The sequence below is a fragment of the Triticum dicoccoides genome, chromosome 7B, assembly GCF_002162155.2.
Source record: "Triticum dicoccoides isolate Atlit2015 ecotype Zavitan chromosome 7B, WEW_v2.0, whole genome shotgun sequence".
Taxonomy (NCBI): Eukaryota; Viridiplantae; Streptophyta; class Magnoliopsida; order Poales; family Poaceae; genus Triticum; species Triticum dicoccoides.
Genome location: NC_041393.1, coordinates 305172825 through 305317003, shown reverse-complemented (window position 1 = coordinate 305317003; position 144179 = coordinate 305172825). Strand labels below are relative to the sequence as shown.

Genomic DNA, 144179 nt, shown 5'->3' with positions numbered 1-144179 from the left:
TTGCTAAGCTTACGGTTGGGTGTGTCCATCACATCATTCTCTGAAATGTGATCTTGTTATCAAATTACAACTCATTTCTATGGTTAGGAAACCTTAGCCATCTTTGATCAATGAGCTAGTCTGGTGGAGGCCTACTAGGGACACGGTGTAGTTTATGTATTCACACATGTATCTAAGTTTCCGGTCAATACACTTCTGGCATGAATAACAAACATTTATCATGAACAAGGAAATATGATAAGAACCATTTTATTATTGTCTCTAGGGCATATTTCTAATAGTCTCCCACTTGCACTAGTGTTAATAATCTAGTTTGCATCATAATGAATCTAACACCCATAAAGTTTTGGCGCCGATCATGTTTTGCCCGTGGAAGAGGTTTAGTCAACAGGTTTGCCACATTCAGATCGTGTGTACTTTGCAAATATTTATTTCCCCATCATTAATTAATGTAATCACAATAGAGAGTCATCGGATCCAATACACTAGGCACAACTCCTAGATCGGGCATGAACTCCTTGATCCAGACTCCTTCCCATGCTGCTTCCGAAGCTGCTATATGTTCCGCTTCACATGTAGATCCCGCCACGATGCTCTGCTTGGAGCTACTCCAACTGACTTCTCCTCCATTAATAATATATACTTATCCGGTTTGAGACTTCAAGTCAACTTAACCCTTTACGACGAGCTCTTTGTCACCTCCATACATGAGAAACATGTCCTTAGTCCTCTTTAGGCACTTAAGGATATTTTTGACTGTTGTACAGTGATCCACTCCTGGATTACTTTGGTACCTCCCTGCCAGACTTATGGCAAGGCACACAGGTCTAGTACACAGAATGGCATACATGTCCGAGACAAGTAGACCAACTCCTGCCTACATGTACTACTATTACTCCACACATCGACCGCTATCCAACATGCATCTAATGTATTAAGTTAGAAAGATCGGAGTAACGCCTTAAGCAAGATGACATGATGTAGAGGGATAGATCCAATCAATATGAACACACCCCATCTTTTTATCCTTAATGGCAACAATACAAATACGTGTCATGTCCCTTTCTGTCACTGGTATTAAGCACCACAAGATTGAACCCATTACAAAGCACCTCTCCCATTGCAAGAAAAATCAATCTATTTGGCCAAACCAAATCAATAGATGAAATACAAAGCTATATAAATCATGCATAAAAGAGTTCATAGAAGACTCAAATAATATTCATAGATAATCTGGTCATAAACCCACAATTCATTGCATCTCAACAAATACACCACAAAAGAAGATTACATCAAATAGACCTCCAAGAACATCGAGGAGAACATTGTATTGAAGATCAAGGAGAGAGAAGAAGCCATCTAGCTACTAGCTATGGACCCGTAGGTCTGTGGTAAAACTACTCACACATCATCGGAAGGGCAGTAAGGTTGATGTAGAATCTCTCCGTGATCGAATCCCCCTCCGGTAGAGTACCAAAAAAAGGTCCCCAGATGGGATCTCACAGAGACAGAAACTTACAGTGGCGGAAAAGTATTTTGGGTGTGCCCTCTGGTCTTTGGGGAATATTTGGGTATTTATAGAAGAAGAATTAGGGTTAGAAGAGCCATGGGGGACCCACAAGCTTGGGGGCACGCCCCTTGAGCTTATTGCTGCCTCGTGGCCCTTCTGGCTTCCTCCCAAAGCTTCTAGGGTGTCTTGTGGTCCAAGAAAAATTGCCAACAAGTTTCGTTCCTTTTGGACTCCCTTTGGTATTGATTTTCTGTAAAGAAAAAAAGCAAGGAAACAAAATTGCAACTAGCACTAGGCACTAGGTTAATAGATTAGTCCCAAAAATGATATAAAATAGCATAATAATGCATATAAAACATCCAAGATTGATAATATAATAGCATGGAACAATAAAAAATTATAGATACATTGGCGACGTATCAAGTGTCCCCAAGCTTAATTCCTGCTCGTCCTCGAGTAGATAATTGATAAAAATAGAGTTTTTGATATGGAATGCCACCTAACATGTTTATCATGTAATATTTCTTTATGTGGCATGAATATACAGATCCATAAGATTCAAAACAAAAGTTTAATATTGACATAAAAACTATAATACTTCAAGCATACGAAAAATCAATAATGTCTTTTCAAAATATCATGGCTAAAGAAAGTTATCCCTAAAAAAATCATAAAGTCTTGTCATGCTCCAGCTTCTTAACACAAAGTATTTATCATGCACAACCCCTATGACAAGCTGATCAATTGGTTCATCCTTTTTAACGCGCTTCAGCTTTTTCAACTCTCACACAATGCATGAGCGCAAGCCATGGATATAACACTATGGGTGGAATAGAGTATGATGTTGGAGGTTGTGTGGGGAATACAAAGGAAGAAGAAATTATCACATTGACGAGGCTAATCAACGGGCTATGGAGATGTCGATCAATTGATATCAATGTAAGGAGTAGAGATTGCCATGCAACAGATGCACTAGAACTATAAGTGTATGAAAAGCTCAAAAGAAAACTAAGTGGGTGTGCATCCAACTTGCTTGCTCATGAAGACCTCGGGCATTTGAGGAAGCCCATCATTGGAATTGGAATATACAAGCCAAGTTCTATAATGAAAAATTCCCACTAGTAAAATATGAAAGTGACAAAATAGGAGACTCTCTATCATGAAGAACATGGTGCTACTTTGAAGCACAAGTGTGGAAAACGATAGTAACATTGTCCCTTCTCTCTTTTTCTCTCATTTCATTTTTTCTTTTCTTTTATTTTTTATTGGGCACTTTGGCCTCTCTGCTTTTTTTGGGGGGGGGGGTCTCATTTGGCCTCTTTTTTTAGTCCTCACATGGGACAATGCTCTAATAATGAATATGATCGTGACACTTATATTTACTTACAACTCAAAAATTACAAATGATACTAGAACAAAAATATGACTCCATATGAATGCCTCCGATAGTGTACTAGGATGTGCAATGATCTAGCATAACATGTATAAAAAAATATGAATGGTGGCTGAGCCACGAATACTATGTCAACTATATGATCATGCAAAGCAATATGACAATGATGATAGGTGTCATAATAAAACATAACAATGGAAGTTGCATGGCAATAAATCTCGGATGGCTATGGAAATGCCATAATAGGTAGGTATGGTGGCTCTTTTGAGGAAGATATAAGGAGGCTTATGTGTGATAGAGCGTATCATATCACGTGGTTTGGATGCACCGGCGAAGTTTGCACCACAACTCAAGGTGAGAAGGGGCAATGCACGGTACCGAAGACGCCAGAAAATTGCGGAAAGGTAAGAGTACGTATAATCCATGGACTCACACTTGTCATAAATAACTCACATACTTATTGCAAGAGTTTATTAGCCCTCGAAGCAAAGTACTACTACGCATGCCGCTAGGGGGATAGATTGGTAGGAAAAGACCATCGCTCGTCCCCGACCGCTACTCATACCCGACCGCTACTCATAAGGAAGACAGTCAATAATAAATCATGCTCCAATTTCATAGCATAACAAGATACCATACACGCATGCTCCGGGAATCACAAACCTTAACACCAATTCTTACTAAACCACAATTACTCAATAGCATGACTCTAATATCACCATATTTATATCTCAAAACAAATGCAAGGAATCAAATTTCTCATATATTCAATGATCTTCATGAAAGTTCTTATTATATCCATCTTGAATACCCATCATATTAGGACTAAATTCATAACCCAAGAAAATTACCATACTATTTATAAGACTCTCAAAATAATATAAGGGAAGCATGAGAGTTCATCAATTTCTTTAAAATATAACCACTGCTATGCTCTAAAAGATATAAGTGAAGCACTAGAGCAACTACCTAGCTGAAAAGATATAAGTGAAGCTCAAAGAGTATTCTAATAAATTCACGATTAATGTGTGTCCCTCTCAAAAAGGTGTGTCCAACAAGGATGATTGTGACAAACTAAAAAGCAAATAAAGCAAATTCTCATATAATACATGATGCTCCAAGCAAAACACATATCATGTAGTGAATGAAAATATAGCCTCAAGTAATTTACCGATGGATTGTAGACAAAAGAGGGGACGCCATCTGGGGCATCTCCAAGCTTAGACACTTGGTTGTCCTTGAATTTTACCTTAGGGTGCCTTGGGAATCCCGACGCTTAGGCTCGTGCCACTCCTTATTCCTTAGCCCAGCGAAACTTCACTCAAAACATGAAAACTTCACAACACAAAACTCAACAAAAAACTCGTGAGATCCATTACTATAATAAAGCAAATCACCACTTTAGGTACTGTTGTAAACTCATTCCAATTTTATATTTGCATTACATCTACTATATTCTAACTTCATCATGGCTCATACCCCCTGATACAACCCTTAGATTCGTCAAAACAAGCGAAAAGCACATGAAAACAGAATCTATAAAAAATAGAACCGTTTGTAGTAATCTGAATATTAGCCAAACTTTCGTGACTCTTAAAATTCTGAAAAATTAGGACAACATGGGCAATTTGTATAAAAATCTTGTGTATAAAATTAAGGATTTTTCATCGCTCCAGTGATTTCTAAATTTTTTTCTACTGGATGTAAAAGCTTCTGTTTTTGCATAGAATCAAAGCAATAATCTTCCAAATCATCCCGAAGGTCTTACTTGGCACAACCACTAACTAAACACTAAAACATAATCGTAACAGTAGCATAATTGTGTATTTATTGAAAAACAGAAAAATTAAACTATTGGGTTGTCTCCCAATAAGCTCTTTCTTTATAGCCATTAAGATAGGCTTGAGATTTCAATGATGCTGAAACGAAAGATAATAATTGAAACACAAAGAGAGCATCATGAATCATGTGAAAAACACATTTAAGTCTAACTCTCTTCCTATGCATATTAATTTTATAAGCAAACAAATTATCAAGACAAGAAATATCTAGCATATGCAAAGGAGAGGAATAAAACATTGGCAATCTCAACATACCGAGAGGAGATTTAATAACATGAAAATTTCTACAACCATATTTTACTCTCATATAATAATTACATGTAGGATCATATTAAATTCAATAATATAGCTATCATATAAAATTTTCTCTTCATGATCCACATGCATAAAAGTTTTATAATCTTCCAAGATAGTGGGATTAACATCAACTAAAGTCATGACCTCTCCAAATCCACTTTTATCAAAAGTTTCATAAGACTGAACACTCTCCAAATATGTGGGATTATTATTACCTAAAGTTGATGCTCTTCCAAACCCACTTTCAATATTATTATTGCAATATTTATTATCAATATCATATTCATCATGAGGCTTAAATAAATTTTCAAGATCATAAGAAGCATTATCACCCAAATCATGATCATTGCAATAAGTAGTGGACATAACAAAATTATCATTACCAAGCTTGTAGCTTTGCATATTATTAGAACAATTGACATTAATATAATTTCTAGTAAAATCATTGCAAACATGCTTTTCATTCAAGGAGCTATCATGAATTACTTTATAAAAAATTTCGTTTAATACTTTATCACAATTTTCAGATTCGTGACTTTCAAGCAAAACTTCATAGAGATAATCTAGTGCACTCAAATCACTAGCAATTGGTTCATCATTATTGGATCTTTTACAAAGATTGGCAAGTGGATGAGGATCCATATCAATAGATATTTAGCAAGCGAAGATACAAGTAAATAGAAGGCACATGGCAACACAAGCAAAGATAGCAAACAAGCAAAAAGGCAAAGAAAAAAAATAATTTTTTTACTTTTGTGAAAACCTCTTAGAAGTGGGGGAGATGAAAACAAGAGGCAAAAGGCAAATAAAGTAAATGCAATAGATGATAGTTTATGATAGGTACTTGGTAGGCTTGATGTAGATCCTCCCCGGCAACGGCGCCACAAAATTCTTCCTGCTACTTCTTAAGCTTGCATTGGTTTTTCCGTTGAAGAGAAAAGGGTGATGCAACAAAGTAGAGAGAAGTATTTCCCTAAGTTAAGAACCGAGGTATCAATTCAGTAGGAGGAACACACAAGTCTCCAATAGTTGTACCTAAAAAAACAAGCAAATACTTGCACCCAACATGACAAAGGGGTTGTCAATCCCTTCACAGTTACTTGCAAGGATGAGATCTGATAGTGAGAGATACCGAAGATAACTAAAAGTGCGAAACAAAATAAAAGTAAATAAATTGTTTCACAACTTCTAATTCCTTTGAAGTGCTCTTATTCCTGGATATTTTTTGATAGAGTCCATACGTTGCCAAATTCTTAGATGGAGCGGTGATCCAAAAGGAATCCATCGAAGAGTATGAGCTTCTGGCAAAGCAAGGAGGCGGCTTTCCTGGTTTCATCTCTTGGTTCAAACAAACAGTAATTTCCATTAGACCATTCTCATTTCTTCGTCTAATTTGCGGCTAATGCAACAATCCTTTTGTATTAAACTTGTAGGCTAATTCAGAGTCTATGGACGCCGATTGAGACTGGTTTTGACTTTAAGGTCCGTTCATTTGACAAATACGACATGAACAGGTATCGCTTTCGTACCTATGACAAAGACCTATCTATGGGCGACCAAAACTCTAAAAATTGTTGTGTCTCTGCTATCGACGATGGAGGTATCGAGTATTATGGGAGAGTTGAAGCAATTTATGAACTTCTATTCTATGGTCAACACACCGAGTGCCGTAGTCTTCAAATGTTATTGGTTCCAGCCGAAGGAGACTAGAAGGACTCATGAACATATATGGCTAGTCGAAATCAAACAAAGCACCCATTTAGATGTTCCCGATGTCTATATTATGGCTCAACAGGCGACCCAAGTTTTCTATCTACCATGGGCTTGCCAAACTAATCCAAATCTGAATGGTTGGGATGCACTAGTGCAGGATGCTGCTAACGCGACACTACGATCAGAGACCCTTCGACGAAACTGTGTGCGATGCAATAATCAAAAATGGTGGTGTAAAAGAACCGTCAAAAAAGGTGCAAAACGTTTGCGATGACGGATGCATCAAACACGGTTCAGATTTTACTTGCGTGTGCGATACCGGGCATACGGTTGATCCAGCAGAACTTTTTGCGATGAGGAAGAACAACATAAACGGACAGCCATATCAATGTCTGTGCGATATACGGCATACAGTTTGCTCCGATGAACTATGTGCTATTAGGTAATGCAACAGAAACGGTCAGCCAGATCAAGATGTGTGTGATATAAAGCATACGGTTCACTCGGACAAACTGTTTTCGATTAGGAAAGAGAACAGAAACGGGTCATCTTAACAAGATGTGTGTGATATGCGGCATTTGCGATCTGCCAAAAGAACACAAACGATTTGTGTAAACCAAATGTGTGTGACACGCAGCAAACAGCCCACTCAGATGAACTGTTTGCGATGAGAAATTATAACACAGACGGTTACTATAGTAAGTTCGTGTGCGATTGTGTTCGCACAAAAAACTTTGAAAAATGCAAGCTAGTTGCTTGCGTATAAACAATTATCAAAAAGTAACGACATAGACCTTCTTCAAGCCTATCAACATGTGTTCAAAAAACAAGAAATGTCAAAAATTACCAAACAAAGACCTCGATAGACCTTGCTGCTGTAGATCCCTCTTTGCAGCCTTTATTGCGCAACACAATGGAAATGGTTCAACTGAACAATATGTGTGTGGTACGCGGCAAACAGGTCCGTGATCAGAAATGTGTGCGAAGACCAATAATGACACAGACGATTGCTGCTAATAAGCCGTGTGATTTGCTCTGTCTACTGAAATAAACATCCAATTACATAAGTGACTATACAGATCATTCACACACACCTCAATAAACAATTGCATGCATTCTAAAGTAGGAGAAACGATCGTCTAGTCGTCTACTTCTTGGACGCTCCCGCGATTGCTCTGTGGCTCGATCCCTCGGCTGGGGCATGACGAAGACACTTCCTCATGTCAATGATCCGCCTGTACATCTCGTAGCTTGTGTACACGCCATTGGCCACGTACTTGATGTGTTCTTAATCCATTCTCTCATGCAAAACATTGTGCCAGGTGTCCTTGTGATAGAGGCGGAGGTGTCCCGATCTTTCGATGAGAGTATAACTATCAATTTGGTGAAGATGACTTTGATGATTCGACTACAAATGTGCACGACGTTGCGCCTTAGCAATCGCTAAACCAACTTCGAGAGGTTATTGACCACGCCGGAGCACAATCAACCTGACCATGAAGGTCTATTCCTGCAAGCAATTGAAGAACAAGCAAGAATATGATAAAAGCAATCTGAATATTGCAAGTATATATGAAGTATTGATAAAGGTGGGGATCCGTAAGTGGTCTTGGTCTAGTCGTTGGACACAAACGAAGAACACAAAGTTGCAATGGCTAAGTTTTAACTAAACAAATCCCAAGGAAAAAGCTACTAGATGGATCTATTTATATAGGAGCAAGGGGTGGCAGCCAAGGAGGAGGGAGGACGTCCCAAGGAAGCCTAAAACTAACCCTAGGTCGTACAAGGCTCATGGGCCCAAGTGGAGGTGATGCAACACTTTGGACTTGTTGTTTGACTCGGATTCTACTGCAGCATCAGATTCTTTTGTCGATATCTCAATGCTCCAGACGCATTTGAAAGTGATTTCAATTGGGTTGGAGAGAGCACGAAATCTACTTTCCAACAATAAAAGAATCACCCAATTCGGAGTCCGTATGAAAAAGTTGTTGGCGTTTTGAGTCAGGTATGTCTGTGTAGTTCGAATCTGAATCCAGAACGTGAGAGACTTGGACTCCATCTTCTCTTGGCCCAAAAGTGACGTGAGAGGACTTTTTGAACAGAACGTAAACTTCTCCTTTTCCCTTATCTTCATATGTGGATTGTACAGATGTCCCATACACCCGCAATTAGACAGAACACAAAAGTGTGTGAAGTATTTTTGTTCTGGATAACATAAATAGATTATTGAATAGTTTGTACTAGAAATCACCTAACAAATATGCATGTATGCAATATTTTTTGTCGTATCCAAGGTAGTCATGTCCTCATCATCCTCCCTTTCTTGAAAACAAAGCCGTCCTCGGCGTTGCTTAATCTGAAATGTGGCTAACAAAAGAGACAAGGTGTACATGTTGTATATGTATATGACATTCATTTTTACTTCCCTTGATTTTTGCATATATGACACATGTATACATGAGTAACTTTCATAGATCATAAAATCTAAAGCCAAAATATTATCATAAGTATAAGGCATGAAAATATTGCAACTCATCTTGCACATATAAGTGAAGCTCTTATTCATATCAAAAGATTGACAATATTCATCATTAAACCATCCCAACATTGGTGAATAAACCTTACGTGCATCAACTTTACATGCTACGACATGCTTAAATAATAAAATATGCAATAAGTCATTTGACACAGAATCATCACCAAGATTAGAGGTCATATCAAAATGATTAAACATTGGTTCTTTTGCATCAACAGTTAATTTAATGGGTGCACTCAAAATTGTTGATATTTCAGTTGTTTGATCACATGACGCATTCATGACAGTAACACGAGTCTCTAAAATAGGTGGTGTGCTTAAATCAATAGGTAACTCAACACATGATGTATTCAAGTTAACTAGGCATGCATCATTCTCATGTGAAAGTGGAAAATGCGTACCTTTGTCATTACCTCTTATGATCAACTCAGATGATGCAGGCACCCTCGATGGTGATGTGTCACATGGTGGAGATGACATAGTCCTCGCAACAACGGATGTGGTTGTCATAGTACGCCTAGTAGTTGAAGAAACATCTGTATCAACAGTCGGAATGTGCACCGTGCGCTTGTTCTCCTTGTGGGCAACACGTCATTTTATTTCCTGTTCAGCTTTACAAGCAAGACGAAACAAATGGTCCATAGGATAACACTCTTCATGAATTAGTATCTCCTAAATATCATGGTTTAATCCTCCCCAAAATCTATCCATAAAATCTTCTTCACTTTCTTCTAAAAATGAGTGCAACAAGGTAGTTTGTAAATCATCATAATATTTTGTTACAGTGTCACTACCTTGTTTTAAATGTTCTAGTTTTTTAATCATGCCATGAGTATAATAAACATCGACGAATCTATCTCTCATGACATGTTTTAAACCATCCCAAGTAGTAGGTATACAATCATGGTTTAACCGACAGTATTCACTCCACCAAACTAAAGCAAAGCTACTGAAAGTACTAACTGCAACTTGAAATTTTCCATGCTCATCAAAAGTGTGGGAAGAAAATATAGCATTTATTTCGTACTCCCATTCAATATATAATAAGGCCTAAAACAACCAGTAAATGGTAGCATGGAAACATTAACCTCATGTGCATTTTGATGTTGTTGCTCCTCTTGTGACGGTTGTTGTATTTTCTTAGGTGATGGCAAATCTCCCACAATCGATGAAGCCCCAAGAACTAACGACTCCGGAACCTACCATAGTTAGTAGAAAACAAGAAACAAAATATGAGAATAATGTTCCTATGAACTACTAGGATGTGGTGGTAAAACGCTCACAGTATAGCAAATATCAACATCTTACAAGTTCTTACCATGCAGCAGGTGGTGACAGGCAACCAGCGGTGTCAAATAACTCTGAAGATTGTGTAAAGCAATTGCCAGGGGAACATACGTATACACGGTGTAGAAATATGTGGAGCTGGGTTGGCTATATATGGTAGCAAAAGATTAGAAAAAATCAATTCAGATATGCAATGTTGAATAAACACTCAACGAAGGGTACTGTGCTGGTCCTAGGCTAGACCGGACTAGAGACGCGAGCCTAGAACACTAATGAGGTCACGACATAGCACAACTAGCATCAATAAAAGATATGAAGTAGCTCCGGACAGCAAGATAAAAGTGAAGATCACAATAGCAGTAAAGATAATGATGTGAAACAACTGCCAAGTAGGATATGTCAACAACTTTCTCTCCAACTTTTCTCTTGAAAAGTTTGTGCCAATTTTCTAATATTTTTTCGCAAGAATGGCACTGACTCAAGCTTTCAAATGCAAAAAGAATCACTCAATTCCGAGTTGATATGAGGAGTCAAAAAATTCTAAAACAGGCCTGAAAAACTGGAACAAGCTGTGTTCGCAAACTTCGGAGGGCAAAAAGACCTATTTAGAAGCCGATTTTGAGGTGCCAAATATGGAACTACCTTCAGCAACTATTAGGACGCGGCTCGTAACTAGCTTTCATTTGAGTACTCGCGGAGCCAAAACGGACTTTGTATGAGAAAGTTATGTCTGTTTTACTAAACAATGCACAAAACAGATTCCAATCCTAATTCAACTACGAGATTGAGTCTAGATAGATCCGATTTTTTTTCTTCTCTCTTTTTTTTCCTCACACTTTTTTTCTTTTTCTTTCTCTTTCTTTTTCTCTGACTTTTTTTTTTACTTTTTTCTCTCTTTCTTTTCTTCGTCTTTTTTTCTCTCTCTCTTTCCAAAACAAACTAGATAAGATGCAGATTGGATCAAGCGAAGATGTGAACGATCTCAACTATGATTATGACAATGAACGGTGGGTAGCACGTGGTGGAAATTGATGGATGGGTGGTGGACAGCGGAAGGGATAACGATGCAGCGGCGGCGTGACTACTGTGAACAAAACTCGAAACTCTAAATGAACTAGACACTAAGACCAGCAACTTGACATGACGATGCAACCGATAATTCAATAATGCAAACAATGAAAAGAAAATTGCAAAGGCACAGACTGGCAAGGACAAAGGATGAATAGATCTAACTTTTTTTGTTTTTTTTGGACAATAGGTAAGAAAATAAATCTAATCAAGGGATGACTCGTAATTCTCACCGAGCAACCTGAAAACTGATGCCACTTGATACCACTTGATAGAGGCGGAGGTGTCCCGATCTTTCGGTGAGATGATAACTATTGATTTGGTGAAGATGAGTTTGACGATTCGACTACAAACATGCACGATGTTGCGCCTTCGCAATCGCTAAACCAATCTCCCGAGGTTACTGATGATGCTGGAAGCACGATCAGCCTGACCACGAAGGTTATTCCTGCACGCAATCAAAGAACAAGCAAGAATATGATAATGTAATCTGAATATTGCAAGTATATATGAAGTATTGATAAATATGGGGATCCATAAGCGGTCTTGGTCTGGTCGTTGGACACAAACGAAGTACACGAGGTTGCAACGGCTAAGTTTTAACTAAACAAATCCCAAGGAAAAAGCTACTAGATGGATCTATTTATATAGGAGCAAGGGGTGGCGGCCAAGGAGGTGGGAGGACATCCGAAGGAAGCCTTAAACTAACCCTAGGTCGTACAAGGCTCATGGGCCCAAGTGGAGGTGATGCAACACCTTTGGACTTGTTGTTTGACTCAGATTCTGCTGCAGCATCAGATTGTTTCGAATATGCATGTATGCAATATTTTTTGTCATATCCAAGGTAGTCATGTCCTCATCATCTTGTCCTTCTTGCTCTCATCCTTCATGTTCATGTAGTAGGGCTCGATGATGGCCAAGGCGAGGTCAACCAGGGAGTTCAGTTTGTTCTTGGCACTGCGCCAGACCTTGTAGTGGTCCTGGATGTTGACAAGATTCGGGCATTTCAAGCCCGAAACCTTGAGCGCTTTTAGATCGTTGGTGGTGTCCACCGTACCGAAATTGTAGTCAGAGCTGTTGATAAACCTGGAGAAATGCTTGCAAGGCCTTGTGGCCAGGTGGTAGTGGTAGACGAGGATGTCGCATGAACAACTGGGCGACGACAACCTTCTGATCGTGCCTGGCACGACCGATGATGTACTCGAGGTCGAAGCCGACCACTTGGTACTTGTCCTCAGCAAGGAACTGCTCCATAGTTTGGATGGAGCTCTCCACCGACACCGGATCATTCGTGTACACCACCAAGAGGGCCTTCCCCCTCACGTGGGTGTCCACTACGTGATGCGTGGTGAATTGCCCGCCGTTGTCGTCGTCGGCCGCTGGGAGCGCCATTGGAGCCACGGGGATCGCCATTGGAACCGCTCATCGTGGAGGTGCTTATTGTGTCACCTGACGCGAGACATGAAGGTAAGTGGCCACAGGAATAAATGGGGGTCGGGCGGCCTGGATTCTCGGCGCGTCCGCATGGCAGTTTTTGCATCGGGTAAATGCATTGTCGAGTCGCGCCCAGCGCAACTGCATGCACATGAACGTGCGTGATCATGCGCCAGCCCCAAACACTGGCAGCGCGCGTGGAGGGACGAGGGCAGAGCACCTGGAGGGACGCGAGAGCAGAGCGCGCACGGCGAGACGCGAGCAGAGCGTGCCGCGGCCGCCTCAACCACAAGCAACCACACACATAGAGCAGTTGAACACGTAGGAAATGGTCGCCTACAAGAAGGCCGACACTTGCCTCTCTAGTAGAGAGCGGCCGTGTGCTACTACCTCCGTCTTGGTCTATAGTCCCCTTTATATTATGTGCCATACTTTGCCCTCAAATTTAACCAACAAATGTTATTGCATGTTATAGAAATTATATAATTGGAAACTATGTTCAAATACGAATCCAACTATATAATCTTTGGTGACATGCATTCGAATTTTATTAGTTAAATCCTACTTATAAACCAGGACGGGTGTATAGTAGGTAATTCAATCGCAAACCTTTTTTTATTAACCGTATGTGTACATGGCCTTTCGTCCTCCTCTCGCACGTCTTGTCACCCTGCTGCCGCAGACAGCTTACAGCGCAAGCTTGTGCAGTGCGCGGGAGCGTTCTTTTGGCCAAACGGTGGCGCCAATGAATCATCAGTGAGCCCGTTCCCGCAAAACCTCGCAGGTTCCCGCGCAAGCTTCCCGCCCAACTGGGTGAAATCCCCCAAAATCCCAATGCTTACTGGCCTGCTATAAAAACTCTCACGGCCGGCGAGTCCTGCGTCGCATTTTCCCCTCCCTCCCTGTAGCTTATGTCGTCTGCTTCTCCCACAATCGCCAATGGCACCAATCTGTCATGGTCGCTCAGCCACTCCGCCGTCATCAGACGACAGCTCCAGCTGGGAGGCTACACCGCGGCGGCGATGCGGTCCCCGGCGTAGTGTAGTGCACACGACATCCCTGTTGGGTTTGCGCGGAACACCCACCACATGCTCCGCCGCCGGTGCCTGTCGGCAGCTGTTGCCGGCCGCCGTTGCCGCCACACCACCGTCAAAATCTAGGGCCATCACCCGCTCCGTCACCGCGGCTCGAAGGCGGGAGGTGGCCGTCATGGCCGCCACCCCACTGCCGGCCACCGTGGCCATCACCCGCTCCGCCACCGTGACCCGAAGGCGGGAGGTGGTGGTCGTGGCCGCCACCCCATCGTCGGCCACCGTGGCTGCCAGCCTACCGTCAACCGGCAGGGTCATCACCCGCTCCGCCATGGCCGCCCGAAGGAAGGAGGCGGAGGTGTATGCCGGCACGTGCGTCAACGACCTTGCACGCTACACCGAGTTCCTGTGGGAGGAGGAGGAGCGCCTCGTCGAGCATGCAAAGAGCCTTACCGCTGCCGTGGCCGCGACACATGCCGCCTCAGAGGCGAGGAATCAAGAGATCTACGAGGAGAACCACCGCTTAGAGAGGGATCGTCTAGAGCGGCAGTGGGCGTTCGAGCTGGCGAGCATCGCTGAACGTGCAGCAGCGGCAGGCACCGTATTGCATTTGTCCAGCTCGTCGGTAGGCTCCTCCTCCTCTGCCTCTTACTGAGCGTGCTCGACAGAGGAGAGGCTGCCGGAAGTAGTACAAAGCCCTTCCGTAGTAGTAGTATTTAGGGGCTATTTTGTTCAGTTCATCTGACTATAGATGTGGTGGAACTGTAGACCGTACTTAAAATTAGCTAGTATATAAAGTAGAACTAGCTATTTCAGTACGTGGTTGGCAAGAATTGGGGAGAAGTTTGGTCGGTTCAGCTGTCGAGTTGAACTTTTTGTATAAATTAAGCACGACTTCTTGATCTATGAATGAAATCTATGCTTAATTACTGAATTTTAGTTGCAAAAATTAGATAGTGCTAGTGATTTTTAGCTGCATATTTTGACAAATCGGAGTGTTACAGGGTTGACAAATGGTAATGTTACTAGGGCAACAAATGTCAATCTTTCAAGTTTGACAAATGGCAACATACCCAATATGACAGATGAAAATCTTACCTAATTGTTTGTAAGTGGTTGCACATGCATCATCCAAAACAACCGTTTGCATTGAAGAGATCCACAAATCCTCCTCTCGCTTTGCATACGGGTGTTCTATCTAAAACGTTTGCGATCAAGAGCTGCACAAATCCTGCTCGGCACATTTTCCCTTGGCTTCCTGGGAAAGCTGTTGGCTTGGATACGGGTGTTCTAACTAAAATGTTTGCGATCGAGATACAATATTAAACCCAAGAAAAAAACTATTTCCAACGGCGGCGGAGGCAGCATGCCGCGCCGTCCTTGTCGTTGTCGTCCTCCGGGACGCCATTGTTGAAGTCTTCAAGGCAGCACAAAACATTCTTCACTTGTAAATCAAACATCATGTCATCGCGCGATCGATGGGCGGGGCGCGGGAGGACGGCAGCTGGCGGCGCTGAGAGGTAGCGGTCGACGGCGGTGTCCCATGCCGCTGAGGGGGGCGTGCGCATGGGCACAGGCGTGGCTGGTGCAGCCAAACGCATGGGGACCAGCACCGCGGTGGGTGGAGGGGCGCGCACCGGCACGGGCGCTGGCGCTGGCGTGTACACGAGCTCGCGCGGGTCCACGGAGACCACGGTGACGCCCGTGGCTTCCAGCTCTATGATAGTGCTCGGCGACCAGCCCGTAAATGCTTTGGGGATTGTCGCTGGCGCGGGCGCGGGGATGGGAGCTAGGACAGGAGCAGGGGTAGCAACAGCCGCGACCAGCTCGTTCTAGGCCATGTCCATGAGGCCCCATTCCTCCTTATTTTCTATCTCCTCCGTCTCGGAGTCGACTTCACCAAACTTGAAGACTAGTGGTAGATGATCCTTCTGCGCCATGGCATTGGTGTAGGTCTGCGGGAGGGATGGGAATGGGAGGCAAACAATAAGGCGGCCCGTATTAAGCAGTGGCTCGTGCGCCATTAATGGAGAGGAAGGCGGGTGGCCATGGAAGTCAAAGGGCTCGATTCCTAGTGAGCCTGTGCAGCGTACAACTCGCACACTTCCCGGTGAGCCTGCACATTAGAGGACAGTTTGCACGCCTCTCGGTCAGCCTATGCACCGGACTGCGCTCGCACGCCCGTTCAGTCAAGCAGCTGTCCGCACGGCACCTCCTATATCCATTAAAACCAAGACACGTGGCGTCACGTGAATGGTTAACATAACACACATGATTTGAATTATATAAACGTTTGCATGTTAGAGTGGCAGCTATTTGTTTGAAAATGCCTTTGTTGGCTGTTATTCAAGTGCTTCTTCTCTCAAAATGGACACGAAAAATACCACAGCATGTCGGGTGCCATTCCATGATAGCATACCAAGTTTCATGAATTTCAGACGAGTTTTAGATTTGCTAGAATTTAAAAACAAAGTATCTCAATGTTTTGCCGGCAATCAACAGTGCCCTGCTATTTTAAATTAGTTCCCATTTCTGGCATGGTACCTAAGCATGCACCCAAGGACAAAGATTTGAGTTTTCAACCAATTTATATGCACTGGAGCATGTGCATGTAGTTCAAATTTGAATTATGCACATAAAATGCCTAGAAAACCCAGTTAATGTATAAAAATGTCCAAACGAACCCCGAAAAATTGCAAAATTTAATACAACAGTCATGTTGTTCTATGTTGACACTAGAAAATTTTTGAAAGCAATAAGAGGTAGTGGATATCATTTCGTCCCCGAAGGTGGGACGTTCCCTACCGAAACCATCAGGCTTGTTGTGAGAAGCTCTGGTTTGTGAGAAGGTTATAACCAAACCTGCCCCAAACGGGACAAAAAAATTACCATGGCATGTTAATGCCGCTCCATGATAGCATGCCAAGTTTCATGAATTTCAGACGAGTTTTGGATTTACTAGAATTTAAAAACCAGGAATCTCAATGTTTGCGGATGAGTGATGGTGGCAGGGTGTTTGACATTCATTCCCGTTTCTTGCATGGGACCTAAGCATGCAACCAAGGACACATATTTGAATTTTCAACCAATTTATTTGCATTAGAGCATGTGCATGTAGCTCAAATTTGAATTGTGCACATAAATGCATCGAAAACTCAATTAATGCATAAAAATGTCCAAACGAACCCCCACCAAAAATTGACACAACACTCCTGTTGTTCTATGTTGACACTAGAAATTTTTTGAGAGCAATAAGAGGCAGCTGATATCATTTCGTCCCCAAAGGTGGGACGTTCCCTACCGAAACCATCAGGCTTGTTGTGAGAAGCTCTCGTTTGTGAGAAGCTTATACCAAACCTGCCCCAAATGGGAGAAAAAAATTTACCACGACATGTTGATGCCGCTCCATGATATCATGCCAAGTTTCATGAATTTCAGACGACTTTTTGATTTACTACAATTTAAAAACCAGGAATATGAATGTTTGCGGCCAAGTGACAGTGGCAGGGTGTTTGACATTCATTCCCGTTTCTTGCATGGGACCTAAGCATGCAACCAAGGACACATATTTGATTTTTCAACAAATTTTTATGCATTCGAGCATGTGCATGTAGTTCAAATTTGAATTATGCACATAAATGCACTGAAAACTCAATCAATGCATAAAAATGTCCACACGAACCCCGAAAAATCCCCAAAATTGACACAACACTCCCGTTGTTCTATGTTGACACTAGAAAAAAATTTGAAAGCAATAAGAGGCAGCGGATATTGTTTCGCCCCCAAAGGTGGGACGTTCCCTACCGAAACCATCAACCTTGTTGTGAGAACCTTTGGTTTGTAAGAAGCATATCCCCAAACCTGCCCCAAATGGGACAAAAATTTTACCACGACATGTTGATGCCGCTCCATGATAGCATGCCAAGTTTCATGAATTTCAAACGAGTTTTGGATTTACTAGAATTTAAAAACCAGGAATCTCAATGTTTGCGCCCGAGTGACGGTGGCAGGGTGTTTGACATTCATTCCCATTTCTTGCATGGGACCTAAGCACGCAACCAAGGACACAGATTTGAATTTTCAACCAATTTATACGCATTAGAGCATGTGCATGTAGTTCAAATTTGAATTGTGCTCATAAATGCATTGAAAATGCAATTAATGCATAAAAATGTCCAAACGAACCCCGAAATATCCCAAAAATTGACACAACACTCCTGTTGTTCTATGTTGACACTAGAAAGAAATTGAAAACAATAAGAGGCAATGGATATCGTTTCGTCCCAAAGGTGGGACATTCCCTATCGAAACCATCACGCTTGTTGTGAGAACCTTTGGTTTGTGAGAAGCATATCCCCAAACCTGCCCCAAATGGGACGAAACTTTTATCACGGCATGTTGATGCCGCTCCATGATTTCATGCCAAGTTTCATGAATTTCAGATGAGTTTTGGATTTACTAGAATTTAAAAACCAGGTATCTCAATGTTTGCGGCCGAGTGACGGTGGCAGGGTGTTTGACATTCATTCACATTTCTTGCATGAGACCTAAGCATGCAACCAAGGACACAAATTTGAATTTTCAACTAATTTATATGCATTAGAGCATGTGCTTGTAGTTCAAATTTGAATTATGCACATGAATGTATAGAAAACTCAGTTAATGTATAAAAATGTCTAAGCGAACCCCGAAAAATCCCAAAAATTGACACACTACTCGTGTTGTTCTATGTTGACATGAGAAACATTTTGAAAGTAAGAAGAGGCAACATATATCGATTCGTCCCCCAAGGTGGCATGTACCCTACTAAAACCATCAGGCTTGTTGTGAGAGAAGCTCTGGTTTGCGAGAAGCTTATACCCACACCTGCCCCAAATGGGATAATATTTTTACCACGACATGTAGCTGCCGTTCCATGATATCATGTCAAGTTTCATGAATTTCAGACGAGTTTTCGATTTACTAGAATGTTAAAAGCATGTATCTCAATGTTAGCGGCTGAGAGACAGTGTCACGGTGTTTGACATTCATTCTCATTTTTTGCATGTGACCTAAGCTTGCAACCAAGGACAAACATTTGATTGTGCAACCCGTTTTGATGGACTGGAGCATGTGCTTCAATTTTGAATTGTGCACCTGAAATGGCTAGAAAACCAATTTAATGTATGAAATTTCCAAACGAACCCTGAATAATTCCAATTTTTTACGACACACATATAGTTGCATGTTCACTGTAGATAAAAGGTCTAGCAATTCAAACACCGTCCATTGCCGCTGTGATCCCATTATGTAATTCAAATCAAAATTAAAAATCAAGTAGATCCCACACAATTTATTATCACCAACCGTGTGAGATGCAATACAAAATATCCTGGAGCACCGTCGGTGTATAGTACGCCTAGGGCTTACGCGAGAAGGTGTGTCGGCTACAGTCCACAGCCGGCGTGTCAAGCACACTAGCTCGCTCCCCAAATATCATTTCACTATTCAATCGTCACCGGTTAAAGATGGGGACGTGACCCACGTCACGAGGGCAACTTCGGCGGCCCACTCCGGCGAGAGCGCGGGTGCAGCCGCCATGCGCGTGCTAACAAGGTGCATGAGCACGGGCGCAATCTGCGACCGGGCAGCCAAGGCAGCCCAAACAGCCGCTGTTGCTTCTTAGGTGGCGGTTGCAACATCTGCCTCAGGGATAGCAGCTGGCGAGAGCGGCACAACAGCTGTTCGTTCCACATCGGCGGCCTTAGCCTTGATGGAGGTCGCCCACAACCATGTCGAGGCCGCCCACGCCCAGCTCGTGGCGGTCACCGCACAAATCGAACTAAGCTTCTCCGACAACGGTCGGCATCCCATGGTCGAAGAGTTGGCAATCGCCGAGAGCGTTCGAGCAGCCGCCCGTTCCTCCACTGCATACCTTGCAACGATGGAGCCCGTCCAAGCCCAGATCGCGGCCGCCCACGCCCAGCTCGTGGCGGCCTTTTCCAAAGTGATGGCAGACGCAGATGGCGAGATGCTTGCCGAATATGGTGCGATGGATGCCATGGGGCTCCTTCCCCAGGAGACCATCGGGTGCGAGCTGGACATGGAGGAGGCGGCGGAGATCGACGAGCACCAGCCGTAGTAGTACTCTTTTTTTGTTTAATTAATAGCGCCGATCTTTAATTTGTTAGAGTAATGCTTAGGCCAACTAGCTCTGTTTAATTGCTGAACTTGCTCGATTAAGAAGTGTGGGTGTGCTGTAGTCTCCTTTGTGTACCCAAATTATGCAATGACGTGGATGAGCACTGTAACCAGGGAAATTGGAACCAAATTTTTTGACGTTCAAACTCATCACACACGGGTTAAGCTATCTGAATCGTTTGTGATATTCACATATCATGAACAGTTTTGAATAAGGGACCGTGTCTGATGTCACTTTGCGCGCCAGTTTTTTCGCTGAAGCGATTCCAAATTTTCGGCTTCCGCGGAAATATCTACCTCCCCGCCCCCTCTCCCTTACAAAAAGCCACATTTCACCTGTTTTCGCCTTCCTTTCCAAGTTGAAACATTCACTCCTTGCTTGCAGCGCTGCCCCCTCACCGGTGACCCTCCTTCACGCTGCTCGGCCTCGCCTATCCAGGCAGGTAATCCACACCCGACCTCCATCCTCCTCCTCCTTCCACATCCCACATGCCCCGACCGCCGGCGCGAGCGCGACACCTTCCACCCAAATCACCGACCCCTCCACCAAATAAGCGCCGCCCTAAGCCATGGTGCACGCTGATAGGGGCAAAGGTGTCCCATATTTTGATTAGATGGTGATTATCGTTTCTGAGGAGTAGACTTTGACGATCCGACTAGGTACGTGCGAGAAAGTCGCGCCTTAGGAATCGCTAAACCAACTCCGAGAGGTTATTGACCATGCTGGAGCACGATCAACCTGACCACGAGGGTCTATTTCCTGCGAGCAAACGAAGAACAAGCAAGAAACTGAGATTGCAATCTGGATATTGCGAATATAAGATGAAAGCTTTATTGATCAAGATGGGGTTCTGTGACGTCTTGATCTGGTCGTTGAACACAAATGAAGTACGCGAATTTGCAGCTATGGCGAACTTTTAATCTAAACAAAACCCAAAGTCTAAACGGTGCCCTAAGGGCTGTATATATGGAGGAAGAGGGGGGAATTTCGTGGCCCTTGGTGGAGGGGTCCGGAACCAACCCTATCTCTTGTTTCCCCACACATACAGACTCTAAAAAAGCCTAGACTTATGTATTTCGAAATTACATGGGCCTGGCCCAATAAAAAGGTGACGCAACACCTAGAATAGCCTTTGGATGAAATTTATGAAGTGGCATCTTGTATATTTCGTCCAAGGCTTCATGCACTCGTTATGGTAGCTTCAAAGTCCTGAAATATCACTTGTAACTCCGTTCTTGTTCCTCTTGCGCATGCCATCATCTCCATGCTTGTTCTTGCTCCAATGTTCATCCTTCTCCAAGCTAGGCCCTTCATTTGTAAGCAAAACAAATGTATCCAATTTAGACATTATCATATTCTCATGAACATTAAAATCATTACCAAGAAATGGAAGTACCTGGTAATTTAATTGGCGTGTGCGAGCTCTAGTAATTGCTCCAGTATGTATAGTAGCAGGGGCTGTGGGTGTAACAATGGTATTGATGTCCTCATCATCCTCCCCTTCTTGAATTGAAGTCATCCTCGACGGAAGTTCATCTTCTTCACCCAAATAAGGCTTCAAATCTGCAATGTTAAAAGTGGGACTAACCCCAAAATCTGCAGGCAGCTCAAGTTTATATGCATTATCATTTATTTTCTCTAACACCTTAAAGGGACCATCAGCACGTGGCATTAGCTTTGATTTGCGCAAATCAGGAAATCTATCCTTACGCAAATGTAACCAAACAAGATCTCCAGGTGCAAACACAACATGTTTTCTACCCTTATCTCCAGCAAGTTTATATTTAGCATTCATACGCTCAATGTTTTCCTTAGTTAACTCATGCATTTTTAAAATCAATTCAGCATGTTGTTTAGCATCAAAATTAACCTTGTCCGAAGATGGAAGAGGCAACAAATCAATAGGTGCACGAGGTAGGAAACCATAAACAACTTCAAAAGGGCACATCTTAGTAGTAGAATGCAATGAACGATTATAAGCAAATTCAATATGAGACAAGCATTCCTTCAACATCCCTAAGCATAGTAGACAATGTTCTATTGACTACTTCAGTTTGGCCATCGGTTTGGGGGTGACAAGTAGTACTAAAAAGCAATTTAGTCCCCAACTTAGCCCATAAACATCTCCAGAAGTGGCTAATAAATTTAGTATCACGATATGAAACAATAGTATTTGGCACACCATGCAAGCGAATAATTTCACAAAAGAACAAATCAGCAACATCAACAACATCATCGCTTTTATGACTTGGTATAAAGTGTGCCATTTTCAAGAATCTATCCACGACAAAAAATATGTTATCCCTCCCCTTCTTTGTTCGAGGTAAACCTAAAACAAAGTCCATAGATATATCCTCCCAAGGAACACTAGGTATAGGCAAAGGCATATATAAACCATGAGGATTGAGTCCTGACTTAGCTTTTTGACATGTAGTGCAGCGAGCAACAAAACACTCAACATCCTGTCTCATCTTTGGCCAAAAGAAATGTGAAGCAAGTATATCCTCCGTCTTCTTCACGCCAAAGTGTCCCATTAATCCTCCTCCATGCGCCTCCTGCAACAACAAAAGATGAACAAAGCTAGCTGGAATGCATAGCTTGTTAGCACGAAACACAAATCCATCGTTAACGACGAACTTGTTCCATGTTCTCCCTTCTTTACAATTCTGCAATACATCTTTAAATTCAACATCATGCACATATTGATCTTTGATGGTCTCCAAACCAAATATTTTAAAGTAAAGTTGTGAAAGCATAGTATAATGACGAGACAATGCATCAGCAATAACATTTTCTTTACCCTTCTTGTGTTTAATGACATATGGGAAAGTCTCAATGAATTCAACCCATTTAGCATGTCTACGGTTCAGTTTTGCTTGACTTTTAATGTGTTTCAAAGATTCATGATCAAAATGTATAACAAATTCTTTGGGCCATAAATAATGTTGCCATGTTTCTAAAGTCCGAACAAGAGCATATAATTCTTTATCATAAGTAGAATAGTTCAGACTAGGCCCACTCAATTTTTCCAAAAAGTATGCAACAGGTTTGCCATCTTGTAATAACACACCTCCTAATCCAATTCCACTAGCATCACATTCAAGCTCAAAAGTCTTATTAAAATCAGGAAGTTGGAGTAAAGGAGCATCTGTCAACTTATCTTCCTGTGCGGTACCCCAAAGAAAAGGCACATCTTTCTTTGTAAGCTCATTGAGAGGTGCAGCAATGGTGCTGAAATCTCTCACAAAACGCCTATAAAATCCAGCGAGGCCAAGAAAACTCCTCACTTGTGTGACCATTTTGGGCTGCGGCCAACTCTCAACAGATTCAATCTTGGCTTTATCAACTTCAATTCCCTGTGGAGTAACAACATAGCTAAGAAAAGATACTCGGTCGGTGCAGAATGTGCACTTCCCAAGGTTACCAAACAAACGTGCATCACGTAAAGCAATAAAAACAGCACGTAAATGTTCCAAATGTTCCTCCAAAGATCTGCTATAAATCAGTATATCATCAAAATAGACTACCACAAACCGTCCAATGAAAGCACGTAAAACTCCATTCATTAATCTCATGAAAGTACTAGGTGCATTAGTTAGCCCAAAAGCCATGACTAACCACTCATATAATCCAAACTTAGTTTTAAATGTTGTTTTCCATTCATCCCCAAATTTCGTACGAATTTGATGGTATCCACTACGCAAATCAACTTTGGAGAATATTGTAGAGCCACTCAATTCATCAAGCATATCATCTAGCCTAGGAATAGGATGATGATAACAAATAATAATATTATTAATGCCTCTACAATCAACACACATACGCGATGTACCATCCTTTTTCGGCACTAGAATAATAAGAAACACAAGGACTAAGGGATTCGCGTATATAACCTTTGTCGAGAAGCTCCTGTACTTGACGCATAATCTCCTTCATCTCCTCTGGATTGGTTCGGTATGGCACACGGTTTGGCAGTGAAGCACCGGGAATTAGGTCAATCTGATGCTCAATCCCTCGAATATGCGGTAATCCCGGTGGCACATCTTGTGGAAAGACGTCAGCGAACTCTTGCAAAATGTTAGTGACAGCAGGAGGCAAAGAGGAATGCATGTCCTCAAATGAAAATAATGCCTCTTTGCACACAAAAGCATAGCAAACAGATTTGTTGAAATCTAGCTCATCAATATCAGATTTGATGGCAAATAAACATGCACTTTTCAATTTAATTTCAGAAGCAACACTAGATGGTTTATTATTAGGCTTCATTTGTTGCTCAAATTCTTTTGCCACAATATGATTTTCACTCTTATTCTTCTCCTGTTTTGCTTTATTAGCTCTATTAATATCATCTTTCAAAATGGAATTAGGAGTCATAGGAAGCAAAGTAATATTTTTATCCTTATGAACAAGAGTGATAGAGGCGGGGTGTCCCGATCTTTCGTTGAGATGATAACTATCGATTTGGTGGAGACGACTTTGACGATCCGACTACAAACGTGCAACGACGTTGTGCCTTAGCAATCGCTAAACCAACTCCGAGAGGTTATTAACCACGCCGGAGCACGATCAACCTGACCACGAAGGTCTATTCCTGCAAGCAATCGAAGAACAAGCAAGAATATGATAAAAGCAATCTGAATATCGCGAATATGTATGAAGTATTGATAATGGTGGGGATCCGAAAAGTGGTCTTGGTCTGGTCGTTGGACACAAACGAAGCGCACGAAGTTGCAATGGCTAACTTTTAACTAAACAAATCCCAAGGAAAAGCTACTAGATGGATATACTTATATAGGAGCAAGGGGTGGTGGCCAAGGAGGTGGGAGGACGTCCCAAGGCAGCCTAAAACTAAATCTAGGTCGTACAAGGCCAATGGGCCCAAGTGGAGGTGATGTAACACCTTTGGACTTGTAGTTTGACTCGGATTCTGCTGCAGCATCAGATTATTTCGTCCACAACTCAACGCTCCGGACGGATTTGAAGGTGATTCCAATTGGGTTGGAAAGTGCACGAAATCTAGTTTCCAACAAAATAAGAATCACCCAATTCGGAGTCCATATGAAAAACTTGTGTGCGTTTTGAGTCAGGTGTGTCTGTGCAGTCCGAATCTGAATCCAGAACGTGAGAGACTTGGACTCTATCTTCTCTTGGGCCAAAAGTGACGTGAGAGAACTTTTTGGACAGCAAATAAACATCTCTTTCTTCCTTATCTTCGTGGATTGTACAAATGTCCCATACACCTGCAATTAGACAAAACACAAAAGTGTGTGAAGTATTTTTGTTCTGGATAACATAAATAGATTATTGAATAGTTTGCACTAGAAATCACCTGACAAATATGCATATATGCAATATTTTTGGTCATATCCAAGGTAGTCATGTCCCATCATCCTCCCCTTCTTGAAAATAAAGCCGTCCTCGGCGTTGCTTAATCTGAAATGTGGCTAACAAAAGAGACAAGGTGTACATGTTGTATATGTATATGTCATCCATTTTTACTTCCCTTGATTTTTGCATATATGACACATGAATAGATGAATAACTTGCATAGTTCATAAAATCTAAAGCCAAAAAATTAGCACAAGAAGTAGAAGGTATGAAAATATTGCAACTCAGTTTGCACATATAAGTGAAGCTCTTATTCATTTCAAAAGATTGACAATGTTCATCATTAAACCATCCCAACATTGGTGAATAAACCTTACTTGCATCAAATTTACATGCTACAACATGCTTAAATAACCAAACATGCAATAAGTCATTCAACACAGAATCATCACCAAGATTAGAGGTCATATCAAAATGATTAAACATTGGTTCTTTTGCATCAATAGTTAATTCAATGGGTGCACTCAAAATTGTTGGTATTTCAGTTGTTTGATCACATGGCAAAGTCAAATTATCAACGTAGTCCTCTAAAATAGGTGGTGTGATCAAAGTAGTGGGTAGCTCATCAGATGGTGCATTCAAATTGACAAGGCATTCATCATTCTCATGTAGAGATGGAAGATCAGTACCTTTGTCATTACCTCTTATGATCAACTCAGATGATGTAGCCACTCTCGGGGGCGATGTGTCACATGGTGGAGGTGATATAGTCCTGACAACAACGGATGTGGTTGTCATAGTATGCCTAGTAGTTGAAGGAACAATCATATCAACTCTTGGAATGTGCACCATGCGCTTGTTCTCCTCGTGGCCAACACGTCGTTTTATTTCCTGTTCAGCTTTGCAAGCAAGATGAAACAAATGGTCCATAGGATAACACTCTTCATGAATTAGTATCTCTTGAATATCACGGTTCAATCCTCCCCAAAATCTATCCATAAAATCATCTTCACTTTCTTCTAAAGAGGAATGCAACAAGGTAGTTTGTAAATCATCATAATATTTTGTTACAGTTTCACTACCTTGTTTTAAGTGTTGCAACTTCTTAATCATGTCACGAGTATAATAAGCAAGGACGAAAGTATGTCGCATGACAAGTTTCAAATCATCCCAAGTAGTAGATATATAATCAGGGTGTAACCGACAATATTCACTCCACCAAACCAAAGCATAACCAGTGAAAGAACCAACCGCAACCTTAACCTTTTTATGTTCATCGAAATTATGGGAAGCAAATATATTTTTTATGTCGAACTCCCATTCAATATATAAAGCAGGTTTAAAACGGCCATTAAATGGTGGTATAGATACATTAACCTGATCATGTGCATTTGGATGTTTGTGCACCTCTCGTGACGGTTGTGGTATTTGCAAAGGTGGTGGCACGTTTCCCGCGATCGACAAAGCCCATGAATTGACTCTGGATCCTGTCATGATTAGTAGAACAAGAAACAAAACCCAGAAATAATGTTCCTATAACTACTAGGATGTGGTGGTAAAACGCTCACAGTAAAGCAAATATCAATGTCTTACAAGTTCTTACCATGCAGCAGGCGGTGATCGGCAACCAGCGGTGTGAAGTAACTCCGAATATTGAGTAAAGCGATTGCCAGGGGAGCGTACGTATACACGGTGTAGAAATATGTGGAGCTGGGTTGGCTATATATGGTAGCAAAAGATTAGCAATAATCAATTCAAAGATGCAATGTTGAATAAACGCTCAACGACGGTACTGTGCTGGTCCTAGGCTAGACCGGACTAGAGACGCGAGCCTAGAACACTAATGAGGTCACGGCGTAGCACAACTAGCATCAATGAAGTATACTAAGTAGCTCTTGACAGCAAGATATAAGTGAAGATCACAACGGCAGTGAAGATAATGATGAAAAACAACTGCCAAGCAGGATATACAACAACTCTCTCTCCAACTTTCCTCTTGAAAAGTTTGAGACAATTTTCTGATAAATTATTTCAAATAATGCTACTAACTCAAGATTTCCAATGCAAAAAGAATCACTCAATTCCGAGTTGATATGAGGAGTCAAAGAATTCTAAAACTAGCCTGAAAAATTGGAACAAGCTGTGTTCACGAACTTCGGAGGGCAAAAAGACCTATTTAGAAGCCGATTTTGAGGTGTCAAATATTGAACTAGCTTCTGCAACTATTTAGATGCGGCTCGTCGCTATCTTCAATTTGAGTACCCACGGAGCCAAAACGGACTTCGTATGAGGAAGATACACCTGTTTTTTTTCTTTTTCTTCTCCCTCTTTTTCTTTTTTTTCTTTCCTTTTTTCTCTCTGACTTTTTTTTTACTTTTTTTTCTCTCGTTTTTTTCCCAAAACAAACTAGATAAGATGTAGATTGGATCAAGCGAAGATGGGAACGATCTCAACTATGATTATGACAATGAAAGGTGGGTAGCACGTGGAGGAAATTGATGGATGGGTGGTGGACAGTGGAAGGGATAATGATGCAGCGGCGACGTGATTAATGTGAACAAAACTCGAAACTCTAAACGACCTAGACACTAAGACCAGCAACTCGACACGACGATGCAACCGATAATTCAACTATGCAAGCAATGAAAAGAAAATTGCAAAGGCTCAGACTGGCTTGGACAAAGGATGAATAGATCTAACTCTTTTTTGTGGATTTTTCTTGGACAATAGGTAAGAAAATAAATCTAATCTAGGAAAACTGGAAATTCTCACCGAGCAACCTGAAAACTGATACCACTTGATAGAGGCGGGGTGTCCCGATCTTTCGATGAGATGATAACTATCGATTTGGTGGAGACGACTTTGACGATCCGACTACAAACGTGCAACGACGTTGTGCCTTAGCAATCGCTAAACCAACTCCGAGAGGTTATTAACCACGCCGGAGCACGATCAACCTGACCACGAAGGTCTATTCCTGCAAGCAATCGAAGAACAAGCAAGAATATGATAAAAGCAATCTGAATATCATGAATATGTATGAAGTATTGATAATGGTGGGGATCCGAAAAGTGGTCTTGGTCTGGTCGTTGGACACAAACGAAGCGCACGAAGTTGCAATGGCTAACTTTTAACTAAACAAATCCCAAGGAAAAGCTACTAGATGGATCTACTTATATAGGAGCAAGGGGTGGCGGCCAAGGAGGTGGGAGGATGTCCCAAGGCAGCCTAAAACTAAATCTAGGTCGTACAAGGCCAATGGGCCCAAGTGGAGGTGATGTAACACCTTTGGACTTGTAGTTTGACTCGGATTCTGCTGCAGCATCAGATTATTTCGTCCACAACTCAACGCTCCGGACGGATTTGAAGGTGATTCCAATTGGGTTGGAAAGTGCACAAAATCTAGTTTCCAACAAAATAAGAATCACCCAATTCGGAGTCCGTATGAAAAACTTGTGTGCGTTTTGAGTCAGGTGTGTCTGTGCAGTCCGAATCTGAATCCAGAACGTGAGAGACTTGGACTCTATCTTCTCTTGGGCCAAAAGTGACGTGAGAGAACTTTTTGGACAGCAAATAAACATCTCTTTCTTCCTTATCTTCGTGGATTGTACAAATGTCCCATACACCTGCAATTAGACAAAACACAAAAGTGTGTGAAGTATTTTTGTTCTGGATAACATAAATAGATTATTGAATAGTTTGCACTAGAAATCACCTGACAAATATGCATATATGCAATATTTTTGGTCATATCCAAGGTAGTCATGTCCTCATCAAAGAGTATACTGATTGTTTCTACCATGGTGTACAGAATTTTTATCAAATTGCCATGGTCGACCAAGTAATAAGGAACATGCTTGCATAGGTACCACATCACAATCAACATAATCAGCATATGTAGAGATACTAAAATGCACACGAACAGTACGTGTTACCTTAACCTTGCCGCTGTTGTTGAACCGTTGGATGTAGTAAGGATGTGGATGTGGTCTTGTGGTGAGAGATAGCTTCTGCACCATCTCCATGCTAGCCAAGTTGTTGCAGCTCCCTCCGTCTATGATGACGTGCACAGAACGTTCCTTCACAACTCCCTTTGTATGGAACAAATTATGCCTCTGATTTTGCTCAGCTTGTGTGACTTGCACACTCAAAACACGTTGAGAAACTAAACATTCATACCTGTCAGCGTCTTCAGGAGCCATGTATTGCGTCTCATGATCAGAATCATCTCCACCGTGTTCTTCACGTGTAATAAGAGCCAAAGTCTCCTCATCATAGTCACTAGCGGATTCATACCCACCATCCTCAGTAGCAATCATCACACGCTGAGATTTGCATTCTCACACATAATGTCCTCTTCCCTTACAACGACGATAAATAAGATCACTTGTGTGCCCTGTTGATGCCATGGAAGAAGAAGAGCTCTGTGCAAGCCCGACATGTGTACTGTTGGCAGATAGTGGTGGTTCTGCCTGCTTTCTTGTATCACGGCTGGAGGTGGCACCTGATGGAGGTGCTGGTGCAGTGGAAGTAGAGGATGCATGCGGTGTCCATGATGAAGGCCGACCTGTAGAAAAGTTAGTTCACGCCAATGCTTGTCGATCCTGCACTTCACGTTCAGCTTTACAAGCAAGATGGAATAAACGAGTGATATTAGTATACTCCTTATACTCTAAAATGGTCTGAATCTCTCTATTTAATCCACCCATAAAACGTGCAAGCATAGCTTCATTCTCCTCAACAATACCACATCTAATCATGCCAGTTTGTAATTCCTGATAATATTCTTCTACATAATTTCTTCCTTGTCTTAAACGCTGCAATTTTTGAAGCAATTCACATTGATAATATGGTGGAACCCAACGAGTATGCATAGCAGTTTTCAAAGCAGCCCAAGTAGCTAGAATAGGATATAATCTACAATGTTCAGACCACCATACACATGCAAAACTAGTGAAAGCACAAACAACAACAGCAACCCGTCTCTCCTCGGGATATTGTAAACATGTAAAACGTTGTTCAGTTTCTAACTCCCAAGTAAGATATATATCAGGAACATATCTACCCTCAAATGGTGGAATATTCAATTTCTGTTTAGGAACATGGTCATGATCTCGTACCTGAGGTGGTGGTGCAGGCCTACCATTGCGATTATATACCTGAGGTCGACCTGCTGGTGGTGGTGCTGGTGGCTGCACGTAGTTCTGATTTTGATCAACCTCATCCTCATTCGCCCACATACTCATCATCCTCCTGGGTACCAGCAGCAGCAGTAGCAGGAGCCAAAGAAGCATCAACAACAGGTACAGCAGCACCAGAAGTTTGGCCATCCTCAAGAGGAACACGCTTCGCTCATCCATACTGATTCGGAAGGGGGCGTTGTTGTTGTCATTGCAGAGCTGCGATAGGTGCAGCCGGCGGTGGTTGTGGAAAATGCGCGAGCAATTCATTAAACTTGTTATCAAGCTTTGTTTCGAACGTCTTCTCAATGCCATCTATCTTCTCCATGGCCTCTTCAAATCTGTTTAGCACATCTTGCACCTCTCTACTCATCATTTGCTGAAATTTATCATGTAGTTGTTTGTTCATCAGGTTCTCCCAATCAGTCTCATCGGCTTGTGATCCTGCCATGGTTAGCAGCAAATAGAAACACACAAGAACATGATCCTACAGACTACTAGGAAGTGGTGGTGGTGTATCACAAACCCAGCAGCAGGTGGTAATCGACAACTGTTGTAGTCAAAACTCTCAAAGCTTGGATAGAGCGATGGCCAGGGAGAGTCAAACGCACGACGTAGATATATGTGGAGCTGGGAAGGCTTATGATATGGTCGCAAAAAAAGATCAGCAATAATCAATTCAGAGATGCAAAGTTGAATAAACGCTCAACGACGACACTATGCTGGTCCTAGGCTAGACTGTGCTAGAGACGCGAGCCTGGAACACTAACAAAATCACGACGCTGCACGGAAACAAGGGAGAAGCACACTGATTTTTTTGCGCTCTTTTTTTGCCGAAAATCACTATAATGGCGAGTGTTTCAAAACTCTTCCCAAGTCAAGATAACAGGATAGACACGAAATTTTTTCGACCAATTTTTTTTCTGACTCCCGGACCCAAAAACTGGAAACGGGTCAAAAAAAACTTTTTGTAACGGCGACTGTCTCAATACGCTTGGAAACACCTAAAAATAGGATAGCCAGAAAACTTTTCGTCAAGTGCGTTTTTGGAAAATTTTGGGCCTAAATGGAGGGTGGTTTCCGGACTCTTTGTTTTTGGAAACCAACCTCTTTTACGGACGACAAAAGATTGCTGGAATCCGAAACCTACTTAGACAAGGAAACACAAATCTGGAAATAAATAGATCTCGAAAGTAAACCTAATATGAGATGGACTCGGAGTGGTGGTGATATATGGATATGGATCGGTGGTGGTATATGGACTCGGATTAGTGGTGGTATATGGACTTGGAGCGGTGGCAGATAAACAGTGATGGAGATGGCAGGGGCGATGTATCTGGTGTGGTGGTAGTATATGGCAGCGGATGATGGATCTGGTGTGGTGGTGGTATATGACTGCGGATATTGATGGTGCGGCGGCGGCGTGAAAACCCGTGAATAGAGCTCGAAACTCTAAAAGACTAGACACTAAGACCAGCAACTAGACACGATGATGCAACCGCAAATTAAACAAAGCAAAATACTGAAAAGACTGTGCAATGGCTCAGACTAGTTCGGATAGGATGAACTAACCCTAATTTTTTTGTGGCTTTTTCGTGGACTATAGGTATGAAGAACAGACTCGATTTAAACTACGAAAAACTGTAAAATCTCACCGAGCAACCTGGAAATGTGATACCACTTGATAGGGGCAAAGGTGTCCCGTCTTTTGATGAGATGGTGATTATCGTTTCTCAGGAGTAGACTTTGACGATCCGACTACTTACGTGCGAGGACGTAGCACCTTAGCAATCGCTAAACCAACTCCGAGAGGTTATTGACCACGCCAAAGCACCATCAACCTGACCACGAGGGTCTATTTCCTGCGAGCAAACAAAGAACAAGCAAGAAACTAAGATTGCAATCTAGATGTTGCGAATATAAGATGAAAGCTTTATTGATCAAGATGGGGTTCTGTGACGTCTTGGTCTAGTCGTTGAACACAAACGAAGTACGCGAAGTTGCAGCTATGGCGAACTTTTAATCTAACAAAACCCAAAGTCTAAACGGTGCCCTAAGGGCTATATATATGGAGGAAGAGGGGGGGGGGGGGATTTCGTGGCCCATGGTGGAGGGGTCCGAAACCAACCCTATCTCTTGTTTCCCCACACATTCAGACTCTAAAAATAGCCTATACTTATGTATTTCAAAATTACATGGTCCTGGCCCAATAAAAAGGTGATGCAACACCTAGAATAGCCTCTGGATGAAATTTATGAAGTGGCATCTTGTATATTCCGTCCAAGGCTTCATGCACTCGTTATGGTGGCTTCAAAGTCCTGTAATCATCACTTGTAACTCCGTTCTTGTTCCCCTTGCGCATGTCATCATCTCCATGCTTGTTCTTGCTCCAATGTTCATCCTTCTCCAAGCTAGGCCCTTCATTTGTAAGCAAAACAAATGTATCCAATTTAGGCAGCATCATATTCTCATGAACATTAAAATCATTACCAAGAAATGAAAGTACCTGGTAATTTAATTGGCGTGCACGAGCTCTAGTAATTGGTCCAGTATGTATAGTAGCAGGGGTTGTGGGTGTAACAATGGTATTGACGTCCTCATCACACGCAGTATAGCTAGTAGCTCAAGGAGCATTTGGCAGCGGAGAAGCAAATCGTGTCCGCACGCGCGGATGAGGTCGCGATGGCTACCATTCGTGCCAACCCCTAGATCTTGGAGGAGCACCTTGCCATTTGCTAGCTACATCGGTTAAGCATGCTCGGTTTACCCGTTGCGTGTGCTTCTCCTGCCTTTCCTTAACAAATTTAGTGAATCGTGCTATCTAATTTTACCATGCAATCTGTTGCTCCTATGTATATGTTCTATATGTCGTGTAGTGTGGTGCTCACTTATTAATCGTTTGGTTAATTAGTTGTCGTCTTCAGGCAACTGTTTGGTTCAATTTTGCAAATGTCATGTTCAATTCTTCAGGCTGCAATTTTGTATTGTCTTCCATGTGAGAAATAAATCGAATTTATCTTTACGAAATCATGAGAAACGAATACAATTACTACATTTCAAAGTTGTCAAGCATGCTTGGTTTGGTTATACATTGTGCAATGTGGTGCTCAGTTAACGTTTGGTTCATTTGTGTTGTGGTGTTTAGTTAATTGTTTGGTTCAATTCTGCAATGCGATGTTCAATAGTTGTGGGCGCATTCTGTTATTGTATACCATGTGAGAAGTAAATCGAATTTGGCTGTACTAAATACATGAGAAACAAATACAATTGCTATATTTCCAAGTTATTAAGCATGCTTGGTTCGGTTAACTGTCTGATCTTCTATTAGGAGTATGTTGTATTGTGGAATGTGGTGCTCAGTTAATGTTTGGTTCATTTGTTGTGGTGTTTAGTTAGCTGCTTGGTTCAATTCTGCAATGCGATGTCCAATTGTCATGGGTGGAATTTTGTATTGTTGTGCATGTGAGGAATAAATCGAATTTGGCTGCACTTAATACATGAGAAACATATACAAGTGCTATATTTCCTAGTTCTTAATCATGCATGGTTTGGATAAATGGGTTTTCCATGTGGCTTGAATTAATCTGATGAATCTGCAATGTGCTTATTTTTCATTAGCATATTTTGCTCATAGCATGCGAACCCTTACTTAACCTGATGACTAACTACCTTATATGTCTTGCAGGGAAACAATGGGAAGCACCGAGGTTTACAATGAAGGTTAGCACGTGCATGGTCCGTTGTCTAATAGCACATTATTGTGCAATTGTAGGAACCATTCTAATATTTAGGCTTTTAACAATTTGGTCTTGCACATGTAGGTCCTGCTGTCAGAGGTTTTGACCCACTGTCTGACCCTTTTTGCATATGGGGAAATGAGTTGTCCATGAATATCAATCAAGTTAAGAAACTCAGAAAGATTGTTAGGATAAAGAAATTAGCGACAAAAAACAACAAGATCTTTGTCTGCATAATGAAGAAGACATCAGTTCACTACAAGATGGTACTAACTATTATACCTTGCCTTTATTTATTCCTTTGCCCCATTTCCAATATAGAGAAGATATTTATGCACATCCTTGTTTTCAGGCCTTTCCAAAGCAGTTCACTGATGATTACCTCTCAAACCACCTCTATGGTCAGGAGGCGAGGAAGGTTTTCATACAACACCCACGGTTCAATATTGAAGTTTTCCTGAAGAGGACAAAGGATGGACGGTCAATCATCCACAGGCACTGGCCTAAAGTTGCAAAGACCTTCAACATCAATGAAGGCTCAATATTCGCCTTCCGCTTCAGCAGTTTTCTTGATGAGATGCATCTGTCTATGTATCGTCTATGATGCTAATTTTGAAAGGTTCTAGATGTTGCATGTGAAACTTGGTTCTGGTACAATTGTGTAATGGGTTAGCTGAGTACTGAAGCTATATCATGTTGTACTTTGATGTATTTCAATTATGAAATCCTGCTTCCTTAATATGGGAATGAAATATATTATGTGTTTAATATGAATGTCAATTAGATTAATAAATGGATTATTAATAATAGGGCAATTAGCCTGCTAATTGGTTTTTGCTATTGCAAACGATTATTGAGAAAATACCGTGGGCGATAACCTAAGTGTGACGCCCGGGTAATTAAGCTACAGTGATCCTCTGCTAATGATGCCACGTCACCTCGATTACTGTTCCTAATCTCGTGTTAGTTCGTAACTGATTCAAATTCAAATTCAAAATCAACCAAAGAATAAAAGTTTTCGAATATTAGAACTAAAATGTTCGGAGTGAACCAAATATTGCATAGGTAATTATGGTGGAGAAAGCACACCTTTATAAAATGTTTAAACACTCTAAAATGAATAAAATAGTAACAATAATAATTATTTAAATGCTTTCAAAATGTTAAACAATTTCAAAACTATTTTGCATCGATGCTAAGTGGTTTGTGGCTGTGGCTTAGCTTGCAACCTCTATTTTCTTGCCACTGTAGTATTTTACTAAAATGAGAAATAAAAGAAAACAAATAAACAGAAACTATAAGAGAAAATAAGGTTTAAAAAAAATGGAAAGCCCCAGGCCAACTGGGCCATCCGGCCCAACTCCTCCCTGGCCCAACCGGCCTCCCATATCCCCCCACCCTAGGAAACCCTAACCCAACCACCCGCACTCCCCCCCCATGCCGTTCCCCCCCTCCTGATCCAATCTGGATCGGGGACGAGACCCCCAGTCGCCCCATCCCGCTCGCTCCCCTCGTTCCCCTCCACCTCGCGCCGCACGCACGCATCGTGCCTGGGGGAAGAGATCCCCGCGCCTGATCCACCCACCAACCCTCACCGCCCCCTCTCCCCGATCTGGACGTGCCCCCGACCCCTCGTCATCGCCGACGCCAGGCGTCGCCTCGCCTGTGCTGCCCCACCGTCTTCGCCTTGCGCTGGACCGACCATTGCCACCGACCGGGACGACCACGCCGGACGCCATCGCCGCTCCCCTCTGCGTCGCCGCGTCCCCGTCCGCCTCCCCAAAGGCTCCACCGAGCCTCGCCGACCCTCGTCTCTGCAACGTCGGTGAGGCACCGTCCTCTCCTCCTCCCGCCCGCGTGCTCGAACCACGGTGCCGCGCACCGCGTGCCCCGGTCGTGCTGCTCTTCCTCCTGCCGCACGCGCTCACCACGCGCTCCGGATGACCCCATACCACGCGCTCACGGCCGCGACCTTCTCCCCGCGCCGCGACTGGACCGGCATCCCCTGCACGCGCCCGTGCGCGCCCGTGCGCGCCCACGGCCATCGCTGCCGGACGCCCGCGCCCGAGACGGTGCTCTGCCCGCTCCTGCTCACGGCCTCCTCGCCCCGCTCCCTCGACCATCCCACGCCCCGTGCCCCTGCTCCACGGCTGCTGCTGCCTCCTCTACCCACCGCACCCGCCGTGCCGCTACCTCCCTAGGCCGCCATGGCCTCGCCTGTGCTGCTTCCTCGCCGCCCCGGCCGCCTGGCCGGCGCCGTGGCCACCGGCCTCCCCCTGCACCGCCCCCCTGCCGGGTCCGCCCGCACTGGCGTGCACTCGAACGAATGGGTGCTGGACACCCATTGCGCCCATCTCCACCCAGCACCCGTTAGCCCGAACCGCTGTGGCCCCTGGGGCCTATGACAGATGGGCCCCACGCCCAAAACATTTAAAAAAAAGAGAATTAAAAAAATATATAATAAATAAATAATTAATAATAAAATTAATTAATTAATTAATTAATTAACTAATTAATTAACTTAACTAATCCTGTTTAGTTTAACTAATTAAGATTAATTAACCTAATAAATAGTTACCCTAATTAACTACTGTTAATTAGCTAAACAATCCCTAACAGGTGGGACCCACCTGTCAGGTTGACCCAGTCAACCTCTATTGACTGCTGACATAATGCTGACATCATGCTGACATCAGCAATCACTGTTCTAGATAATGTTGCATTAAAATAATTAAATAAATCCTGAAAATGATTTAAATCTTTTAAAATTAATAGAGAATAAACTGTAGCTCAGATGAAAATACTTTCTACATGAAAGTTGCTCAGAACGACGAGATGATTCCGGATACGCAGCCCGTTCGTCCACCACACACCCCTAACATATCAAACACGCAACTTTCCCCTCCGGTTCATCTGTCCGAAAACACGAAACACCGGGAATACTTTCCCGGATGCTTTCCCCCTTCGTCAGTATCACCTACTACCGCGTTAGAACACGTCTAGCTCTGTTTGTTGTCCTGTTATGCACTTGCTTGCTATGTATTTACTATTTCTCCCCCCTCTTCTCTCCGGTAGACCCCGTGACGATGCTGATGCCCCTGTGGTCGACTACATCACCGACGACCCCTCTCTCTTGCCAGAGCAACCAGGCAAGCCCCCCCTTGATCACCAGATATCGCCTATTCTACTCTATACTGCTTGCATTAGAGTAGTGTAGCTTGTTACTGCTTTCTGTTATACCTATCCCGATGCATAGCCTGTCCTTGTTACTACTGTTGTTACCTTTACCTGCAATCCTATATGCTTAGTATAGGATGCTAGTATATTCATCTGTGACCCTACATTTTTGTCCGTCAGCCGTGCTATACTATCGGGCCGTGATCACTCGGGAGGTGATCACGGGTATATACTATATACTTTATACATGATACATGTGGAGGCTAAAGTCGGGTCGGCTGGTGGAGCACCCGCGAGTGGATCTTTGTGGCGGAGCGACAGGGCAGGTTGAGACCGCCTAGGAGAGAGGTGGGCCTGGCCCTGTTCGGCATTCGCGGATACTTAACACGCTTAACGAGATCTTGGTATTTGATCTGAGTTGGCTACGAGCCTATACGCACTAACCATCTACACGGGAGTAGTTATGGGTATCCCGGCGTCGTGGTATCAGCCGAAGCACTTCAGACGTCAGCGACGGAGCGGCGCGCGCCGGATTGGACTGGAACGCCTGCTAGGCTAGGTCTGCTTCCGGCCGCCCTCGCAACGTGCAGGTGTGCTATGGGCGATGGGCCCAGACCCCTGTGCCCTTAGGTTTAGACCGGCGTGCTGGCCTCTCTGTTTTGCCTAGGTGGGGCTGCGATGTGTTGATCTTCCGAGGATGGGCATGACCCAGGAAAGTGTGTCCGGCCAAATGGGATCAAGCGTGTTGGGTAAGTTGGTGCACCCCTGCAGGGAAGTTAATCTATTCGAATAGCCATGATCTTCGGTAACAGGACGACTTGGAGTTGTACCTTGACCTTATGACAACTAGAACTGGATACTTAATAAAAAACACCCTTCCAAGTTCCACAGACAACCCGGTGATCGCTTTTCCACAGGGCGACGAGGGGAGGATCGCCGGGTAGGATTATGCTACTGGAGATGCTACCTGGAGATGCTACTTGGAGATGCTACTTGGAGGACTTCAATCTACTCTCTTCTACATGCTGCAAGACGGAGGTTGCCAGAAGCGTAGTCTTCGGCAGGATTAGCTATCCCCCTCTTATTCTGGCATTTTGTAGTTCAGTCCACTGATATGGCCTCCTTACACATATACACATGCATATGTAGTGTAGTTCCTTGCTTGCGAGTACTTTGGATGAGTACTCACGGTTGCTTTCTTCCCCCCTTTCCCCCTTTCCTTTCTTTCTGGTTGTCGCAACCAGATGCTGGAGCCCTGGAGCCAGAAGCCACCGTCGACGATGATTCCTACTACACTGGAGGTGCCTCCTACTACGTGCAGGCCGCTGACGACGACCATGAGTAGTTTAGGAGGATCCCAGGCAGGAGGCCTGCGCCTCTTTCGATCTGTATCCCAGTTTGTGCTAGCCTTCTTAAGGCAAACTTGTTTAACTTATGTCTGTACTCAGATATTGTTGCTTCCGCTGACTCGTCTCTGATCGAGCACTTGTATTCGAGCCCTCGAGGCCCCTGGCTTGTATTATGATGCTTGTATGACTTATTTAAGTTTTAGAGTTGTGTTGTGATATCTTCCCGTGAGTCCCTGATCTTGATCGTACACATTTGCATGCATGATTAGTGTACGATTGAATTGGGGGCGTCACAAGTTGGTATCAGAGCCAACTGCCTGTAGGAATTTCCCCTTCCACACTCCTTGGCCGAAGTCGAGTCTAGACATTGCAAAACTTTTACTAACATGGCTGTGTGCCTTACGGGCCCACGTCGCCATTTGGGGTGGTATTAGGATCTTTTATTCCTCGATCTATACTCTGGGACTCTGATCTCTTTTCTGTTCGGGTTAAATGATTTTCTAAAATCTAACTTTAGGTTCTCGAAAACGCTTTCTCCCGGAGAGCCCCTTCAGTCAAGATGATCGCCGACTGCACATGAAGATTTCAAAGTTACTTTCCGATACTCTTTCGGGACTGCCCATTGCTTTTGCAATTCACTACCACCGAAATATCCCTATGAATAAATTCATACACCGTTCTTACTTAGTCCCCAGTTGTTCTTTGTATTGCAAGACGCCCCGAAATACTCGTTGTTGTTCTTAGAATACTTACGCCCACTGCCTTGCAGTTCCTTACCACCTGAATACCCATACGGATAATTTCTCACACTTATCGAGTATCCGCTCATCCCCAGTTGATTCATGTATTTCACAGAAGTCTTTGAAATGCCATTCGATCTTCGGAAAATCCCGAGCAGCCTATTGCTCTTGAAATTCTTGCTTGCTTGCATTATGGTTAGTCCCATAAGTCTCATAGTCTTATTGACATTCCTTGTCATTATCTTTTTGAGTCTGTTGACTCAATATGTTTGCGAATACCCGCAAACATCATTGATCCTTATAAATTACCTTTCCGGCTGAGCTGCCATTCTTTTAACTGGAATTGGTTCTCGACCAATCCAATTGTCGTTGATTGTACCCTAAGGCTATTCAACTTATCCATCCCTAATCAGAGCATTGCTTCTGATCCCTTGATTTGGAAATCATAATTCCTTTGCATTTGACAATTGAGTTAGTCAGTTGTTTCTATAATTTGATCTCCTTGCACTCTTCTTCCTCTAGTTGAGTACCGATGCTCACGTCAGATCCCTTGTGGACCATCAGGTCCATTGTTGGATTTTATCCGTCAGCATCCTTCATATTCAATAACCTTGCGAGCCTTCCCTTGGATACATAATGCCCTTGGTAATTGTATCATCTACTTTCTCAACCTTGCTCTACTTTCGAGCTTGTGATATTTACTCTTGAAACTTGTGGTATATGTTTCTAAGAAGCCCCTATAGGTTGAACCTATGCCTTCCTTAATATGTGTGAACTCGAAAGTTTTCACGAGTCATACTCTTCTGGTATTTTGCTAGATAAAATTTCAACACTACGACTTCATTGAACGCGAGAAGTGAATGAAAGGTTGTGCATTGGAGAAGTGGGAGTCGACCTTGAACTTTGTGTTCATGCCCATGGACACGATGTACATCTTCTCATCGAAGCTTCTTTTAAAATTAATTATTCCCTTGGTATAAGTTCATCTTATAGCTGAGATCTGGCCTTTTTGCAGTCGTGGTTCCGACCATGTTCTCCTTTAAATACCATTTCTTGTGCAAGTTTAAGCACTTGTCTTTTGTAGAGCAACTCCCCAGTCCAACCTCTACTTTGGTTCATCGTCGAGTATTACCCTCCTGGTATCTCGAGATTATCTTGGAATTGCATAACTTCTTATGAGTTCTTCATCAAGTACTACATTCTCACTGATTACAGTTTTTCACGGGCTCGGAGTTATTAAACACTCATGGACATCGATAACTGAATCGAGTCCGCCTCGCGATTAAACAACTCGTAGTAATCTTCTTTGCTTACGAGTTTGTACCCATTCCTAGCCTGTTGGGCTATATCATTGTCGTGATGATTCTAACTGTGCTACCTGGTCCTTATCCTCGGAGCACCAATTTGCGACGATAGCTAAGCTTACGCTGATCTCCCTCATCATTCCATTTCGCCTTGAACAACAAGCTTGATTTCAAGTTTGTGTCCTACCCATGGTTCCAATAACCTTCCACTTCATCATTACTTTGACCTGATGTCATCGCTGATTGAATCATCTTCATGAAATCCCTCGACAAATGTGTCGTGATCGTCATTGACCTTATGAGCTCTTCCAGGATATCAATTGAGTTCATGATGAGAAATATTATCCTTGCCCCCGATGATTTGTGTTAGTTTTGACCACTTTATTGCCTTCCGGTCAACACAAACGTGTTCGTGTTTTGTGTTATACCTTGAGTTTCCTGCTATCCAGCATTTATTCTTCTTTACCTTGGAGTATTACCATCTTTTAAATATCAAGGATGTTGTGAGGATTGCTCCACCTCTTAAGAATTCTTGGAATAGTGATACTTCTCATCATCACCATTCTTTCTTGGTCCTCATGTTGATTCCAACCGGGGTACCAACAAGAACGGTGCTGTTTGGATTCTGCCTTTCTAGCAACCCTATTACTTTGAAGTTAATGGCCGACCATTCATTCATTCTTAGACTATTGATTATTGAATCACCATTCTGACATTGGTTGTGCAGCCCAACCCATATTTCGGGCGCACCTTTCTACCAATGTTTAATTGTGTATGTTTTCCTCAAACATGCTTCATTATATCATTTGATCCGACAAATGATATTTCCTTGTTCACCTAATTGTGGAAACCCATCTTTTGTTAATCTCGATGAATTACCGCTGATTCCATCAGCCACCTCCTCATCCTCTCGTTGGTTTACTGATGAACTCATGTTTCGAAACTCACTTCCATAGTTCATTTCCTAAGAATCTTACAATGGCATCTTGTCAATTTGTGTCGCACCTTCTCTTCTTAGGCATCCTAAGTCTGAGGTATCCTGATTCCTAACATCGATCAGATCTGAATCTCGGTCAGATATGATGGTTGTGACATATTTCCAAGAGTTATAACATTGGTCCTTATATATCGGTAGGGTGATGTCATGCCTATCACACCTGGCCGGAGGACTTGTTATTATAGTTTCTTGTTTAGCAAGTTTAACCAATCTTCCTTGAGGAAATTATAAGACTTATTCTATAAGTTGTTCCTGATGGATCCTTTGTGCATCCAAATTCTGACCCTTACTTGATAACCATGTCAACGCTATCTCGAAGCATGTCTGTGGTACTCCGATTTTCAACAAGAACATTTGAAACCCGATGCTAAATATTTCTTGCTCAATTATCCAGACAACGTTGTACGGATAATGTCATGAAATTCCTCCCCTTACATAAAAGGTTTTCTAGTTTCTATCCTGTCATGGATATCATGCTCTACTTGTCCTTGGGAAGGATATAACCTTGAAATATGTGTTTAAACACATTTTCCTTTCCATTGTTCTGCTCAATCTGATAACCATATTTTCCTTTCCATTGGTTGGGTTAACGTTTCTTGTGGTCTATATGATCTAAGTAGTAATAATTCACTGCTTATGCAAACACCTTGTTGTACCACTCTGTCAGTAAGACCCTGTTGCTACTGATGATGACATTTCAGTAACCACCGATGGACGAGAACTTTGCCTATTGGTCCGCCTCGTTCAACGAGCAGGAAAATGGTTCTCTTCGTCCCTCGCCCTTATTACCGATGTTGTCGTCGACATAACCGATAGACTACCCTCTGGCATGCCTGGCTTACATGATCGTACAAGATGTCAGCGGCCTTCATACTTTTAACCATATGGTGGGCCCATAACCCACAGTTACACAGGATCGAAACCTGACTCTCCTGTACACCCTGTTGTCAAAGTTATTCCTCGCGCTTGACTTCTTATGTAATTCACGGGCCACCTGCCAAGTGATCTATTCTGGTATCAGACACAATACTTATTCTCGTTGCTCTAGACCCCTTTCACACTTTGTTTTAGGCAATGAACGATTGCCTGTCCTCTCAAAACTTCTTATTGCACCGTCTTACTTGCTCTCGGTGTTTTCTTAAATTGCAATTCGAGAGTTACTTTCCGCCACCATCCCCGATGTTATCAACCAGATAGTCAACCTTTCAGAGGTCCGTTTTTCCAAAGTTACCCCTTGTCCTTCATATGTACAATGAAAACTCAAAAAAAAAGGATGACGACTTCATCGTGAGGACCTGAAGCCGTGGTATGGAGACATCAACGTTATGGATCGACCTCTTCGAGAAGACGAACCAAGACTGAGAAGATTCGTTAGGATTTCATAACCAGACCTTTCCCCCTTAGTCCCCTCTTAAATCTCGGGATGAGATTTCTTGTAGTGGAGGAGAATTGTGACGCCCGGGTAATTAAGCTACAGTGATCCTCTGCTAATGATGCCACGTCACCTCGATTACTGTTCCTAATCTCGTGTTAGTTCGTAACTGATTCAAATTCAAATTCAAAATCAACCAAAGAATAAAAGTTTTCGAATATTAGAACTAAAATGTTCGGAGTGAACCAAATATTGCATAGGTAATTATGGTGGAGAAAGCACACCTTTATAAAATGTTTAAACACTCTAAAATGAATAAAATAGTAACAATAATAATTATTTAAATGCTTTCAAAATGTTAAACAATTTCAAAACTATTTTGCATCGATGCTAAGTGGTTTGTGGCTGTGGCTTAGCTTGCAACCTCTATTTTCTTGCCACTGTAGTATTTTACTAAAATGAGAAATAAAAGAAAACAAATAAACAGAAACCATAAGAGAAAATAAGGTTTAAAAAAAATGGAAAGCCCCAGGCCAACTGGGCCATCCGGCCCAACTCCTCCCTGGCCCAACCGGCCTCCCATATCCCCCCACCCTAGGAAACCCTAACCCAACCACCCGCACTCCCCCCCATGCCGTTCCCCCCTCCCGATCCAATCTGGATCGGGGACGAGACCCCCAGTCACCCCACCCCGCTCGCTCCCCTCGTTCCCCTCCACCTCGCGCCGCACGCACGCATCGTGCCTGGGGGAAGAGATCCCCGCGCCCGATCCACCCACCGACCCTCACCGCCCCCTCTCCCCGATCTGGACGCGCCCCCGACCCCTCGTCATCGCCGACGCCAGGCGCCGCCTCGCCTGCGCTGCCCCACCGTCGCCGCCCTGCGCTGGACCGACCATCGCCACCGACCGAGACGACCACGCCGGACGCCATCGCCGCTCCCCCCTGCGTCGCCGCGTCCCCGTCCTCCTCCCCAAAGGCTCCACCGAGCCTCGCCGACCCTCGTCTCTGCAACGTCGGTGAGGCACCGTCCTCTCCTCCTCCCGCCCGCGTGCTCGAACCACGGTGCCGCGCACCGCGTGCCCCGGTCTTGCTGCTCTTCCTCCTGCCGCACGCGCTCACCACGCGCTCCGGATGACCCCATACCGCGCGCTCACGGCCGCGACCTTCTCCCCGCGCCGCGACTAGACCGGCACCCCCTGCACGCGCCCGTGCGCGCCCACCCGCGCCCACGGCCATCGCTGCCGGACGCCCGCGCCCGAGACGGTGCTCTGCCCGCTCCTGCTCACGGCCTCCTCGCCCCGCTCCCTCGACCATCCCACGCCCCGTGCCCCTGCTCCACGGCTGCTGCTGCCTCCTCTACCCACCGCACCCGCCGTGCCGCTACCTCCCCAGGTCGCCGTGGCCTCGCCTGTGCTGCTTCCTCGCCGCCCCGGCCGCCTGGCCGGCGCCGTGGCCACCGGCCTCCCCCTGCACCGCCCCCCCTGTCGGGTCCGCCTGCACTGGCGTGCACTCGAACGAACGGGTGCTGGACACCCATTGCGCCCATCTCCACCCAGCACCCGTTAGCCCGAACCGCTGTGGCCCCTGGGGCCTATGACAGATGGGCCCCACGCCCAAAACATTTTAAAAAAAGAGAATTAAAAAATATAATAAATAAATAATTAGTAATAAAATTAATTAATTAATTACTTAATTAACTAATTAATTAACTTAACTAATCCTGTTTAGTTTAACTAATTAAGATTAATTAACCTAATAAATAGTTACCCTAATTAACTACTGTTAATTAGCTAAACAATCCCTAACAAGTGGGACCCACCTGTCAGGTTGACCCAGTCAACCTCTATTGACTGCTGACATCATGCTAACATCATGCTGACATCAGCAATCACTGTTCTGGATAATGTTGCATTAAAATAATTAAATAAATCCTGAAAATGACTTAAATTTTTTAAAATTAATAGAGAATAAACCGTAGCTCAGATGAAAATACTTTCTACATGAAAGTTGCTCAGAACGACGAGATGATTCCGGATACGCGGCCCGTTCGTCCACCACACACCCCTAACATATCAAACACGCAACTTTCCCCCTCCGGTTCATCTGTCCGAAAACACGAAACACCGGGAATACTTTCTCGGATGCTTTCCCCCTTCGTCAGTATCACCTACTACCGCGTTAGAACACGTCTAGCTCTGCTTGTTGTCCTGTTATGCACTTGCTTGCTATGTATTTACTGTTTCTCCCCCCTCTTCTCTCCGGTAGACCACGTGACGATGCTGATGCCCCTGTGGTCGACTACATCACCGACGACCCCTCTCTCTTGCCAGAGCAACCAGGCAAGCCCCCCCTTGATCACCAGATATCGCCTATTCTACTCTATACTGCTTGCATTAGAGTAGCGTAGCTTGTTACTGCTTTCTGTTATACCTATCCTGATGCATAGCCTGTCCTTGTTACTACTATTGTTACCTTTACCTGCAATCCTATATGCTTAGTATAGGATGCTAGTATATTTATCTGTGACCCTACATTTTTCTCCGTCAGCCGTGCTATACTATCGGGCCGTGATCACTCGGGAGGTGATCACGGGTATATACTATATACTTTATACATGATACATGTGGAGGCTAAAGTCGGGTCGGCTGGTGGAGCACCCGCGAGTGGATCTTTGTGGCGGAGCGACAGGGCAGGTTGAGACCGCCTAGGAGAGAGGTGGGCCTGGCCCTGTTCGGCGTTCGTGGATACTTAACACGCTTAACGAGATCTTGGTATTTGATCTGAGTTGGCTACGAGCCTATACGCACTAACCATCTACGTGGGAGTAGTTATGGGTATCCCGGCGTCGTGGTATCAGCCGAAGCACTTCAGACGTCAGCGACGGAGCGGCGTGCGCCGGATTGGACTAGAACGCCTGCTAGGCTAGGTCTGCTTCCGGCCGCCCTCGCAACATGCAGGTGTGCTATGGGCGATGGGCCCAGACCCCTGTGCGCTTAGGTTTAGACCGGCGTGCTGGCCTCTCTGTTTTGCCTAGGGGGGGCTGCAACGTGTTGATCTTCCGAGGTCGGGCATGACCCAGGAAAGTGTGTCCGGCCAAATGGGATCAAGCGTGTTGGGTAAGTTGGTGCACCCCTGCAGGGAAGTTAATCTATTCGAATAGCCGTGATCTTCAGTAACAGGACGACTTGGAGTTGTACCTTGACCTTATGACAACTAGAACCGGATACTTAATAAAACACACCCTTCCAAGTTCCACAGACAACCCGGTGATTGCTTTTCCACAGGGCGACGAGGGGAGGATCGCCGGGTAGGATTATGCAACTGGAGATGCTACCTGGAGATGCTACTTGGAGATGCTACTTGGAGGACTTCAATCTACTCTCTTCTACATGCTGCAAGACGGAGGTTGCCAGAAGCGTAGTCTTCGACATGATTAGCTATCCCCCTCTTATTCTGGCATTCTGCAGTTCAGTCCACTGATATGGCCTCCTTACACATATACCCATGCATATGTAGTGTAGTTCCTTGCTTGCGAGTACTTTGGATGAGTACTCACGGTTGCTTTCTTCCCCCCTTTCCCCCTTTCCTTTCTTTCTGGTTGTCGCAACCAGATGCTGGAGCCCTGGAGCCAGACGCCACCGTCGACGATGATTCCTACTACACTGGAGGTGCCTCCTACTACGTGCAGGCCGCTGACGACGACCATGAGTAGTTTAGGAGGATCCCAGGCAGGAGGCCTGCTCCTCTTTCGATCTGTATCCCAGTTTGTGCTAGCCTTCTTAAGGCAAACTTGTTTAACTTATGTCTGTACTCATATATTGTTGCTTCCGCTGACTCGTCTCTGATCGAGCACTTGTATTCGAGCCCTCGAGGCCCCTGGCTTGTATTATGATGCTTGTATGACTTATTTAAGTTTTAGAGTTGTGTTGTGATATCTTCCCGTGAGTCCCTGATCTTGATCGTACACATTTGCGTGCATGATTAGTGTACGATTGAATCGGGGGCGTCACACTAAGGTAACGCACACAGTTTCTAGGAATAAACCATGTTGGATCGATGAACAATCACACACGACATTCTCTTCAAAACTGTTGGCGTTAGGCCACCTTGCGCAAACGTTTACCGCATAAAAGTTGTGTGTGATGGATAGCCTTTACTACATAGTTTCTTCTATGCACCGTGTGTGATGCATTCAATAATGCAAACGATAAATTATTAATATTGTGTGAGATGGGAACACTATCACAAATGATTTAACAGGGAAAATTGTGTGTGATGTACCTATGAACAGAAATGTTTTCCTTGCAGCGACTATGTGGGATGTATATACGAACGGAAACGTTTAGCGGGGACTGACTGTGTGGGATGTACTTATGACCGAAAATGATTTCGCCTGCATAATTGTATTTTTTGAGCACTACTTACGTATAACCGTATTTGCCCGCTCGCCGGTCGCACACGACCTCATTTTGCCGAGTGTGTGTGCCAGGATGGCCTATCCCCAACGGTTTCGGGGTCGTGTGGGAAGGACCCTCCTATCGCCCACACTCACTAGGTGACGGTTCCGAACACCGTCGCGGAAAGGGGTTAAAAACCATTTGTATAACACCTCGCTGTACCAGTGATGTCGTTTATGAAGTGCCGCCACGTGTTAGACCACCTCCCCCAATGAAGAGAATTATGAACCTCACATTAACCTAGACACATATGAAGGAAAATTCTTCCAAGAAACACGTGTTTCCAAAAAACGCTTCAAGAAACACTCTACTTCACACAAGAACATTGAAGTAGACAGCGACAGTGAACCTGACTTCACCCCTGAGCCGGAACAAGAAGAGCCGGAACAAGAAGATCTTGAACAAGAAGATCTTGAACAAGAAGAGGTTACTGCTACGGATGACTTGTCAATGCCTGACCGATTACGTAAAGGTAGCCTTCCACATGTTGATGCCGCTAAACCCGATGAGCACTTCACTGATGATAGTGATGATGCATTTATTGATCCTGGAGCATTTATTGAACCCGATGATCAAGATTATTATTAGGTATTCAACTTTTTTATGTTGTACTTGATTTATATAGTTACTTGTATGATTGTATGATTTATATAGTAACTTGCATAATTTTCTTACTTTGTATGATTGTTTGTTATACATAGTGCCATGGTCTTGATATCCGTCCCCGTCGGCCCTCGCCCAATTTATGATTCAGATGTGGTATATTCTCTTTTAAAACTATTTGTTGCATTTCACATTTATGGCAATTATGGCCATTGAGTTGACATAGAGATATTTTTATCTAGGAGGTATGTGAACCGGAAATTGCAACCGACCCTCTTGTCGAGAAGTTAAATTTAGTTGAAAAAGAAAATGAGTATTTGAAAGAAAAAATTAAAAGAATTGAAGAAGATAAGATGAAATTGGAGTTGTATGCTTCCGATATCGTTGCTGATCACAAGATGAAGATGAATGCAATGCGCTTGAAGATGGATGCAATGCGCTTGAAGATTAAGAAGATTAGAAAATATGCCATTGATAATGAGGCTTGGTATCATTATGTCGTTGGATCAATTTTTACCTTAGTTGTGATCTTCATCACATTTGTTGCGATGAGGGTAAGTTTTCTCTAGTGTTTTTCTTAACAAATGCGTACTTAGCTTATTTTCCTCCTAAATGGCATAATTACCTAAGTTAGATAAAAATGAGTTATACTTACGTAAGTTGGCTCAAAAATGGCATCATCAACTAGGTTAGCACAAAAAAGACCTATACTTAGCTTATTTTCCTCCAAATTGACATAATAAGCTTAGTTGGCTAAAAAGTGGCATAATTACGTATGTTAGCTCTAAAATGACACAAATAAGGAATAAGAAGAAGAAAAACAAGAAAGAGGAGAAAAATAAAGAATAGAAGAAGAAATATAAGAAAAAGAAAGAATAAAAGAAGAAGAATGAGAATGAGGAGGAAAGGGATAAAAAGATAGAAGAGAAGAAGAAAGATGAGAAAAGAAGAAGAATAAGAAAATTCTTCTTCTTCTTCTTCTAGCCTTCTCTTCTTCTTCTTCTTTCTTCTTCTAGGCTTCTTCTTCTTCTTCCAGAACTCTTCTTCTTCTTCTTCTTCTTCTTCTTCTTCTTCTTCTTCTTCTTCTTCTTCATCATCATCATCATCATCATCTTCTTCTTCTTCTTTTTCTTCTTCTTCTTCTTCTTCTAGTCTTCTTCTTCTTCTTCTAACTTTCTCACTCCCATTTTTGCAGGTTTGATTCACTTTATGGAAGCAACATTGATGGACCGCTAGTGTTTAGTTCTTGTTTTCATTTGTATTGATGAACAATGTGAAACTATGTATGTATATTTTTTTGCGGAAAAACTATGTATGTATATATGGATGAACTCCGTGAAACTATGTATGCATTGGATACCCTATGTGTTCTGTTGCATTGATGGACTGCTAGATGTTTGATACATGGGCTATGTTTGATGTTCAAACTATATATATCACATATCTTTTGAAAATGCAGGGATATAACAGGAAACAGAAAAAACATCAATAATACATGCACTTTTCCATCTGCCACCGACGGCAAAGGGACCTTTGCCGTCCGCTGTTGACGGTAAAGAAGCCACGTGGCAGCAACCTGTGCAACCTAGGAGCTGACCCATTTGGTCAGTTTGCCGTCCATGGCAGACGACAAAGGGCTGGGTCTACTGACGTGTCTGCTGACATCACAAAGTAGATGACAAAGGGATGTGCAGCTTTGCCGTCTGCTGGCGAATGAAAAAGGCTGCCATTAGCCACCTAACATGGCTAACGCATGGTTTTTGCCGTCCATGTTCTTTGCCGTCCGCCACTGACGGTAAAGGGCCTTTGCCGTCCGCTTTGTGGAAGCAGACGACAAAGAACCTTCTTACCATCGCTCTCTTTGCCAGGCAGGTTTGCCGTCGGTGGAAGACGACAAAGACCTTTGCCGTCCGCTTTTGGTGCCTTTGTCGTCTGCCATGGCAGACGGCAAATAAGCTGATTCCTGTAGTGAGGTGCCATGATTGATATGAAAGAAGGGAATATTAAATTTCAGTTTCTTTTGAGAAAGGGTATGAAACACTTCCCTAGAACTAGAATTAAGTCACCATATGAGCCAATCATGATGGCAACCTATGGAGCAAAAACTAAAGATGACAATACTTAAATCTTTGCATTATGATTAGCTAGGGGTGTAAAACAATAACGATTGTTGGGAGGTAACCCAATAGTTATCCTTTAATTTTTTTGTTTTTTGTTGTTTTTTATAAGTATAAAATTATGCTTTTGTTATGATTGTGACTTTTACGTTTTAATTAGTGTTTGTGCCAAATAATGCCTTTAGGATGGCTTGGGTGATAGTTGATTTGATCCTGTTGGAAAACATAAATTTTCACGTCTAGTAGCAGAATTATTAAAAATTACTAGAGGAACAAAAAATTCTGAATTTTTTAAAAAAGATTGATATAAATTTTTCCTATGTTGTCCTAATTTCTCAAAAATTTTGGAGTTATAGAAGTATGGTTAAAGTACAGATTACTACAGACTGTTATGTTTTTGACAGATTCTGTTTTTGTTGCATTGTGTGCTTATTTTGATGAATCTATGGATTGTATCGGGGGGATACATTAGTTATAATGCAATAATAAAATATTAATGGGTTTGAAATAGTACTTAAAGTGGTGATTTTCTTTGTTATACTAATGGATCTCACTAAGGTTTTGTTAAGTTTTGTTTGATTGAAGTTTTCAAGTTTTGGGTGAGATCACGATGGATGAAGGAATAAGGAGTGAGAAGAGCCTAAGCTTGGGGATGCCCATGGCACCCCAATGTAATATTAAATGAGTACCAAGCAACTAAGCTTGTGGATGCCTCGGTAGGCATCCCCTCTTTCTTCTAACGACCATCGGTAATTTTACTTGCTGCTATATTTTTATTCATCACATATCATGAGTTTTGCTTGGAGCGTCTTGTATTATATGTGTCTTTGCTTGTTTTGCTTTTAAGTTTGTCACAATCATCCTTACTGAACACACCTACTTGAGAGAGCCATAATGATGCTATGAGTTAGAATTGCTCTATGTGCTTCACTTAATTTTTTTTTGAGCTAATTGCTCTAGTACTTCACTTATATCTTTTTTGAGCACGGTGGTGGTTTAATTTTTGAAGAAATCCTCTCATGCTTCACTTATATTAATTTGAGACTTAGTAAATTTTGAAGAAACCCCTCATGCTTCACTTATATTATTTTGAGAGTTGAAATTTTTGAAGAAGTCTTTATGCTCTTTTGCTTCACTTAAATCTATTTGAGAGCTTGAAAGTAGCAATGGTAATATATGAATTTACTCCCAAAGTGATAGATATTCAAGGGGGATATAATAAAAACTTTCATGAAGATCATTGGATATTATAAACTTGATTCCTTGTAATAGTTTTGAGATATGGAGATACTAATATGTGAGTTATGTTGGTGAGTAATTATGCTTTAGTAAGAATATTGGTGTTAAGGTTTGCGATTACCTATGCAAGCATGCAAGTCAATAGTTATGTAATGAAGTGGGTAGTGGAGCCCACGGGCACCCTTTTGACCTACCCCTACCTATATAAATACTCTAAAACTCCCAAAACCCTACGGGGGTCGAGGAAATACAGTTTCCGCTGCCGCAAGTTCTAGAACCACGAGATTGAATCTAGAGACCTTTTTCGGCACTCTACTAGAGGGGGCAATGATCATGGAGTGTTTTTTCATCATCCTTGTTGCCCCTCCGATGATGCGTGAGTAGTTTACCACAAACCTACGGGTCCGTAGCTATTAGCTAGATGGCTTGTTCTCTCTTTTTGTTCTTTAATACAATGTTCTCCTTGATGTTCTTGGAGATCTATTTGATGTAACTCTTTTTTGCGGTGTGTTTGTTGGGATCCGATGAATTGTGACTTTATGATTAGTCTATCCATGAATATTATTTGAGTCTTTGCTGAACTATTTTATGCATGATTGTTATGTCCTCGTATTTCTTCTCTGAAATTTGGTTTGGTTTGTCCAACTAGATTGATTTTTCTTGCCATGGGAAGAGGTGCTTTGTGATAGGTTCGATCTCGCAGTGCTCAATCTCAGTGACAGAAAGAGACATGACACACATGTATCATTGCTATTAAGGGTAAAAAGATGGGGTTTATTCATACGTGAGTTTACCTTGTCTACATCATCTCATCATTCTTATTGCATTTTTCCTGTCCATGAACTTAACACACTAGATGCATGATGAATAGCGGTCGATGTGTGGAGTAATAGCAGTAGATGCAAGCAGGAGTCGGGGTACTAATCTTGGACGTGATGCCTATATACATGATCATTGCCTTGGTTATCATCATAATTATTTGCTTTTCTGTCAGTTGCCCAACAATAATTTATTTACCCACTGTATGTTATTTTCTTGAGAGAAACCTCTAGTGAAAACTATGGGCCCCAGGTCTATTTTCCTATCACATTAAACCAAAAATTCCTTGCTGCATTTTTCTTTCTTTATTTTATTTTATGTTTTAGTTAGATCTATTTACCAAAACCTATACAATTTAATCTATCTCAATACCATGGAGGGATTGGCAACCCCTCTTACGCGTTGGGTTACAAGTATTTGTCGTTTGTGTGCAGGTGTTATTTAAATAGTGCTGCTTGGTTCTCCTACTAGATTGATAACCTTGGTTTCATAACTAAGGGAAATACTTACCTTTCCTGTGCTGCATCATCCTCTCCTCTTCAGGGAAATACCAACACATATTACAAGCAATCAAGCTCCCACTTAGAAGCTTGTTAGCACAAACTTCTTTGTAAGTTTTTATAAAACCTAAAGCTTTGATCACCTCATCAAAGTGTATATTCCAACTATGAGATGCTTGCACCAGTCCATGGATGGATCATTGGAGCTTTTATACCTTGTTAGCATCCTTAGGGTCGACAAAATCTTCCAGTTGCATCATATACAACTCTTCCTTAAGCAACCCATTAAGGGACGTTGTTTTGACGTCCATCTGCCGGATTTCATAATCATAAAATGCGGCATTGCTAACATAATTCTAACAGTTAAGTGGTATTATGTTGTATTACCGAGAAACTATGCATACATATATGCTGCCCCGTTTCTTCCTCCCGACATAATCCTCAAATTACGAACCCAGTTAACAAAACTAGCAAAGCTTATTGGGTATGGAATGGTTAAGTGGTGAGCTTGTAGCAAGCACTAAGCATTTCTTTGTGGCTAACTTATGAGTACAGGAATAAGAAGAGTAAACTATGCATAATCGAGCGCAAATTATTGTGATCAAGAAGTGATCATGAACACCTACTTACTAGTCATACATAACCCCACCGTGTTCTCTTCCCGAACTCCCTCGAAAAGAGATTATCATGGTTACACACGTGGTTGGTGTATTTTAGTTAGATTAGTGTCCTCTACAGCTAGATATTATAAATTTCCAAGATGCCACATAACCGCGAGCACGACTTTCCTAAAGATTTAACCCTGCAGGGGGTGCTCCAAGTAGTCCATCACAAATTACCATACGCATCTGATGGAAAAACCTCACTCCGTGATAACACGATGCTTATAAGGAATCCCAGTGGACAAGCCACTCATCAAAGGTAAAACAATCCCAGGGAGACCTGAGCCAGATCTGTGTCCAGGGCCGCGCGCTCTCTATCTACCGGCTCATCCGTCCATGCAAAGTGGATGATAGCCAAAAGACCTCAAGTTGCCTCGAGGCGGAACCGCTAGCTGCTAGGTAGATGGACCAACACTCATGAGGAGCACTGGCCCGGGTTGTTGATTAATTATCCACGGGGGTGATGTCGCTTGAAGCTACATTGGTATTTCCCAAAGCGGAAGCGATGATGCAGCAGAACTACGGTAGGTATTTCCCTCAGTTATGAAATCAAGGTATCAATTGAGTAGGAGAGCCAAGCAACACTATGTAAATGGTACCTGCACTCAAAGAACAAATACTTGCAACCCGACGCTTATGAGGGGTTGTCAATCCCTCTTAGGTAATGTCGTCAGAAATTGGAAAGTTGACATGAGAATAAATGTGATAGATTAGATAAATTGCTCTCGATAAAACATGAAATAAAATAAGTAATAAAAAGGTGCATCGAGGTAATTTTGGGTTTTTGTAGTAATAGATATGAAAAAAAAGCGAATAAAAATAGATCTCAAAGCAAATATGATAAAGAATAGACCCGGGGGCTGTAGATTTCACTAGTGGTTTCTCTCAAGAAATATCACATGGTGGGTAAACAAATTACTGTTGGGCAACTGATAGAAGATCGAATAATCATGACGATATCCAAGGCAATGATCAATATATAGGCATCACGTCTAATATTAGTAGACCGACTCCTACCTGCATCTACTACTGTTACTCCACACACCGACCGCTATCCAACATGCATCTAGTGCATTAAGTTCATGGAGAAATGGAGTAATGCAATAAGTACGATGACATGATGTAGACGAGATCTATTCATGTAGGAATAGCCCCCATCTTATTATCCTTAATAGAAACGATACATGCGTGTCTTGCTGCCTCTTCTGTCACTAGGAAAGAACACCACAAGATCGAACCCATCACAAAGGAGTAAAATGCATCAACCATCCCTGAACTTGCTGGCAAGGTTCAAAACAGTCCCTAGACTCTGAAGCTGATCTAATACGGTCCCTAAAGTTGAGAATACGAAGGCAATACGATCCCTGAACTCACTCGAGCAGTCCTATGCTACGTACACGCGTATTGCTCGCGTACGCCATGTCAGCCACATCAGCCATGTCAGCGTAGCAGGCCCGCAGTTAGAAAAATCGGTCGTCTCCTAGTCAAAATCCCCAACGAACACCTGCAAAAAAAAAATCCCCAAACGAAGCCCAAATCGCATTCCACTCCCCTAACCCGCATCGAGCGGCACCAGCGTGACGGATAGTTCCGTCGACGGCGACGACGGCAGCCTCGGCGCCTATCCACCTACCGCCACGCCTCCTCCTCCCATCGCCGGTCGCCACCAAGTTGCGCCTCCTCCACCTGTCGCCACCGGTGGCCCAAGCCGCAGCTTGCTTGGGCGACAATTTCCTCATGAGGTGTGGCGGCGGGGAGAGCCCTGTCTCGCGTGGACGCCGTCCATGGATGTGCAGGAGGCACACTACCGTGGACACGTGCTGATGGCGACGGTCGCCGGAGATGGTGGCGATTTGATGACGGCGGACGCACTTGGGGCGGCCATCGAGGAGCGGTGTGGCGTCCTGCTGTGCGAGGTGTTCTAACTGAGCTTGATGGCGTCCTCATTGAGATCAAACATGATCATAAATATAAGTAGAATGTCAGATGGCAGTAGCGAATTCTAAAAATTGGCTACGTAATTCTAGTTTTATGTATCTTAGAGTACTGAACTCGGCTGTTGTGTCAGCTATGTAATGTTGCCTCTATTGGCTGTTATCTAATGTCAGACATGCACACCAGTACTGATTGTGAACTACCTTGTGTATGTGCGTATGTCAACTATCGTGCGATGGGAAGCTGAAATTTGCTATTTGGCACTATATGTTTGTGAACTATCCTTGTCAGCTATATTGTCAACTGTCCTTGTGTAATTGTGTTGCATTGGAAGTGAAATGTACTAGTATATTATTGAAAATATGCATTTTGACAGATTGTGCATGTACATGTACAGTGAGACCACCTTGTATCTGCATATGACTAACTGTATGAATTGAGATGCACCGTAATGATTTTTGACAGATTATAAATGCATGTATAGTAACGATTTTTGACAGATTATAAATGCATGTACAATAATGATTCAAAACTATACTTGTGTAATTATAATTTTATAAGTGAACTTTTGCAATGAACTCTTACCAGTACCATATATGTGGCCACTACATATATATGAACCGAACATACAACTGAACTCTTGCCATTACAAAAGCATAAGTTCTCAATCTAAACAGTACATAACAATACTTTACAAATTTAGTAGTCTCAAGATCAGCACAATGATCATAAATAGAACATAGACATTACTAGTTCTGCACCTGATCATAACCAGAACACAAAAGTCATGAAGATCCCCATTTCTGACTAGACATTTCTCCTCAACTAAATTCATCAAACATATTAACCGTTCTATGTTTCTTGAAGCCTAGCCTGCTCTGATTGGAAGATGCACCTATATTCTTTGGCTTGTTTCTCTGAAATTGTGATGAATGTAACCTTTCCTCCTCTGGCTTTGAACTACTTGCTTCAGTTTCTTTTTTCATTTAATCCTCCATGGCTAGTTTTTTGCTTGATCTGCCACTACATTGTTCCTTTCTTCGGTTTTCCTCTTTCTCTGCTCCCACTCTTTCTCTGCAACCTCGTCCAGCCGCCGTATTGGGGTACCCATCAGCCGTAGAGCACCGCCGGCAGATGTGGCGACGAGCTGCTTCCGTCCTCCGCCGTCCCTGGGCCGCTCACGTGCTGGACCTGCCGATGATCATCAGGTTGCCGCCGGTGCCGTTCAAGGTCGAGTGCTTCTGTTCTGATGAGAGGAACAGGGGAGGGCGGATGAGTGACATAACCAAATCCGGGGGGCCTATGAACTGGTGTACGCTGACGTGGACGTCGCGTCGTATGCAAGCAATACGTGCATGCGTAGCCCAGTACTGGTTGCACAAGTTCCAGGACCGTACTAGCATCGTATTTGCAAGTTTAGGGATCGTATTGGGTCAGTTTGAGAGTTTAGGGACCGTTTTGGTCCTTGCCAGCGAGTTCATGGACGGCTGATGCATTTTACTCCATCACAAAGCACCTCTTCCCATGGCAAGAAAAATCGATCTTGTTGGCCCAACTAAACCAAAGATTCGAAGAAGAATTACGAAGCTATAAATAGTCATGCATATAAGAGATCAAAAGAAGACTCAAATAATATTCATGGATATAGATCTGATCATAAACTGAAAGTTCATCGGATCCCAACAAACACACCGCAAAAAGGAGTTACATCGAATAGATCTCCAAGAGACCATTGTATTGAGAATCAAAAGAGAGAGAGAGAGAGAGAGAGAGAGAGAGAGAGAGAGGGGGAGAGAGAGAGGAAGCCATCTAGATACTGCCTACGGACCTGTAGGTCTATGGTGGACTACTCACGCATCATCAGAGAGGCACTAATAAGGATGATGAACCCCTCTGTGATGGTGTTAGATTGGATCTCGTGGTTCTAGAACTTGTGGCGGCTGGAATTGTGTTTCCTTGACTCCCCTAGGGTTTCTGGAATATTTGGGAATTTATAGGGCGAAGAGGCGGTGCAGGGGGGCTCTGTGGGGGGCACAACCCCCCTGGGCTTGCCTGGGCTCCTAGGCGCGCCCTGGTGGGTTGTGCTCCCCACGGGCCTCCCCCTAGTACTTCTTTGGCCCACTAGGTGTCTTCTGGTCCAGAAAAAAAATCTCCAAAATGTTTTGTTGCGTTTGGACTCTGTTTGGTATTGATATTCTGCGAAGTAAAAAACAAGCAAAAAACAACAACTAGCACTGGGCAGTATGTCAATAGGTTAGTCCAGAAAATGATATAAAGTTGCTACAAAATGATGGTAAAACATCTAGGAATGATAATATAACAGCATGGAACAATACAAAATTATAGATATGTTGGAGACGTATCAGCATCCCCAAGCTTAATTCATGCTCGTCCTTGAGTAGGTAAATGATAAAAACAAAATTTTTGATGTGGAATGCTTCCTAATATGTTCATCCCATATTCTTTCCTTTTGTAGCATGGACATTTGGACTTTTATATGGTTCAAAGCAATAATCTTGTTTTGACATGAAGATCTCAATACTCAAGCATATCAACAAGCAACACTATGTCTTTCAAAATATCAACACTAAAGAAAGTTATCCCTGGCCCATCATGCTCAGTCATTGATCCATTCATGAAACACACTCACATATTAGCTACATCCAATGCTCAAGTATGATCATAGTGCTCCCTGGTTGGTGCTTTGTAAGAGAAGATGGAGACTCAAAAAATAAAAATTGCATAAAGTAAATAGATAAGCCCTACGCAGAGGGAAGTAGGAATTTATAGAGGTGCCAGAGATCAAAGCTTAAATTGAGAGATAATTTTTTTGAGAGGCATACTTTTCCCGTCAATGAAAACGATTGAGTAATTCCCAACACTTTCCATTCTAGATATACCATAGGCAGTTCCCAAACATAAAATAAAGTTTATTCCCTTTTCCACCATTCTTTCACAATCCATGGCTAGCTGTTTCCATGGGTGCCTTCCATACCAACACTTCCCAAGGAATTTATTATTTGACAACATAAAGTAAATTTCTTATTCATTTAGGGACTAGGCATCCCTATTACCGCCGTACTCTCATGCAATGACAAGTGAATAAACACTCATCTTGAGAATAACACATCTAGCATGGAAAATATTGGCCACCCCCTACCGCTTCATGAGCAGTACGGGCACACAAAAAGGAAATTCATTTTGAAAATTAGAGATGGCACATACAAATTTTCTCAGAATGGCACGAAAATACCGCATATAGGTAGGTATGGTGGACTCATATGGCAAAACTGGGTCTAAAGATTTTGGATGCACAATTATTATTTCTACTTAGTACAAGTGGAGGCTAGCAAATAGATTGAGAAGCAACCAACCAAGAAACAAAAAATCACATAAGCGAGCATTAGGCATAACTAACACCGAATAATGCTCCACAAGTAGGATGTAATTTCATTGCATAACTATTGACTTTTGTGCTTGCATAGGGAATCACAAACCTTAACACAAATATTCCTACTAAAGCATAATTACTCACCAACATGACTCACATATCACTATCATCATATCTCAAAACTATTACAAGGAATCAAGTTTATTTTGTCCAGTGATCTTCATGAGAGTTTTTATTACATCCCTCTTAAATATCTATCACCTTGGGACTAATTTCATATATTGCAATTGCTTTTGATAAGCTCAAACAAATTTAAGTGAAGAACATGAGCATAAAAAAATTCATTTTTGAAAATAATATAAGTGAATCATGAGATAATTTCTTCAAAAGTTTACAAACTCTCAAATAAATCTAAGTGAAGCATGAGAGCATTTCTTAAGAAATATTAAAGAACACCATGCTCAAAAAGATATAAGTGAAGCACTAGAGCAATTCAGTAGCTCAAAGATTTTACGTGAAGCATAAAGAACAATTCTAACAAATCATAGCATAATTTTGGCTCTCTCAAATAGGTGTGTCCATAAAGGATAGATGACACAAACTAAAAAGAAAACAAGCAAAGACTCATATAATACAAGACTCTCCAAGCAAAACTCATGATACGCGACGAATAAAAATACAACTCCAAGTAAAATACCGATGGTTGTTAGAACAAAAAGGAGATGCCTTCTGGGGCATCCCCAAGCTTAGTTGCTTGGTTCTCCGTGAATATTAACTTGGGGTGCAATGGGGGCATCCCCAACCTTAGGCTCTTTTCACTCCTTATTCCTTCATCCATCGCGATCTCACCCAAAACTTGAAAACTTCAATCACACAAAACTTAACAGAACCTTCGCGAGATCCGTTAGTATAAGAAAGCAAATCACCACTCTAAGTACTGTTGCAACCCCATTCATATTTTATTATTGCATTATATCTACTGTATTCCAACTTTACCATGGCTTATACCCCCCGATACAATTGATAGATTCATCAGAAATAAGCACACAATGCAACGAAAACAGAATCTGTCAAAAACAGAATAGTCTGTAGTAATCTGAAAACTTTGTACACTTCTGTAACTCCAAAAATTCTGAAAAAGTAGGAAGATGTAGTAAATTTGTATATAAATCTTGTGTAAAAACCTCAAAAAATTTCCTCGCTTCTGTGATTTAAGAAAATTATTTTACTGGACGCAAAAGTTTTTGTTTTCCAACAAGATCAAATCAACTATCACCAAACATAATCCCAAAGGCTTTACTTGGCACAAAAACTAACTAAGACATAAAAACACAATCATAATAGTAGCATAATTGTGCAAACACTAAACAACAGAAAGAAAAGGTAGAAATAAATTTTATTCATTGGGTTGCCTCCCAACAAGCGCTACCGTTTTATGCCCCTAGCTAGGCATAATGCATAGGTTCTAGTATTGTTATCTTTCTTATTATTTTCCCTAGATGTGTTTTTATCAGGTGGTTTTGCAAAAGTAACTTGAAACACATTATCCATATAAATTTTAGCATTATGAAGTTGCCCATCAATGCATCCCCTTTGATTTCCGGCCACAATCCAAGAATATTGTTGATTAACATCATTGAAAACTTCTTGGATTATATCTAAAATGGGGATTTCCTTTAAGGTTCTCATAAAAAATTGATTTTTTTCCAAGCAAATGTCTCAACATATAATCACTATTATAAAGGATCTCATCCATCACCGGTATTTCACGGTTCATACCATAAAAATCAAAAATTTCCCTAGCTTCCCGTACTACGTAATCAAATTCATTCATAAGAACAGGGGTAGCTAACTTTTTAGCTTTAGCATCCTTTATAATGGGTAGCTCATAAAACAGTCTCTGCAAGGTAGGATGGGTACGGATAAATCTATTTTCAAGTTTCAGAACTAGTGCTGAAATAGCTTCCGCATAAGTTTTAGTTCTTTAAAGTATAGGAGCATAATCAAGAGTCAAATTTCCAACACAACTAAAAAATTCTTGGATATGTTCTTTTCCCATAACATCCCCTTGCTCCACAACAAAAGTTTTAGCATCCAGATTGCCAGATCGCCAAATTTTAGGAGTTAGGCCATCATCTGTTTATGCCATACCAAAATCACTCATGATGACAAGTTCAAGCAAACAAAAGATCAAACGAGAAAGGGGTGAACAAAAAAGGGGGCGAATAAAAAGGCAAATGTTTGTGAAGTGGGGGAGATGAAAATGAGAGGCAAATGGCAAATAATGTAAATTGCAAGGAGATGAATTTGTGATTAGAAACCTGATAGATGTTGATGATGCTCCCCGGCAACGGCACCAGAAATTCCTTTTGATGTCGCTTGAAGCTACGTCGGTATTTCCCCAAAGAAGAAGGGATGATGAAGGACAACTACGGTAGGTATTTCCCTAAGTTATGAAACCAAGGTATCAATCCAGTAGGAGAACCAAGCAACACTATGTAAACAGTACCTGCACACAAAGAACAAATACTTGCAGCCCGACGCTTAGAGGGCTCGTCAATCCCTTTTAGGTAACGGCGTTAGAAATTGGCAAGTTGACGGGAGAATAAATCTGATAGATTGGATAAATTGCTCTCAGTAAAACACGAAATAAAATAAGTAATAAAAAGGTGCAACAAGGTATTTTTGGGTTTTTGGAATAACAGATCTAAAAATAAAAGCGAATAAAAGTAGATCTCAAAGCAGATATGACAAAAAATAGACCCGGTGGCGTAGATTTCACTAGAGGCTTCTCTCGAGAAATAACACACGGTGGGTAAACAAATTACTGTTGGGCAATTGATAGAAGATTGAATAATTACGACGATATCCAAGGCAATGATCAATATATAGGCATCATGTCCAAGATTAGTAGACCGACTCCTGCCTACATCTACTACTATTAGTCCACACATCGACCGCTATCCAGCATGCATCTAGTGTATTAAGTTCATGGAGAATCAAAGTAATGCAATAAGAGTGATGCCATGATGTAGACTTGATCGATTCATGTAGGGATAGCCCCATCTTGTTATACTTAATAGCAATGATACATGCATGTCTTGCTGTCCCTTCAATCACTAGGAAAGAACACCGCAAGATCAAACCCATCACAAAGAGCCTCTTCCCATGGTAAGGAAAATTGATCTAGTTGGCCTAACTCAACCAAAGATTCGAAGAAGAAATACGAGGTTATAAATAGTCATGCATATAAGAGATCAAGAGAAGACTCAAATAATATTCATGGATATAGATCTGATCATAAACTCAAAGTTCATCGGATCTCAACAAACACACCGCAAAAAAGAGTTACATCAAATAGCTCCAAGAGACCATTGTATTGAGAAAAAAAGAGAGAGAGGAAGCAATCTAGCTACTGCCTACGGACCCGTATGTCTATGGAGGACTACTCACGCATCATCGAAGAGGCACCAATGAGGATGATAAACCCCTCCGTGATGGTGTTAGATTGGATCTCGTGGCTTTGGAACTTGCGGCGGCTGGATGTGTGTTTCATTGACTCTCCTAGGGTTTCTGGAATATTTGGGAATTTATAGGGCGAAGAGGCGGTGTAAGGGGGCTCCGTGGGGGGCACAACACCCCTGGCATGCTTGGCTCCGCTCTGGTACTTCTTTGGCCCACTGTGTGTCTTCTGGTCTAGAAAAAAATCTCCAAAATTTTTGCTGCATTTGGACTCTATTTGGTATTGACATTCTGCAAAGTAAAAAACAAACAAAAAACAACAACCAACACTTGGCACTATGTCAATAGGTTAGTCCCAAAAAATGATATAAAGTTGCAATAAAGTGATGGTAAAACATCGAAGAATGATAATATAATAGCGTGGAACAATAAAATATTATAGATACGTTGGAGACGTATCAGGGGCCGGTAGGTCCCTATGCAAGTTTTTATTAGGTTGGCAAATGGTAAAAACCAAGGTTAGGCCTCTCCGAAAAAGCTTTACTCTAAAACGAATGATCAAGGGTTCCCCATAAAACCCCACACATGTTAGGAGCGCTCATCATGGAACAAAACAACGGTGTTACGAAAACTCGGGCGACATCAGTGGAACAAAACACCAGACAAAAAGGCCGAGCCTTTCACACACAATCAAGTATATGCATTAATTAAATAAGAGATATTGTGATATCCCATGATATCCATATCCCAACATGGAACAACGTGCAACTACACGTGCAACTAGCAACCCTATAAGAGAGGTGGAGCAAAGCGGTAACATAGCCAAACAATGGTTTGCTAGGAACGTGGGTGGTTAGAGGCTTATGATGGCAATTTTGGAGGCTTCACAAACAAGTGGTAGGAAGCGAGACATAGCCATAGCATCAAGACAATTAGCAAGAAAATATAGTAGAGATATCCAAGGTAATGGTCATCTTGCTTGGAATCCCTCTTGGAAGAAGATCAATCGATGAAGTAGTCGAGCAACATAGTCGAACGAGTCCGCACACTTGGAATGTTACCAGGAACTACCGAGAAGAAGCACAACTAGAAAGAAACAAACAACACGGCAAACAAACATAACATAATCATGGCATAATGCACAATCAAGTATGATGGATGTCCGGTTTAAAGAGGCATGTCATGGAAAATTGCAATAATCAAATACTAGATATTGACAAAACATCACTTTCAATATTTAGTTTATTCTAGTTTATGCACTCAACAATCTAAAATGTTGTTTAAAAAGGGTGAACATGGCATAATGTGATGATGGAATGAAGCGAGTTAAATGGAGAAGGAGAACATACATATAGTAATTTCATAACTCTTCATTTTAAAAGAAATGCGGTTAATGTTATTTAAGCTAAACAAGCATGTTTATTGTTGTTAGAATGCATTAGGATGGCATATTCAAGTTGCATGCAATTTTATGAAATGTTGACATGAAGGATGATATAGAGCATTTGGTCACCATGGCGGAAAGAATTGGGTGCCACGACGGCGAATCCGGAAATGATGCCATGTCACCATGGCGGAAAGAATGGTACTTGTACGTGGTTTGTCAAGGTACTTGGCGCATCCTAGGTCCTCAGGGGTCGTTGTTGTGGAAGTAGTCGTTCACAATGGCGGTAGATGAACTTGGCGCTTGTGTACGTGGAAAACCCCCAGAGACATTGCTTGATGATACGAGTACCAGTCTTGGTGGTTGTGCACTTGGGGATATGGCAACGCGGTGTACAGAGGCAGCGGTGGTCGAAGGCAGATGACGCGGGGCTCAGTGAGTTGGTCGGGCACCAGGGCCGGATGGGCTTGGGATGGGGCTATCGGAGAAACCATTGCCAGTGATGGATGAAGCAGAGGAGGTTGCAGAGGCGAGTGTGGCTAGAGGAAAAGGGGTCGACGCCCATGGCGGACATAGGAGTTCCACCGGCAAGCTTGAAGGCGGCAAGCTGAGGCGCGACTGGTGCTAGAGGTGAGGTGGCACCATGGCCAGAGCGGAGATGGACGAGGCAAGAGGCCATGATGCTTGCGAATGACCCGACGGCACACCATGGATCGGGTGTTGGAGGTCACAGATGAAACAAAAGGAGAACGAGGCGTGTGAGGGAAGCTCAGGCTCCTGGTCACGGCATTGTCATCGACCTGTCTGTCATGCTTGAGGCAGCGAGGCCTTGGCGCAGAGGAAGAGCTAGGCATGAGCGGCAGAGTAGCGGCAGCAGGGCATGGTTGTGGTGGTGTGTTGTGGAGGCAAACTGGAGTTGGAGCTCGGGGGACCATGAAGGTGTGTAGGGAAGGGCGCCGGGTGGTCTGGGAGCTTCTCTCTCGAACGCTCAGACGTTAGTGTGGTGGTGGTGCAAGGAGGAGGAGGGGATCAAGGAGAGAGTGGAGAGATGGGGATCGATCGGGGGTTGGGGCTCTCGATCGGCTAGGGTTAAGGGGGTCACCGGGCTATGGGTTTGTGCGGCAAAAGAGAGAGAAGAGAGTTGGCCGGCCTTTTCTCTATTTCATTTATAGAAAAAATAGAGAGAAGGAAAAAGGAAGAAAAGAAATAGATGGGTTTTTTGAAAAATGCTGAAACCTTTTATGCAGAGCCTAAGATTTATACTTAGCTCCAGAGAAAAAGTTTCACCACAATTGGAAGAGTATAACTCAAACTCATTTGAACTTAATTCAAATGGTTTTGAATAGGAAGTAGGTGCTAGGGAGGTTAAAAAATGTTGAGGTTTTGGGTGGAGCTTGGGAAAAGGATAAAAGAATTAATGACAAAGTTTGAAGCAAAGAATTGAGATAGAAGAGGCATGGGGTTTAAATTATAAGTGTGTTATGGTTAGTTTCAATTAATGGTATATTTTATTATAGTAGCTCCCTAAAATATTGGGAGGATATGTTATCAAGAGATCACCATGTGAATTCCCTCTATTTAAATAGATCAAAAGATCTATGCAATTTGTTTATTTGAATTGTGAAATTTAATGACATGATGGCATGATGAAGATGCAAAGCAAAAAATAACATCCAGGGATAATTACAATGGAAGGAATCGATCTTGGGCTATTACAACTCCCCCCACTTACAAGAGATATCGCTCTGGGATCTTGGAATGAAATGCGGAAGAGGAATAGAAGAGGTAAAACCAAGTTGCTTCTCACACAAATGAGTCAGACCAAATAACCTTGGAAATTAAAACTTGAAAGTAAGGACATAACGGAGACGAACGAAATTGGAAGCACTCCAGTAGAAAAGAGGAACAAGGGACGCAATGAGAACCTTGGAAGTTACACAGACATGAAGCAAGGGCTGAATGGAGAAGAAAGAAATTGAAATTTTGGAATATATGTGATTTTGGGAAAAAGAACCAACGCGAGACAATGCCCGTGGGGCCCACAAGCCCCAGAGCATGCACCCCCTATGCAGGGTCCGCCTGGCAGGCTTGTGGTGCCCCTGTAAGTCGGTTGGTGCCCTTCTTGCGCTGAAAGAAAGATAATATCCAGAAGAAAATCCCCTCAAAATTTCAGCCCAATCGGAGTTATGGATCTCCGGGAATTTAAGAAACAGTGAAGGGCTAGAAAACAGGAACACAAAACAGAAGAGAACAAAGAGAGAGATCCAATCTCGGAGGGGCTCCTTCCTCCGGGAGCCATGGAGACCGTGGACCAAAGCGAAAACTCTCATCCCATCTAGGGGGACCAATGAAGAATAAGGAGGAGGGGGGATCTGTCCCCCTCTCTCCCAGTGGCACCGGAACACCGCCGGGGCAATTAGCATGACGACGATCTACACCAACAACTTTGCCCCATCATCACAAACTCTCTCTCCCTCTATGCAGACGTATAACACCTCTTCTCCCCGCTTTAATCTCAATGTAAACATGGTGCTTAATGCTATATATTATTATCCAATGATGTATGGCCATCCTATGATGTTTGAGTAGATTCGTTTTGTCCTATGGGTTGGTTGATGATTGTGATTGGTTTGAGCTGTATGTTTTATTTGGATGTTGTCCCATGGTGTCCCCTGCGTCGTGCAAGTTTGTGGAATTACCGCTGTAGGGTGTTGCAATACGTTCATGATTTGCTTATAGTGCGTGCGAGAGTGACATAAGTTGTTGCGTATGGGAATAAAGAGGACTTGTTACTTAATGCTATTGTTGGCTTTTACCTTAATGATATTTAGTAGTTGTGGATGCTGGCTAGAGTTTCAATCATAAGTGCATATGATCCGAGTATGGAAAGTATGTTAGCTCATGCCTCTCCCTCATATAAAATTGCAATAATGATTACTGGTCTAGTTATCGATTGCCTAGGGACAAATCCATCTCTTGTGTTACAAAAGGCTTTCTACTAAACAACTAACATTTATTATCTTGCAAATTACATGTCGTATTATTCTTGGAAATTACTCCTAGTTTTATTCTTGCAAAGTAGTTCTAGCATTACACCTACAAAGTACTTCTAGTTTCATACTTGTTCTAGGTAAAGCAAATGGTGTGCGTAGAGTTGTATCGGTGGTTGATAGAACTTGAAGAGAATATAAATTCTACCTTTATCTCCTTGTTGGGTTCGACACTCTTATTTATCAATAAAGCTACAATTTCTCCCCTATACTTGTGGGTTATCAAGACCTTTTTCTAGCGCCGTTGCTGGGGAGAAATAGCGTGGGGTGAATATTCTCGTGTGTGCTTGTTTGCTTTATCACTAAGTAGATTTTATTTTCTATTTACATAGGAAGAGAGTTATACTTCGTCATTGCATGATATATGTTGCTTTGTGCTCACTACTAAATTACAAATCATTGTTAATTAAAATTGGCTTTGATATACCTTGGGATCTAGGTGGATCAATTACTTGAGCACTATATGCCTATCTTAATGGCTTTAAAGAAAGCGATGTCTGGGAGATAGCCCGGAAGTGTTAGAGAATCATTGTTTTCTTTCTGTTGTGTGCTTCTAAAAAGTTAAAAAAGTAAAAAATGTAGAGGGGAACCTAAAACTTGTCAAAAGGAAAAGTGAAAGTGAGACAAATGAGCAATGTGAATGTGGGGGCTAGCCTTGAACTTTGTTCATGCCCATGGAAACTTTGTGAACCTTTATTACAGAAACTTGTCAACAAAAATAATTATCCCCTTGTACAAATCCATTGTATTATGAACATAATGTGCCGAGATTTACCATTAGGGTGTTTAAATTGCTTGTTTGGTATGTGCAGTGCAAAACAGAAACTTTGCCTGTAGTGCGTGAATTTACATTTTTTTATTGGAATGCCAAAAGTTTCTGAAATTTTCACACGATACTGCTATGATTTTTTTTATTTTGTCCTAGTTTTTCAGAAATTTTTGAGTTACATAAGTATATGTACCATTTGCATCTTTACAGACAATCCTATATTCACAGATTGTTGTTATAATTTCTTTATTTTCTTATGTTTGAAATCTTGTTGAGCCCCACTGACTTGAGAGCCATAGAATTGTGATAGAATACAATGGGTAATGTTTGATTATAATTATACAATAATGTTACAGCAGGACATGATTGGATTTCATGTTGTATGTACTAACCCTATAATAAAAAGTTTGGTTAAGTTATGTGTGGATGAAGTGTTCGAAGATCAAGGAGGGATCGATATGAGGAGAATAAGGAGAGGAAAGTGTTAAATCTTGGGGATGCCCAAGGCACCCAAGTAAATATTCAAGGGTACTCAAGCGTCTAATCTTGGGGATGCCCCGGAAGGCATCCCATCTTTCTTCAACAATTATCGGTATGTCTCGATTTTGTTTTGTTCACATGATATCCGTAAATTCTTGGAGTGTCATGTGCTTTTTTATTTCAATAATGCACCATGCTGGTATGAGATAGTCTTTGGTTGATTATAGAATTCTCTTTGCGCTTCACTTATATCTTTTGAGTATGGCTTTATAGAATGCTTCATTTGCTTCACTTATATCATTTGAAGTTTGGAAGCATGTTTCTCTACATTGGAAAACCGTCATTTGTAGAATGTTGTTTTGCTTCACTTATATTTGTTAGAGCGTGGGAAAGTATTTTGTAGAAAGAATTAAACTCTAATGCTTCACTTATATCTATTTAGAGAGTCAACAGGAATTGGTCATTCACATGGTTAGTCATAAAATCCTACATAGAACTTGTAGATCATTGAATATGATATGTTTGATTCCTTGCAATAGTTTTGCGATATTAAGATGGTGATATGTGGGGGTACTAGGGAATGATTGTGGTTTTGTAAGAATATTGGTGTTAAGGCTTGTGATTCCCTAAGGATGCATGTATAGCCTCTAGTTATGTGATGAAGTTATATCCTACTCATGTTAGTATCCAATGTTAATTATTCACAATGCATGATTATGACCGTTGTCGCTCTCTAGTTGGTTGCTTCTCAATCTATTTGTTAGCCTTCGCCTGTACTAAGTGGAAGTTCTACTTGTGCATCCAAACCCTTAAACCAAAGTTGTTCCAGATGAGTCCATGATATCTACCTATATGCGGTATTACTCTGCTGTTCCAAATAAATTTGCATGTGCCACCTCTAAACATTCAAATAAGCATATGTTTTGTGTACCCGTACTGCTCATCGAGCAGCAGGGGGTGGTTAGTATCTTCCATGCTAAGCGGGTTATTCTCACGATGGGTGTTTATTCACTTGTCATTGCATGAGAGAGGCTGATAATTTGGATGCCCAGTCCTGTAATCCAAAGGAAAAAAATTATAACGAAACAAACTCCCCCGGAATGTTGATTGTATGGAGGGCACCCGAGGATTCGGCGAGCCATGGCTTGTGTTTGAATGGTTGAGGGGGATTAAATTAACCTTTCCCCTTGGGAAGCATTGATAATGTGTTTAGCATGGAAGATATTGAGAATCCTTGGTCATGACGTTGACAGGAAAAGTACACCTCTCAAAATGTATTCATCTCTGATTAAAGCTTCGAGCTCTTGCACCTCTGCAAATCCATGCTTTCCTCTGTGAAGGGCCTATCTATTTAATTTTATGTTACTTTATTGTTGAGTCATGATAATCCCCAAGTGCAGGGAATCATCGTAGCAATTCCCAAAGGTGGAAGTGATAAGTATGGAGTGTCGAACCCACAAGGAGCTAAAGGTAAGATCAATATTCTCTCAAGTCCTATCTGCCACTGATACGACTCTACGTACACCGAACGTTTGCTTCCAACTAGAAACGAGAAATAAAACTACGTTGTGGGTATGAAGAGGATAACTTTGCATGATATCGGAGAGCTAAAACATAGAAGTAGGTGTTGTTATCATAAACTTAGAATATATTACTAAATATTATAAATAGCGAGTGTGGAATAATGATGGGTCGGTGTGCGGAATTATCCTAGGCAATTGTTAACAAGACCGGTGGTCGTCATTGCAATTTCATATGGGGGAGAGGCATAAGCTAACATACTTTCTCTTCATGGATCATATGCACTTATGATTGGAACTCTAGCAAGCATCCGCAACTACTAAAGATCATTAAGGTAAAACCCAACCATAGCATTAAAGCACCAAGTCCCCTTTATCCCAGACGTCGTAACCCACTTATCCGTGTTTATGCTTCTGTCACTCAAGCAACCAAGACAATAAGTAAACCATGGACATATTGCAACACCCTACAGCGAGAATCCCTCACGCTTGCGCGACACGGAGGGCACAATAGGACAACACCTTAATAAATCATACAACTCATACCAATCTAGATCATCAATCAACCCAAAGAAAAAGGATATCTACTCAAAACATCATAGGAAGGCAACACATCATTGGATCATAATATGTGGCATAAAGCACCATGTTCAAGTAGGGATTACAGCGGGGTGCGGGAGAGTGGACCGCGTAAAATAGATGAGGATGGTGATGATGATGGTGATGTTGATGAAGACGATCACCGCGACGATGATTCCCCTCCCGATGGCACTCTGGCACCACTGTGAGAGAGGAGGAGAGGTTCTCCCCCTTGTGCTTCCTCCTCCATGGCCTCCCCCTGGATGGGGAGAGGTTCTCCCTCTAGATCTTGGCCTTAATGGCGAGTATGGCCCCTCTGGGATCCTCCTCCATGGCCTCCGGTGATGATGACCCCCTCTGGCAGGGTGCCAGAGAGGGCCTAGATTGATTTCTCGTGGCTACAGAGGCTTGCGGCGGCGGAACTTCCGATCTAGGTTATTTCCCGAAGGTTTCTATATTTATAGGAGGAGTTGGCGTTGATTTCATATCAGGGGGCCCTCGGGGAGTCCACGAGGTAGGGGGTGGGTGCCCCCACCCTCGTGGGGCCCATGAGACTCCCCTTCGGTAGATTCTTGTTCTAGTATTTTTCATATTTTTCAGACAAAATCTCCGTTGATTTTCAGCGCGTTCCGAGAACTTTTATTTCTGCACAAAAACAACACCACGGTAGTTCTGCTAAAAACAATGTCAGTCCGGGTTAGTTCTAATCAAATCATACCAAAATCATATAAAACTATTGTAAACATGGCATGAATACTTCATAAATTATAGATACATTGGAGACGTATCAGCATCCCCAAGCTTAATTCCTGCCCGTCCTCGAGTAGGTAAATGATAAAAGAAATAATTTATGAAGTGTGAATGCTAGCAAATGCATAAGTTTGATCAATGATAATTACAATCACCTTTTCTAGCATCATTATATGTCATAACAGTAGCTCGTCTCATAAAAATTTTCATGATCAAGTAATAAGGTATTCACATGTTAAAGTATAGATCATAAACTTTCTTGAAACTAACAAACTATATTCTCAGTCATCAAACAATTGCAATTCATCTTATTTTTAGGAAGGGTCTATGTCAGAGCTTTGATTTAGCAAACTCCACATACTCAACTATCATTTAATCTTTCACAATTGCTAACACTCACTTGATATTTATGGGTTCAAAGTTTTAATTGGACACAGAAAAAGATAGGGGCTTATAGTTTTGCCTCCCAACCTTTTACCTCAAGGGTAATGTCAACAATAATAATTTATGAAAACCTACATCCAAGTGGATATATATATCCAGATCGCTCCAACACAAAGTGCTTTCCAAAGGAAAAAGTGTAAAAAGGAAAGGTGGTGATCACCATGACTCTTGTATAAGGGTAGAAGATAAAAGTAAACGATAGGCCCTTCGCAGAGGGAAGAAGAGGTTGTCATGCGCTTTTATGGTTGGATGCACAAAATCTCAATGCAAAAGAATGTCACTTTATATTGCCGCTTGTGATAAAGACCTTTATTATGAAGTCCATCGCTTTTATTTCTTCCCTATCACAAGTTCGTATAAAGCTTATTTTCTTCACACTAATAGATCATACATATTTAGAGAGCAATTTTTATTGCATGCACCAATGACAACTTACTTGAAGGATATTACTCAATCCTTAGGTAGGTATGGTGGACTCTCATGGCAAAACTAGTTTAAGGGATGTTTGGAAGCACAAGTAGTATTTCTACTTGGTGCAAAGAATTTGGCTAGCATGAGAGGGGAAGGCAAGCCCAACATGTTGGATGATCCAAGACAATATAACGTTTCAGATATAGGAAAAACATAACCCATTAAGTTGTCTTCCTTGTCCAACATCAACTTTTTAGCATGTCATATTTTAATGAGTGCTCACAATTACAAAAGATGTCCAAGATAGTATATTTATATGTGAAATCTCTCTTCCTTCAATATTCTTTCATGAATTGTTCAAGTGACCATTTCTGCATTTGCTAACTTTCAATGAGTTTACTACCTATACTTATTATGTGTGAAGTCATTACTCCCCATGTTATAAGCATATGAAACGTATGTAAATTCAGATTTATGATATTCAATTCATTCAACCATTTACTCCTAGGATATATGTGAAGCACGTGAGCAAATGACAAACTACTCCAAAAGATATAAGTGAAGAACACTGAGTAGTCAAATAATTAACTAGCCATGGGAGGATTATTTCTTATTAAAGATTTCATATCCAATGATTTTATTCAAACAACAAGTAAAATTGAAAATACGCTCCAAGCAAAACACATATCATGTGACGAATAAAAATATAGCTCCGAGTAAGGTATACCAATAGTTTTGAAGACGAAAAGGGGATGCCTTCCGGGGCATCCCCAAGCTTAGGCGCTTGAGTCTTCCTTGAATATTATCTTGGGGTGCCTTGGGCATCCCCAAGCTTAGGGTCTTTCCACTCCTTATTCTCCTCATATCGATATCTCACTCAAAGCTTGAAAACTTCGATCACACAAAACTTAACGGAACTTCGTGAGATAGGTTAGTATGATAAAGAGTAAACCATTCACTCTGTTACTGTCAAAGACAAGGTTCATATTTGTTCTCACACAATGCCTACTTTACCATACCATTTCTACAATTTATATTGAGAAATATAAGCCATAGAAACTAGAAAACAAGCAAACTATGCAATGAAAATAGAATCTGTCAGAAACAGAACAGTCTGTAATGATCTGAAAAGCAACCATACTTCTGCTACTCCAAAAATTATGAAATAAATTGGTGGACGTGAGCTTCTGCAAAAATAATCAACTAAAAATCACTCTTCTGTAAAAAATGGCAGCTACTCTCGTGAGCGCAAAGTTTCTGTTTTTTACAACAAGATTGCAAAGACTTCACCCATGTCTACCCAAAGGTTCTACTTGGCACAAACACTAACTAAAACATAAAACCACATCTAACCAGAGGCTAGATGAATTATTTATTACTAAACAGGAACAAAAAGCAAGAAACAAAAATAAAATTGGGTTGACTCCCAATAAGCGCTATCGTTTAACGCCCCTAGCTAGGCATGATGATTTCAATGATACTCACATAAAAGATAAGAATTAAAGCATAAAGAGAGCATCATGAAGAATATTACTAGCACATTTAAATCTAATCCAATTCCTATGCCTAGGGATTTTGTGAGCACACAATTTATAGGAACAAGAATCAACTAGCATAGGAAGGCAAAACAAGTATAACTTCAAAACTTTAAGCACATAGAGAGGAGACTTGATATTATTGCAAATCTTACAAGCATGTATTCCTACCTTAGAATAATTTTCAGAGGCATCATGAATGAATTCAACCATATAACCATCACATAAAGCATTCTTTCATGATCTACAAGCATAGAAATTTTCTACTCTCCACATAAGAAAAATTCTTCTCATTCGGAATAGTGGGATCACTAATTCCTAAAGTTGACACTCTTCCAAACCCACTTTAGATGATAATATTATTCATACTCCAAAATATATAAGTGAAGTTCATGGAGCATTCTTCAATTAATATAGACTAACCAATATCCAAGCTCAAAATATGTAAGTGAAGCACACGAAGCATTCTATAAAATCATACTCAAAAGATTTAAGTGAAGCACAAAGAGCAATTTTATAAGATCATACTTAAAAGATATAGGTGAAGCACATGAAGTATTCTATAAACCAATAAAGGGCTAACTCATACTAGCATGGTTCTTAAAGGAAAAAAACAAAAACACAAAGGACACAAATCATGTGAACAAAACAAAAACAAGGTATACTGATATTTGTTGAAGAAGAAAGATGGGATGCCAACCGGGGCATCCCCAAGCTTAGATGCTTGAGTATCCTTTGAAATATTTGTTGCGGAACATTGTAGAAAATAAAAAATGTCCTACGATTTCACCAAGAGCCATCTATGAGTTCATCTAGCAACGAGTGATACTAGATGCATCTACATACCACTTGTAGATCGCGTGCGGAAGCGTTCAAGTGAACGGGGTTGAGGTAGTCGTTCTCGTCGTGATCCTATCACCGGAGATCCTAGCGCCGAACGGACGGCACCTCCGCGTTCAACACACGTACGGTCAGCGTGACGTCTCCTCCATCTTGATCCAGCAAGGGGGAAGGAGAGGTTGATGAAGATCCAGCAGCATGACGACGTGGTGGTGGATGCAGCAGGACTCCGGCAGGGCTTTGCCAAGCAACTGCGGGAGGAGGAAGAGGTGTAGCAGGGGGAGGGAGGCGCCAAGACTCATTGTGCGACTGCCCTCCCTCCCCCCTCCTTTATATAGGCCCCCTGGGGGGGGGGGGCGCCGGCCCTGGAGATGGGAATCTCCCAAGGGGGCGGCGGCCAGGGGGGGGGATGGAGTGCCCCCCAAGGCAAGTGGTGCGCCCCCACCCTAGGGTTTCCAACACTAGGCGCAGGGGCCCAAGGGGGGGCGCACCAGCCCACTAGGGGCTGGTTCCCCTCCCACTTCAGCCCATGGGGCCCTCCGGGATAGGTGGCCCCACCCGGTGGACCCCCGGGACCGTTCTGGTGGTCCCGGTACAATACCGGGTGACCCCGAAACTATCCCGATGGCCAAAACAGCACTTCCTATATATAATTCTTTACCTCCGGACCATTCCAGAATTCCTCGTGACGTCCGGGATCTCATCCGGGACTCCGAACAACATTCGGTTTGCTGCATACTCATATTCATACAACCCTAGCGTCACTGAACCTTAAGTGTGTAGACCCTACAGGTTCGGGAGACATGCAGACATGACCGAGAGGGCTCTCCGGTCAATAACCAACAACGGGATCTGGATACCCATGTTACCTCCCACATACTCCTCGATGATCTCATCGGATGAACCACGATGTCGAGGATTCAAGCAACCCCGTATACTATTCCCTTTGTCAGACGGTATGTTACTTGCCCGAGATTCGATCATTGGTATCCCAATACCTCGTTCAATCTCGTTGTCGGCAAGTCACTTTACTCGTACTGTAATGCATGATCCCGTGACAAGACACTTGGTCTCTTTGAGCTCATTATGATGATGCACTACCGAGTGGGCCCAGTGATACCTCTCCATAATACGGAGTGACAAATCCCAGTCTCGATCCGTGTCAACCCAACAGACACTTTCGGAGATACCTGTAGTGCACCTTTGTAGTCACCCAGTTACGTTGTGACGTTTGGTACACCCAAAGCACTCCTACGGTATCCGGGAGTTACACGATCTCATGGTCTAAGCAAGAGATACTTGACATTGGAAAAGCTCTAGAAAAACAAACTACACGATCTTGTGCTATGCTTAGGATTGGGTCTTGTCCATCACATCATTCTCCTAATAATGTGATCCCATTATCAACGACATCCAATGTCCATAGCCAGGAAACCATGACTATCTGTTGATCAATGACCTAGTCAACTAGAGGCTCACTAGGGACATGTTGTGGTCTAAGTATTCACACGTGTATTACGATTTCCGGATAATACAATTATAGCATGAATAAAAGACAACTATCATGAACAAAGAAATATAATAATAACCCTTTTTTTATTGCCTCTAGGGCATATTCGAACAGTCTCCCACTTGCACTAGAGTCAATAATCTAGTTACATTGTGATGAATCGAACACCCATAGAGTTCTGGTGTTGATCATGTTTTGCTCGCGGAAGAGGTTTAGTCAACGGATCTGCAACATTCAGATCCGTATGTACTTTGCAAATATCTATGTCTCCATCTTGAACATTTTCACGGATGGAGTTGAAACGACGCTTGATGTGCCTGATCTTCTTGTGAAACCTGGGCTCCTTGGCAAGGGAAATAGCTCCAGTGTTGTCACAGAAGAGAGTGATCGGCCCCGACGCATTGGGTATGACTCCTAGGTCGGTGATGAACTCCTTCATCCATATTGCTTCATGCGCTGCCTCCGAGGCTACCATGTACTCCGCTTCACATGTATATCCCGCCACGACGCTCTGCTTGCAACTGCACCAGCTTACTGCTCCAGGATTCAACATATACACGTATCCGGTTTGTGACTTAGAGTCATCCAGATCTGTGTGAAAACTAGTGTCGATGTAACCCTTTACGACGAGCTCTTCGTCACCTCCATAAACGAGAAACATGTCCTTTGTCCTTTTCAGGTACTTTAGGATATTCTTGACCGCTGTCCAGTGTTCCTTGCCGGGATTACTTTGGTACCTACCTACCAAACTTACGGCAAGGTTTACATCTGGTCTGGTACACAGCATGGCATACATAATAGATCCTATGGCTGAGGCATAGGGGATGACACTCATCTCTTCTTTATCTTCTGCTGTGGTCGGGCATTGAGCCGAGCTCAATCTCACACCTTGCAATACAGGCAAGAACCCTTTCTTGGACTGATCCATTTTGAACTTCTTCAAAATCTTATCAAGGTATGTGCTTTGTGAAAGACCTATGAGGCGTCTTGATCTATCCCTATAGATCTTGATGCCTAATATGTAAGCAGCTTCTCCAAGGTCCTTCATTGAAAAACACTTATTCAAGTAGGCCTTAATGCTTTCCAAGAATTCTATATCATTTCCCATCAAAAGTATGTCATCTACATATAATATGAGAAATGCTACAGAGCTCCCACTCACTTTCTTGTAAACGCAGGCTTCTCCATAAGTCTGCATAAACCCAAACACTTTGATCATCTCATCAAAGCGAATGTTCCAACTCCGAGATGCTTGCACCAGCCCATAAATGGATCGCTGGAGCTTGCATACTTTGTTAGCATTCTTAGGATCGACAAAACCTTCCGGCTGCATCATATACAGCTCTTCCTTAAGATAACCGTTAAGGAATGCCGTTTTGACGTCCATCTGCCATATCTCATAATCATAGTATGCGGCAATTGCTAACATGATTCAGACAGACTTAAGCTTCGCTACGGGAGAGAAAGTCTCATTGTAGTCAACCCCTTGAACTTGTCGATAACCCTTAGCAACAAGTCGAGCTTTATAGATGGTGACATTACCATCTGCGTCCGTCTTCTTCTTAAAGATCGATTGGTTTTCTATCGCTCGCCAATCATCGGGCAAGTCAGTCAAAGTCCATACTTTGTTTTCATACATGGATTATATCTCGGATTGCATGGCTTCTAGCCATTTGTTGGAATCTCGGCCCGCCATCGCTTCTTCATAGTTCAAAGGTTCACCGTTCTCTGACAACATGATTTCCAGGACAGGGTTGCCATACCACTCTGGTGTGGAACGTGTCCTCGTGGACCTACGAAGTTCAGTAGCAACTTGATCCGAAGTACCTTGATCATCATCATTAATCTCCTCTCCAGTCGGTGTAGGCACCACAGGAACATTTTCCTGAGCTGCACTACTTTCCGGTTCAAGAGGTAGTACTTCATCGAGTTCTACTTTCCTCCCACTTACTCCTTTCGAGAGAAACTCCTTTTCCAGAAAGGATCCGTTCTTGGCAACAAAGATCTTGCCTTCGGATCTAAGGTAGAAGGTATACCCAATGGTTTCCTTAGGGTATCCTATGAAGACGCATTTTTCTGACTTGGGTTCGAGCTTTTCAGGTTGAAGTTTCTTGACATAATCATCGCACCCCCAAACTTTTAGAAATGACAGCTTAGGTTTCTTCCCAAACCATAATTCATACGGTGTCGTCTCAACGGATTTAGACAGTGCCCTATTTAAAGTGAATGTAGCTGTCTCTAGAGCGTATCCCGAAAATGATAGCGGTAAATCGGTAAGAGACATCATAGATCGCACCATATCCAATAGAGTGCGATTACGACGTTCGGACACACCGTTACACTGAGGTGTTCCAGGCGGCGTGAGTTGTGAAACGATTCCACATTTTCTTAAGTGTGTACCAAATTCGTGACTTAAATATTCTCCTCCACGATCTGATCGTAAGAATTTTATCTTTCGTTCACGTTGATTCTCTACCTCATTCTGAAATTCCTTGAACTTTTCAAAGGTCTCAGACTTGTGTTTCATCAAGTAGACATACCCATATCTACTCAAGTCATCAGTGAGAGTGAGAACATAACAATATCCTCCGCGAGCCTCAATGCTCATTGGACCACACACATCAGTATGTATGATTTCTAATAAGTTGGTTGCTTGCTCCATTGTTCCGGAGAACGGAGTCTTGGTCATTTTGCCCATGAGGCATGGTTCGCATGTGTCAAATGATTCATAATCAAGAGACTCTAAAAGTCCATCAGCATGGAGCTTCTTCATGCGCTTGACACCAATATGACCAAGGTGGCAGTGCCACAAGTATGTGGGACTATCGTTATCAACTTTACATCTTTTGGTATTCACACTATGAATATGTGTAACATTACGTCCGAGATTCATTAAGAATAAACCATTGACCATCAGGGCATGACCATAAAACATATCTCTCATATAAATAGAACAACCATTATTCTCGGATTTAAATGAGTAGCCATATCGTATTAAACGAGATCCAGATACAATGTTCATGCTCAAACTTGGCACTAAATAACAATTATTGAGGTTTAAAACTAGTCCCGTAGGTAAATGTAGAGGTAGCGTGCCGACGGCGATCACATCGACCTTGGAACCATTCCCGACGCGCATCGTCACCTCGTCCTTCGCCAGTCTCCGCTTATTCCGCAGCTCCCGCTATGAGTTACAAATATGAGCAACGACACCGGTATCAAATACCCAGGAGTTACTACGAGTACTGGTAAGGTACACATATACCTTTAGTGTTGCCGGCCTTCTTGTCCGCTAAGTATTTGGGGCAGTTCCGCTTCCAGTGACCCTTCCCTTTGCAATAAAAGCACTCAGTCTCAGGCTTGGGTCCATTCTTTGACTTCTTCCCGGCAACTGGCTTACCGGGCGCCGCAACATCTTTGCCGTCCTTCTTGAAGTTCTTCTTACCCTTGCCCTTCTTGAACTTAGTGGTCTTATTGACCATCAACACTTGATGTTCTTTCTTGATTTCAACCTCTGCTGACTTCAGCATTGAAAATACTTCATGAATGGTCTTCACCATCCCCTGCATACTGTAGTTCATCACAAAGCTCTTGTAGCTCGGTGGGAGCGATTGAAGGATTCTGTCAATGACCGCCTCGTCCGGGAGGTTGATCTCCAGCTGGGACAGGCGGTTGTGCAACCCAGACATTTTGAGTATGTGCTCACTGACAGAACTGTTTTCCTCCATCTTACAACTATAGAACTTGTCAGAGACTTCATATCTCTCGACCCGGGCATGAGCTTGAAAAACCATTTTCAGCTCCTCGAACATCTCATATGCTCCGTGTTGCTCAAAACGCTTTTGGAGCCCCGGTTCTAAGCTGTAAAGCATGCCGCACAGAACGAGGGAGTAATCATCAGCACGTGACTGCCAAGCGTTCATAACGTCTTGGTTCTCTGGGATGGGTGCTTCACCTAGCGGTCCTTCTAGGACATATGCTTTCTTGGCTACTATGAGGATGATCCTCAGGTTCCGGACCCAGTCCGAATAGTTGCTTCCATCATCTTTCAGCTTGGTTTTCTCTAGGAACGCGTTGAAGTTCATGTTGACATGAGCGTTGGCCATTTGATCTACAAGACATATTTTGCAAAGAATTTAGACTAAGTTCATGATAAGTAAGTTCATCTAATCAAATTATTTAATGAACTCCCACTTAGATTGACATCCCTCTAGTCATCTAAGTGTTACACGATCCGAGTCGACTAGGCCGTGTCCGATCATCACGTGAGACGGACTAGTCATCATCGGTGAACATCTCCATGTTGATCGTATCTTCCATACGACTCATGTTCGACCTTTCGGTCTCTTGTGTTCCGAGGCCATGTCTGTACATGCTAGGCTCGTCAAGTTAACCCTAAGTGTTTATGCATGTGCAAAACTGTCTTACACCCGTTGTATGTGAACGTAAGGATCTATCACACCCGATCATCACGTGGTGCTTTGAAACGACGAACTTTAGCAACGGCGCACAGTTAGGGGGAACACTTTCTTGAAATTATTATAAGGGATCATCTTATTTACTACCGCCGTTCTAAGTAAACAAGATGCATAAAACATAATAAACATCACATGCAATTATATAAAGTAGTGACATGATATGGCCAATATCATATAGCTCCTTCGATCTCCATCTTCGGGGCTCCATGATCATCTTCATCACCGGCATGACACCATGATCTCCATCATCGTGCCTCCATGAAGTTGCTCACCAACTATTACTTCTACTACTATAGCTAATGGTTTAGCAATAAAGTAAAGTAATTACATGGCATTAAATCATTGACACGTAGGTCATACAATAATTAAGACAACTCCTATGGCTCCTGCCGGTTGTCATACTCATCGACATGCAAGTCGTGATTCCTATTACAAGAACATGATCTCATACATCACAATATATCATACATCATTCATCACAACTTCTGGCCATATAACATCACATGACAATTGCTGCAAAAACAAGTTAGACGTCCTCTAATTGTTGTCGCATCTTTTACGTGGCTGCAATTGGGTTCTAGCAAGAACGTTTTCTTACCTACTAATAACCACAACGTGACTTGGTCAACTTCTATTTACCCTTCATAAGGACCCTTTTCATCAAATCCGCTCCAACTAAAGTAGGAGAGACAAACACCCGCTAGCCACCTTATGCAACTAGTGCATGTCAGTCGGTGGAACCTGTCTCACGTAAGCATACGTGTAAGGTCGGTCCGGGCCGCTTCATCCCACAATACCGCTGAAGCAAGAAAAGACTAGTAGTGGAAAGCAAGTTGACAAGATCTACGCCCACAACAAATTTGTGTTCTACTTGTGCAATAGAGAACTACGCATAGACCTAGCTCATGATGCCACTGTTGCGGAACGTTGCAGAAAATAAAAAAATTCCTACTGTTTCACCAAGATCCATCTATGAGTTCATCTAGCAACGAGTGATATTAGATGCATCTACATACCACTTGTAGATCGCGTGCGGAAGCATTCAAGAGAACGGGGTTGAGGTAGTCGTTCTCGTCGTGATCCTATCACCGGAGATCCTAGCGCCGAACGGATGGCACCTCCGCGCTCAACACACGTACGGTCAGCATGACGTCTCCTCCATCTTGATCCAGCAAGGGGGAAGGAGAGGTTGATGAAGATCCAGCAGCACGACGGCGTGGTGGTGGATGCAGCAGGACTCCGGCCGGGCTTCGCCAAGCAACTGCGGGAGGAGGAAGAGGTGTAGCAGGGGGAGGGAGGTGCCAAGACTCAGGGTGCGGCTGCCCTCCCTCCCCCTCCTTTATATAGGCCCCCTGGGGGGGGCACCGGCCCTGGAGATGGGAATCTCCCGAGGGGGCGGTGGCCAGGGGGGTGGAGTGCCCCCCAAGGCAAGTGGTGCGCCCCCACCCTAGGGTTTCCAACCCTAGGCGCAGGGGGCCCCAAGGGGGGGCGCACCAGCCCACTAGGGGCTGGTTCCCCTCCCACTTCATCCCACGGGGCCCTCCGGGATAGGTGGCCCCACCCGGTGGACCCCCGGGACCCTTCCGGTGGTCCCGGTACAATACCGGGTGACCCCGAAACTATCCCGATGGCCGAAACAACACTTCCTATATATAATTCTTTACCTCCGGACCATTTCGGAACTCCTCGTGACGTTCGGAATCTCATTCGGGACTCCGAATAACATTCAGTTTGCTGCATACTCATATTCATACAACCCTAGCGTCACCGAACCTTAAGTGTGTAGACCCTACGGGTTCGGGAGACATGCAGACATGACCGAGAGGGCTCTCCAGTCAATAACCAACAGCGGGATCTGGATACCCATGTTGGCTCCCACATACTCCTCGATGATCTCATCGGATGAACCACGATGTCGAGGATTCGAGCAACCCCGTATACTATTTCCTTTGTCAGACGGTATGTTACTTGCCCGAGATTCGATCGTCGGTATCCCAATACCTCGTTCAATCTCGTTGCCGGCAAGTCACTTTACTCGTACCGTAATGCATGATCCCGTGACCAGACACTTGGTCACTTTGAGCTCATTATGATGATGCACTACCGAGTGGGCCCAGTGATACCTCTCCGTAATACGGAGTGACAAATTCCAGTCTCGATCCGTGTCAACCCAACAGACACTTTTGGAGATACATGTAGTGCACCTTTATAGTCACCTAGTTACGTTGTGACGTTTGGTGCACCCAAAGCACTCCTACGGTATCCGGGAGTTACACGATCTCATGGTCTAAGGAAGAGATACTTGACATTGGAAAAGCTCTAGCAAAACAAACTACACGATCTTGTGCTATGCTTAGGATTGGGTCTTGTCCATCACATCATTCTCCTAGTAATGTGATCCCGTTATCAACGACATCCAATGTCCATAGTCAGGAAACCATGACTATCTGTTGATCAACGACCTAGTCAACTAGAGGCTCACTAGGGACATGTTGTGGTCTAAGTATTCACACGTGTATTATGATTTCCGGATAATACAATTATAGCATGAATAAAAGACAACTATCATGAACAAAGAAATATAATAATAATCCTTTTATTATTGCCTCTAGGGCATATTTCCAATAGTCTCCCACTTGCACTAGAGTCAATAATCTAGTTACATTGTGATGAATCGAACACCCATAGAGTTCTGGTGTTGATCATGTTTTGCTCGCGGAAGAGGTTTAGTCAACGGATCTGTGACATTCAGATCTGTATGTACTTTGCAAATATCTATGTCTCCATCTTGAACATTTTCATGGATGGAGTTGAAACGACGCTTGATGTGCCTGGTCTTCTTGTGAAACCTGGGCTCCTTGGCAAGGGCAATAGCTCCAGTGTTGTCACAGAAGAGAGTGATCGGCCCCGACGCATTGGGTATGACTCCTAGGTCGGTGATGAACTCCTTCATCCATATTGCTTCATGCGCTGCCTCCGAGGATGCCATGTACTCCGCTTCACATGTAGATCCCGCCACGACGCTCTGCTTGCAACTGCACCAGCTTACTGCTCCACGATTCAACATATACACGTATCCGGTTTGTGACTTAGAGTCATCCAGATCTGTGGCGAAGCCTGCGTCAACGTAACCCTTTACGTTGAGCTCTTCGTCACCTCCATAAACGAGAAACATGTCCTTTGTCCTTTTCAGGTACTTTAGGATATTCTTGACCGCTGTCCAGTGTTCCTTGCCGGGATTACTTTGGTACCTACCTACCAAACTTACAACAAGGTTTACATCTGGTCTGGTACATAACATGGCATACATAATAGATCCTATGGCTGAGGCATAGGGGATGACACTCATCTCTTCTTTATCTTCTGCCATGGTCGGGCATTGAGCCGAGCTCAATCTCACACCTTGCAATACAGGCAAGAACCCTTTCTTGGACTGATCCATTTTGAACTTCTTCAAAATCTTATCAAGGTATGTGCTTTGTGAAAGACCTATGAGGCGTCTCGATCTATCCCTATAGATCTTGATGCCTAATATGTAAGTATGGAGTGTCGAACCCACAAGGAGCTAAAGGTAAGATCAATATTCTCTCAAGTTCTATCTTCCACTGATACGACTCTACGTACACCGAACGTTTGCTTCCAACTAGAAACGAGAAATAAAACTACATTGTGGGTATGAAGAGGATAACTTTGCATGATATCGGAGAGCTAAAACATAGAAGTAGGTGTTGTTACTATAAACTTAGAATATATTACTAAATATTATAAATAGCGAGTGTGTAATAATGATGGGTCGGTGTGCGGAATTATCCTAGGCAATTGTTAACAAGACCAGTGGTCGTCATTGCAATTTCATATGAGGGAGAGGCATAAGCTAAGATACTTTCTCTTCTTGGATCATATGCACTTATGATTGGAACTCTAGCAAGCATCCGCAACTACTAAAGATCATTAAGGTAAAACCCAACCATAGCATTAAAGCATCAAGTCCCCTTTATCCCATACGTCGTGACCCACTTATCCGTGTTTATGCTTCTGTCACTCAAGCAACGAAGACAATAAGTAAACCATGGACATATTGCAACACTCTACAACGGGAATCCCTCACGCTTGCGCAACACGGAGGGCATAATAGGACAGCACCAAAATAAATCATACAACTCATACCAATCTAGATCATCAATCAACCCAAAGACAAAGATTATCTACTAGAAACATCATAGGATGGCAACACATCATTGGATCATAATATGTGGCATAAAGCACCATGTTCAAGTAGGGACTACAGCGGGGTGCTGGAGGGTGGACCATGTAAAAGAGATGAGGATGGTGATGTTGATGAAGACGATCACCGCGGCGATGATTCCCCTCCCGATGGCACTCCGGCGCCACCGAGAGAGAGGAGGAGAGGTTATCCCCCTTGTGCTTCCTCCTCCAAGGCCTCCCCCTGGATGGGGAGAGGTTCTCCCTCTGGATCTTGGCCATCATGGCGATGATGGCCCCTCCGAGATCCTCCTCTATGGCCTCCGATGATGATGACCCCCTCCGGCAGGGTGCCAGAGAGGGACTAGATTGATTTCTCGTGGCTATAGAGGCTTGCAGCGGCGGAACTTCTAATCTAGGTTATTTCCCGAAGGTTTTTGTATTTATAGGAGGAGTTGGCGTTGATTTCACATTAGGGGGGCCCCTCGGGGAGTCCACGAGGTAGGTGGCGCACCCCAGGGGGGTGGGCGCGCCCCCCACCCTTGTGGGGCCCACGGGACTCCCCTCTGGTAGATTTTTGTTCCAGTATTTTTCATATTTTCCAGAAAAAATCTCTGTTGATTTTCAGCACGTTCCGAGAACTTTTATTTCTGCACAAAAACAACACCACGGTAGTTCTGCTAAAAACAACGTCAGTCCGGGTTAGTTCTAATCAAATCATACCAAAATCATATAAAACTATTGTAAACATGGCATGAATACTTCATAAATTATAGATACGTTGGAGACGTATCAAGTCATCACCTTCTCATTCAAGCACCAGTTGGAGAGCACTATTGTCATTTTTATGCATTGAGTATTGTTAATGTTGTGTGCATTATGACTGGATCAATGATTGAGCATGACAGGCAAGGATAGCATTCTTTAGCATTTTTATTCTGAAAGGCATGATTGTTTATTGGTATGCCTGAGTATTGATGTCCTTATATCAAATTATAGACTATTGCTTTCAATCACTCGTATCTTAATATTCATGCCATGACTATATTATTTGATCAAGATTATGTTAGGTAGCATTCCACATTAGAAATTGTCTTTTTATCATTTACCTACTCGAGGGCGAGCAGGAATTAAGCTTGGGGATGCTGATATGTCTCCGCCGTATCTATAATTTTTGATTGTTTCATGCTAATATTCTACAACTTTCATATACTTTTGGCAACATTTTATATTATTTTTGGGACTGACAAATTGATCCAGTGCCCAGAGCCAGTTCCTGTTTATTGCATGTTTTTGTTTCGTAGAATATCCATAATAAATGAAGTCCAAACACAGTAATTTTTTTGGAGATTTATTTTGGAATATATGTGATTTTTGGGAAAACGAATCAAAGTGAAACGATGCCCAAGGGGACCACAAGGCCAGAGGGTGCGCACCCTACCCAAGGCACGTCTGGCAGGCTTGTGGCAAACCTGTAAGGCGGGTTGTGCCCTTCTTTCGCTGCAAGAAATATAATATCCGAAATAAAAACCCCTCCGAATTTCAGCCCTATCGGAAATACGGATCTCCGGGAAATTAAGAAACCGTGAAGGGCCGGAAAACATGAACGCGAAACAGAAGAGAATAAAGAGAGAGATCCAATTTCGGAGGAGCTCCTGCCCTCCGGGAGACATGGAGACCATGGACCAGAGGGGAAACTCTCCTCCCATCTAGGGGGAGACCAAGGAAGAAGAAGAAGGAGGGAGGCTCTCTCTCCCCCTCTCTCCTGGTGATGTCGGAATACCACCAGGGCAACCATCGCGACGTCGATCTACACAAACAACTTCACGGTCGTCATCACCAACTCTCTCCCCCTCTATGCAGCGGTGTAACACCTCTTCCCCCGCTGTAATCTCTACTTAAACATGGTGCTTAATGCCATATATTATTGTCCAATGATGTATGGCCATCCTATGATGTTCGAGTAGATTTGTTTTGTCATATGGGTTGATTGATGATCATGATTGGTTTGAGTTGTATGTTCGATTTTGGTGCTGTCCCATGGTGCCCTCCGTGTCGGACAAGCATGTGAGATTACCACTGTAGGGTGTTGCAATACGCTCATGATTCGCTTATAGTGGGTGGCGAGAGTGGCAGAAGCTTATACCCGGGTAAGGGGGTTGTTGTGTATGTGAATAATAAGGATTTGTTAGTTAATGCTATGGTTGGGTTTTTACCTTAATGATCCTTAGTAGTTGCGGATTCTTGCTCGAGTTCCAATCATAAGTGCATATGATCCAAGTACGGAAAGTATGTTAGCTCATGCCTCTCCCTCAATAAAATTGCAATAATGATTACCGGTCTAGTTATCGATTGCCTAGGGACAAATCCTTCTCTTGTGTTACAGAAAGCTTTCTACCAAACAACTAACTTTTATTATCTTGCAAATTACATGTAGTTTTATTCTCGCAAAGTACTCCTAGATTTATTCTTGCAAAGAAGTTCTAGCATTACATCTACAAAGTACTTTTAGTTTCATACTTGTTCTAGGTAAAGCAAACGTTAAGTGTGTGTAGAGTTGTATCGGTGGTTGATAGAACTTGAAGAGAATATAAATTCTATCTTTAGCTCCTCGTTGGGTTCGACACTCTTATTTATCAAATAAGCTACAAATGATCCTCTATACTTATGGTTTATCAATATGTTTTGAGAGAAATTCTTCTTCGGTCTTCAATGCTGAGAATGAAGATGAGGAACACCACCAAAATTGTTGAGACACTCCGAAACAATGAAGACCAGAAATGTTGAGCCGAAGATGAAAATAATTTGAAAGCTATTTTGGGGGAGGCATATGACTTATGAAAATTCTTTCGTACGTCAAAATTTGAAAAGAATTTGAGAATAACTCCAGAAAAATTATAAGAGCCAGGTAAGATCCTGGGGAAAGACATGTGGGTTAGGGCCCACTGAAAAGAAACACCGCTGAAAATGATTGTTTAGAAGAGATAATGCATCGGTCAGTTTAATTGGTTTGAATGAGGTAACAACCCCAAAATAGTTCGAATGAATCTTGAATGAAAACACGAATCTTCTGAGATATTTTCAACACTCCAAAGAGGGTATAGGGAGAGTTTAATAAACAAGAGAGGCTTGGATAAGAGATTCCAACATGGGAAAACATGTTAAACAAAAGTAAGGGATATGATCAACACCCAAGCTTGAATTGAATCAACCGGAGAAGAAAATTGGAATGAAGAATGATGAACTTGAAACTCTAGAGCATCTTCACGAGGAATCGCCAAATGAAACTTGAAAGAAAAGGATGAAGAGACTTCACATGAATAGGAGGACACTTGATTTGCGGTTTCTGGCTCCGCGAAGAAAAGGGCGATAGTGTGAGAAAAAATAAAGACAACTTGGGACGGATGGGACGGACACCATAGAAAAAACTGAGAATTGATCTTGCAAAAGTTTGGAAGGATCGAGTTAACTTGAAGAAAAGCACACCGATTGAAAATAATTATTGAGAATATCGAATGATTAAAGGATTAGCACTCTCGTAGAAATATGAGAACATCGTTTAGGAAAGGTATGGATCAACACTTAACATCGAAGCAACTGGAATACCACAACCAAATAAAGGATTGAGCTTGCAAAATAAGCTGAAACAAATCCATGACAGAGATTTTTTTCGATATTTTTGTGGTGAGACCCACACGGGCTCGATCATACATTGGATTGTCATATTGAAATGATGCTCGAATGTGCTCCCTAGGCGCAGTAAACTATTTGGCTTGATGAAGCATACCGAGACCATCCTCTGTAAGAAAGACCGTGAAAAATTAACCACTAGATGTCGAACCCCAATACCGTATCATGCATTTGTCTGAAAGATAGCCTAGGTAACTACTTGAATTGTCACCTAAGAACCCCTGAAGCTTCTTGGTTACGCAATCAGGTCTGATGGCTACAAGGAGCAAAACTTCACTCAATTCCTAACATGATACCGCGCTCCAATTTTCTGATTGCGTTCACTGTCAATTCTATATCCAACGTATCTCATAGTAGGGGTCCTAAGCTAGGCATCTTGGAGCGATGGTAACATGGACACATGATTTTACCCAGGTTCGGGCTCTCACGAAGAGATAATACCCTACATCCTACTTTTGATTGTATTCATATGGGGGATAGTACAAAGTACATGTATCTACCATGAGATTGTTCTAATGAATATAAGTTGATCTATTGTCTAGCTTGGCCTCAGTTTATATAACACACTGGAGGCCTAGGGTTTTTAGGAGAGTCCTTGGCTTGAGCGCCAAGTCTTGTGGAGTCTTCCTTTTATGTGCCATGGGCTGCCTAAAGTGGCCCATTAGTGAATCGCCATGGGGGTCCTCGGCCCGATCCAGCTAGTCGGGAGACGATGTGGTGAGTACCCCAAGTCCAGGACACCGTCAGTAGCCCCTGAATCGGTCTTCAAGTTGGGAATGCTCCTCGATTCTTCCGAACTGTTCTTCATCTTCGTTTGTCGGTCTTGAAAACTGGTTCAACAAATCTTCTCATCTTCGATCTTGAGGATGGCAAAAGTGAATCCGAAGAGTTTACACGTCGGGTATCCAAGGAGCCCCTTTAAGTTCTCGACCTTTATCAATGCCTTGTTATTTTTTACGCCACACCTTGGGTTTGAAGTTGTTCCTGTGCGGCGGTGTCCTCTTGCATCCGAGCTCCAACACTGTACTGCATTCGAGGTATCTTTTGCAGGAGAGCACCAACCGCAGACTGTATCTGAGCTCCAACGCCGGACTATATCTGAGGTGTCATAGATCACCTTGGCTTGAAAAAGTTTGAAGGAGGTTATCCGAGCTTAGCGCTGAAAAGTTCTCTATGGAGCCAGCCACTTGCAGCCGAGCTTTATACTGGTTGCTTCCAAGGTGATGCACCACCTCGGGCTCGGGCTGATTGTTTGCGGATTTTATTTCCAATTGATGCAATTTATTTACTGACAAGATATATAGCCAGTAGCCCTCAAGGTGTGTGTCATCCTAAAATCCGAGATGCACATTAGAGGAGATAGTGATCGGCGGACGGGCCCTCGAGAGAGGGTTTTGAGAAGTCGCCGTAATATATTAGAGTGATGTCGGATAAGTCCCAGTTGGTACCTACTATTGTCCAAAGATGCATTTGCCCATAGTTCGATCAAGCCGAACACTGCACACTTCGAAATTTCTACATTGAATAGGCAATGCAGTAGCCCTCGAGACACTGGTCGGGTGGCAACACCAGATCAGGGGATCGATGTGCCCCTTTAATATTAGTAACTGATAAGCCCGAAGCCTAGTAGCCCCCGAGCCTTAATGCGGGCACGGGTGGCCGAATTAAGGATCGATATCCAAAGTTAAATCACAAATTATGTGTAATGATTATATGTATCCAAGTACTCTACATCATTAATGCTCGGATCCGCATTATACAAAACTTTGTTGACCGACCATCGGCTTCAACCTCCTGGGCCAGTAGTCGAGGAGTGTTTGTCCTACTTTATAAAGCCTTTATAAGGGCAAAGATTTACGACAAACAAGGCAATCCGGCCATATGGTTTTATAAACAAAGGTACACGAAGAGATATGTTATATTACTATTAACGTAAGAAACATCTTCCAAAGAAAATAGTCCCGCCATCGGTTCCTTTCTTTGGGTTGTCATGCTGAACATGATCATGAATCCTCACCTCCGGTCAATGTGGGATAAAAATATCGAGGATTAAGTTCGGAGAAAGTTCTCGGACTCTATGGTCTAACGAACCAAAATTTTCACTTCCGTCATTGCCGACCAATTATATCCTTTAAGATGGCTAGCTTTCGACTTCACCCAGTCTAAGGTACTAACTCCGATGACCCGGTAGTAACAATCACAGAGGTGCTCCCTTTACCTCCTAGCCGAACAATCGGGAATGTAGGGGTAAGCACAGGAGCCAGGCAACCCAGCTTGGCCAAAATCTTAAGTCAAATTGATGCATGTTTATGGCTTTATAACGATAATTACGGAAGGCAGCGCTTGTATAATGAATACAAACACTGATTATATATGTTTATTTTGACTTTGTTGCGACCATTTATCATTTGAAAGTGGCCCATCATCGGCTTCCACCCCCTTGTAGATGCTACACAGGGTGTTTCTGCAATAAAAAACCCTTAGCCGACGTCTCGGTGCCCGGAGGCGGTTGTGTTAGCAGAAACAAAGCAATCAGATATGTGGGCTTTATAACTTTCACTTAGTCATAGGAGCTTAAAGTTGGGAGAACAGTTACTAGCCCCCAGCTAGTGTTCGGCGTCAGCCGAGGACAAGCCAGTAACACTTCAACCAATTTTATGAAAGGCACATCGTTTAACATGGTGTAACCTCTATCGATCTATAGTTTGACATGGTCATAGGATCACTGACCAGTTTACGCCCATTGTGACAGTCAATTTTTGGCTTTCTCCATTGAGGTTCTTAACCATTCAAGCTGGAAGCACAATCACAGTGGTTCTCCCTTTGCACACCTAGCCGAACAAAGCGGAACGTAGGAGGCAAGCACATGAGCCGGGCAACCCAACTATTGACCAAAGACACAATTCAAAACTGATACATACAAAGCAATATCCGAGAATGTTTTGCCGAGGACTCTATGGGGTACCTAGGTCTTGGTGGGTTCGGCTGTAGTCTCAGCCCCCGTTAATATTGCCAATGCTTTAAAGGCGCCTCGCATTGCACTGTTCGGGAACTAGTCCCGATGTGGCGTGTATTTTGTCAACACCGAGGTGTAGTACGGCGGGAAAGATGCCGAGCTATAGGTCGAAAAAAATCTCCCAAGTTGAACAAGGATGCAGGGCACCTCGGTCATGAGGATGTCCCGCTTCCTAAAAGAAAAACATACAAAAAGCTAAAAAAAGTGCCATAAGCTTGAAAAGCCAAAAAACTTATGTAAAAGCTTGACGTCCGAACTAAATCAAGTCATTTGGTGCCAATCCGAAAATTGGTCTTAAAATTTTTGTGCTTTTGTCGTGCATTAATATGACACATTCGATCTCAAGACTTCAAGCGGGTCAGCCTACGGCTGCAACCTCCTATCCCGAAGGCGGAGTACTGCTTGTTAGGCCAGTTTAGCAAACTAAACTCGAGTGTCTTTGAGAGAGAAACTAGGCTCCCCGGCTATTGACCACACACTCACGTCGAAAAAGGAATAGAAAAAGACTTTGCAACGACTAGGAAGAAAACAATTATTATAGAGCAGATCGTACAAATTTAAGAGCCCCCAGTTAACTTGGGTAAAGGAAGTGTTTTTGACAAACAATGTTTGTTGATAAACTAAGTTTTTAACACAAATATAATGTTTTGTCGAACCGAACAAGAATTAAAAAAAGCGGAGCATGGAAGAGACTTAGTTGGTTAATGTGCTCGGTGTCGATGCGCGGCCCGAGCTTACGGCGGGACGAGGTCCCAGCCCCCAAGCCGGCCCTGAGGTGGCAGAGCGAAGAGCTCGACACTCCGAAGTAGCGACATAGCACGACCAATGTGGCGAGGTGGAACCCCCAGTTTTTCCGATGCGACGGAGCAGGCTGACAGTATGATGCCGAAGTTCCCGGCTTGGGTTAATGAAGTGATGACGAAGCCCCTGGTCCAGCCAAGGTGACGTGGTATGTCGGCACGCTGAGGTGACAGCGCTGCCCAACCCGGATCATTTACCCATGCACAGAAAATAGTGCAAGCCGAAGATAATAGTAATAACAAATTAAAAAAAATCATAGCATAATAAATAATTTATGCAAAGTGAGCAATAGAAGAAATATGGCCCATGTGCCGAACACTCGATGAGGTAGAGCTGTTTTAGCGATGCCGAAGTTCCTGAGGCAACGAACATGTCGGTATGGCTATTCGATAAACAAGGTGATCATGCGAGCCGATTTACGCAGATTGGGACGATGACGTCGGCTTGCCAAACTGACCGCGTGACGCAGTCGAAGTCGATTACCTACACATGTAAAATAGAGCAGTTCAAAAAATAATAATATAAGTATAGAAAAAAACTCTCATAATTAATTGACGCATTTTTTTAAAGAGATGTGGCCTGGCGTTGAAGCCAATGTCGGTGCAGGGCGCCGGTGTGACAAAGTCTGTATTCACATGGCAGTCTCCCCGATGAGGCGTTCACCGAACTGCGGACGGGAACTGACTGAACCATCACACAACCATCATTAATGCGGCCATCATTTGACAGACCTGTGTACAGATGATGGAACAAGCCAGAGTAATAATTCCTCGAAAAAATAAACCCAAGCAAGAAAAATTACTAGTATTAATAGCACCTGGTTTATTTGTTGTAGCAATCTGAAGAAAAGGTTACTCCCAAAATTGGGACTCGGTCCGCACACGCATTGCCTGATGGACGATGAAGCGATGGCATGGCAATGCTGGCAAAGGTTGGCTCGCCGAGGCAAAGCCCCCGGTCCAGCTAACGTGACGAAGCTGGTCGGCTGGTGACGCCGAAGTCTCTGAAGTAGGTTGATGAAGATACGGCAAAGCCCTGGTCTAGACAAGGTGACGGAGCAGGTAGGTAAGCTGACGTTGCAGCCGTTGTGCCAACCGAGGTGTTGAAGCAGTTTGGCATTGCAGACATCGGTTTGAAGAAGCTACAACTCGGCCATGCTGACGATGGTCATAACTTGCGACGCGGTCAATGCCGAATTTATGAAGTGATCGAGCGGAGATGTCGGCGCGCCTGACCCGTGCAATCCCTGGGGCGATGGTGTTGGTGATAGTTTAGCCTTCGCGATGCCGAACTCTTATTCGGCTTGCCGAGCTGATGATCCGATAAGGTTGAGCTCGGCTCGATGAAGTGACGATTTGTCTAGCGCAGTTCGGCAAACGTGGAGCAAGGGCTGGTTTGACACCGACGTGACGGTGAAGATTACCTCCGAAAAGGAGAAAAAATTGTGAGCATGTGTTCCGAAACAAAACACAATACCCTACAAAGAGATTCTTCCAAAAATGTTATCCAATATCCCGTTCATGAAGAAAGACGAACTCAGGTGGATTTGTATCCGCAGAGAAAACAAAACCGAAAAGTGATGCACTAATCGGAAGGTTCCCGGAGTTTGAACGAAAGGTTCGAGCTGAAATTTTGAGAGGTGGTAGATATGGAAATTCTGCAGAAGATGAACGGTTGGATCTTCCAAATGACCTCCGAGCTAGGCTCTGGAGACCACGCCCTAAACTCGTCCAGATTCCCGTCCAGACTCGACAGGTCTCCAGTATATCATAGATCGCCTGGGATTCCTCCATCGGAAGGTGAAGGAATTTTACAGGGTTTTTGTATACTCGATTCCGCACAATTTCACCAAAGGGTTCGTTAGATCGAATTCCGAGGAGGCGGTGGCAGCGAAAACAAGTCCGTTGTACAGAAAAAACTATGCGATCGCACGAGGCCAATGTTGATGTTGAGCCCCCGAGCTCCACGGACGACTTTTCCATGGTCTCGGTCGAGATTTGAGTTGATGATGATGAAAGTATCTGCCCGATCTTGATGATCTAACGTGGAGAGCGATCCTTGGTCCAGCCAAGGTGACCAGTCAAGCCGGCGATGAAAAAGCCGACATAAAAAACAAAGCTCGGCTCCGATGCGTAGATCGCACTGGAGACGATCCGAATTCCCATCGCACTGTGGCGACTACCAGCAGGCTCTCAATGAAAGCACCAATGTCAGTTCTATATCCTGCGTATCTCGTAGTAGGGGTCCTAAGCTAGGCGTCTTTGAGCGATGGTAACATGGACACGGGATTTTACCCAGGTTCGGGCTCTCTCGAAGAGATAATACCCAACATCCTGCTTTTGATTGTATTCATATGGGGGATAGTATAGAGTACATGCATCTACCAAGAGATTGTTCTAATGAATATAAGTTGATCTATTAACTAGCTTGGCCTCGGTTTATATAACGCACCAGAGGCCTAGGGTTTTTAGGACAGTCCTTGGCTTGAGCGCCAAGTCTTGTGGAGTCTTCCTTATATGCAACATGGGATGCCTATAGTAGCCCATTAGTGAATCGCCATGGGGGTCCTCGGCCCGATCTAGTTGGTCGGGAGACGGCATGGTGAGTACCCCCTAGTCCGGGACACTGTCATTCAACACATAACCAAGAAACCTCAAAAACTCGTGTACCTCAGACCTTAAAAAACACTATGATACTGGTCATGGCAGATCATCTTTGCTTTCTCTACCAGTACCAGGGATAAGTCATGGCACTATTTGCCACCACAAAATGTATAGCAACGTTTCAATGTCGGTGCCCTCTGGTATTTAGGAAGTGAAACGATAGAAAATGTGGCAAGAACCCTTAGATCTCAACTCCCCAGAATAATGTCAAGGAAGCTAGGAGTCACGAAGACAGAATTCTGTCACACCGATATCGCAACGATTCCAAAAATTCCCGCGTGATCCTAAATTTTTTTGAGTGGGAAGAGTAGTAGAATCAAGACACCTACGTCACAATTCCTCACCAGAGCAATGATGGGGATGAGGAGCAAAAATAGTTCCTACTCTCTGATATATAACTAGACTCAAAGAATATATTTTCTTCTAGACTCGACAATGACCAATTTGATCAATCAAGGGGGCTCATGCGATCGGTAGGCTCTGATACCAACTTGTAACGCCCAATATGCGGTCCTATCCTCAAGGAAGTCGGAAGTCCCGCTAAGGATAGAAGCGCATATCGAAGATGCTTCACAAGGTGGATATCATTACAACATACCACGTACTAAATAGATGAGAATACCAGATAAAGGCTTACACTCGCCACAAGCTACAACATGAATACAAATACAAGAATACATCAATACATAGCAATCATCATACGGAAGGGCAGGATCCGACTATGGATGAAATCAAATGAAAGAAGAATGATATCCACCCTGCTAATCCCAGGCTGCCAACCGAGAACCCATCCTATGGTCAACGAAGAAGAAGCAGAAGAAGAACTAAAAATGGAACAAGCATCACTCGCACGTCAGAGCATCACTTTACCTGTACTTGCACGTGTTGTTGTAGTAATCTGTGAGCCACGAGGACTCGGCAATCTCATTACCATGGGTATCAAAACTACTCCATCCGTCCCACAATATAAGAACGTTTTTAAGCTAAAACATTTTGAAAAACGTTCTTATATTGTGGGACAGAGGGAGTAGCAAAGCTTAATAGGTATGGAATGGTTAACTGGTGAGGTTGCAGCAAGCACTAAGCATTTGTATGTGGCTAACCTATGAGTACAAGAATAAGAAGAGTAAGCTATGCATAATCGGGTGCAAATTAATATGATCAAGATGTGATCATACATAACCCCACCAACTATGATCCCACCATGTGATCATAACATAGTCATGGCATAATGCATAACCAAGTATGATGCATGTATGGTTTAAAGAGGCATGTCATGGAAAAATGCAACAATCAAATACTACACATTAAATGAAGCTCAATATGCAACTAGTTGCATATTGATGGAACCTTACTTTCAAATATTTAGTTCATTCCAGTTTATACACTCAACAATTTTAAATATTATTTAACAAGGGTCAACACGACATAAGGTGATAATGAAATGAAGCGAATTAAATGGAGAAGGAGATCATACATATAGCAATCTCATAACTCTCCATTTTAAAAGAAATGCGGTTAATGTTGTTTAAGCTAAACAAGCATTTTAAATGTTGTTAGAATGCATGAGGATGACACATTCATGTTGTATGCAATTTTATGAAATGTTGAAATGAAGGATGATATAGAGCATTTGGTCGCCATGGCGGAAAGAATTGGGTGTCACAGTGGCGAATCCAAAAATGATGCCACAACAACATTCCAGTGATCCGACAACTTGTTGAGATGCCGGTGGAGAAGATCAAACATCGGATGGTGGAACATGCAAGAGTGGCGGGGAGTGATCCTGATTACAGGGTGTCCCATGTGTCGGTGGCATGGCAAACGAGGAACGTGCAAGAACCATGGCATCTATGAAATGAACATTGTCACATCTCATACAATAATGCATTCGTCCATGTTATGTCATCTCAGAGTTATACCTTCGAAACGTGCATTCGGGGTGGATCGAGTGGTAGAGGGAAGTAGACGTTCGTGGGTCATCGCAGACGTCATGGAAGTAGTGGTACATGCTACCTTGGGCGACGACAGTGGATGTTCAGGTCTTGTGAGGCTTGGCATTGTGTAGCTGATCTTGGCATAACCGTGTGTAGAGGTACTTGGCGAAATTCATGGGAATGGTTGTTGTACATGGTTCGATGAGGTACTTGGCACATCCTACGTCGTCGGGGGTCATCGTTGTGGAAGTAGTCATTCACAATGGCAATACACAAACTTGGCGCTTGTGGTACGTGGCAAAACCCCGGAGACGGTCCTTGACGATATGGTACTGGTCTTGGCGGTGGTGCACTTGGGGGGCTATGACGACGCGGTGTACAAAGGCAGCGGTGGTCGGAGGCAGATGATGCGTGGCTCAGCGAGTTGGGCAACAACATGGCTGAATGAGCTCGGGATGGGGCCGCCGGAGAAACCAGTGCCCGCAATGGATGAAGCAGAGGAGGTAGCAGGGGCGCCGAAAGAGCAAGGTGGTGTGGAGCATGCCCCCATGGTGGTGGCGTGTGTGTCCAGTGGAAAAGGGGTCGATGCCCATGGCGGACTGATACGTCTCCGTCGTATCTATAATTTTTGATTGTTCCATGCCAATATTATTCAACTTTCATATACTTTTGGCAACTTATTATACTATTTTTGGGACTAACATATTGATCCAGTGCCTAGTGCCAGTTCCTGTTTGTTGCATGTTTTATGTTTCGCAGAAACCCCATATCAAACAGAGTCCAAACGAGATAAAAATGGACGGAGAATATTTTTGGAATATTTATGATTTTTAGGAATAAAAATCAACACGAGACGGTACTCGAGGGGGACATGAGGCAGGGGGCGCACCCCTGACCCTCGTGGGCACCCCGTAAGGCGGTTGCTGCTCTTCTTTTGCCGCAAGAAATCTAATTTCAGGGAAAAAACGTGCCAAAGGTTTCAATCCAATCGTAGTTACGGATCTCCGGGAATATAAGAAATGGTGAAAGGGCAGAATCGGAAAACGCAGAAATAGAGAGAGACAGAGAGACAAATCTAATCTCGGAGGGGCTCTTGCCCCTCCCATGCCATGGAGACCATGGACGAGAGGGGAAACCCTTCTCCCATCTAGGGAGAAGGTCAAGGAATAAGAAGAAGAAGGGGGGGCTCTCTCCCCCTCACTTTCAGTGGCGCCGGAACGCCGCCGGGGGCGATCATCATCACCGTGATCTACACCAACATCGTCGTCATCTTCACCAACATCTCCATCACCTTCCCCCATCTATATTCAGCGGTCCACTCTCCCGTAACCCGCTGTACCCTCAACTTGAACATGGTGCTTTATGCTTCATATTATTATCCAATGATGTGTTGCCATCCTATGATGTCTGAGTAGATTTTCGTTGTCCTATCGGTAATTGGTGAACTGCTATGATTGGTTTAATTTGCTTGTGGTTATGTTGCTGTCCTATTGTGCCCTCCGTGTTGTGCAAGCGTGAGGGATTCCCACTGTAGGGTGTTGCAATACGTTCATGATTCGCATATAGTGGGTTGCTTGAGTGATAGAAGCATAAACCCGAGTAAGGGGTTGTGGCATATGGGATAAAGGGGACTTGATGCTTTAATGCTATGGTTGGGTTTTACCTTAATGATCTTTAGTAGTTGCGGATGCTTGCTAGAGTTCCAATCATAAGTGTATATGATCCAAGAAGAGAAAGTATGTTAGCTTATGCCTCACCCACATAAAACTTGCTATCGGTCTAGTAAATTAGTCAATTGCTTAGGGACAATTTCACAACCCCTACCACCACTTTTCCACACTCGCTATACTAACTTTATTGCTTCTTTATCTAAACAGACCCTAGTTTTTATTTATGTGCTCTTTATATTCTTGCAAACCTATCCAACGACATATACAAAGTACTTCTAGTTTCATACTTGTTCTAGGTAAAGCGAATGTCAAGCATGCGTAGAGTTGTATTGGTTGTCGATAGAACTTGAGGGAATATCTATTCTACCTTTAGATCCTCGTTGGGTTCGACACTCTTACTTATCGGAAGAGGCTACAATTGATCCCCTATACTTGTGGGTTATCAGGACCTTTTTCTGGTGCCGTTGCCGGGGAGTCATAGCGTGGTGTGAATATTCTCGTGTGTGCTTGTTTGCTTTCTCACTAAGTAATTTTATTTGATGTTCTTAGTTGTTTTCTATCTTTAGTTATGGGTAGGAAACGCAAAATACCAAAAAAATTAGTTGTACCTACTACGCCAATGGTTGAAGAACCACTCAAAATCTATCACACTCCTGAAGCTTTTTACTTGGATCATCTTCGATCCCTATGTGCTCGTGCTAAAACCCCAACTAGCTTAGTTGAGGGAAAATCTTTAGATGAGCATGCTTGTTATGTGCGACACCACATATCTGAAAAAGGGAAACTTTTACTGGATCAAATTCATCGTTTGCAATGCTATGCTTGGAATTTATGTGAAATATATGGTGTTACTTCTTGTTCTGAAAACCCTAAGAAACACCTTCCCTACCAATGTGAGTTTAGTGATAATGGAATCATATCTTCGTATGTTAAGGGTGTTTATAATTACTATGATGTTCAACAAATTGAAGAATTTGTTGATTTTAAGGGTGCTTATGAAATTGCTTATTTGATTGAAACGTATGATGCTACTCTTTACAAATCTGAAAATTTTGCCATACTTAAATATTGTTATGATAATTATGCTTCTAATGCCTATCTTAAACCATATATTGAGGACTCCTCCACTGTCCAAGAAGAGACTAACATTTTGCAGGAGTCTATGGAAGAAGAAATTGATGAAACTGTGAGCTCATTGGATGAAAAAGATGATGAGGAGAGCGAAGAACAAAAGGAGGAAGAGCGGATTAGCTACACGTGGCCACCTTCTAATGAGAGTAACTCTTCAACACATACATTGTTTAATTTCCCTTCGTGCTTACTGAAGGACGATCGCTATGATGATTGTTATGATCTCATTGATTCTCTTGAAATATCCCTTTTTGATGATGCTTGCTATGCTTGTGGTCAAGATGCCAATATGAATTATGCTTATGGAGATGAACTTGCTATAGTTCCTTATGTTAAACATGAAATTGTTGCTATTGCACCCACGCATGATAGTCCTATTATCTTTTTGAATTCTCCCGACTACACTATATCGGAGAAGTTTGTGCTTATTAAGGATTATATTGATGGGTTGCGTTTTACTACTACACATGATGATTTTGATAGATATAATATGCATGTGCTTGCTGCTCCTTCTTGCAATTACTATGAGAGAGGAACTATATCTTCACCTCTCTATGTTTCCAACACGATAGAATTGCAAGAAACTATTTATATTATGCATTGGCCTTTACTTTGTGTGCATGAATTGTTCTTTTATGACATGCCAATGCATAGGAAGAGAGTTAGACTTTGTTGTTGCTTGATTTATGTTACTTTGTGCTCACTACTAAATTACAAATCATTGTTAATTAAAATTGGCTTTGATATACCTTGGGATCCGGGTGGGTCCATTACTTGAGCACTATATGCCTAGCTTAATGACTTTAAAGAAAGCGCTACCAGGGAGACAACCCGGAAGTTTTAGAGAGTCATTTATTTCTGTTGACTGCTTTTATATAGTCTAAAAACAAAAAAATAAAGAGGGGAACCAAAAACTTTTCAAAAAGGAAAGTGAAAGTGAGAGAGACAAGCATTGTTGAAGTGGGAGAGCTCCTTGAACTTTGTTCATGCTCACGAAAACTTTGTGAATCTTAATTACAGAAACTTTTCAACAAAAATAATTATCCCCTTGTACAATTCCATTGTATGATAAAAATAATGTGCCAAGGTTTGCCTTTAGGATGTTTAGATTGCTTGTTGGTTTGTGCGGTGCAGGACAGAAACTTTGGTTGTAATGCGCGATTTTAAATTTTTTACTGGAACGTCAAACGGTTCTGATTCTTTTTGCACTGTCTTTCTATAGAAATTTTTTATTTTTCCTAATTTTGGCAGAAGTTTTGGGGTACCAGAAGTATGGTGAATGTTCAAATTACTACATACTGTCCTGTTTAAGACAAATTCTGTTTTTGATGCATAGTTTGCTTGTTTTGATGAAACTATCAATTTCTGTCAGTGGATTAAGCCATGGAAAAGTTATATTACAGTAGCTACAATGCAAAGACAAAATATGAATTGGTTTGCAACAGTACTTAGAGTAGTGATTTGCTTTATTATACTAACGGATCTTACCGAGTTTGCTGTTGAAGTTTTGTGTGGATGAAGTGTTCGAAGATCGAGGAGGTCTCGATATGAGGAAAAGGAGAGGCAAGAGCTCAAGCTTGGGGATTCCCAAGGCACCCCAAGTAATTATTCAAGGAGTCTCAAGCGTCTAAGCTTGGGGATGCCCCAGAAGGCATCCCATCTTTCTTCAACAAGTATCGGTATGTTTTCAGATTCCTTTCGTTCATGCGATATGTGCAAATCTTGGAGCGTCTTTTGCATTTAGTTTTCACTTTTTCTTTTATGCACCATGCTGGTATGAGATAGTCCTTGGTTGATTTATAGAATGATCTTTGCACTTCACTTAAATCTTTTGAGTATGGCTTTATAGAATGCTTCATGTGCTTCACTTATATCATTTGAAGTTTGGATTGTCTGTTTCTCTTCACATAGAAAACTGCCATTTGTAGAATGCTCTTTTGCTTCACTTATATTTGTTAGAGCATGGGCATATCTTTTGTAGAAAGAACTAAACTCTCTTTCTTCACTTATATCTATTTAGAGAGATGACAGGAATTGGTCATTCACATGGTTAGTCATAAAATCCTACATAAGACTTGTAGATCGCTGAATATGATTTGTTTGATTCCTTGCAATAGTTTTGCGATATAGAGATGATAATATGTGGGAGGTTCTAGTAGATGGTTGTGTTTAGTAAGGATATTGGTGTTAAGGTTTGTGATTCCCGAAGCATGCACGTATGGTCTCCTAACTATGTAACCAAATTGGCGGACATTGTATTTTGATTGTTTATCTTTGCGTGAAGGTCGGGGGCGCGCGATGGTTAACTCCTACCAACCGCCCCCCTAGGAGCATGCGTAGTAGTATTTTGCTTCGAGGGCTAATAAACTTTTGCAATAAGTATATGAGTTCTTTATGACTAATGTGAGTCCATGGATTATACGCACTCTCACCCTTTGTAACACCGCGAGAATCTTGCTATAGTCATCTCCCCCTAATGGTGGCCATGTCATCATGGTTACTATGCAGCTTGCCACCTATCCAAAATCCAAAGCCATTTTCAAATTTGAAATAGAGACAAATAAATTGTTTCTTCGAACAGTAAAACTAAAATGTTAACACTATTCTATAAATCCCCATGATCATTGCCGTGATGAAACCAACTTCATTTGACTCTCAGTTAAATCCCTTGGAAATTAATAAGTGGCCCAACAACACTTAACAGAACCATTTAAATGCAAACATAAGTTGATTAATTTCAAACAAATGCCAAACTTTTTGCGGTAGTACAAGATAATGCCTAGTATTTGTTTAGACCAGTTGCATATTTTACAAAAGTCATTTGGTGGTCAAACAAATTGTAGGATCTGAGAAGTGAGTCTAGAGGGGGTGTGATTAGACTACTTGACCAATTAAAAACTATGCCTTTTCCCAATTTTAGACTTTGGCAGATTTTAGCTATCTTAGCACAAGTCAAGCAATCTTCACACAATTCAAGCAAGCATGCAAAGAGTATATGAGCAGCAGAAAGTAAAGCATGCAACTTGCAACAATGTAAAGGGAAGGGTTTGGAGATTTCAAACGCAATTTGGAGACACGGTGATTTTTGAGCCGTGGTTCCGATAGGTGGTGCTATCGTACATCCACGTTGATGGAGACTTCAACCCACGAAGGGTAACGGTTGCGCGAGTCCACAGAGGGCTCCACCCGAGAAGGGTCCACGAAGAAGCAAACTTGTCTATCCCACCATGGCCGTCGCCCACGAAGGACTTGCCTCACTAGCGGTAGATCTTCACGAAGTAGGCGATCCCCTTGCCCTTACAAACTCCTTGGTTCAACTCCACAATCTTGTCGGAGGCTCCCAAGTGACACCTAGCCAATCTAGGAGACACCACTCTCCAAGAAGTAACAAATGGTGTGTTGGTGATGAACTCCTTGCTCTTGTGCTTCAAATGATAGTCTCCCCAACACTCAACTCTCTCTCACAGGATTTGGATTTGGTGGAAAGAAGATTTGAGTGGAAAGCAACTTGGGGAAGGCTAGAGATCAAGATTCATATGGTAGGAATGGAATATCTTGGCCTTGACACATGAGTAGGTAGTTCTCTCTCAGAAATGGTAAGTTGGAAGTGTAGGTTTGTTCTGATGGCTCTCTCTTCGAATGAAGAGGAGGTGGAGGGGTATATATAGCCTCCACACAAAATCTAACCATTACACACAATTTACCAATCTCGGTGGGACCGAATCAACAAACTCGGTCATACCGATTCAGTAAACAATGTGACTGTTAGGGTTTTCAGTGGGACCGAAATGCAACTCGGTAGGACCGATATGGTTAGGGTTAGGCATAACATAATCTCGGTGAGACCGATTACACAAACTCGGTGAGACCAATTTTGGTAATAAGCTAACCAGAGAGTTGGTCAGGCAAACTCGGTGGGACCGATTACTCAAACTCGGTGGGACCATTTTGGTAATAAGTTAACCAGAGAGTTTGCATTGTAATCTCGGTAGTACTGATTGCTCAAACTCGGTAAGACCGATTTTGATAATGGACATACACAGAGAGATTACAAACCCATCTCGGTGAGACCGAGATCCCTATCGGTGAGACCGATTTGCCTATGGTTTGTGGCAGTGGCTATGACATCTGAACTCGGTGGCGCCGGATAGAAAGAATCGGTGGGGCCGAGTTTGACTTTAGGTTTAGGTCATGTGTGGATGTGGGAAAGTAGTTGAGGGCTTTGGAGCATATCACTAAGCACTGTGTAGCAAGAAACTCATTAAGCAACACCTCATCCCTTCTTGATAGTATTGGCTTTTCCTATAGACTCAATGTGATCTTGGATCACTAAAATATAAAATGAAGAGTCTTGAGCTTGAAGCTTGATCCAATCCTTTGTCCTTAGCATCTTGAAGGAGTTCCACATCCTTTAGCCCATGCCACTCCATTGTTGAACTTGTCTGAAATATACTAGATAAAAGTGGTAGTCCAACAAGAGATATGTTGACATTAATTGCCAAAACCACCTAGGGAGCACTTGTGCTTTCAATCTCCCCCTTTTTGGTAATTGATGACAACATACATCAAAGCTTTAGATAAAGATATAGAGAATAGTAAGCAAAGCTTTGGAAAGACATGTAACAAGCATAGGCTCCCCCTACATGTATGCAATCATGTGAATATGGAATATAGAAGCATGTGAATGCATGAACATGTCAGAGTAGGCAATGTGTTACATGTATCTTGGCCATATGCATCAGAGCGAAGAATATTAAAAAATACCTTCATGCTCATGAGTCCTTGCAAACAGTATGTACATCAGCAAGAATTCCTCATACACATGATTGTGATGCATATACTTACCTTGTGGTCTTGAGTTGGCTTAGGATGGAATGAACCTGCGTAAACAAGGTTAGATAACACAGATACACCTACTAGCCAGAGCAAACAGAAGAAACCACAAGAATACCAAGACTGGGATGACATGTAAAGAGTGAGTACTAAGTACTACATTGGATTAGACATGTCCCCAAAGGTAAAGATGTGCAATGAATTTAAATGATTTCTTTCCCTTAGATGTCTTGCTCCCGCTGAATCTAGCATGGGATACTGGGAGAAGATAGGGAACAGAAACTCAGAGCTCAAAGAAACAAATGAACAAAGCTAATGAAAATAAGCACATATGAACATGTCTTTTCCCCTCAAGAAGACATGTGGAATCTCTCCTCTTGAACACCAAGCATCTGGGATCCTTGAGAAATACTCTCTCCTTTAGTATTCTCTCCCCCTGGAGATCTCTTTCTCCCCCTGTGGGAGTGATACTCTCTCTCTCCCTTTGAAAGTGATAAGCTTTGATGTGATCTCTCTCTCCCCCTTTGACATCAATTTCCAAGAAGGGCCTTCTGGAATTTGTCGTGAATGGGTTTGGTCCTGGAGTCACGGTACAAAGCATTGATAAAAATGTGATGCTTGTAGAGGACAAGTGAGGGAGTTCCGGACTAGGGGGTGTCCGGATAGCCGAACTATCGTAATCGGCCGGACTCCAAGACTATGAAGATACAAGATTGAAGACTTCGTCCCGTGTCCGGATGGGACTTTCCTTGGCGTGGAAGGCAAGCTTGGCGATACGGATATGTAGATCTCCTACCATTGTAACCGACTCTGTGTAACCCTAGCCCTCTCCGGTGTCTATATAAACCGGATGGCTTTAGTCCGTAGGACGAACAACAATCATACCATAGGCTAGCTTCTAGGGTTTAGCCTCCTTGATCTCGTGGTAGATCTACTCTTGTAACACACATCACCAATATTAATCAAGCAGGACATAGGGTTTTACCTCCATCAAGAGGGCCCGAACCTGGGTAAAACATCGTGTCCCTTGTCTCCTGTTACCATCCGCCTAGACGCACAGTTCGGGACCCCCTACCCGAGATCCGCCGGTTTTGACACTGACATTGACGCTTTCATTGAGAGTTCCTCTGTGTCGTCACCGATAGGCTCGATGGCTTCTTCGACCATCATCAACGACGCAGTCTAGGGTGAGACCTTTCTCCCCGGACAGATCTTCGTATTCGGCGGCTTTGCACTGCGGGCCAATTCGCTTGGCCGTCTGGAGCAGATCGAAAGCTACGCCCCTGGCCGTCAGGTCAGATTTGGAAGTTTGAACTTCACGGCTGACATCCGCGGGGACTTGATCCTTGATGGATTCGAGCCACAGCCGAGCGCGCCGCACTATCACGGCGAGCATGATTTAGCTCTGCAGCCGGACAGTAGCCTGGAGGCCGCACTCGAACCCGCTCCGATCTTCAATTCGGAGCCGGCTGCGCAGATCGAGGACGGATGGCTAGACACCGCCTCGAGGGCTGCAACCTCTACGGCGATAGAGCCGAACACTGACCTTGTCCCTCATAAAGCTCGTGACTCCGAGGTGCCGGACTCCTCGCCGGACTCCGAACCTCCCGCGCCCCCTCCGATCGAATCCGATTGGGCGCCGATCATGGAGTTCACTGCAGCGGACATCTTTCAACACTCGCCTTTCGGCGACATCTTGAGTTTGCTAAAGTATCTCTCGTTATCAGGAGAGCCCTGGCCGGACTGCGGTCAGGACGGTTGGGATGCGTACGACGAAGAAATTCAAAGCCCACCCACCACCCACTTGGTAGCCGCTGTCGACGATCTAACTGACATGCTAGACTACGACTCCGAAGACGACCAAGAACCAGCGCCCACCGGGCACTGGAAAGCCACCTCATCATACAACATATACATGGTGGATATCCCAAAGGATGGGAATGGCGAAGGAACAGCGGAGGATGACCCCTCCAAGAAATAGCCCAAGCGCCGGTGTCAGCGGCGCCGCTCTAAATCCCGCCACAGCAAGAATGAAGATTCCGGCACCGGAGATAATAATACACCAGACAGTGCCAAAGATAACCCACTCCAGCAAGATCCAGCGCAGGAGAACGGAGACGCCAACCCTCATGAGAGAACGGCATAAGAAGAGGTAGAGGATTATATGCCTCCCTCCGGAGATGAGGCAAGCCTCGACGACGATGAATTCATCGTGCCTGAGAATCCCGTCGAACAAGAGTGTTTTAAACACAGGCTTATGGCCACGGCGAACAGCCTCAAGAAAAAGCAGCAACAGCTTAGAGCTGATCAAGATCTGCTAGCCGACAGATGGACTGAAGTCCTCGCGGCCGAAGAGCATGAGCTCGAACGCCCCTCCAAAAGCTACCCTAAACGCAAGCTGCTCCCCCAATTAGAGGAGGAAGCGTATGAACCCGCATCACATGGAGACAATACGGCTGACCGACCACCCAGTGGTCGCGACAGAGAGGCCTCTAGGCCCTTCACTAGACCCGTACCCCGGCATCGCTTGAAAAGCACAAGGCCACAGGGGAACGCTCCGGACTTGCGAGATATATTGGAGGATAAGGCAAGACAATCAAGATCGATCTATGGATCGCGTGGGCGCCCCACGGTACGTGACGACAACCATTGCGCCGAACACAGTAAGTCCGGCCGGGCCGAACAACACAGACAAAGCTCTTTTGAGCTCCGTCGTGATATCGCCCAGTACAGAGGCGCCGCACACCCACTATGCCTCACAGATGAAGTAATGGATCATCAAATTTCCGAAGGGTTTAAACCCGTGAATATCGAATCCTATGATGGCACAACAGACCCCACGGTTTGGATCGAAGACTATCTTCTTCACATCCACATGGCCTGCGGTGACGATCTTCACGCCATCAAATATCTCCCCCTCAAGCTTAAAGGACCAGCCCGACATTGGCTTAACAGCTTGCCAGCAGAGTCAATTGGGAGTTGGGAAGACCTGGAAGCCACATTCCTCGATAACTTCCAAGGCACGTATGTGCAACCACCAGACGCTGATGACCTAAGCCACATAATTCAGCATCCAGACGAATCGGCCAGACAATTCTGGACACGGTTCTTAACCAAGAAAAACCAAATCGTCGACTGTCCGGATGCGGTGGCCCTCGCGGCCTTCAAGCATAACATTCACGACGAGTGGCTTGCCCGGCACCTGGGACAGGAAAAGCCGAAATCCATGGCAGCCCTTACATCACTCATGACCCGCTTCTGCGCGGGTGAGGACAGCTGGCTAGCACGCAGCAACAACCTCAGCAAAAATTCTGGCAGTCCGGATTTCAAGGACCGAAATGGCAGGGCGCGTCGTAACAAAAGCAAACGCCACGTCAACAGCGACAATAGTGAGGATACGGTAGTCAATGCCGGATTCAGAGGCTCTAAACCTGGTCAGCGGAAAAACCCATTCAAAAGAACTGCTCCGGGTCCGTCCAATTTGGACCGAATACTCGACCGCTTGTGCCAGATACACGGCACCCCCAAAAAGCCAGCTAACCACACCAATAGGGACTATTGGGAATTCAAGCAGGCAGGCAAGTTAATTGCCGAGAACAATGACAAGGGGCTGCATAGCGATGACGAGGAAGAGACCCGACCGCCGAACAATTGAGGACAGAAGGGCTTCCCCCCACAGGTGCGGATGGTGAACGTGATATACGCAACGCACATACCCAAAAGGGAGCGGAAGCGTGCGCTAAGGGATGTATACGCGATGGAGCCAGTTGCCCCGAAGTTCAATCCATGGTCCTCCTGCCCGATCACTTTTGACCGAAGGGACCACGCCACCAGCATCCGCCACGGCGGATTCGCCGCATTGGTCCTAGATCCAATCGTCGATGGATTTCACCTCACCAGAGTCCTGATGGACGGCGGCAGCAGCCTGAACCTGCTTTGTCAGGATACAGTGCGCAAAATGGGCATAGACCCCTTAAGGATTAAACCTACCAAAACGACCTTTAAAGGCGTCATACCAGGTGTAGAAGCCAATTGTACAAGGTCAGTTACACTGGAAGTGGTCTTTGGATCCCCGGATAACTTCCGGAGCGAGGAGTTAATCTTCGACATAGTTCTGTTCCGCAGCGGCTATCACACCCTGCTCGGACGAACCGCGTTTGCAAAGTTCAACGCGGTGCCGCACTACGCATACCTCAAGCTCAAGATGCCAGGCCCTCGAGGAGTCATCACGGTTAACGGAAACACTGAATGTTCTCTCCGAACGGAGGAACATACAGCGACTCTCGCGGCAGAAGTACAATGCAGCCTCTTAAGGCAATTCTTGAGTCCGGCCGTTAAGCATCCAGACATAGCTAAGCGCGCCCGGGGTAACCTACAACAAGACCACCTGGCACGTTCCGAGCATGCGTAGTAGTGCGGTCCCAACCCCAGCCCCTGTAAAACGTCAAAACAGGTCCTTCGCGTACACCATTACGCTCTGAAGATACCATGGGCATGGGGGGAGGGGCACGACCACGATCAGCCCAGACTGCGGCTCAACCACACCAGGGGCTCTCAAGTGTGTCGTTCTTTTTTTCCTTTTTTATTTTAACCCACAGGACTCCGTTCGTCAGAGGCCCTGTCCGGCAGCAAACCTGCCGAACCCACGATGCAACAGCCAGGGAAGGATAAAGGCTACAACGAATATCCAGGTGGTCTCCATTACGAGCATTAAATCTGTTTTACGCACCATTCGGCAGCCTACCCCTGGAGGGGGACATGTTTAACAGTCCCGTCCCTTGCTTATCGCACTATTTGTATCGTTCTGCATTATTAGCAACACTTCTTGAATAAAACAATGCAGCACCTTTTTGCTTATAATTGCATTTCTTTTTTATACATATGTTCATTTACGGCATGTTGCATCCATACACTTTGGTACGGCTAAAATACACCAGGGGCTTATGTTTCCCGCATCATGGTGTGATAAGTCCGAACACTTTCACAAGTGCGGCACCCCGAACTTGTAGCACTATATGCATCGGCTCCGAATCATGTCTTGGGTCAATAGTTGGATTTGCCCAGCTCCCATGTTTTGGTACCTTATGTTCCGTTGTATCGGCTAAGGTAGCACTGGGAGAACCACTGCGATTGCGCCCCAGTTGAGATGGGTTAACGCCTTAGTGGAGAAAGCTAAAACCGACCGTCATGATGAGGCGAGAGCCGGTCGCTGTTCGAGAGGTTTTTTGCGAGTCCTTAAAGACTTATGCCGCTTAGAGCGAGGAGCCGGATCTTGTCCGGCCCAGGCGTGGATATCGCCCCAAAGTCGGCCATCCGAAGACTAGGGGCTTCGGTGAAATTTAAAATTATAGAATTCTATGGCTAAGTGAGAGTGTTCAAGCATTATAAGTTCGGTTGCCTTGTTCGCTGTGTTGAGCGCCTCCCTAGATGGACCCAAAAATGGGAACAAGAGTGCTCAAGTTTATCCCGAACACCCCAGCACTCGTGGCATGGGGGCTGAAGCCGACGACTTGCCATCTCTCAGATTTGATAAACAGCCGCACAGAAGGTAATATTTTAAATTAATAAGCATTGCTTAGCGCATATGAACTAAGTTTTCAGCGCACAGGATAATAAAATGCGAGTCCACTCAAAAATTACATCTTTGGAGCACTCCCCCGCAATAGTGCGAGCGCCCTTCAGCACACTCTTATAATACATCTCGGGCATGCGATGCTCCTTGCCCTCTGGTGGCGAGTCCGTCACAAGCTTCTGGGCATCCATCTTGCTCCAGTGCACCTTTGCGCGGGCAAGGGCCCGACGGGTACCCTCAATACAGGCGGAGTGCTTGATGACTTCAACCCACGGGCACGCATCCACCAGCCGCCGCACCAGGCCGAAGTAGCTCCCAGGCATGGCCTCCTTAGGCCACAGCTGAACTATGAGGCCCTTCATGGCCTGTTCGGCCGCCTTGTGGAGCTCGACCAGCTGCTTCAGCTGGTCGCTAAGGGGCACCGGATGTTGAGCTCCCCTCCTCGGCCTGATAGAATGCGGTAGCATCGGACACGCTGCGAGGAAGATCTGCAAACGCTCCTGGAGAGCTCCGAATTCGGGTAAGCAACAGGTAATTAACACTCACATGCTTACTTTGCATGAAAAATGCCTTACCCGCTGCTATTTTATTCACCGCCTCAATCTCCTGGAGGGCCTTGTAGGCTTTGGCCTTAGCGGCTTTGGCACTCTCAAGAGCCGTTGCAAGCTCAAACTCTCGAGTCTTCGAGTCACGCTCTAGGCTCTCATGTTTTTTCACGAGATCCTAGAGCTCTTGCTGTACCTCCGCCACCCGCGCCTCCTGCTTCTCTCGCTCGGTGTGCTCCGCGGCCGCATTGCGTTCGGCCGCGGCCACCGCCTCTTTCAGGGTCGCCACCTCGTTAGTGGCCCCTGCAATACCCACGTTATCCTTGTCATTCTTTTTGCAACCAAAATCCTTTTCTGTAAGGTACAATTTTAATAAGGTGTTACTCACCTTCCAGGTCCTCGAGCTGCTTCTTGGCACGGCCGAGCTCGTTCTCGGACCGCTCGAGGTTTTCCTTCAAAGTATTGACCTCCACAGTCAGTGCGGCAGAGGTCAGCAGCACAGCCTGCAATCCCATATTGACATATTTTTTATGACTCCTGCGTATATCTTTTTAGATCCTCAGTCCGGCTTTTCTTTCCGAACACCGAACCGAGCATCAGGGGCTACTGTCTATGCGGTACTATTTTACATATATCAAAATTCTTACCTCAAAGCCTATTAGAAGGCTGCTGCAGGCTTCGGTCAGCCCGCTCTTGGCGAGCTGCACCTTTTGAATCACCGCACTCATAACGGGGCGGTGTTCCTCTTTGATGGAGGCGCCATTGAGCACCTCCAGCAAGCTATCCGGCGCCTCCGGTTGGACGGAGGCTGCCGGCGTCACAGTCTTGCCCTTCTTACGAAGGGGTCGCCCGCCGGACTCCGGAGCCACTATGGGTTCCGTGGACGAGTCCGGTGCAAAGTCCGGGAAGTTGTCCTGCGACACCTCCGGGGCCTTCTCCTCCTGGTGGGTCCCTTCCTGGGATCCCACCTCGGCATCGTCCGCGTCACGGGGGGTGGAGGCAGTCGGAAGAGAATCCATATCCGACGCACCTAAGGACCCGCTCGACGAAGCGGGAAGATCATCCTTGGGCGGACTGCAGGGTTGTATGCAGCATTAGAAAGACATTATGTGGCGAAAAGGAAAAACCTTGAAGTTATTCGGGAGTCCGGATACTTACGATCTCGCCAGGGTCTTGGCCCTTGGAGGCCAGTCCTCGTCGTCGTCACTAGCGTTGGCAGAGCAGTCCGGGGGAAGAGTTTTTCCCTTCTTGGACCCTTCGGCCTCCCTTGTTGGGGAGGCCTTCCTTTTCTTCCCTCCCCCCGCTGGGGGAGAGGCTTTCTTCTTCTCCTCCTCGCCTTGGTGGGAGGAGTCGGCCTCGGATTCATCATCCGATAGCACCTGAAAACGGGAACTCTTCCGAGTCCCCGTGGCCTTCTTCTTGGCCTTCTTCTCCGGCACCACGTGGGGTGCCGGAGCCAGCAGCCCCGTTAGGCGGGCGTCCGCTGGGTCCTCTGGCAATGTGGCCGGACAGATAGTCTGTTTGGCCTCCGCTAGCCAGTCCTGTCAAAGGTAAAGGGAGTTTAGATCCCGCATAGAGTCAAACTATGGAAAACAAGTGGCAAAATCACTTACCTCGTCAGCTGGACGCTGCGAGCGGAATCCGCGATCTTCGGTAGCGGATGCGGGAGCCTCGGCGCCCTTGAACAACACCTTCCAGACATCTTCGTACGTAGTGTCGAAGAGCCCGCTCAGACTCTGGTGCTGCACCGGATCGAACTCCCACATGTTGAAGCCCCGTCGTTGGCACGGGAGAATCCAGCGGATGAGCATGACCTGGATACGTTGACAAGCTTGAGCTTCTTGTCCACCAGCTTCTGGATATAGGCTTGGAGTCCGGTCAGCTCCTCCGAATCCCCCAGATCCGGCCACTCTCTTTCCAGGAGGTGAGCCATGTAGGGATGCCGGATCTGAATTTGGGGGCCGCTTCCCAATCAGGGTCACGCGGCTCGGTGATGTAGAACCACCCCGATTGCCACCCCTTAATGGTTTCCACGAAAGTGCCCTCCAACCACGTAACGTGGGACATCCTGCCCACCATGGCGCCTCCGCACTCCGCTTGGCTGCCCTTCACAACCTTCGGCTTGACACTGAAGGTCTTGAGCCACAAGCCGAAGTGGGGCTGGATGCAGAGGAAGGCCTCGCACACGACGATAAACGCCGAGATGTTGAGGATGAAATTCGGGGCCAGATCATGGAAATCTAGGTCGTAGTAGAACATGAGCCCCCGGACAAAGGGATGAAGTGGGAAGCCCAGTCCGCGGAGGAAATGGGGAAGAAATACTACCCTCTCATGGGGCCTGGGGGTGGGGATGAGCTCTCCCTCGTCGGGGAGCCGGTGCACGATGTCGCTGGACAAATATCCGGCGTCGCGCAGCTTCTAGATCTGCCCCTCCGTGACGGAGGAGGCCATCCACTTGCCTCCCGCTCCGGACATAGTTGGAGAAGGTTGAGGTGAGAAGTGCGGACTTGGGCGCTGGAGCTCGAGTTCACGGAGATGGATAAGCAAAGGAGGAAGAAAGCGCAGGTGAAAGGATTGGATCTTTATCCCCTTATATGGGCGGACAAAAACAGGTGTCCCCACCGGCCTGGTAAAACTCGCTTATCTCCCAAGCGTCACAATCAATGGCGCGGTTGGGTTACCCACGTCCGTATTGATGGGAATCCCGGAATAAGGGGAACACGATCTCTGCTTCGACAAGACGTGCCAAGGAAACCGCCTCGCTAAATGCGCTGAGGTGATACAATAAAAACAATTCGAGTAAAGGCTTGGTAATGGTGTGACGTCATGCCACAAAATACGTCAGCAGATTGAACTTGTGTAATATTATTCTCTCTACGGTGGTACGTGGAATTTATTTTTGCAGAGCCGGACACTATCCTGGTGTTCACAATCTTCTATAAATTATTCGGAGGAAGAACCCGCCTTGCAATGCCGAAGACAACATGCGCGCCGGACTCGTCGTCATTGAAGCATAGTTCAGGGGCTACTGAGGGAGTTCCGGACTAGGGGGTGTCCGGATAGCCGAACTATCGTAATCGGCCGGACTCCAAGACTATGAAGATACAAGATTGAAGACTTCGTCCCGTGTTCTGATGGAACTTTCCTTGGCGTGGAAGGCAAGCTTGGCAATACGGATATGTAGATCTCCTACCATTGTAACTGACTCTGTGTAACCCTAGCCCTCTCCGGTGTCTATATAAACCGGATGGCTTTAGTCCGTAGGACGAACAACAATCATACCATAGGCTAGCTTCTAGGGTTTAGCCTCCTTGATCTCGTGGTAGATCTACTCTTGTAACACACATCATCAATATTAATCAAGCAGGACGTAGGGTTTTACCTCCATCAAGAGGGCCCGAACCTGGGTAAAACATCGTGTCCCTTGTCTCCTGTTACCATCCGCCTAGATGCACAGTTCGGGACCCCCTACCCGAGATCCGCCGGTTTTGACACCGACAACAAGATTCATTGAGTGGAGCTGGATCATAAGTAAAGATGAATAAGTGGCAAAATGTTTTTCCTGTTGTGAAGTCGTTGGCACCGAGTGGTATGCTTCGGTTGCACCGAAAGGGTTCGGTTGGACCAAAAACAACAAATCAGTGAAACCGAGTTCATCGCAGAGAAAACACTTGTCACCTCAGCTCACTAGACTAGAAAAATCTCACAAAGATTTGCAAGGAATTGGATGCAGCAAATGCAGAACAAACAGAAAAGAAAAGAAATCTAGATGAAGTTTTTTTGAATGGGGGAACAAACATGCATGAGACAAATGCAAGAGCACAGAAAAGAACACAAGAGAACTTCATCTAGAATTGGTCGGCGACAAAGTCACCTATGTTAGAGTATATTGACTTAGGAGTCAAGTGAGATCACTTGATCATAGGTCAGACTCATCGTTTAAGCTTAAAATGGGGTTGCCATTTTTCGTTTAAGCATCTTGATGTACTCTCATCTTGTCGAGTTGCTTTAACTCATGTCTCGGAGTAAAGCTTCTCTAAGATGGAATAACATACCTTGGGTAGTGGTGTTGATTGTTCATGTAGTTGAACTTGTGTGGGTTGCTCAAGGTTGATGTAGCTCATCAGGAGTTGGGAGCACCACTTGGAATTTGAGTTCATCTTCCTACATGGGTTAGTTCTTGCAAGGAAGAGCACTTGTGTATCCAAAAATGACAATCATGAAGCTCAACATAGGATTTGTCAAAGGATATGTGTGTAAGAATTTTGCTTCCTTGTCTTCAACCACCATAGTGTAGAGACTTGGTGATGCGGAGCATCCCTCGCTCATCCCCATGGACATGCCTACATCTCCCCCAAGACCACTCGGGCCCATGACACGAGCCCGAGCTAAGGCTATTGAAGATAAGGTGAACTCGCTCCTCTCCGAACTTCCTCTTCCTACTCACGAGACATGGCTACTACCTCATTCGGAAACTCTGTGTGTGATCAGGTGTTTGGAGGCGGGCCATGGAACAGCTACATACAAGAGCCAAGACGGTGAGGACCCCAAGCATGATGGACAAGAAGAAGAGCTGCCGTGGAAGCTACAGGCGTCGGACGCCCGACCTAGTCCGGACGTCCGACGAACGCCCGACCCAGTCCGGACGTCCGACGAACGCCAGGACACGGACGACCGAGCTTCCCGGACGTCCGGTACTTCGCCATCCGAACCAAATCTACGGACGTCCGAAGCGGACCGGACGACCGGACGACATGCAACCGAGCCGAATCTATGGACGACCGGCGACCTCCGGACGTCCGGACAGTCACGAAGCTCTGGACGACCGACCCTCTCCGGACGACCGACGCGCCCACGTCAGAGCTGAATCTACGGACGTTCGAGCGACACCGGATGACCGGACCGTCCCGAGCCTCCGGACGTCCGACGCCTTCCGGACATCCGGCACCTGAGTGACCGCACCTGCGGGCTGGAGCCCTTGTATCCCTTCACTTTGACTTCCATTTGCACTACGACTATAAATAGGTCGGCCCCACCTCCTAGTTAGGGTTAGCGTTGATTTAGCTCAAATCAGAGATAGAGCATCGCTCATCCATCGGATCTCCTCTTCGTGAGAGACCGCGGCCTCCTCGGAGAAGATCCACTTGGATTCAAGACCCCTCTACGGGAAGATCCCCTCGCGGATTCAAGACCTCCTCACGGAGAAGATCGGTTACCTTTGTATCCTTACCTTTGTTGATTGTGGATCATATGTTACTCTTTGTGTTCGGTGATCTAGCCCTCGTGTGATTGATTCTACGTCGATTTAGTCATTTCTCTCGTTCTCCCCGTGTTTTCCCTCGAGTTCTTCCGCGTGTTCTTCGTGATTCCCCGTAGGATCCACTCCAAATGTGAAAGATCGTCACCATAGGGTTCCGCCCTACATCATCTTGGTATCATGAGCCACGTTGATCACGTTTTTGGAGCCCCTACCCCGTGTTTTCTAGCTTGATTTTGTTGTTTTTGTCCTAAATCCGAAAATTCCCCACCAAAAATAGCCCCAATTTTTTTGTGATTTGTTGGTGAGTTGAGATTTTGTTGGATTTGGTCCATGGATTTGTGTTGCTACGTGTGGATCTAGCTTCCCCACCCTCCCCACCCTTTTCCATCCGCCAATCTGCTTGATTTCAACCTCACCATCTTCTTCTTCCCCGAAATTCTCGCAGTTCATCTTCCCGAGCCCGATTTTCGCCCAGGCTCCGGACGACCGGAAAAAGGTTGGACGTCCGACGACGACCGGACGACCGTAAAAGCCCGGACGTCCGTGAAACCCTGAAGAAACTGAATTTTGTCAGTTTGACCACTCCTCAACCCCACCTTCCACCACAACTCCCAAAACCACATACACCAACATCTTCCCCGCTACCTCCTATGTCGATTTTGACACGTTTTGGTCTTTGAGAGTTTGGGTTGTGGTTTCCCGTATCCTTTTGTGTTTCGGCTATCTAGGTACGGTCCAACTTCATCAACACCACGGCTCAACTTCTCAAGGGTCTCATCATCGCCAAGGACGGTAACTTCGACGACATCTTGGTCATAACTTGCAATTGCATTGATAACCCACATTGCCTCATTTTGCGTAGCTTACCCATCGAGACTAGCCATTGAGTATTGCAGGCAACACAACTTGTGCACATTAGTGATCATACAACATAGCATACATATCATACCATCATGGTGCATATCTTTGGATCTGCTTGTGTGTCACAAAGTTGTCACAGCATACACAATTGCTATCTTGGTTCGTGAGGTTTGCATAAGAAAAGAGCTCAAAAGTGAAAGAGCCACCCAAGCTTTTAAGCAAAGAGGAAAGATAAGCAAAGAGCTTATAAGCAAGAACCATAACACCATACATTAAGATTGTCATATCCGATCATCTTGGATCATATCACCGAAATATCATACATATAGCATACTTGGGATAGATATCGTTGAATTTTTGCCTAGTAAGTCGTGCACAAGTTTGCGTATCCGCCTATTGTGCAATCGTGCTAGCGTCTCTCTAGTATTGTGCAACAAGAGCATTTTCGTGGTTTCCACATTTTGGCTCACTTTTGGATTGCACAATCCCATTTATCTATTTGCGTGTGTGTTTCTGTGTACCCATACTTGCTTGGTCTATTTGTTGCATTTGCAAATTTGTGAATCTTTTCCAACATTATTGAAGATCACTTACTATTGCATCAAAATTTGTGCCGCCATCCTAACCAAGCTCCACCATAAGCTTTTACGTGTGTAGGTGTGAGAACCGACAAGAATTGGTACCAACAGCACTATTTCATTGTCCGCATTTGAGTGAACTTGATTCATCTTCAACTTTGGTCAAGGTACATTTGGTACACGTTCTTTTCCTTCTACCACTTACATTTTACTTGGAATGATGGATAGGCCAGGTTCTTCTACCAATCCACCACTTATCGAGAACGACGACGACATGTCATCATTCGTCACCAAGAACCACCTATTTGGAGCTCAAAAAGCATTACACCAAGAGCAACAAGCAATGAGGGACTACTTCGACAACAAATTCGACGCTCAAAAGCAAGAGAATGATGCAAGAATGGACGAGATCTGCGCCTTCATGAGGAACCGACGTCCTTCCACTTCTTCATCCTCAAGACGGGGCCGCTCGAGTCGACACTCCGAGGACACCTTCTCCGACTCAAGTACACCATCATCGAACACTCTTCATCGAGCTGCGCGTCAAGACCGGCATGCATCTTGGAACCCGCTACATGACAAGCATTCACAAGAGCAAGTCGATGAGCAAATCCCTCGTCCTCAATCAAACCAAGTCACTTTTGCTCAAGCTCAAGAACGGCAATGACTAAGGCGCCAAGAAGAAGAACGAGCACGTCTACACCAAGAGGAACAAGACACCGAGGCTCAACGTCTTCAACAACAACAACGCGAAGCGCAAGCTCTTGAGGCGCAACGTGCCCTTCAAGAATCAAGTCGAGCAATCGCCAACGGCAATCGCGAAAGGCGCAATCAAGAGGAAGCCCTTCGAGAAGAAATCCAAGAGAGGAACTACCACCCGCGAGTGCAACATCAAGCTCCACAAGCTCCTCCACAAGCTCGTCAAGCTCCACCTCTACCTCAAGTTCAACAAGAGCAAGTTGATCATGGACTTCCTCCACGCCAAGAGCAACATGAGGATGACTATCCTCCACGTCAAGGACGTCATCATCACCATCGCCAACAACACAATGAAGAGCAATGCTATGGCAAGTTCAAGTTCACAATGCCCAAGTTCAAAGGAGGCAATGATCCTGAAGAGTACCTCTCATGGGCATTGAAGGTCGACAAAATCTTTCGTTTGCACAACTATGAGGAAGAGAAGAAGATCACTATGGCATCACTTGAGTTCCAAGACTATATGCTCATATGGTGGGAACAAGTCCTTGAGCACCATGAAGCAAGAGGTGAACCACCTATCACCACTTGGGCTCAAATGAAGGAAGTCATGCGAGCACGTTTTGTGCCAACCTACTACAACCGCGATCTCTTCAAGAAGCTACAACTCCTCAAGCAAGGAACAAAGAGTGTTGAAGAATACTACAAGGAAATGGAGATAGCCATGATTCGAGCCAATGTCACGAAAGATGATGAGCAAACAATGGCACGCTTCTTGAATGGACTCACTCATCCTATCAAGAAGATTGCCGACTTCCAACCATACTCCAACCTCATTGAGCTTGTACATCAAGCAACCAAGGCCGAACGTCAAGTGCAAGATGACTTCAAGTACGCCAAGTACTCATCCAAGATCTATGGTTTCTCCAACATCCAAGCTTCAACGACTTCTCCAACATCTACATCAACCAAGCCTTCTCCAAGCAATGACGACAAGTCAAGTTACATGAAAACTTCGTCAAGTTCAAGTCGTCTTCCTCCTACTACAAGGAACTTCAAGCCGCGTGCTTCATCATCTACTCCGACCGATGAGACCGTCAAAACAAGCTCCTTCAAGTGTTTCACTTGCGGCGGCCGAGGCCACAAGTCCTTTCAATGTATGAACAAGCGCACCATGATCCTCAACGACGATGGTACATATGACTCCATGAGTGAAGAGGAGATGGAAGCCCTTGAGCAAGTGGCCATGCAGCGGCGAGTGAACGAGGATGAAGATGATCAAGTCTTTTGTGATGAGGATTCGAGCCCTGCTCTCGTTGTCTCCAAAGTCTTGACTCTTCAACATCAACAAGAAGAAGACCAATGATGCCACATCTTCCACACAAAGGCCGACATCAATGGACGATCCGTCAAGGTCATCATCGATGGAGGTAGTTGCCACAACTTGGCAAGTGAAGAACTATGCTCCAAGCTTCAATTGGTCAAGAGGAAGCACCCGCACCCCTACAAGGTTCAATGGCTAAGTGACTTCGGCACTATTCGAGTTGAGCATACGGTCCAAGTCTCCTTCAAAATTGGTGCATACGAGGACACTTTGGAGTGTGATGTGGTCCCAATGACCGTTTTCCACCTCCTTCTTGGTCGATCATGGCAATTCGACCGTGGTGTCATCCACAACGGGCATACCAATCACTATAGCTTCAAGATGAAAGGGAAGGAATATGTGCTACGACCTATGTCTCCTAGTCAAGTAATAGCCGACAAGCAAGCCACCCATCATGGAGAGAAGAGTGAGAAAGTGACCCACCCAAAAGTGAGTGAGAGCCACAAGCCAAATTTGAGCGCCTCTTCCCCTAGAGAGAAAAACCTCATCCTATTTGCCACCAAAAGTGAGATGAGAGAAGTGTGTGAGAACCCATCGAGTGTGATGCACTTTGTCCTTGTGTGCAAGGATGGAGAACCAAAAACTAACACTTCTCACGAACTACCTTTAGTGTTTCAATCTCTTTTGCGGGAATTCCAAGATGTTTTCCCCGATGAGCTACCTCCGGGTCTACCTCCACTACGAGGCATTGAGCATCGAATCGACCTCATCCCCGGAGCGCCACTTCCAAACAAAGCTCCATACCGAGTCAATCCCGAAGAAACAAAGGAGATTCAATGGCAAGTACAACAACTCATCGACAACGGTCATGTACGTGAAAGCTTAAGCCCTTGTGTCGTTCCCGTTATACTTGTGACTAAACCCGATGGAAGTTTCCGCTTGTGTTCCGATTGTAGACCTATAAATGCTATTACCGTTCGCTATAGGCATCCCATTCCTCACTTAGATGATATGCTTGATGAACTTAGTGGAGCCAACTTTTTCTCCAAAATTGACTTTAAAAGTGGCTATTATCAAATCCACATTCAAGAAGGTGATGAATGTAAAACCGCTTTCAAAACCAAATTTGGCTTATATGAGTGGTTAGTGATGCCTATGGGTTTGTCGGAGGCACCAGGTACTTTCGTGCGTCTTATGCATCATGTGCTTAGACCTTACATTGGAATCTTTGTCGTGGTTTACTTTGATGATATCCTTGTGTTTAGCAAAACCATGAAAGAGCACATTAATCATGTTAAATCTGTGTTGCAAACCCTTCGCAAGGAAAGCCTTTATGCGAACTTGAAAAAATGCACTTTTGGCGTTGACAAAGTGGTTTTCTTGGTTTTTGTTGTCTCTTCCACGGGTGTCCATGTTGATGAAACTAAGATTAAGGCAATTAAAACTTGGCCCCAACCCACCAATTTGCAACAAGTGCATAGTTTTCTTGGTCTTGCAGGATTTTATTGCCGCTTTGTGAAAAACTTTAGCACAATTGCTGCTCCTTTGCATGCTTTGAGTAAGAAGAATGCTCCTTTTGTTTGGGGATCTTTGCAATCCACCGCTTTTGATGAGCTCAAGTCTTTGCTTACACATGCTCCAATTCTTGCATTGCCCAACTTTGAGAAAACTTTTGAGGTTCATTGTGATGCAAGTGGTACCGGAATTGGCGGAGTTTTGATGCAAGAAAAACGAGCCATTGCATATTTTAGTGAAAAACTCTCCGGTGCTCAACTTAACTATCCAATATATGACAAAGAATTGTATGCTTTAGTGCGTGTGCTACATGTTTGGGAACATTATCTTAGACCTCATGAGTTTTTCATCCATACCGATCATGAAACGCTTAAATATCTAAAAGGTCAAACTAAGTTGAACAAGCGTCATGCCAAATGGAGTGAATTTATTGAATCTTTTCCTTATGTGATCAAATACATTAAGGGTAAGGAAAATGTAGTTGCGGATGCACTTTCACGCATATGCACGCTTGTCACTCAACTTGAGTTAAATGTTATTGGTTTTGAGCATATAAAAGACTTGTATAAGCATGATCCTTCTTTTGCTACTCCTCATGCTAAGTGTTTGACACACACGTCTTGGGAACGATACTACATAAAGAATGATTATCTTATGAGAGCTAACAAACTTTGCATTCCCGAGTCTTCTCTTCCTTTGCTCCTTTTGAAAGAGGCTCATGGAGGCGGACTCATGGGACATTTGGCGACAAGACATTCGCCACGCTCTCCAAGAACTACTTTTGGCCCAAGATGTTCCGCGACGTCTCACGCTTCACAAACCGTTGCTCGACGTGTCGCAAAGCTAAGTCTAAAGCTCAATCCCATGGTCTTTACATGCCCCTTCCTATTCCTTATCAACCTTGGGAAGACATTAGCATGGATTTTATACTTGGTTTGCCTAGAACTCAAAATGGAAAGGATTCCGTGTTTGTTGTTCTGGACCGATTTTCTAAGATGGCACATTTCATTCCTTCCAACAAGATAGATGATACTTCACACGTTGCAAATCTCTTTTGTAGGGAAATCTTGCGTCTCCATGGAGTCCCAAAGACAATCGTCTCCGATCGTGACGTCAAGTTTTTGAGTTACTTTTGGAAGACCCTATGCGCCAAGCTCGGAATCAAGCTATTGTTTTCTTCAACATACCATCCTCAAACCGATGGCCAAATGGAGGTGACGAACCGTACACTCTCCACTCTACTTCGCGTGTTGATCAACAAGAACATCAAGGAGTGGGAGGCGTGTCTACCCATCGCCGAGTACGCCTACAACCGTGCAAGACATTCCACGACCGGCAAGTCCCCCTTCGAGGTCGTCTACGGCTTCAACCCATTGTCCCATTGGACATTCTACCTCTTCCTCTACAAGAGTGAACCAACCTCGACGCAAGTGCTCGTGCAAGCTACATCAAGAAGATGCATGAAGATACAAGGCCACCATCGAGCGCCAAGTACAACGACTAGCGACCAAGCTCAACATCAACAAGCAACCCATGGTATTCAACATTGGTGATCTAGTGTGGCTACATCTTCGCAAGGACCGCTTCCCCATTGAACGTAAGTCCAAGCTTCTCCCTCGCGCCGATGGACCTTTCAAGGTTCTAGCATGCTACAACGACAATGCCTACAAGATCGACCTACCACGAGGCAAGTACAATGTGAGCGACAACTTCAACATCAAGGGCCTCGCACCATACCATGGAGATGCACCTTTTGATCCGAGGTCGAATCTCTCCCAAGGGGGGGGGGGGAGATGATGCGGAGCATCCCTCGCTCATCCCCATGGACGTGCCTACATCTCCCTCAAGACCACTCGGACCCATGACACGAGCCCGAGCTAAGGCTATTGAAGATAAGGTGAACTCGCTCCTCTCCGAACTTCCTCTTCCTACTCACGAGACCTGGCTACTACCTCATTCGGAAACTCTGTGTGTGATCAGGTGTTTGGAGGAGAGCCATGGAACAACTACATACAAGAGCCAAGACGGTGAGGACCCCAAGCATGATGGGCAAGAAGAAGAGCTGCCGTGGAAGCTACAGGCATCGGACGACTGACCCAGTCCGGACGTCCGACGAACGCCAGGACACGGACGACCGAGCTTCCCGGACGTCCAGTACTTCGCCACCTGAACCAAATCTACGGACGTCCGAAGCGAACTGGACGACCGGACGACATGCAACCGAGACAAATCTACGGATGACCGACGACCTCCAGACGTCGGACAGTCACGAAGCTCCGGACGACCGACCCTCTCCGGACGACCGACGCGCCCACGTCAGAGCTGAATCTACGGACGTCCAAGCGACACCGGACGACCGGACCGTCCCGAGCCTCCGGACGTCCGACGCCTTCCGGACATCCGACACCTGAGTGACCGCACCTGCGGGCTGGAGCCCTTCTATCCCTTCACTTTGACTTCCATTTACACTACGACTATAAATAGGTCGCCCCACCTCCTAGTTAGGGTTAGCGTTGATTTAGCTCAAATCAGAGATAGAGCATCGCTCATCCATCGGATCTCCTCTTCGTGAGAGACCGCAGCCTCCTCGGAGAAGATCCACTTGGATTCAAGACCCCTCTACGGGAAGATCCCGTCGCGGATTCAAGACCTCCTCACGGAGAAGATCGGTTACCTTTGTATCCTTACCTTTGTTGATTGTGGATCATATGTTACTCTTTGTGTTCGGTGATCTAGCCCTCGTGTGATTGATTCTATGTGGGTTTAGTCATTTCTCTCGTTCTCCCCGTGTTTTCCCTCGAGATCTTCCGCGTGTTCTTCGTGATTCCCCGTAGGATCCACTCCAAACGTGAAAGATCGTCACCATAGGGTTCCACCCTACATCACTTGGTGATGTAGAGATTGCTCAAGATATGAGTAGGTTTCAATCTCACGGAATTTGATTCAACCAAGTTCCTACATGGGTTAGATAACATGCAAGATGCAAATATATCCAAGACATAAGATTATCATCATAAGAGAAATATCAAGGATTAGTCATAAGCTCATGTCTTGCATGTGTCCAATGAAGTTTCTACTCCAGGTTTGAAGCATCAATGATGTTCAATTCTCCTCTTAACCTGTAAAACACTTTCTCATCAAGAGGTTTAGTGAAAATATCCGCTAATTGCTTTTCGGTGCGAACATGCTTAAGATTAATGTCACCCTTAGCAACATGATCTCGAATGAAATGATGACGAACTTCAATATGCTTAGTTCGAGAATGTTGCACAGGATTATGAGCAATTTTGATAGCACTTTCATTGTCACAAAGTAATGGAACATGTTTCACATATACCCCATAATCTCTAAGATTTTGGGTCATCCAAAGTAACTGAGCACAACATGAACCAACGGCAATGTATTCCGCTTCGGTGGTGGATAAGGATACCGAGTTTTGTTTCTTGGAAGACCAAGACACAAGAGATCTACCAAGAAATTGACAAGTACCCGAAGTGGATTTTCCATCAACCTTGTCTCCGGCATAGTCCGAGTCAGAGTGGCCAACAAGATTGAAAGAGGCCCTCTTAGGATACCAAATGCCAAATTTTGGTGTATGAATTAAATATCTCACTATCCTTTTCACGGCCTTAAGATGACATTCTTTAGGAGCAGCTTGATATCGTGCACACATGCACACACTTAGCATAATATCGAGACGTGAAGCACATAGGTATAACAATGAACCAATCATAGAGCGATAAACCTTTTGATCAACCGGTTCACCATCTTTGGTCAAATCAAGATGTCCACTAGTAGGCATGGGTGTAGACATACCTTTGCATTCTTGCATATTGAACTTCTTGAATAAGTCCTTAGTGTACTTCTTTTGAGAGACAAAAGTACCTTCCTTAGTTTGCTTGATTTGCAATCCAAGAAAGAATTTGAGTTCACTCATCATAGACATCTCAAACTTCTCCGACATTAGCTTTCCAAACTTCTCACTAAAATGAGGGTTAGTTGATCCAAATAAATATCATCAACATAAATTTGGCAAACAAATAATTATCCATTAACCCTTTTAGTAAAAAGTTTAGAATCAATTTTCCCAATTTCAAAGCCTTTTTCAATAAGGAAATTGGCTAAGCATTTATACCAAGATCTAGGAGCTTGTTTAAGACCATAAAGAGCTTTTCAAAGTTTATAGACATGATTGGGTTTCTTAGGATTGATAAAGTCGGGAGGTTGTTTAACATAAACTTCCTCCTCTATTTTACCATTTAGAAAAAGCACTTTTAATGTCCATTTGGTACAAGGTGATATCATGGTGATTAGCATAGGCAAGTAAGATGCGAATGGACTCAAGTCTAGCAACGGGAGCATAAGTCTCACCATAGTCCATACTTTCTACTTGTGTGTAGCCTTGGGCGACGAGATGTGCTTTGTTGCGAACTACTTGTCCATCTTCATCTTGCTTGTTGCGAAACACCCATTTGGTACCGATGATGTTGTGGTTGTTGTCGGGCTTCTCAACCAATGTCCAAACTTGAATTCTCTCAAAGTTGTGTAGCTCTTCATGCATAGCATTTGTCCAATCCGGATCTTCCAATGCTTCTTCGACCTTCATAGGTTCAATGCTAGAGATGAATGAATAGTTTTCACAAAAGTTAGCTAAACGAGTTTTAGAGCGAGTGATTATCCCGGTTTGAATATCATTGTAGATTTGCTCGACGGGATGGTCTTTAGCAATTCTTGCTCGAACTCGTGAAAGCTTTTGCTTGGGTCTTGGTTGAACATCTTCTTCATCTTGTTCTACTTCTTCTTGGCCTTCTTCATTGTTGGCGTTGTCGCTCTCTTGTCGTGGTGGCGAAGGAGGTTGTTGACGTTCTTGATGTACTTCCTCATTTTCTTCATTTTGTTGTGTCCCACTTGTGGATGCTTCCGTATCAACTCTTGGTTCACCTTATCGTGAAGTAGAGGCTTCCACTTGGATGGATGAGGTACTCTCCTTCACATCCGTTGGACGAACCTTGCCAATAGACAAGTCTTGGATTGCTTCCGAGGGGTCTTTGTCTCCTACATCAATTGGCAATTGCTCTACTTGCAAGCCGTTAGTTTCATCAAACTTCACATCTACCGTTTCTTCAACCTTTCGGGTGAAATTGTTGTAGACACGGTAAGTGTGAGAGTTTGAGCCATAACCAAGTAGGAAACCTTCATGAGACTTAGGAGCAAATTTAGAACGATGATGCTTATCAAGAATGTAGCACTTTGAGCCGAATACTCGAAAGTATCCAACTTGGGGTTTGTTACCGGTGAGAAGCTCGTATGCTGTCTTGCCGAGTAGCTTGTGAAGATACAAGCGATTTGTTGCATGACAAGCTGTCTCAACCACTTCTTCCCAAAAGTGCTTCGGCGTCTTGTACTCATCAAGCATCGTTCTCGCCATTTCGATGAGCGTCCGGTTCTTCCTCTCAACAACTCCATTTTGTTGAGGTGTGTACGTAGCCGAGAACTCGTGTGAAATCCCTTCTTTGTCAAGAAAGGTGTCCACATTTGCGTTCTTGAACTCCGTTCCGTTGTCGCTGTGAACCTTCTTGATCTTCACTTCAAATTGATTTTGAGCCTTCCTGGCGAAGTTTTTGAAGATCTTTTGGACCTGCGATTTGTCATCGAGAAAGAACACCCACGTAAATCTTGAAAAATCATCAACTATAACTAGATCAAAAGAATTTCCACCGAGACTTTTGTAAGCGTTGGGACCAAAGAGATCCATGTGAAGTAGCTCAAGTGGCCTCCTTGTGGTCATGATGTTCTTCACGGGATGCCTTCCTCCAACCTGTTTACCTGCTTGACAAGCACTGCAAAGTCTATCCTTATCAAATATGACATCGTTAACACCAAGGATATGATTCCCTTTAATAAGCTTGTCAAGGTTTCTCATGCCAACGTGACCTAGTCATCTATGCCATAACCAACCTTTAGAGGATTTAGCAATGAAGCAAGTTCTAGGTTGAGCCTTTTTAGTGAAATCAACAATATAAAGATCACCTCTACGTATACCGGTAAAGACCATTTTATGATTGTCTCTATGAAACACTTGGCAATCTACTTCAGTAAATAGGACATTGAAACCGAAATCAGCAAGTCTAGATACTGAAAGTAAATTGTAGCCAAGAGATTCAACGAGCATAACATTCTGAATGGAGCTATCATGTGAGATGGCCACCTTACCAAGGCCAACCACCTTACCCTTTGAGTTGTCACCGAAAGTGACATACTTTCGAGGACCATCATTTTCAGCAAGCTCATGAAACATGTCTTTATTTCCGGTCATGTGATTGGTACATCCACTGTCAAGGACCCATTCCTTTCCTCCTGCCATATATCCCCAAAGATTTGCCATAAGACCAAAGTGTCTCATCGCATCATCAAGATCAAAGTCATCATCATCATCCTCATCATAGTATCCATGTTCAACATCGTCATGTGGTGGATCAATTCCTAGTGAGAGTGATTCATTAGTATGAGTTTGACAATAATCTCCTCTATGAATTCTAGTAGCTTCGGAAATGATATCGCTAATAATTCCAACATTTCCTTTGGCACGCATAAGATTTGTAAGTTCAAATAGACAGTTGCCAAACATAGGATCATTGGAATTCATCTTACTCAAGGCAATAGACATATGAAGAATTTCATCCAGATTTTTCAAGGAATAATTAGGAAATCGTTCCTCAAGAAATTTCCATATAGTGTAGGCACACTCAAGAGTAGGCAGATTTCCAATCAAGTTTCTAGGCAAGCCTCTAGTGATAAGATTAACAGTTCTAACATTCCTAATCATGTCAATATACTCATCAAGGGTAGGATGCATAGGATCAACATGAGGTGCACAAGGACTAGCAATGTACTAGTTCAAATGATATTGATTGAAAATTACAAGCATCTCATTTTTCCACTCATGAAAATACTCTCCATCAAGCATAAGCACTCTATGTCTAAGATTCCCCAAAGTAGACTCATCCATCTTCCTCCAATGGTGATTAAACCAAAGCAATGGAGACCAATGCTCTGATACCACTTGTAGGATCTGAGAAGTGAGTCTAGAGGGGGGTGATTAGACTACTTGACCAATTAAAAACTATGCCTTTTCCCAATTTTAGACTGGCAGATTTTAGCTATCTTAGCACAAATCAAGCAATCTTCACACAATTCAAGCAAGCATGCAAAGATTATATGAGCAGCAGAAAGTAAAGCATGCAACTTGCAAGAATGTAAAGGGAAGGGTTTGGAGATTTCAAACGCAATTTGGAGACACGGTGATTTTTGAGCCATGGTTCCGATAGGTGGTGCTATCGTACATCCAAGTTGATGGAGACTTCAACCCACGAAGGGTAACGGTTGCGTGAGTCCACGGAGGGCTCCACCCAAGAAGGGTCCACGAAGAAGCAACCTTGTCTATTCCACCATGGTCGTCGCCCACGAAGGACCTGCCTCACTAGCGGTAGATCTTCACGAAGTAGGTGATCTCCTTGCCCTTACAAACTCCTTGGTTCAACTCCACAATCTTGTCGGAGGCTCCCAAGTGACACCTAGCCAATCTAGGAGACACCACTCTCCAAGAAGTAACAAATGGTGTGTTGATGATGAACTCCTTAGTCTTGTGCTTCAAATGATAGTCTCCCCAACACTCAACTCTCTCTCACAGGATTTGGATCTGGTGGAAAGAAGATTTGAGTGGAAAGCAACTTGGGGAAGGCTAGAGATCAAGATTCATATGGTAGGAATGGAATATCTTGGCCTCAACACATGAGTAGGTAGTTCTCTCTCAGAAATGGTAAGTTGGAAGTGTAGGTTTGTTCTGATGGCTCTCTCTTCGAATGAAGAGGAGGTGGAGGGGTATATATAGCCTCCACACAAAATCTAACTGTTACACATAATTTACCAATCTCGGTGGGACCGAATCAACAAACTCGGTCATACCGATTCAGTAAACAATGTGACCCTTAGGGTTTTCGGTGGGACCAAAATGCAACTCGGTAGGACCGATATGGTTAGGGTTAGGGCATAACGTAATCTCGGTGAGGCCGATTACACAAACTCGGTGAGACCGATTTTGGTAATAAGCTAACCAGAGAGTTGGTCACGCAAACTCAGTGGGACCGATTACTCAAACTCGGTGGGACCGATTTTGGTAATAAGTTAACCAGAGAGTTTGTATTGTAATCTCGGTAGTACCGATTGCTCAAACTTGGTAAGACTGATTTTGATAATGGACATATACAGAGAGATTACAATCCCATCTCGGTGAGACCGAGATCCCTATCGGTGAGACCGATTTGCCTAGGGTTTGTGGTAGTGGCTATGTCATCTGAACTCGATGGCGCCGGATAGAAAGAATCGGTGCGGTCGAGTTTGACTTTAGGTTTAGGTCATATGTGGATGTGGGAAAGTAGTTGAGGGCTTTGGAGCATATCACTAAGCACTGTGGAGCAAGAAACTCATTAAGCAACACCTCATCCCTTCTTGATAGTATTGGCTTTTCCTATAGACTCAATGTGATCTTGGATCACTAAAATATAAAATGAAGAGTATTGAGCTTGAAGCTTGAGCCAATCCTTTGTCCTTAGCATCTTGAAGGAGTTCCACATCCTTTAGTCCATGCCACTCCATTGTTGAACTTGTCTGAAATATACTAGATAAAAGTGTTAGTCCAACAAGAGATATGTTGACATTAATTGCCAAAACCACCCAGGGAGCACTTGTTCTTTCACAAATGCAAATCAGTAGCTAACTTAATAAATACATAACAAAAAAAGGAATAGTCGGGCCAATGTGCACTTAGGCCTGTTGGAGCAGTACAGGCCCAGCCCGCTCCTAGGTTGCCCAGCTATAGATAGCGCTCGAGCCTGGACGGTGTTCCTGCCGCACCATCTCGCCATCGCATCGCTACAGGCTACCCGGAGGGGATAAGATCGCCAGCGTCGATGCCCTGGACAAGGCCAGGATCTTTCCCCCTCCCCTCGCTCTGCTGCTTCTTCAACCGCCATGGTCGCCTTTGTCGTCTCCGTCGCCTTGCTGCCCGCGTTGCCATCGAACCCAACTTGCCTCGTCGACGTCTCCAGGAGCTCCGCCGGTCTCGTCCACGTCAACTGCAAGCGCCACATTGAGCTCATCGCCCCTACATCGAGCGTATCGAGCTCTCCTTCATCCTCTGCCCCATCGTACATCGCCGTCGATCTGCACCACCAGCGCATCCTGGCCTCCCCGAGCTCATCCACGGCCTCCCTGGGGTGAGCCACCTCCCTTCCCTTCTCCCCGCCTCGGACTGCCGCTGTAGGCACCGCCCCCTTCCTCCTAGGAGCACACAGGAGCTCGCCCGAGCTTGGTCGTGCTTGCGAGTCACCGCTGCTGCTGCAGCCCACGCACGCCCTCCCGCTGCGTCCCCTGGTCGTGTTCGACCGCGACCGGACGCACGCCAGCGTAGGCCACGTTCGTCCTGATGCTGCGTCGCCACCGCAGCCTTCTAGCACCTCCGCTGCCCTTTTGCTCCTGCTATTGTTCTGGCTGCTGACGCCGCTTGCAAGCTGCTGCTCCTTCGATAGCTGCTACTGCTTTCAGCCCCGCCGGCCCTCGCCCGGCCGCGGCGCCCCGCCCATGCGGCTCCGCTCCCAGCGCACCGCCGTCCCTGGCCGTGAACCACACCGCGCCGGCCACGCGCTCCACGCCACTGCGTCGCCGGCGCCATGGCTCTGCCCATCGCTCCTCTACATGTACTGCTACTGGTTACTGTACATGTTGCTAGCTTTCCTATTTCCACAATGACTAAACCCCTTGACAACCTCTGATCAGTGGTTAAACAACTACTAATAGGCCTAAAAATAATATGACTAGAAAATATACATGACAAACTCCATTTTATCCCACTAAACAAAATCCTTTTGATGATTAGATTAAATCCTACAAAAATCGCAAAATGACATCTTATGTTAATAACTCCTAGCCTAGTAACTTGTGTGTGTTGTGTGTGTGTGCGTCGTGCACGTGTCCGGAGTAGTGGCCGACCCTTGCTTAGATTAGTACTACTAGGTGTTAATTAATGGCTAGAATAGTCTATGCACAGATGACATGTGGCCCCTTTTATTTAAAAGCCTAATTAAAAGTTTGTGCCAATGACAAGTAGGGCCCAATGCATTGTTCATTGGTTGACTAGTAAAGGGGTTGACCGAGTCAACCCAGCTCCTTGACCCCACATGTCTTTGAGTGTGACTAGCCCTTGTTGAGTTTAAAAAGACATTTCACTGTTTATAATTGGAATTAAATAAATTAAAAAATCCTTTAAACTTTATAAATTCATAGAAAATAAATCGTAGCTCGGACGGAAAAACTTTATACATGAAAGTTGCTCAGAATGACGAGAGGAATCCGAATATGCTAACCTCATACCTGTCAGATGCCTCTAACTATCTAAACATGGAACATTCCCCTCCGGTCATTTGTTTGACACAGGTCCGGAACTGGGAATACATTCCCGGTCGAATTCCCCCTTCACCTTTATCGTGTAGCCATACGTTAGGTCACACCCAACACAGCATATTGCCACGTTATGCTTTGTGATGCTATGTTTGCTTTATATTTACTGTTTCTTCCCCCTCTTCTCTCCGGTAGACCCCGAGACCGATGCTGCCCCTGTGATCGACTACGTCGACGATGACCCCTCCTTGCCAGAGCAACCAGGCAAGCCCCCCCTTTGATCATCCCGATATCTCCAATTACATTCTCTCATGCTTGCATTAGATTTTGCTACTGTTATTGATTGCTCCTATTCTGATGCAGAGCCTGCTTTTGTAACCTGCTTATTGTTACTTACCTGCTTATCCTAAACTGCTTAGTATAGGTTGGTTAGTGATCCATCAGTGACCCCCCACCTTGTCATTGTTGCTCCTGCTTTATCATCAAAGACCCGATCAACGGGATCGAAGACCATGCCCTGACACCGCACATCACTTACCCTTAGTTGCTCGACACTACTGGGTTCCTATCGAGTGCCGAGGGTGAGACCTCTACAACACTTCTGATGTTAACCCTATAGTGTAGTTATTCGGTCGTGGTCATCAAGGGTGATTCCGCCTTAACCACTTCCGATACGACTCTGTCGTGCAACCCCTCAAGTGTGAACCTCGGGGGTGATTCCTCTTACGTTCACCTTGATGATTACATCGAGTGGAATTCACCGAGGGTGATTCCTCGGGTTTTCCCCTTGAGGTTTAGACACACAGTTACTATGATTACTATGACTTTACACGGAACCATGTTACTAAAGACGGGTCGACTCTGAGGGGTACCCGCGCGTGGCCGCGCATTCTTAGCCCTCGCCGCAAGTCCTCGAGACGGGGCAACGATGTCACATCTTTCGTGAGTCTCTTCTTGTTACCGCGCATTCCTAATCCACTACGATTTGGATATTTGATCCGAGGGGCCTCTGGCCTGATAGCACTAACCATCACGTGGGCATAGTATGGGCGTTCTGCGTTGTATACATCAGCCAAAGCTTAATAGACGTCAGCGACTGAGCGGCGCACCGGGTTGGACTGGTAAGCACCTGCCTTTTTTAAGGAGGTAGCTAGGTCTGCTCACCGGCCACGTTTGCAACATGCAGGAGTTCCCGGGGAGATGGCCCATGACCCCTGGGGGCATAGGTTTTGTCCGGCGTGCTGACCTCTCTATTAATCCTAGGTCGGGTTGCGACGTATTGTTTGGCCAAGGCCGGGCATGACCCAAGAAAGTGTATCCGGCCAGAGTTAAGCGAGCGTGGTGGGTAAGTTGGTGCACCCCTGTAGGGAAGAAAACATCTACCGATAGCCTGTCCTACGGTAACGGACACTTGCAGTTGTATCCCGATCGATACAACTAGAACTGGATACTTGTGATGAGAATTGGATTGTGATGAGAAATGGATAGTACGGCTTTGGGATTTCTTTCTCGCAGGGAGTCGAGAAAGGATCACTGGCCGAAGTTGATAACACTACTACTACTTTACTTTATGCTACTCTACTCCCTCCTGTTTGCTGCAAGATGGTGGTTTCCAGAAGATGCTAGTCTTCGATAGGACTAGGCCTTCTCTCTATTCTGGCATTTCTGCAGCCCAGTCCACATATACAACCTTCCTTTGGTAATGTTGCATATGTAGTGTAGATCCTTGCTTGCGAGTACTTTGGATGAGTACTCACGGTTGCTTTGATCCCTCTTTTCCCACTTTTCCATTCTTCTCGGATGACGCAACCAGATGACGGAGTCCAGGAGCCAGATGACACCTTTGACGACTGCTACGACCCCAAGGGTGCCTACTACCACGTGAAGGACGACGACGACCAGGAGTAGTTAGGAGGCTCCCAGGCAGGAGGCCTTGCCTTTTCGATCGATATTGCTTTTGTGCTAGCCTTCTTAAGGCAAGCTTGTTTAACTTATGTCTGTACTCAGATATTGTTGCTTCCGCTGACTCTTGTGTATTCGAGCTTATGTATTCGAGCCCTCGAGGCCCCTGGCTTGTAATATAAAGCTTGTATTATTTTTTTATTTGTGTCTAAAGTTGTGTTGTGACATGTTCCCGTGAGTCCTTGATCTTGATCGTACACATTTGCGTGTATGATTAGTGTATGACTGAATCGAGGGCGTCACACCCTTCCATCATTGCTAGCCTCTTCGGTACCGTGCATTGCCCTTTCTCACCTCGAGAGTTGGTGCAAACTTCGCCGGTGCATCCAAACCCCGTGATATGATACGCTCTATTACACACAAGCCTCCTTATATCTTCCTCAAAACAGCCACTATACCTACCTATCATGGCATTTCCATATCCATTCTGAGATATATTGCCATGCAACTTCCATCATCATCATATATATGACTTGAGAATTCATTGTCATATTGCTTTGCATGATCGTAAGATAGCTAGCATGATGTTTTCATGGCTTGTCCGTTTTTTGATGTCATTGCTATGCTAGATCATTGCACATCCCGGTATACCGTCGGAGGCATTCATATAGAGTTGTATCTTTGTTCTAGATATCGTGTTGTAAGTAAATATAAGTGTGATGATCATCATTATAAGAGCATTGCCCCAGTGAGGAAAGGATGATGGAGACTATGATTCCCCCACAAGTCGGGATGAGACTCCGGACTTTATGAAAAATAAAAGAGGCCAAAGAAGCCCGAATAAAAAAAGAGGCCAAAGAAGCCCACCAAAAAAATAAAAAAAATAAAAAAATAAAAAATGAGAGCAAAAGAGAGAAGGGGCAATGTTACTATCCTTTTACCACACTTGTGCTTCAAAGTAGCACCATTTTCTTCATATAGAGAGTCTCTTGAGTTATCACTTTCATATACTAGTGGGAATTTTCATTATAGAACTTGGCTTGTATATTCCGATGATGGGCTTCCTCAAATGTACAAGGTCTTCATGAGCAAGCAAGTTGGATGCACACCCACTTAGTTCCAGTCTGAGCTTTCATACACTTATAGCTCTAGTGCATACATTGCATGGCAATCCCTACTCCTCGCATTGACATCAATTGATGGGCATCTCCATAGCCCGTTGATTAGCCGCGTCGATGTGAGACTTTCTGCCTTTTTGTCTTCTCCACACAACCTTCACCATCATACTCTATTCCACCTGTAGTGCTATATCGATGGCTTGCGCTCATGTATTGCGTGGGGGTTGAAAAAGCCGAAGCGCGTTAAAAAGTATGAACCAATTGCTTGGCTGACACCGGGATGAGCATGAGGCACTACTAGGGAAAACCCTAGTAGTAGCATGGGTGGCCGCGCTACTAATAAGGCGCTACAGCTAACTTATAGTAGTAGCGCGGTCCGTACCCGCGCTACTACTGTTGACGATATCAGCAGCGCTTTTGCCGAACGCGCTACTATTAGTTAGCTGTAGCGATTTCGCAGTCCCTCGCTACTGCTATATCTTTCATCATTTTCCCCCATACCCCTTTCCCTTTCAGATACTAGATACTAGGTACTGCTACTAGATATCGGATTCATAAACCATTATAAGTACTGGGTAGTACTCCCTTCATTCCAAATTACTCGTCGTGGTTTTAGTTCAAACCACGACGAGTAATTTGGAACGAAGGGAGTACTAGATAACAATTTCATGCATAGTCAACATGCATCCTCAAGTAGTACAAGGTCATATCGACGGCGATCATCACATGTAGTTCTAGATGATATCGACGACGATCATCATATGTAGTTCTAGATGATATCGACGATGATCATCATATGTAGTTCTAGATGATATAGCCACACACACATATGTAGTTCTAGATGATATCAAAGACAATCATCATCCTCAAGCCTGGGCGATTGGTGTTCCTGATAGTAATTAGGATGGCCTCCAACACGAAGATTCTTTCCATCGAGGAATTTCTTCCACCCAACCGAGTTTAAGTGTGTGCGACCGTCCGTGTCCACGCGGTAAGTACAGGTTGTGACGGAGCCCCTTGCAGTAAGGCGTAGTCCAGCTGAGCCTTCTTCATTAGGCTCGATACCATAACTCACAGATATGCTCTTTGCCAATTTCTGAATAAGAAAAACATATCAATTAATAAATAGCCTCGCAAATAAGTACATATGGATTATCTACACTATTAATAGTTCCTTAGATTCTACACTAATAAGCATGTGATCAAACTCTACACTAAAACATATCATCGACTAGATTCCACACAACATACCATATCATTGGACTGTACACTAAGTATTTCATCGAATAATTTGCATTTGTAAGTATAACATACCATATCATGTCGATCAACCATGGTATTTGTCAGGCGGGTCACGAATGGCCCCCTGACAAAGTTAGCACGTGGCGGAATTATCTCCCACAGGTTGGACACCTCCTCCTCGCTCAACCTTGTTCTTTGAGCTACGATGTCTTCATGAAGTGGGTCCTCATCATCTTCATCGAGTGGGTCATCATTATCTTCATCATCTTCATCATCTTCGTCATCTTCATCATCTTCCACCAGGTTGAGATAAATGACAGCCAGCTTGGGTCTTTCTGCTCTGAAGGAGAAGCTGATCAACTCACCACTAGTAAGACGCATGCGGACGACAAAATGGGCCCATCCATCTCCTCCAATCTGCGACATATTGCATCCTTTCTCGACCTCCATAGTGTACGGCCCCCAGGAGCCTCAAATGTCACAGTGTCTCCTGTCAGCTTGTTGAATTTCAACCTCACATTGCATGGGACGATCTGTGTAAAATAAGCAAAATGACACAATGCAGTAATGCCAACACTAAAAATAAAATAGTTATCACATTTCATCTAATTTCTTACCGCCGCATATGACAAAAACTCGGCTGGAAGTAGATGCCGAACAGCTTGCCAGTTGCAAGGCTGCTGGCGCACCTTGACTTGCACAGTCGACTTAGTGGTGGTGGTGGTGGCGCCATTTTTCCTAAAGCAATATGAGCAAAGTATTAACGATCCACTTCATAGGAAAGAAAAATAGTAGCATGTGATATTTTTGGTTCTTCCGCGAGAAGCAATTTGATGGACAATTATAATCCTAAGATCTAGTAACATATTAGATGACAAGGTACCACCTACATTTTGCCAAAAAGTAACTTATTACAAAAAAACAAAAGCATCTACCTATCCATGTACAGAAAAAAATAACAATAAAATGGTGCATACTAAATCAACTAAATCAACTAGCCTACTAAATCAACTAAATCAAAATGTTCTAAATCAACTAAATCAACTAGCCTACTAAATCAACTAAATCATATCAACTAAATCAAAATGTTGCATATGAACTAGCCTACTAAATCAAAATGTAGCAGGGAGGAGGGAGAAGGAGGGGCGACTCGAGGAGGGAGAAGAGAGTAGGACGGAGGAGGGGCCGGTCGGCTGCCAGTGGAGGAAGGACGGATGAGGAAGGCGGAGCAAGGAGGGGCCGGCCAGCGGCGAGTGGAGGGAGGACGGAGGAGGAGGCTGGTACCGAGTCCAGCAAGGAGGAGGAGGTGACAGCGGCGCAGAGGGAGGAGGGGCGACGGGGAAGGACCGGCGCGGGGGTTGAGAGGGGATCCAGTGAGTGTGTGAGTGTGAGTGGATCGGATAGAGGAGAGGTGGGGTGGGAGATGGAATGGCTTAGCAGTAGCGCGCTATAGAGAAAGACGCTACTGCTAAACTACCTAGCAGCAACGCCTTTCACAAAGAAGCGCCACTGCTATGTGTCAGCATGTAAAAATAGACTTCAATGTATCAAAAATACATTGATCATCAACGGTCTTTTTGTGTACAATCTGATTTGTCAATATGAGTCCTCGCCGGTTTAGGAACCGGTGAAGACTCATATTGCGGCCACAAATTCTACACACAGAGTTCAATGAAGACCAAGTGCTTGTCAAAGTTTGAGAAGTAACATATTTAAGGTGGTAGAAACTCTCTTCACGGAGCGAGGTGGGACTAAATTTTTGTAGTAAACTTAGCAGTAGCACTTATTGGTGAAATGCGCTGCTACTATGCTACGTAGTAGTATCGCTCTTCGTGATAACGTGCTGCTTCTAGAACTAGCCTCACGGCGGCCTCATGGGAATTATATCAGTAGCGCGTCTTTGAGCAGGCGCGCTATTGCTATATTTATTTCAGCAGCGAGTTAAGCTTGAGCTCGCTACTGCTAAGTAGCAGCAGCGCCTTATTTTAAAGCGCGCTGCTGGTAAGATTCTGTGTATAGGCTTTTCCCTAGTAGTGAGGGGTACCTTGTGTTAAGAAAAGGGAGCATACAAGACTATATGAGTTTGTAGGGATAACGTTCTGAAGCATTGGTATTTTGAAAGACATGATTGTTTGTTGGGATGCCCAAAGTATTATTGTTTTTATGTCAAATGCTAGACTATTTCCTTGAATCCCTCGTGTCTTAATATTCATGCCATGATTAGATTACATGATCAAGATTATGCTAGGTAACATTCCACATCAAAAATTATCTTTTTTATCATTTACCTAGTCGAGGACGAGCAGGAATTAAGCTTGGGGATGCTGATACGTCTCCGTCGTATCTATAATTTTTTATTGTTCCATGCCAATATTATTCAACTTTCATATACTTTTGGCAACTTTTTATACTATTTTTAGGACTAACATATTGATCCATTGCCCAGTGCCAGTTCCTGTTTGTTGCATGTTTTATGTTTTGCAGAAACCCCATATCATACAGAGTCCAAACGGGATAAAAATGGACGGAGGATATTTTTGGAATATTTATGATTATTAGGAAGAAAAAATCAAAGCGAGACGGTGCCCGAGGGGTCCATGAGGCAGGGGGCGCACCCCTGACCCTCATGGGCACCAGGTAAGGCGGTTGCTGCTCTTCTTTTGCCGCAAGAAAGCTAATTTCCGAAAAAAATCGTGGTGAAGGTTTCAATCCAATCGGAGTTACGGATCTCCGGGAATATAAGAAACAGTGAAAGGGCAGAATCAGAAAACACATAAACAGAGAGAGACAGAGAAACAGATCCAATCTCGGAGGGGCTCTCGCCCCTCCCACGCCATGGAGACCATGGACCAGAGGGGAAACCCTTCTCCCATCTAGGGAGAAGGTCAAGGAAGAAGAAGAAGAAGGGGGGGCTCTCTCCCCCTTGCTTCCGGTGGCGCCGGAACGCCGCCGGGGGACATCATCATCACCATGATCTACACCAACATCGCCGTCATCTTCACCAACATCTACATCATCTTCCCCATCTATATTTAGCGGTCCACTCTCCCGCAACCCACTATACCCTCTACTTGAACATGGTGCTTTATGCTTCATATTATTATCCAATGATGTGTTGCCATCCTATGATGTCTGAGTAGATTTTCGTTGTCATATCGGTGAATTGCTATGATTGGTTTAATTTGCTTGTGGTTATGTTGGTGTCCTATTGTGCCCTCCGTGTCGCGCAAGCGTGAGGGATTCCCACTGTAGGGTGTTGTAATACGTTCATGATTCGCTTATAGCGGGTTGCTTGAGTGACAAAAGCATAAACCCGAGTAAGGGGGTTGTGGCGTATGGGATAAAGGGGACTTGATGCTTTAATGCTATGGTTGGGTTTTACCTTAATGATCCTTAGTAGTTGCGGATGCTTGCTAGAGTTCCAATCATAAGTGCATATGATCCAAGAATAGAAAGTATGTTAGCTTATGCCTCTCCCACATAAAACTTGCTATCGGTCTAGTAAAGTAGTCAATTGCTTAGGGACAATTTCACAACCCCTACCACCACTTTTCCACACTTGTTATACTAACTTTATTGCTTCTTTATCTAAACAGCCCCTATTTTTTATTTACGTGCTCTTTATATTCTTGCAAACCTATCCAACAACACATACAAAGTACTTCTAGTTTCATACTTGTTCTAGGTAAAGCGAACGTCAAGCATGCGTAGAGTTGTATCGGTGGTCGATAGAACTTGAGGGAATATTTGTTCTACCTTTAGCTCCTCGTTGGGTTCGACACTCTTACTTATCGAAAGAGGCTACAATTGATCCCCTATACTTGTGGGTTATCATGGACAGAGGAGTCCCACAGGTGAGCTTGAAGGCAGCAAGCTGAGTCGCGACTGGTGCTGGAGGTGAGGTGGCGCCATGTCCAAAGTGGGGATGAATGAGGCAGGAGGCTACGATGCTTGCGGATGACCTAGTGACACGCCATGGATCGGATGCTGGAGGTCACGGATGAAATAGAAGGAGAAGGAGGCCCGTGAGGGAAGCTCGAGCTCCTAGTCGCTGCATCGTCCTTGACCTGGCTGTCGTGCTCGTGGCGGCGAGGTCTTGGCACGGAGGAAGAGCCAAACGCGGGCGACAGAGCAGCTACAACAGCACGGTTGCGGTGGTGTGTCATGGAGAAAACCGGAGTTGGGGCTCGGGCAACCATGAAGGTATGTAAGGGAGGGTGTCGGGTGTCCTAGGAGCTTCTCTCCCGAGCGCTCAGACGCAAGCGTGGTGGTCGCGCAAGGAGGAGGAGGGGATCGAGGAGAGAGTGGAGAGATGGGGATTGATCGAGGCTGGGCTGGGGCTCTCCATCGGCTAGGGTTAAGGGGGGTCGGCTGGGCCATGGGGTTGGGCCTGCCTACGCTGGGCAAAAGAGAGAGAAGAGAGTTGGCCGACCTTTTCTTTGTTTGCTTTATAGAAAAATAGAGAGAAGGAAAAAAGGGATAAAAGAAATTGATAGTGTTGTAGGGTGGAACCCTAAGTGGAGTTCTTTTCACACTTGGAGGGGGAAAGGATGAACACCAAGAACACAAGGGAGAAAGTCACTCAAAACGAAACCCAATCACACATCCACTAGAATAGCATAGTTGAGATCCACAAGAATATAAGAAGAATCCAAGGAAACAAGCACAAAGGTAAGTGATACGTCTTCAACGTATCTATATTTTTTAATTTTTTCATGCTGGTATATTATCAATCTTGGATGTTTTATATTCATTTACTAGTAACTCTATATCATTTTTTGGGACTAACCTATTGACATAGTGCCAGTTGTTGTTGTTTTGCTTGTTTTTACTTTGCAGAATATCAATACCAAACGGAGTCTAAATGCCACGAAACTTTTTGGAGATTTTTTTCTGCCTAGAAGACGCCCAGGGAGCCAAAGAAGTGCACGGGAGGAGGCCCATGGGGCCCACTAGGCACTAGGGCGTGCCCTGGTGGGTAGTTGTAACGACCGAACTGGATAAGATTCGATGTCTCTGTGCTCACTATGCTAGTCCCTGGATAAATAGCTAGCACAGACAGTACAAGATGTAATATCAAGAATAAACCACATGTCATAATATTACATCATAGATCCATAATTTAATATAATACATACCTGCATAGCTCAAGGCTAGCTCACAAAAGAAACATAGAGGAAAAGCAAATAAAAGCTCCATGGAGTCCAGCAACGCCACAGGCAAATGTCGAGTATAGACATCGTAACCCTACATCATATCACTCACTCGTCGTATAAAATCCGCAACATGAAACATTGCAGCCACGAAGGGTCAATACTTTGAATGTATTGGCAGGTCACAGAGGAATTATATAACAGACCTACATGTATATGCAAGGTATATAAAGAGGATAGTGTAGTGGTTGTTTTTGTAGAAAAGCTAATTTTTCCATGATAAATACATAATAGTAAAATTTTAATTTTTTCTTCCTACAATTAAGTAAATATGGTTGAATTGGGCAATCCAATACCAACCTATACCCATCATTAAATTTCCCATCAAGTTTAATTAACTGTATCATCTGTCAAGATCATCCAACAACTGTAATGGTCTAGCTACTCAAATTTGTCCATAACCGGGAACACGACTAATCATGATTAGTTATTACACTCTGCAGAGGTTTGTACAAAGTCTTTCAGAAGCAGTCGCCTAGTCCCAGAGGAGGCCCATCCCAACTATCATATCTACATCTACTGGCACATGCGGGTAAGGTTTCCACATTTGATCAACTAAGCAGAGCCCATATAGCCATTGGCTGCACATCAAAGCTACTAGTCACTAAGTCTGTCTAATCTTTTTGAGCCTGTACAACACCCACTTACATTCAGAGGGTAGAAACCATGATGTTCTTGAAACCACCCAGCAATACCATTCGGGCGCCCTTAGCCACGGTCCATGCCCTTAGAAAAGGGACAGTAAACTCCATGATGCAACCCTGTCTGTCCAGAGGTGAATTCTATAGTAAGTTTATACTTAAGTTGTATTATAGTTCTCACATAACCTCGATGCATACACGAACGAATCCCCGTCTACATAACATAGCAAGAATACAACGACCATGATCTACATAAGGCCATACTAAGCTGAATCTCAAAAGTAATAGCTTAATGCCATAATATTCCTACATATGCATATTGTAATATTGTGATATAGGACTACATGAAAAGAAAAATAATAGGATAAAGGATAATCAAGGTGTAACTTGCCTGGTACGTTTGATGTAGATTGTCGCACTCATAATTCTTTGTAATTTCTACCCGTCACGCTCCGAGCAATCTAACGTAGACGAAAAGAACCCAAATAAATAACCATGCCATGAAGAAGAACCAAAACAACAACAAAACAAATATGTCAATGTTGGACAACATCAATATATATATAGGCTTATAATATATAATATAGGGTCTCTATGTGCTATATTGTGACAAGGTGAAGGAATGAACTCGAAAGAGTTAGTGATCAACGAAATATACCTTTATAAGCTTATATTGACATAGTATGGAATGAGGTCAAAAGTATATGGAGAATCACACGTGATGTTTAACGGATCATGTATGACATAAGGGTTCATTTGCAAAAAGAAATAATTGAATAGGAGCACTACAATGCAAGTTATAGTGAAATGGAGTTTAAATTGAATTTAAATTACAAGTCAAAAGTATTTTAAATATTGAGTGTACATGATATGATCAACAAGTATTCGGTACAAGTGTTCATAGGCAAAAGGAATCAATTGGGAAGGTGTCACGGTTCATAGGATATGATCAAATGAAAGTATGAGTTTAAATTTGAATTGCTCGAATTTAAATAGTTAAAAAAAGTTGAAAACTATGGTGTCAACGAAAAGATGGTCACACGAGGATCACTCTGCAAAAAGTTTCACCTCAATTGGAGCTACGGTTGAAGAGATATGATGGCCTGAAGTTGTAGGGGCTTATCTGTAAAATTAAAATAACAATTTCGGCTGAGAAAGAATTATAGGAAAAACTCAGGGGCATGTGGAAGAACTTGATTGGTTCATACCGGTTTCTGACTGGATTAAATATGGACCTCATGATTTAAGTGGCAGTGGATGGCATGGATCAGGCCACGTGGCTACATTCTTTTTGCTTGAGGATTTCTCACCGCAACAGAGGAGACGGTGAGGGCGCGGCTCTGATCGGCAACAACGTCGTTTCTGGTGCCCATAAGAGATCGATGAAGATGCTGGAAGACGAGGAGGTTCATGGGGAGTCCTTTGGTGTACTCAGGGAGTTCCGATGCGTCCTCTAGCGATGACGGTGAGCGGATGAACAGGCGGCGGCGATGGTATGCTCCAGCGAGATCGATTTTGCTGGGGAGCTCGAATCCTAGCATATGCGACGAGGTAAGATGGTCAGGGAGAGGATGTGCATCAAGGCAGTTCTGGAACTGAACAGAGGGGTAGGGGTGTGGCTTACAGTTGCCGGAGTTGGCCATGGAAGGAAGCTCGGTCGATGGAGTTTTGCGAGGTCCGTGTGCTCGATCTCGAATGGGAAACAGAGTGCTTGGTGTGGGAATCATAAGAGGTGGTCGAGAGGTGTCTCCCTGTGGCCACAGATTTGATAGAGGGGGTTAGAGATTCGGCGAATCGCCCTTGCCTGGTTCAGCCGCGGTGGTACTGTCATGCGTGAACATGAGTCCATGGGGAGGTAGGAGATGAGTAGTAGGGCCCACATGTCAATCAAACAGGGGAGGGGCGAGAGGCTGTCAGGTCGGTCACTAGGCGCTGACGTCAGCGGTGACGAGCGCTGGCTGGGTGCTGGGCTGCGCCTCGCGCTGTGGCTACGCTGCTCTACGCTGCGTTGCACGAGCGGAGGATAGCGACAGGGCCAGTTGGACTGCCGGGCAGAAAATGGTTAGAATAGGTTTAATATTTCCTATTTTGTTTTATTCATAGAAATGACTTTGGCTCGAAAAATGATCCAAAACATTTTCTACAGAATACAAGAACATTTAAAGAATATACATATATTAATATAGAGAATAGTCAACATTTTTCCAGTCCAAAATACATACAAAAATACTTATAATATTTTCTTAAACTTTACTTTGACACTATAAAATGTTCCATCAAATATTTTTAAACTCCAGAGAAAGATTCAAATAACATTTAAAGAATTTCCTACTATTGAAGGAGTCATGTTACCCTCTCATATAATTTATTTTTGAGATGAAATTGTTTTAAATGTTCAACAACCAAATGAGAGAATATTCAATTATTCACCAATATTATTCTTTGAGGAAGTCATGTCATCCTCTCTCATCTTTGAACTGAAATATTCTGGATATTGTTAAACCAACAATAAGATGCAAATGAATATCTAGGAAAGTCCTTTTATTCCCTCTCGATTAGAATATTCATTTAACTCCAAAAAATCAAATCCTAGTAAAATTTAGCTAAGGCCAATCAACATAAGAAAGTTTTCAACAAATCCTATTTAAATAATTAACATTCCAAAATTTAGAATTTTGGGATGTTACAGTAGTGGAGCCCACGGGAAGCTTCTCCACCGACATCCACCTCTATAAATACTCTAAAATCCCCAAAACCCTAGGGGAGTCGAGGAAATACAGTTTTCGCCGCCGCAAGTTCCAGAACCATGAGATCCAATCTAGAGGCCTTTTTCGGCACTCTACCGGAGGGGGCAACAATCACGGAGGGGTTCTCCATCATCCTTGTTGCCCTTCCGATGAT

General features: G+C 43.8%; 1 long non-coding RNA gene across 1 annotated transcript; it reads right to left on the bottom strand.

Moving 5' to 3' along the window:
• Window positions 1-142346: 142346 nt before the first annotated feature.
• Window positions 142347-143128, bottom strand: LOC119336462. Its single transcript, XR_005162514.1, has 3 exons — window positions 142903-143128; window positions 142487-142812; window positions 142347-142401 (listed from the first exon to the last, which is right to left on the bottom strand). It is a non-coding gene; the product is annotated as an uncharacterized LOC119336462 (long non-coding RNA).
• Window positions 143129-144179: the final 1051 nt, after the last annotated feature.